Raw genomic sequence first — 117,557 nt, forward strand, 5'->3', positions numbered from 1 at the left:
AACCCACAACCCTAGGAGTCAAACTCTCTAACCACTAGGCCACAACCTCCACGTCATTTAGCCACATTTAGCATTTAGCAGACTCTTTTATCCGAAGCGACTTACAATGGAAATTACAATGGAAGCAATCAAAAGTTATAGTTGACATAGTTAGGACTCCAAAGGTGCCTTTAGCTGTGAAACACTGTGAAACACACTGCCCCTGTCTAATATACAAAGACTGCTAAATATTATTACAGTGTTAAGACTATGCAATGTGATAAAAAGTGAGATAATAATAATAATTATAATAATAATAACAATAATAGTAATAAACACGTAAAGCATTGGTTGTATGCTGTGATTGTGTTTAAAGACAAAATAAATAATGAAAATAGTATAAATTTAAAATGGTGCTGTCAAATGATTAATCGGGATTAATCACATCCAAAATAAAAGTTTTTATTTACACAATGTGTGTACTGTGTATATATATTATGTATATATAAGTACGTAAATGTAATGCATGTATGTATTTCAGAAAAATATGTTGAAATGTTTATGTATAATATAAATTATATGAACATAAATATATACTTTGTGGGAAGTCGTGGCCTAGTGGTTAGAGAGTTCTCCTAACCCTAAAATTGTCTTCTGTAAAATTGTCAACGTTTTAACGGTTTAATTACGTTTTATATTCTAATAATCTATTTAAGTAGAAATTGTTTACATGTGACGTCACTTCCTCGTTGACGCTCCGTTAGAGCCGAAAGAAAGCAACAGAAAGGACTGAAGAAGACATGGTTGAACTGTCGCTGTACCTCACAAACGTTAACGTGTCTCTGGGGCAAACTATGGACACAGAAAAGGTTAAGTACATTTTAAATATAATAAGTGAGGTCATGGAGTTACATACTTTGTTTTGTTGTTGACTGCAGACGAGATAACGTTATATGATTCTACTTCCTTGTTCGTTACATCTTAGTCTAGCGATTAAAATTAGTTTGATAATAATACACATAATGTAAGATATAAATATATTATTTATATCATATTAGTGATATATAATAATGTGATTTACGGAAGTATATTCTTCTAATTTAATTTACACAAAGATAGTGTAATATAATATTAAGCTATAATATATAAACTATCTTAGTTTATATAGGCCTGTCTACCTCTCTGTAACAATGTGTAATGTTCTTGGTAAATTAAATTGAAATGTATCTGCTGGCTTAGAGTTCTACAGTGGTGAAGGAGTTTGAAAATGTGGAACTCGGAGATCTGGGCAAAAAGAAGCCCAAGATTCCTCGCAGAACAATCTACTTTGCTTCTGGTGAAACCATGGAAGAGTACAGTACAGATGAAGAGGAGGAAGAAGAACCAGAGAAAGCCAAAACCTTAAGTACAGTGGATACAGTGAGTTGCATTAAATCGTTATATATAAGTGTCATTTCAGTTGCTTCTTTTTAATAACCTGAATGTCTTAGTAACTTTGCATCTATGATTATAGTCAAAGTTGACCTGGGGTCCATATGTCTGGTTCCATATGTGGAGAGTAGCTACCTCAACCATCTCAGGTAATGAAACTCTTTCCAGCCTGTGACATTTAATCATACGAATTTAACATTTCAACCCAAATATTTCAGTGTGTGACTATCTTGGAGAGAAAATGGCCTCACTGCTGGGAATCACGACGCCAAAATATCAATATGCAATTGATGAGTACTACAGGATTAAGAAAGAGGTATGAACAGTGCTATTATAATTATACAGCCTTCATGTATTTACTGATATTTATAAAAGTAGCATGTACAGTTACTATTGTACATGCTTTGAGAGACTTAGAACAGCATTCACATTGTGAGACCCTAATAATGTGTAATCCGCAGGAGGAGGAAGAAGAGGAGGAGAACCGTCTCTCTGAGGAGGCAGAACGTCGTTTTGAGGAGCAGCACAATCAGGACGGCCAGCAGCCAAAGATTGAGCAGCCAGAAGGAACTGCTTCTTTTGTGAACGTGACTTTTGAACTGGAGCAGGAATCACATGCTACATCTGATGCTAATAAGATGCCTTCCCCCATTCCCTCTTAAAATACTGTTTAGTTGATTGAGCATATAAGATGTTTTTTTGCCATATAAACCTTACACATGAGGTGTGCTTGGTTTTGGAGGGGAAGTTTACGTGAAGTTAAACATGAGGGTAACATTGTTTATGCATAGCTGACATTGCAGAACTGATTTAATAATCATACATAAAACTATGGAAGCTTAATTCTGGTATGGAATAAAATATATATAATAAAGAAGTAATTGCAAATTTACCTTACAATTCAGACTTTTTCTCTGAATTTTGAGTTTACATCTAGCGGTTCCGTTTTTTTTTTTTTTTTTTTCACCTAACCTAAATTTAAAGAAAAAGAAAACCTCACAACTGCAAGATATAAACTCGCAATTCTAAGAAAAAAGTCTGAAAGATAAAAAAAAAGTCACAATTAGCAACCAATCAGAGTGCCGTTAAGCAAGACCTATATCTCTGCATCAGAACATCGTGTAGACATGGGACTTGGCTCTTTTGACTCATGTTAGCAAGCAGGACTTCCAACATGCTACAAATGCCAGCAGTGAATAGCTACATGCTAATAGCGATTAGTCATGTGTGAAAAAATTTAAAATTCTGTCCAATTGTTAAAAAATTATAAAAAAAGTAGCAGTAACTGCCCAGTGCTAAGTTTTGCCACGTTGAGCACCACTCCCGTTTTCTTCAGAAAATGTACATATTTTTTATTCTGAGGTGAAAATGTTACATATAAAACCTCTGAGTCACCACAATTCATTGTTACGTAAAATAGCATAAGCTAAACACTATAACAACTGCATGGATTACTTATGTATTAATCTTTTACAATTCTGTATTATGTAAGTACTTATGATATTAGATATTTCTATGTTACTGGTGATGCTAGGAGTTTTTAAAAATTAGAGTAAACTGTCAGATGGGAATATTCCCTCTTTCTTAAGTGACCTCTTTCAGTAACCAAATATTATTTTTATGTGAACTTATTATTTTTAGTGTGCATGTAAATGTGAACTTTACACATGAGATTTGATTTCAATTTGTCCACCCCTCTGACACGCACAGAAAAAAAGCATTTCATTTGGACAGTGTGTAATTTATTGTGTATAATTTTGTATTATGTAGGTGAAAACACACCAATCTTTCTATAATGTAGGTGAAAAAATACAGTTTGTTGTGTACATATTACTTAATAAACATTTCCATATACAAATGAGCTGTTCTGTGTATTCCTCTTGGCTGATTTTTTTTTTCCTCGTTCAGAGTAGCTCAATTGGTCCAATAGCACAACTTGATTTGTTAATGGAATGATGTCACGTGTCATCTAAATCAACTGTGTTGCTGTCTATGTCATAAGTCCAGAAGCCATTGAGGTCGATGAGGATGCTAGTGACAGTTTCACCCTGAGCGATGGTCACCAGGTCCTGTAGTGTGATCTTAACATGGATTTTTAAACTTCACCATATAAAAGATTTTTGATCATTTTATGACCCAAAACACCCATCTCCATACAGGTTAATAGACTGCTTTATACAATGACTGTTTGCCTTAATTAATTTGTGTTACAAAACATTAGAATGATTCTTCTTTTCATTCCAGTTTATCCGCAGGGTAAAATCTAAATAATGTCTGCAGGTGCTCTGACGTAAATCAAAATGCGAATTGTACCAGCACAACCACAGGAGAATTACCAGTTATGTAGAGGATCAAGGAAGAAGAAGAACTTGTGAACGGCAGTGCAAACATAAAATGAGTAGAAAGATTGGGGGAGTGTGGAAATTAACTCCAAATCCTTCAGAACAACAACACAGCTTTACTCCTAAAAAGATCAATACTGTGATTTTTAATGGTTTTTGAAGGTAAAATGAGATTACTTACAGACTCGGAGATAAGCCTGACCTGCTACATCATAAAGACTCAAACCAATCCTGGTCTGGTGCAGCCACACTGCCAGAGAAGAAACGCAGAGCAACATGTGATTCAGCTACACATCTCATTTAGTCATTGAAAAGAACTAAAAGACTCATAATTAACTTACTTCATATAATGAGAATGCATTACCTTTTCTCATGACATAATTGAAGAACTGCATAATTGATATCCTCCCATATGGATCATTATGAAGTAGTTTGGCGTAGACTTGGGCGGTGAAGAAAAACCTGATGGGGTGTAATGATTGTGAAATGAACATCTCAGTGAGTCATAAGTCATGCACTGTCCACCTACGAATCACACTGACTTACAGTTTTCAGCCTGTCATACTCATGGTTTCGAGTGACAATCATTGATACACTTTTCTATGATGCACGCACTTGCATTTGGCACCTGCTTTTTCTCCAACCTTTAGGAAACTCTTATAACTGATCATGGCCTCGTCACCACTCGTGGGCGGCACTTGATGCTATCGAGAAGAAATCAAAGGTTCAGTAGGGAAAAAAAACATTTAATAACATAACTAAAGCAGATGATGAATGTTTAGTTTGGGAGACTATCCAAATAAAATGCTCTCTTACCTGTAACTCTTCATTGTTCAGTAGTTACCGGCTTTTCCTCTGGAGAAACACTGCCCTCGATTCTTCTCTGAGCTTCTGCAGCAAGACTTCATCTTCTGCAGGAAGCTGATATATAATATAGGAGTGTTAAGGTTAAAAAGGCAATACGTACTCCAGTGTTCATAAGTTTGGGATCAGAAAGATTCATTTTCAAAGAAACTAATACAAACCAGATTCAAGAAAAGTTGGGACACTGTACAAATGGTGAATAAAAACAGAATGCAATGATGTGGAAGTTTCAAATTTCAATATTTTATTCAGAATACAACATAGATGACATATAAAATGTTTAAATTGAGAAAATGTATCATTTTAAGGGAAAAATAAGTTGATTTGAAATTTCATGGCATCAACACATCTCAAAAAAGTTGGGACAAGGCCATGTTTACCACTGTGTGGCATCCCCTCTTCTTTTTATTAACAGTCTGCAAACGTCTGGGGAATGAGGAGACAAGTTGATCAAGTTTAGGAATAGGAATGTTGTCCCATTCTTGTCTAATACAGGCTTCTAGTTGCTCAACCATCTTAGGTCTTCTTTGTCGCATCTTCCTCTTTATGATGCGCCAAATGTTTTCTATGGATGAAAGTTCTGGACTGCAGGCTGGCCATTTCAGTACCCGGATCCTTCTTCTATGCAGCCATGATGTTGTAACTGATGCACTATATGGTTTGGCATTGTCATGTTGGAAAATGCAAGGTCTTCCCTGAAAGAGACGACGTCTGGATGGGAACATATGTTGTTCTAGAACTTGGATATACCTTTCAGCATTGATGGTGCCTTTCCAGATGTGTAAGCTGCCCATGCCACACACACTCATGCAACCTCATACCATCCTTACATCTATATTTATGCATTTTACCACACATTTAGCCAAGTGCATTCAAGGCAGACATTTTATCAGATCTTACTTTCCCAAGAAATCAAACCTATGACCTTTGCTTTGATAATGCCATGCGTTTCTATCTGAGCTATTCCTGTTCTGTTAAAAGTTTAACTGGTGTTTCTGTACACATTTAAAATAGTACTTCATTCCCTTGAAGCACTATGAAGCGTTGGCCAACCGTGCTGCTGCCAATGAACACATCATTGATATTTATGCATGTGCTCTTGATCAGACAGGATTACTGGAAATGAAGTTCTGCACCAACTATACAGGGTAAGTGATTAAAAAAAGGTTTTCCATGGTATCCTCTTTAGTCTGGATGACATGGCGTCCCAGTTTTCCAAAAAGAACTTAACATTTTGATTTGTCTGACCATAGAACAGTTTTCCACTTTGCCACAGTCCATTTTAAATTTCACTGTAGATGATGATAACTTCAAACTCTTTGCAATTTTTCTCTGAGAAACTCCTTTTTGATATTGCTCCAATATTTTCTGCCGCAGCATTGGGTGAACTGGTGATCCTCTGCCCATCTTGACTTCTGAGAGACACTGCCACATTGAAAGGCTCTTTTTATACCCAATCATGTTGCCAATTGACCTAATAAATTGCATGTTGGGCCTCCAGCTGTTCCTTATATACATTTAACTTTTCCAGCCTCTTATTGCTACCTGTCCCAACTTTTTTTGGAATGTGTAGCTCTCATGAAATCCAAAATGAGCCAATATTTTGCATGACATTTCACATTCTCACTTTCAACATTTGACATGATATCTATATTCCACTGTAAATAAAATATAAGTTTATGAGATTTGTAAATTATTCCATTCCTTTTTTACTCACAATTTGTACAGTGTCCCAACTTATTTGGAATCAGGTTTGTACTTCTGTTAAGCAAGGATGCATTAAAGTGATCAAAAGTGACAGTAAAGAAATTTTTTTCAAGCTGTTAATTTTAACTTTCCATTCATCACAGAATCCTAATAAAAGTTTCCAAAAATATTAAGCAGCACAACTGTTTTAAAAAGTGATGATAAGAAATGTTTCTCGAGCAGCAAATCAGCATATTAGAATGATTTCTGAAGGATCATGTGACACTGATAACTGAAATGTATATTTATAATTTGTAATCAAATCAATTCGAAATGTATCAAATCATTTTAAGATTGTTTTCAGCTCACCCAGTACCGTAGTAGAAGCATGGGATGTGTTTAAATTAGTCATCTTCTTTTTTTTTGCCTCCTTTTCATTCGCTATAATACTTTGTGAACAATTCAGTTTCCTCTGCTTTCCTCTCCTCCTCTGTTCTGCCAGCTGCTCAATACAAAGAAAGATTTTCCACACATTATGATTATTCACACTGTTCAGACCTCCATATTTTCATATCCATAGTAAATTATAGTAATCATTAGCAAAACCATGGATGGCTCCTCATTACCATTCCTACTGTATGCAGTACTTTTCATGTCTTAATATATTAGATAAAATATTAACGCTTCAAATGATTTACTACTATTTTACATTGAAATCATATTAGCCAAGTAATCATTTATCACATTATTACAATTAAATAAATGCATCATTTATAAAGTCAAGCTTGGTTGTCTAAGCTTGACTGAAGGATACGTGTTTAAGTCTGGTATATACCCTTCAGAAGTACTTCTATAAATTACAGCACAATCATATTCATTTTTCATAAGATTTTGTATTACAGGAACTAATGTTACACACTATGGTAATATCTGTTGTAACTAATCCCTAATCTCTTAGTCTTCTAATATAAAATATTTAGTATAGTCTAAATCCACAAAACTTCCACTAAATGTAATGTTAACCACAGGTAAGTTAATGTTAATGTATTTTCTTAAGCGACTTTTAACGCTATCTAGCGTTATTATACCAGTTGATTTAAACACATATATAAAAAATATATATATGATTTAAAACAATAGCTCCTTGATCTTGTTAAAAATCACTATAATTCCTGAGTAAGTTAGCTAACAGTCATCATTTTACCTTGTTTCGCAGAGGCTATTCTTTTGCTGTAAATCTTCCCACTGTGCGGTTTTATTAATTGTTTGCCATTATTAACTTTATTTAATCATAATATATTTTAAACTAACAAAATGTACACTGATTTTTGAGCAATTGGGGAATGTTCGTGTAGCAGAGGTGATTGATTAACTGTTTACATCTCTGACCTAAAGGCGCACGAGTGACGTAATTAAAGAGCGACCACGCAAGAGATGGCTGCTCGCACGGCATGCACTTGCCTTCTGGTTAGAATTCACGAACTTTTGAACAGATCTTGTGAGTTAGATGTTCCTGTTTAAATTACCGGTGATTGTATTGACATAATTGGGTTTAAAATGAAATTATTAGATATCTTAGTGATGTAAGGAACTCACGAATGTGTGTTAAATACAAAAGCACAATTCTTTAGAGGATAATTGGCTGAATTTGATTTATATCTATTAATTGTAGATATAAATACTATTAAATATAACTCTTTAAAGTTAGTGTGTATTATTGTATTTTTGTTGAACTGTAAAACGGACCTTAATTCGCAAAGAATTAGCTATTAAATATATTTTATTACATAAAGCACCTTTAAAGTAGCAAGTAGACGGCTAGAGAAATGGGATCTCTAGTTGTGTCAAAATCAAGGACTTGCATTAAGTATCTCTGCACATCATGGGTTGTCAACCCCTTGTATTTCAGGCCTGCTTTGGCTTGTTTACCACAACAAAACCTTGTGCATGCTGTCAGGTTCATCATAAATCCACACACACAATATTACAGCACAAAAGGAGACAAACAAGCACACAGCCGGGTTTCCAAAGAAAAAGGGTTCACTCCCAGAACGAGACCTGCATTCCCCAATTCAGTATTCACTGCTGGAACGGCCAGAAGAACTGCTGAATATATGAAAAAGAGAGCTGGGGCGGATACAGAAGAGCTGTCAAATAATACATCCACGAGAGGAAGAGGATCTGTAAAAGTTGCTCTTCCTGATCATCCGCTGACCGCATCCGAATGGGCAAAGTTCAAAGAGAGTTCCTCCAAACCTGAACGCTTCGAGATGCAAATGATGGAAGGACTGCTGGCCACTAATGCAGACATCAACATCGCCAAATCTCTCTTGGTCTACGTGGTTCAGGACAAGGGCACCCTTTCCTATGAACTCCTTTTGAGATATCTCACGCTGTGTGTCACGGGTGGCCACCACTCGGAGGTGTTTGACACTTACGACATCATGAAAACTTGCTTTAAAACTCTCGACACGGGCGCTTCGTCCCTGTTTATTAAAGGTTTCGGTCAAACTGAACGCTGGAGGGAGGCGCTTGTGGTGTTGGAGGGGATGAAGAAGGCCCTCCTTCCATCTCCTCGTAACTATAGTGATGCCATCGCGGGGCGGCACTTCATGGTGACATTGAGACGAGCTGGATGCTGTACAATGAGCTCCTGGAACTGGGTCTCGTCCCTAATCAGGACACCTGGCAGTGTCTGTTTCAGAGCGGCATTACCCAGCGAGGACAGGAGGACAAGCTCTTTTCTGTTCTCTCATATATGAGAGATAATCAGATCTACCCAGAGGAGCCGCTGATTCAAACTATCAAAGCTTGGTTTGAGAGGTAAATATAGAAAAAAAAAAGATTACATCATATAAATGTATATCATATAAATATTTGATTTAACTGTTTTATTTTCTCCATCTCCACAGTTTCCCGGAAAAGAAATGGAGTGGGAAGTTCTCATACGTGGCCCCCAGGTACTAATTTCAGTTTTCATTTTCAGGTAAAAATATTGTCAATATCGACTTTTATTAACTGATTATTTGGTGTGGAAATATCTTGTGCTTTAGTGGAGAGTGCAAAAATTGCAAGGCATCACTTGAATCCATTCAGCTGACTGAGGAAGAGTATGCTGAGCTGAAGGACAAAGTGATGAAGAAAGTCATAGAAGGAAGTGACGTCTTCAAGAAAACCACCCCAGAGGTCTGTCTCCAACATTAACATTAGCTAATGATAGATAGATAGATAGATAGATAGATAGATAGATAGATAGATAGATAGATAGATAGATAGATAGATAGATAGATAGATAGATAGATCAAATGAACATTAAACCAGTGTTGTTATACCAGTATTTAGCTAAAACTACACTAAAACTAATAATAGTCATTTTATCTGTTAATGAAGCTGGAAATGTAATATAAATACTATACGAAAAATATAAACTTAAGTGCTTGATTGTCTAAAACTAAAGCTGAAATAAAAATAAATTATAGCTAAATATAACTAAAAAAAAAAGAATAGCAATTATAAAAGCACATAATAGAATGACTAAATCTTGAACTAAAATGACAATGATAACGGGAAATATAAAAATAAAAGGCAATTCAAAATATTAATAAATACTATACTTACACAATATAATATTTGTATTGTTAAATATTTGTATAATATATGTTTTTATAAATCTCAATTTCTGTTAGAAGAATTTATTAGCATAATAATATACATGTTCCAAATAATTGTAAGGGTCTTAAAACTTGAATCTTTATGCAAAAATTTTTTTATCTTTTTGAATTTCTGGTGAACTGTGACCTGGGTGCGTTTTATGAAATTTACCTTTATAAGTTTGAAGTTTAGTTTAAGGTAAAGGTTTTATTGTGTAGTTCTGTTTCACTCCACTAGATGGCGAAAGCGTCCTATACACCCTGTATTCACATTTCTACATGACTGATTAAACATGTTATACACATGTTACACGTTATATATTACCTAATCTTCAAATGCCTTTAGATTATGTCCTCCTTAAAAATAATAAAACAATACAGATACGGACTAAAAACTAAAGCTATTTTCTGTGTTGCACCAAATAGGTTGCAACTTCAGGACAGACAAGTTTGGTAGTCGTCCCGAATTAGAAGATGTTCCATGCAGTTTTGAGCTCCATCTTAAATGGAGTCTGCCCCTGAATTAGATGATGGTGTTGTCCGGTGGGCTGCTTTTTTCAGGCCTTGGGGTCTATAGATGTCATAAGCATGTGATCCTGTCTAGTTCCACATTTAGATATGATGCAGGGGCTTTCCAACACATGTTCCTTCATGTGTCTGTCCGGTCCCCGTTTAGAAAGCCCATGAATACAGTCCAACCGAAGACACAAGGTCACAAGGCGTGCAACTCCTCTGAAATTCCATTCCCCAGAGAGAACAGTCGTGTTTGTTTGCAAACACCATTCTCACGGTTAGGAAACGCATTCAATTTCCAAGCACTGTCTCAGAAAGGAACATTTTTATACAGTACATCTTGGAAAAACAAAATACTCAGTATAGCCATAAACGCTCTCTAATTTGGTCGTGCACATGATTGATGCTGAGACATGTGTACTGCCTATGTGCTTTTTGCTGTCGTTAAGCGCAACACAATGGGCTTTCACATTTCAGCCCTCAAAAGCCTCTCACATGAGTGACCCTGGAAAGTCCCCGGCCTGCCTCTCTGCAGCACTGCATGGACTCCAGCCCCTCGCCATCGCTACAGCACCGCCTTATGAAGTGAAACCAGTGCAAGACAGTTAAAACACCCCCAGTCAAAACTCTGCAGAGGCATTTAAAAACCCCTAGACAATCATTTTGCCTTTAAAGGGAAAAAATGTGGTGCTTTTGGGTGGTTGATGTGAACTGTGTCCTACTCTGTGACAAATTAATAAACCTTTAAAATATTGCATATTTATTTGACATGACCTAATAGTAACTGTGAGATTGCATGGAATATTTGTGCTTTAAAACAAGAAGAAAAAAAAGAAATTTTTCCACACTATGTATATTTAACTTTCAAGTATTATAAAAAAAAAAGTGTGTATATATATATATATATATATATATACATGTGTGTGTGTATTATTACAATTTAAAATATATGTATTATTACTATTTAAAATATATGTATTATTACTATTTAAAATACGTTTTTTATTATATTTTGAAAGTAGTTTATTCCTGTGAAGGCAAAGATGAATATTCACTTCAGAAATCATTCTAATATTCTGATTTGCTTTGATGAATACAAACTTCAAAAGAACAGCATTTATTTGAAATGGACTGCCATTCTTTATTAATTTAGTGTATAATTGCGGAGTAAATAAAAAATAAAAATGACTTACTATAAACATTTGGATGGTAGTGTATTTAGAGGGGAAATGTTTTTTGATTCAATGTTTGTGTTAAATATAAATCATTGGTGTAAAAAAAAAAAAAAACCTTTTACAGTTTTAATTGTCAGTGGACTTTAAATGTGGCCAATGTGTTCTGTTAATGCACTATATGGTTATTAACAGGTTCAGAAATCAGTAAGTAAGTATAATATCAGATTAGCATATCAACCTTTTGTTAAAAAGGCCCTTTTTTAGTTTCCTCACAGTCAGTGGCCAGCAGTTTTTCAGGTCAAGTGTGAGCTTGGGGGAGCCTGTTTTTCCCGTTTCAAAAGCACCAAGCTTATAATAAGGAAAAGTACAGGACATGCAGATGCCTTTTCATTAATGTCTGCCGTGGGGCACGGTGTGGGTTACATGTACTCTAATTCATCTAATTTCTTTGTTCTCTTGGCAATTTTGTGTGTGGCTGCCTTTAATTTTATTGGAATTTCATGCATGCTTTGAACAAAACAGAACAGGTTCTGAGGATTTATCAAATGCTGTTAATTTGTTTTAAATGATTCAAGCTAAATCATGCAAGTGTACATTGTGTTAATAATCACTCAAGGCTGAAGGTGCATGTTTTAATTGTCATGGGCTATTGTGTATGTCCCCCCCAAAAATGAGATTGTGATCACTATGAAATCTGTTACAGATTTATTTGTGTATTCCCGACACACCCATTCTGTAGGTTCAGAGTTAGGCGCAGGGCGAGCTGGTACCATATGCACGTGACCTCTCGACACCATCAGGGAATCCCCTGTGTTTCTATTCCCACTCAATTTAACCTCTCCATGGCCACGAGACGATGCGGAGCGAAACCAAAACACAATAAAAACACACTTACAATGCTAGATCTTTGTCTTCAACATCTCATTGCGTTGCACGTAGTTAAAACCAGGTGAAAATGCAGGTTTGGATTAAATTCATCAAAGTGCTGAAATTACTAACCCTACTCAATGCTGCAGAATTTTTTAAGAGTTGAACAACCGATCTCTAACCGCTAACCCCCACCAAAACCAAAAAGGAATTCCCCAAATATCCAGCTCCCCTTCCCCCTCTCTTTCTGTGGCGCTCACCCCTCCTCCAGTCATGCATCCTCTCACACACTAGATACTTGACAAACACTAAACAGGATTTTTAGAATGCAAAGTAGCTGCACTTATTCGTTTTTGGTGTCTTGTTTTCACACATGGGTTGCAATCTTCAGTTTTTGCATATTAGTGCTTTGGAGCAGCGGAAATTGGAATTTCAGAAGAAAGAATTCTCACGCTTCAGGCAGAAATGAAAGCACTGGTTTCCAGCCACCTGGCAGTCCAGGAATACCTGTGGTTTTCACAGACATCGCTCTGTGTGTATTAAACAGAAGCTTGTGTATTAGCTGTTGGACTTGACCACATTGTTGTTTCCTCAGCTTTGAGGAAGAACTTGCACAGTTTTGCAGTTTGCTCAGAACCGTGATACAGATATTTTTTCCTCTATTACAAAACTTCATTTACAGATATCTTTAATCTGTTGGAGAATTGTCATCTCAGCTTGACTGCATTTTAATGCATAATACTTTTTCCGTCCTCTACATTTCAGAAGAAATGTACTATTGTTCGTTAGGAAAATGAAAACGACATGTGATTTGAGATGAATCAATGTGCCTGTTGAACTGGTTTACAGATTCCACAGAATGATTCATTTGTGAATTCGATGGATCTGATTCAGTGTTATTTTAGAGTTATTTATAAACTGCTAATTATTCCTTAAAACACAATTACTAATATGTTTTAAATGCTATTTCAGAGTCTTTTTAACTCACAATTGGATGTTTAATTTAGTGTTACTTGACATTTCTGCAATTATTTGCGAAATCAACTAGCTACTATTTATCTTTGTTATAATTTAAGAAATTTCAGTGATTCTATCGGAGCAAATCTTGAGTTAAGAGTTCACTTAAATTCACTGAGCTGATTAAATAAATTAATATGCAGCATTATTAACATTATTGCTTGCTTAATTGTGGATTATATGTATGCAAATACAATTGTTTTTTTTTTTGGACTAAATTAATGTCTGGTTAGTACTATTACTTATGTAATGTTTCAACAGAGTAAATGTATATAGTGTATAGTTTTTGTGTACTTTGACACTGATGAACTCTAGGCATGAGTGTGCATGACTTTGCTATCACACTTTGCTATCAAGCTAAAGTTAATGAATCAACAGCCGTTTGCTGCTCTGAGGCTCGAGGACAGACAGGTGAGGGAGTGACATGGCCCCAGTCCAGCTGGAAATTCCCTTGTTTTGTTTATATGTTGTCCCAAGGACAATTTGGGAGGTATTTCAACATCTTCTTAAACAACAACAAAGAAGGAGGAAGTTCTAGCTTTTTTTTTTTTTTTGGCCCTGCTATTCAAGGGGCCCATATATGCTCTTGTGTTATTCAGCGAAACACAACCTGATCACGTTTTTGAAGTTGAGCCAGGTGTGGTCAAGTTCTGTTTGAAGCTCTATTGTATGCCAGTAACGAATGCTTAAATATCCCTTAAGACAGATAGGAAAAGTCAAACATTGTTCAACAAAAGTTGTTTTTATACAATGCTCTGACAAAAAGAAGGTAGTATGTTCAGTTCTTGGCCAGTACTTGTCGGACTATCTGTGAAGACACTGCTTTATCTCTCTATTGAATGTTTTGCACTTATACTTCCTGTACATTCTTGTCTGCACATATCTCAGCTTTTTTTCATTAATCTGATATGTAGAGTTTCAGCCAGGATCACTTACAATGACACATCTGTTTGCTATAAGAGTCACCCGCCGGTCCTCGTGATTTTTTTTTTTGAAACAATAATCTTGTTTAAAGGTAAAATGTGTCATTTCTGTGTACTAGCATCACCGAATGGAAATGCAAATATAAAGATTGTTTCCTCAGCTGTTCCAGGAAGCTAAAATCCTAATTTAATGAATGTTATCCTCCTTTGCTTGCTTTGATAGTATTTTTATATATATATTATTATGACATTTATTAATATTTTGAATAAATCTTTATTCTTTTACTTTTTTAGTAATTTTTGTGCTTTTAATTTTTATTAGTTTTTAATTTTAATTTTATATTTTCCTTAGTACTTTATTCATTTTAAAACTGGTATTTATTACTGCAACTCAAATGTACTTGTTTAAATGTTATTGAATGTGCTTTTTTTCCCTCACAGCATTTCTAATTTCCATTTAACGTGTCCCTATTATTGATTTTTTTATTTTTATTACCTTTCATGCAGTGTGACACAGCTCTGAGTGAATGAAAAGATCCTGCAATTTTTTAATCTGAAAGTGCACCGTGTATAAAGTTATTGTCTCTCTAAAGAAAGTTGACTGGATCATTGAAATTAGTCATTTTTAAAACGAATCCCAAGCCATTTCATGTTAACGTCAACATGGAACATTAGCACATTGCCCACCCACTTGTTGGTCTTTTCGCGTTGCCCTATGTTCCATTCGGAAGGGCTCTTCCCTACGCCCTAATATCTTCAAAGGGGTTTACCCTTCAGAATGAGAATCGAAGGGTTGAAGGGTGTAGGGGACCAAACAACTGTTTTTTGTAGTGCCCTTCTGCATCATCATCATCACGTGCCCACACAGAGATGCAATAAAATCTGCGCAAAGGATCATATGAGCCCGAAGTGTCCACCAGTTGTAGCCTTCAAAATGCTTCATTTCGAACGGACCTTTAAAGTGGCCAGTTTTAAGCACTTCGGTTTGGAACGACCCTTCAATATCGCGGCCATGATTGTTTTCACTCCGAAGGGCCCTCTGGAGCCTGATATATCCCATTTGGAACGCACCTCTAGTCTGAATGAAAATGTAAATTCATTCTGTGCCACTAAGTGCCGCTTTTGGAGCGATAAAATAACGGTTTCCTGGTAACTCTGTACACAAAGCAGCACTATGCTCACAAGCAGAGAAAATTTATAAGAGACATGCCACTTCCACAATCCTCAATACAACTATATAAGGAAAACCCATGACAGCAAAGATGGCGGTTGTATGCACATGTCCCGCTACTCTCGCTGGAAAGCCAATCATCTGCTTTTAACAGTCAAGCTGGGAAACACTTAAGCCTATCGTCTGGTTCCACTGATGCGCACAATTGAGGAACCCTTGCGCATGCGTAGTAAAAGTGCCTTAGTGCCTTGCCTAAAAGGACTTTGTCACAAGTGGTTTATCAGCATTGTTGAGGGTAACGCATGACAAGTAATTGAGTTACGTAATCAGATTACTTTTTTCAAGTAACTAGTAAAGTAATGCATTACTTTTTAATTTACAAAAGAATATATAAAGTTGCTTTTTCAAATATGTAACGCAAGTTACTTTTTTTCTTTTGCAATTTATTGATTGACATCTCTCCTGTCCCCATGTCGACAGAAATCTGTTACTGTAGTTCTAAAATAAATATGAATATGCATTAATTCATCTCACTACACACAGATTAAAAAAATAATGCATCTCAGAAGGACACAAACCTGCAATAATTCAATGTTAAACAACACAAATATATTTTATGGATTTAATCCCATTCTGTAAACCAATGTCTTTGCTTCTGATCTTGGATGATCCAGTTGAACCATACTATTAATCAAAAATTAGAGAAACATGACAAACATTTGTAGTTGAAATTTCTTCTTCTGCATTCTACTGTACGTAAATTTAAATGTACTTTTCTCTTCAGCCAGAGGCATATTCATTTCACTTTTGGTGTGAAAAGGCTTTTATATTTGCCAAAAACTTTTATTTTTATTTTAAAAACAAACGAGCAAGCCCTGTCCAGATTTAAAAAGAAATGCAAAAGTAACGTAACAAATTATTTTCCATAATGTGTTTATTTATCAAGTAGCAAAATTAGTTACTTTTTTATGGAGTAAAGCAATATTGTAATGCATTACTTTTAAAAGTAACTTTCCCCAACACTGTTTATCAGGCATTACAGTATAGGCAATATGAATGAAATATGAGACCAATTGGACCAACCGCTGCAGATTAGCATCATGCAAAGGAGGGGTTTGGAAAAACTAAATCATTGAGCGAATCATTTGGAAGTCTTTGAATAAGTAAGGTAAAAAAATAAATGCATATTAAAAGACAATGAAATTTTTTGACCTTGCATGCATGTAAGCTTGCAGCTGGGGACTCCCAAAACCAAAATATGAACCTTTCATTAACCATAATATAGAGACACTTTAAGTGTGAGTCTGTCATCTAATATTTGTTGTATTTCATATATTTGAATGTTTTTTAATAGTTGTAGTTAACCGTAACAACACTGGTTTGATATTAATTCTGTCCATTCTAAGAGCTAACTAATGTTTTCAGCTGTCCTTCCTGTCTTGTGCAACACTGGTTGCTTTTCTCTTGTGCAATGTGCTGCATAACACCAAAGTGAGGAAATTTACATAGAAAACCCCCATACATCCAGGTAACCGTCTGTTCCTTTAGTTGAAAAAAACTGAAGGACGGTTACTAGAGTGCACGTCTTCGCTGCCTTATGTTGTTGTTGTTTTTTTGCATGGAGTTTTAATCTCTGACTAGTTTTAGCATTAGAACACCATGGAAATACTGCAATGTTTGACTATATATCTACATTGCACTGCAAATTTGTAATTGTTTTTGCAATGGATATTGTTTACACCCTATATATATATATATATATATATATATATATATATAGAGCACCCATTTGACATTATATTAACTGTATCACCATATAACATGCTTGTTTGTGTTCTGTACAGGAGCTTAAAAGCTTTAAGAGTTTCGTGAAGCAGAGACCACCCTTTGATATTGTCATTGACGGTCTTAATGTGGCTAACACAACACCCAAAGCCACCCACTCTGAGACGGTAAGTGATGGTAACTTCACTGCTTTGGATGTTCCAAGACAGGGCTGATTTGTCTGTGACCTTTTAAATCACTTATTTGTCTAGACAGTCAACCTACTCTGATTTAATGCTTTAAAGCTGCCAAAAATATGTTTGTTTACCTTAATACTATAGTGTTCAACTGGTCAGAATAAATAAAAAAAACACATAAAACCAGAAGTAAGTGCCATATGTGCCACTAGGGAGCAATGCTAAGCATGGTTTTAATGCAGCAGAACAGGTTTAGGGAACAGTGCCAATTTCTCAAAGTTTCCAACCCGAAAGACCCCAAAAACAGTTTAACAAAACCCATGAAACCCACAGTTACTCATATTAAAAATTAGGGAAATTCAGTTTCCATGTAATGTTAAACAGAACGTGTTACACACCCTCCCTCCTACAAGGTAGTGTCAGTCCCAGACAGAAATGGCTTTAAAATTGGTTATGCTCCATTATAATAATACCTAAGGGATTTTTTGCCAACAAATAGGCTAATATTTTTAGATGAGTACCCACTCCCACCACCCATTAACCGACAACCAGTGACTTTCAATGGCCTAGGACCATTGAGTAACATTAAAGAGACAGCTCATTCTGTCATTATTTACAACCTTCCACTTATTCCAAACCTGTATGAGTTTCTTTCGTCTGTTGAGCTCAAAAGAATATTATTTAAAGTTGTGGGTGACCAAAAAATTGGGTAGCCATTTTCATTGCATTTTATCCAGTCAGTGGATCCCACAAACTCTTTGGTTACCAATATTGTTTAAAATATCTTCTTTTGAAACTCATACAGTTGAGTAAATAATAACCAAGTTTTCATTTTCGGATGAACTATCCCTTTAAGGCAAGAGACCACAAGTAAAGAAAGTAAAATTTTAACTAACATTTTATAGCCTAAATAAACTTTATAGACTACAAAGAGGATTTTGTGCAATGGGAAGGTTCTCCAAAAGAACCATTTGAAAACCTTCATTTTTAAGAGCATAAATCCCCTTACTTCCCCAGTTAGGTAATCAAAGTTCATTAAGACAGTGACTTTGTATTACAAGCTTCTTGAAACCTTTTTCAAACTCTTTGTGTCATTTTGTTGACGTATTGTATTTTTTACAGAGGGAATTTTGGATATCTATTTTTATCATTTAATAAATCAGTAAATGATGGAAGCCTGTTTCCACCAGTGATTTTAAAAGTAGAAAAGGTAATTGCAAGTTTTTATCTCACAATTCTAACTTTTTTGCGCAATTGCGAGTTTTCATTTTAATACAGTGTTGCATAATACAAACTCGCAATTCTGAGAAAAAAAAAAAGTTAAAATAGCAAGATATAAAATTGCAGTTCTGAGAAAAGTCAGAATTTTAAGTTTATATCTCACAATTCTGACTTTATATAACACGCAATTGCGATCTCTCAATTCTGAAAAAAAAAGTTAGAATTGCAAGTTTGTATTACGCAATTCTGAGAAACAAAAAATCTGAATTATGTGATGATAATTTGAAGTTACTTTTGTTATTATTTTTCAGGGCTTTGTCCACAACTAGAATAAAAATCAACCCTGTTTTTAAGAAATAAAATGTATATTAGAACTTATGACACAGTAACTATTTCCTCTGTAAAATCCTTAAGAATATACTGTTAATAGGAATAAAACGAGTACGTTTGCTGTAAATAAGTGTTACAGAAGTGGAGATTTCTGGCTTGGGGCATGAGAAGAAACTCATTTAAAGAAAACGGCCTTTAACCACAAATACAGTATTGTAATTGTAATGAAAGTGTAATAAAATTAACACTTAAATGTGTATTTAACACATTTTCTTTCCACGAGACTGAAAGAGGACAAATTATGGAAGCAAAATAGCCCAAAATAAATACATTTACCAGTGCATTATTATTTTATTTAATTTTTTATTCCTGTAGTGTTTTGCTTCAACAGATATGATAACATTAAGCTACAAATTCTGATGTAACACAAAGTCCCTTGACCTTCGACCAGATCCTTTGCTTTCTGCCCACTCATCAATGGCTTCCATTTGAACGTCACACAGTCACACATTATTAACACGGACGCTCCCCATAGCAATTGTACACGGAGGCAGGGGATTTTACATTCATTTTGCTATGACTAACCCTGTATTTTAAGTCTGACATGTGCCTTTTGTGGGCAAGTTTATTTTTGGTGCTAACATTTACCCTACTTCCACGCTGACTGGCGCATTCATTGATATGCTAGAATTAACCGGATTTTTCTGCACACAGTCTGAGCAGGGTGTGAAAGGGAAATGAAGTGAATCTGTGGCCAAAGTAGGTCTATATGATTTGTTTACAGGCTAAGAAACCAGACTGTATGCAAGAAAGTGATTGTAAATTTACAAGACTAACATGCTGGAAGGAAGTGCATCTAGAAATTCTAAAGTAAAGGTGACTATAAACAGAGGTTAAGGGTGGATTGTAAAACAGTGTGCTACTGTACTGTGTGTGTACGGTGCTTTCCAGAGTGAAACAGCCCATCTGTGGCTCACCGTCCACTTCCTTATCATGAATTAGCAGAAAATGATCACACCTGCAATTCCACATTTAACACTTCCTCATGTCTGAAATAGCAAAAGAAAGGATACAAGAGAAACTGGAATTCATTGGGACTCACTTTGCATATTCAAACTGTAGATATCATTACAGTTATCAAAATTTTCGTGAGGAATATATTTAGAAAGATAAGACAATGCAGCTGGTCTATGCAATGGTGTTATGCATGCATATGTACACACACACGCACACATATATATATAGCATTTATTTTTAAAACTGTTTTTTTATATATCTGTGCAATGTATCTATACTGTTATTACAACTAAAATATTTTTCTGATCTAACTTTTCACAATAATTACATTGTTTTCTAACCAACTGGTTCAAAATTGAATGTTTTGCTGGATTTGCTGGAAAAGTAATCTTTAAAAATAGTATTTTATTATACTACTGTTTTTTATTTTATTTTAATAATTTATTTTATTTCATGTTATATGTAATATTAAAAAAAAAATTTTTTGCACTACTGTTCTAGATTGTCTACTCATTAACATATTGTTAATATAAAAATAAAACATCCATCTAAAAATGAAACGTTAATTAGTCACAACTTCCTGGTGCTAGACGTTTGTTACTGCTGGAAGTAAAATTACAACAATATATATATAAAAAATTATCATATTATAAATAATTAGACCTGTCTTATGAATAGTTCATGCAAGTATGGAGTGTTAAATATGAAAATCTACATACAAAGACCCTTGGATATTTTTAGCAAACAGTTGTAACCTTTACTGCCTGTACTTTGTATGGGGGGTATTGGAAAAACAACTTCCTGTGTAATCAGGAAACTCCCCCTCCTGGTTTGTGCGTAAGTGGGTGGTACAGAAGTAGGTTAAAACAATGTGAGCAAGAATAATTTCCCTACAGCTGATCTGCTAAAGGTCCTAAATTCATCGGTAATGCCGAGGGAAATTCCTCCAAAAAAGTCATGAGTTGCAGCTTATTTCATAGAGAACCATCTGAATGAACCGAGGTCTCTCATTCATTAAAGAAATCATGAATGACCTCATTCATGTCTAATATCTAAACAGAAATGGTAAAAAGGTCACAGAGAGTGTGAATTATCTCTGCAGTTGCTAGCAGTTGTGTCGGAGCTGGAACAGCAGGGACTGAACATCCTGGTCCTTGGCAGGAAGCACATGCTACAACCTTCCCGGAATTGGGATAGACAAAACATGAACAAGATCAAGCAGAAAGCCCACTGCTTCTTCACCGAGAACATGTTAGTATGACCCCACTTTCCTCAATCATGTAATGCACAAGCTTTTCCAAAACCTAGTAAGCTGCCTACATAGGCTGCATTTTATGCTAATTGGAGTATCATAATAGAAGTTAAGCAACACACTAACATCCCACTCTATAAATTTTGCATTTGTTAGCTACTAGACAGAGGTCTGGAATAATTAAGATTTTAATGCTTTTAATAGAACTCCCTTATGGTCACTAATGCTGCTTTTCTTTGATAAAAATACTGGTAATATTATTACAAAATAAAAGGAACTGTTTTCTGTTTTAATATATTTTAAAATATAATTTATTCCTGTGATTTTTCATCATCATTACTCACCATTACTTCATAATCATTACTGTTTCATCAACAGTCTTCTGTGTCACATGATGCTTCAGAAATCATTCAAATTTGCTGCTTAGGACACATGTATAAAACATTTTTGATTTTTTTTTACATTAATATTTTGTTTTGTTTTGTTTTATTATTTTTTTTAAATGCTTAATATTTTGTGGAAACCATTATATACTACCAATCAAATGTTTTGAGTAAGAAAGAATTAAAAGAAAATAAATAAATAAATACTTTTATTTAGTATGGATGCATTGACCAAAAGTGACAGTAAAGACATTTATAATAATACAAAATATTTCTATTTTAAACAAATGCTGTTCTTTTGAACTTTGTATTCATCAGAGAATCCTTAAATAAGGTTTCCACAAAAATATTAAGATCATCATTAATATTGATGAATAAGAAGAACCATTAATAATTGAGCAAAAAAAAAAAATTTATAATAACTGAACACCAATTCAGCATATTAGAATGATTACTGAAGAAATAAATTGAAATAAAAACAATTACCTTCAAACGAAAACAATTCTTATAAATTGTAATATTTCACAATGATGCTTTTACTGTATTTTTATTGTATCTTGGTTAGCATAAGAGACTTATTTCAGAAACATTATACTTATTTCCTAACATATGAACAGTTGTGTGTATGTTTGTTTTGTAACAGTTTTGTAATGTGTATAGTGAAGCATGTACCAATCCCTTCCCTTCTCTGCGCAAGTCAATATAAACCCATAATGATTTCATTCACCAAGTATGAAAGGTATTTTTGATAGAGTACTCTGATTTTCTTGGATGGCTGCCACAGATCTGAGGACGACCCGTTCCTGCTGTATGCTGCTTTGCACTCTGGCGTTCACTGTAACTTTCTTAGTCGTGATCTGATGAGAGATCACAAAGCCTGCTTGTCAGACAGTGCAACCAGACGCCTCTTCTTCAAGTGGCAACGTGGCCATCAGTTGGTGATCAGTCATTACGTCCCAGGAAACAGAGTTCGATTTCAGGTAGGTGTATGAATGGAGAGATCTTCTATAACCAGGATTATGAGGATGACTGTTGGCTTTGCTCTGTGTGTTCTAGAGGATCTCAGCTTATGACACCATCATTCAGAGGTCTGGCAGCTCCTGGCACATTCCTTATGATGAGAATAGAGGAGATAGAGCCACATATGAGGTTCCTCAGAAATGGCTCTGCCTCACTCAGGAGCATTGAGGCTGGAGTTAACTACTCGTGTACTTGCTGAGAAATATTAAATAAACAATGCTTTGCAAAATGTCCAATTGTGTTTTTTCTAATGCTTTTATGTATAAACACACACACACATAAATGTGTTTGTAATATAAATAAATATGTGTATGTATTTATAAATACGTAATAAATAAACACAGTACACATGCATATATTATGTAACCAAAAACTATTATTTTGGATGTGATTAATCGTTTGACCGCACTAATAAGACTTTTCTTTTTTTAAATATACTATATAAATTGTAAATTTCTGTTGATTTTATTGCACATCTACTGTTATATTATTTAATGACAGGAACAGTTGTAGATGATGTAATGTTGACTGCTTCTTGTCTTCTTGCATCATGTAAAAAATAAATAATAAAATCCTCAGAGGCCCATATTTTTAAGACACAAGGGCCATATCTTTATATTATTATAAGGCTGTGAGTCTAAAGTACGGTTGCATAAATCCTTTTTTTTCACTAGCATATGTAGGTTTCTAGTTAATGGTACACCTTAAAGCAAGGCTCTGTTTTATTATAAAGGTAGATTTTAACTGACAATTTGCACTGTTTTAAGGCATTTTTCATTAGGTAAATTATAAATATTAATAAAACATATATTTGCTGCTCTTTACTTATTCTAGTCGTGGAAACAAAATATGTACAACACTTGAATTCTGAAACACCTGTTTACCTTGCCCACATCAAACACTCATTTACATGAATTATTGCTAGTTAGCAGCACAAATTGGGAGTTTCTTCTTTGGACCAAAGATCATAGCACAAATGCTTGTTTTAACAGAAATTAACTACTTCATTGAGGAGCAATATTTGTATTTAGACATTTTTACCTTACCATAAAAATCATTTGCGTCAAATACTTCAATTTATTCAGTTAATTAACACTAATTTTCTATGTAAATAATCAGAATAAGAATTAATTACTTAATGAAATGTATGCATTGTGTATTACTATTACACAATACATTTTTACACTACATACTAAAACACAATGCAATGAACATGTTCGTATTATACAAACATAAACTATATCCCAAATAAAACTGTTCTTGGTAACTTCTTGGCCCGTTTAACCATTTGAGTGCGACGCGTCATGCCGTCTCACCCGGATATGAATGCTTGAGCCGGTGTTATCATTTCCTGTGTACAGCAGAGCTGTGTGGCTAGATCTGTTTACAAACTGTAATATTAAACTGTAAATCTTTCGCATTATGTCCCGAGGCTCGAGCGCGGGGTTTGATCGACACATCACCATCTTTTCTCCTGAGGGGAGACTCTATCAAGTCGGTGCGTATCGATGAAAGTGTGTCTTTAATAAACCGAAAGAATAAATGCCCAGTCATTTTGCACCAGGACCATTCTGCACTTTGTCTTGCTCAGACTTATGTGTTTATTGCAGCATTAAACATTAATGTGATTAAAAAAGATGTAAAATGTAAAAAAAAAAAAAAAAAAAAGCACGAGCGAAATATTTTGATAAAATTAGCGTTTTGACTCATTCATTTGTTCTCGTAATTTTCAGTTTTAGGTTACACGACAGATCCATCTGAATTCATTGTTTATAACATGATAAAAGCGGTTTCGGTTTCATGTTTATAATTATTAATATTATATGCATGCATGCAGTTTTATTCAGTTTTGTTCGCGTTTCACTTGAGCAGCTCGTGTATATATGTATGTGTGTGTGTGTGTATGTGTAACGTTATATTTTTTTTAACAATTTATGATCATAGTTAACATATTCATTTTATTTTCCACAGAATATGCATTCAAGGCCATTAATCAGGGAGGTCTTACATCAGTAGCTGTTCGAGGGAATGACTGTGCAGTTGTTATTACTCAAAAGAAAGTCCCAGTAAGTTCGTTTTTGCTGTTTAATATAAACTCAGTTTGATTTCAATTTAACTATTGCAATTTAACTGCAACCTGTTCCATATCACCTATGGAAAAATGTTTCGGTGGCTCGATGGCAGTTGTATGAGCAATGTCTCTGCATGCTCTTATTACGTTTTTCTCTTTATAATACCCAGGATAAGCTTCTTGATGAGTCCACTGTCACTCATTTATTCAGAATAACAGAAAACATTGGCTGTGTGATGTCTGGCATGACAGGTAAACTCATCTCAGCAAATGTCCAGCTTAAGTGAATTTTAGAATATCTCATTCGGCTCTTTTGCGTGGTGAAATGTAAATCTCTGGATTATTTTACACCACATGTGATTTATTATGTTTCTCTGTGAAGCTGACAGCAGGTCGCAGGTGCAGAGGGCGCGATACGAAGCTGCTAACTGGAAGTATAAATACGGTTATGAGATCCCAGTAGACATGCTGTGCAAGCGCATTGCAGACATCTCACAGGTGTACACACAGAACGCAGAGATGAGGCCACTGGGCTGCTGTAAGTATACAGTCTAATTCAGGATGGTACCAATGGAATCAAGTCACATTTATTTGTACACATTGTACAGCTACACAGAAATAAATAGGAAAATATCTTGAAAATGTCAAAAGAATGAATTAAATTTCAGCTCATCGCAGCTACACAGAAGAAAAGAGTTATAATTTATCTCAGTTTTGGTAAATAACAGTATCAAGGTGGCAGAGTTAATCAATTATTATTTTAATTTTAATTTAGCTATAAGTAGTATCAATATTCAGCGAGTCACTGTTGATTCAGGTCAGTTCAATGACTATTCATGTTCCAAAGTTCATCAACTATGAATGAATTTGATTTAGCTAAAAAAAAAAAAAGTTTCAGCTGAATATAGTTCAGTGTTGATTCATTTTAGTTTTATAGCAGCTAATCCAAGTTCCTGAATTATAGCTGAACTGAATGTATTTCATAAGCAGTTCTACAACTAGTATTAATATTCAGTTTAAAGTTAGTTCTCTGTTAATTCAGTTTAGTTGAATGGTGAATGGTGACATTGCAAAGGTGAATGAATTTGATTCAGCTCTTCAGATGACAATCATTGTTTTAGCTCAATTTAGTTCAGCGTTGGTTCAGGTTAGTTCAGTAACAGGGTCAAGCTTGAAAAATGCATAAATGGAAAAAATGTAAATATTCAGCTCAAGTCAGCTGTTTCAATTCATTAACTACATATTATGCAATACTGTAAATACTGTAGCTTGTGAAACAACCTGGTTATGCAACAGTAAATATTTAAAGTGTAGTATTGTTCAAATGTTATCATGAGACCTCAGAGAGATAATCTTCCAAACACATAAGGTTTTAATAGCCCAATGAATAATGAGCCTATAAATAGATAGTATGTAATATCGAGTCCAACACCTTGCAATGTGTGATATAACATTTGCATAACATTACATTGCATTTACGTACATGTATTTGTATATGTACTGTGTGTAAACCACCAAACCATACTCAGTAAACTGTCAAAAGTACTAGGTTAGTACGGTTAGTACTTTTAGACTATCTACATGCACTACCGTGCAAATGTTTGATTTATTTTTTTATTTGTCATTTCATTCAGCAAGGATGCATTAAATTGATCAAGAGTGACAGTAAAGACATTAAGAATATTACAAAAGATTTCTTTCAAATAAGTATTCTTTGATCTTTCTATTCATCAAAGAATTCTAAAAAAAGATAACATGGTTTCCACAAAAAATATTAAGCAGCACAAATGTTTTTAGCATTTATAATAATAATAAAATGTGTTTCTTGAGGCTAGTTGTTGTTCATATCTAATATCATGTCTAAAACATTACATTGTGTTCTCCAGTTGTGTATGTGGACATTTAGTATGAAATCCATGTATTTTAGGCATGCAAAAATGATGCACACATTATAATACTGCATTACTAATAAGAAAAGACATAGTAGTAGATCATTCTGTACATATCAGAATTCCATATTAAGGGTAGTTATTGTTACATGTGTATGTGGCATCAATGTAAAGGCATGCTTGTCAATATTGTGCGTTGTTCTAATCTGTCAGGTATGATTGTGGTTGGCGTGGATGAGGAGCTGGGGCCGCAGGTCTATAAATGCGATCCTGCAGGTTACTACTGCGGCTTCAAGGCCACTGCTGCAGGGGTGAAACAAACAGAAGCCACCAGCTTCCTGGAAAAGAAAGTGAAGAAGAAGTGGGATTGGACCTTTGACCAAACAGTAGAGGTATGATACATTCACCCCAAATGGAATTAATACCCTTAGTTGTGGTGGTATCCTCCTACATTGAGTTCTTTTGTGTGCACTTTTCACCTACACAGACTGCAATAAGTTGCCTGTCTACCGTTCTGGCCATCGACTTCAAGCCTTCAGAGCTGGAGATCGGGGTTGTTACCACAGAAGAGCCCAAGTTCAGGTGTGTTTGTATGTTTCAAATAGAACAGGATGTAATATTTTCATATCACTACATAGCATTTACATATGTCCTGCTGTATGTCAACCACCAAACCATTCTTTACAAACGGAAAAAAATCCCCACTAGGCACACGCACAGTTACTAATACTACTAGCTCTGCACTTTCAAACCATCTACAGTAGAGGTTCAACTTTTGGAAATTTATGAGCAAGGGCAAATTAAATTGATCATAAGTGACAGTAAAGGTATTTATATCTTGTAAAATATTTGAATGCTGTTATTAATCTTTTTATTAATAAGAAAAATGGTTTCAGAAAAAATATTAAGCAGCACAAAGGTTTTCAACATTGATAATAATAATAAGGGAATGTTTTATAAGTACCAAATTAGCATATTGAAATTATTTCTAAACGATCATGTGACACTGAAGCCTGGAGTAATCACAGAAATACCATTTTAAAATTGGTGATTATAAGATACTTCCTTCAAAAACATTTAGAAAAAACTCTTCCAAACCCCAAACTTTTCAACAGTAGTCTGTGTTCCAAACCACTAGGTCGTGTAACTTTCTGTTGTCATTTGTTGTGTAAAATGATTGAGTACATTTCTGAGGTCCATTTATGTATATATCTGTTTTTCAGAATTTTGTCCGAGTCGGAGATCGACACCCACCTCATGGCCCTTACCGAACGGGATTGAGAAGATCTGCACGAGACTACCCATGTGACAAAAAAAGTCTGAGAATTACAATCATGTCATCAATATTCAGGTCAACTGATGTTTTTTGCTGTTTATGTAGCTTTTTCTTGCAACAGTATAATAAAAAAAATGTTTTGGAAAACTGTTTAATTCTTTCTTTTTTTTTTTTTTTAAGCAAGTCAGATTTAAAATGCTTCTCTCTCTGGTATTTTTGTGTACATGTAATTATTTATTTATTTACAAATTGCATTATAAGAAAGTGTTGGCTCTTCAATATTAGTTTATTCTCAATAATTATTTTTAATTTTACATCAATACCATTTATCTTTATTAACTTAATGTCTTTCACTTTTTCAATATCTCAACTTTTAAGTATATTGTGTGTGTGTGTGTGTGTGTATCTCTTTAAAAGCCCTTTAAATACATTTAAATACCATTTTAACATTTAAGTTAAACTTAAACTTGAATTTATGAGTCACCTTATTATTTTGCAGATTATCAACTTCTATGCTGAATGAATCCGTTTCCTGCTTTTTCCAATACATTTCATTTGGCGCCAATAAATTATCAGTAACTTATCTTTTCAACCATCAGGAAGGGTCTCACAATCTCCTTCATTTATGGGAAGCATTTGTCTTCTTTTCTCACACTCTATGTAAATAGCATTTCCTAAACTCTCACTTAAGAAACCCCTCCAGACATAGCATTTGCATAGCTGTAAGTGCTGCGGCACTTCAAAAAAAAATCGGATTTTCCAGATAGCCGGCCTGTTGTCATTTCTCGGATCTGGCTGAATCATATAAGTATTCTCCTGCCGATACAGCTGTCAAGGGCCCTACGTGTCCTAACCCGACTCCTCAGGGCTCGGAAAGCGAGCGCTATGACTACATCATTTGCATGGAACTTTTCAAGAGGTGTCTCAGGGACTGAAGATGCACAACGGTATCTCAGAATCAAAAAGCATGCAGTCCGGATTTAAGTTTGGAAATAAGCAGGGTTAAGATGAAGGTGGATTCCCTTTAGAGATCTCAGGTTTGTATTCAAATCAAGAAAACCACATAAACTTCTCGACTCCGCTTTACTGTAAAGGGCAAGATGAAAGCAAAGTGTGACAGTGAGTTGAACTGCATGACTTGTGAATATGAAAGCTTGAGGAAATTTTCAATGAGTTTCACTTCTCTTTGTTGGTTTAAATGTGATTTTAAATGGAAGATTTAAACCATGCTAATGAAGGATGAGGAAATTTAGGTTCTGTGTTAATATTAGCTCAAGATCAGAGTTGTAGATAATGTTCAAATAACATGCTACACCCTTTTCCAAGATCTTTAATGTTGGCAGCACTTTCTAGGAATGCAAATGGCAAAAAGTTCCCTGTGGGTAAACTGTTGACTAATCTACCATCCTCATGAATTCTTCATAAACCAGCATTGTGCAATTCCACAATGTTTCTTATTTTGGGAATTCAGGAAATCGGGGAACTTTCAGCGTTGCCAATTTAATCTGAATGGCCCTTCCTGGTCAGGAAATTCCAGTGAACTCGGCTGACGGAAAACTGTAAAAAAAAAAAACACTTCTCCTCAGTGACATAAACCGATATTTAACTTCCTCGTTTCTCTTGTAGAACGCTCTCACGCATTTCCAAGGAAGGACACAAAGTTGAGTTGAAGGTTTTAATTTAAAATGTTATATCTTTCCACAAAACAAACCAAAAGTTTCAATCTTTTATATATATATTTATGTACACATTAATATAAAAATAAATCTGTCTATATGAACAATATTTTACATCACAGTACAACAGAAACACAGCTGTTAATTTCAGCCGACAGTACAGTCCATCATCGAGAGCCGACGGTGTGCTTTAGTCGGCCTCTCTCCAGTGTTGCTCTAATACACCCTTCGTTTCCGGGCCTCCTTTTCCATCTGTCTTGTACTTGCGCCGCTAATGAGCCGTGAGCCATCAGAGACCCTGCGAGCTCCTGTGCGGACTTGCTCCTGGATCCATGAGTGAGAACATCAATCTCTTTCTCCATTCACCAGGAGTCCTTCTTACACTTGCCCCATCATTTTAATATCATCATAAACCTGTGAAACAAGAAAAAAAGACATTAGAACTGCATAAACTTGCTTATTATTTGAAAATACTCAAATGAACACCAGAAAATGAATGCTTACATCATCATCAGATATACATTGGTCTTCATAATCCCCGTCGCTATCTTCTGACTCACTATCCGGAAGTTCCCTTAGGTGTGGCGCCGTGAGCTCATAAAGGACTTTTCGGATGTCTGTGTTGGCTCGGCCATAGGTCAGGTGATAAGGCATGTGACCGCCGTATGTGAAGCTGTGAACATCAGCGCCTTTGTTGATTAGAAGTTTAACCAGCTCAAAGTTCTGGAGGTCAACTGCTAAGTGGAGAGCAGTACGTCCATTACACTGCTCCTAAAGACAAAAACAAGTATTTTTAGCCATTTAGTTTCACAATGCAGCTAAGATACAAAAAATAAATAAATAAGAAAAACTCATTTTTACCTGTGCATTAATGTCTGCACCAAGCTGGATGAGGCTTTCTAGCAGCGACAGGTAGCCTTGGATGGCGACCATGTGTATGCATTTCTGACCTGGAGAGTAAAATGAGATTCAAATCAGATCAATAATGTCCAGATAGCTGATCATGGCAAGTAAACACACATGAAAAACACACCATCTTACCGTTATAGTTTGGTGTCTGGAGGATGGCTGGGAGTTGCTGCGGACAGCCCTGCGTTAGGAGGCTGAAGCAGGCCAGAGAACCTTTCCTGCAGGCGATATGGAGGGCTGTATTTCCACTGTCATCCACCAGAGATGCATCACAGCCAGATTTCAGTAACTGCTCCACTATAAGCGGCTGCTCTGTGACGACGGCCAAATGCAATGCAGTCTGAAATGTGAGGAGTTGGTTTAGTATGTGTTAAATAGTCATAAATATAACTAATAAAGAGGTAATATTGTTATTATATGCACGTTTGTAAAACTAGTCTTGATGTACCTGTCTCTGGTTGTTTTGTATGTTGAGGAAAGGGTCACCATAGGACAAATTAATCATTTGTATTGCAGCCTCTGTGGCCTCGTGAATGACGGCAAGATGTAGATACCTTTAAAAAAAAAAAAGGAACAACATAGTTATGCAACTGTAAAACATTTGTATTTATGAAACAACATTTTTTTTCTTGGTGTGCAGAGAACTGTATTTTTCCTAGAAGGGACATGCGTAGCTCTCGCGCGTCTGACTGTCTGGCGCGCAGCCCGGGACTTTCCGAGCTCGAGAGGCCCCGCCCACATTGACGCCAGGCCAGAGACCTGCAGAAGCCCCGCCCATATTAACGCTGTGCCAGAGAACAGTCCGTACTGATGAAGCGTTTCTGTTTACATAAAGCCCATTATGACTGTAGGGCGCCTGCGCATGCGCATTACGATTTGTGAATGGAATGAGCAGGACTTTAAATGTGCTCAAGAACATTCATAACCTTTGAAGATTATTATTATTTATTTATTTTTGCAGTGCAATAAGTACTTAAAAAACGAATATATAAATAGCTAAATAAAATTAAACAATTTTTTTTTTTTTTACAAAACTAAAAGTTTTTTTTTTTAGTCTATGATTAAAATAACTGTGACGAATGGCTTTTTGCATTACATTTTTAACTTGATAACAACAACAAACAACAACAATAGGGTCTAAATAAATAGTTCTCCGCAACTTAAGAATTGTATATTTTTCATGCATTATACATCATATGTATCCCTTTAAAAAATCAGATGCACGTAAACGCTTTGCATGAGCTGCATAATAATACTGTTTTATAAACCTCAGTGCACTTACGTGTCTCCGTCTTCGGTGAGTTCTTTCTTCCACGGCTCGTCCCCGTCCACTTTCAAACGCTCGAAAGCAGACTCCACGTCCGTGCATTCTTCCTCTTTAAGCGAATCCAAACCGCTGTCTAAACGGTCGTCGATGCTCGCAAGCACTTTCCCAGATTTTGGACCGCGGCCATCCTCGTTATAATCCATTTGGTTGGTGTTGCTGCCTCGGTAAAGCTCCATGTTTATGTCAGAAGTCTGTGTAGCTCTTGTGAACTGTGAGAGTTTGAGCACAGTTAAAAGAGACAGAGAAAAGGGGCGGAGCTTGAGTGAGGGTGGGGGATTTCCAGTGTGATTGACGTCTGAATTGTTTCTGCAGCTAGGAGTTTGGGGAAATTTTCTCTGATCATTAAACACACTATCAGATCAGTACTGAAAGCCTCTCTTTTCCACTTGCAAAATATTCCAGAATCCAGCAGGGGCCGGCTAAAAAAAGAAATAAAAAAAGAAATAAAAAATAAACATTGTGTGTCAGGAAAGAAAATATTTAGTGCACAACATCTCAAAGTGTACAAAGTGGTTTGCAAAAAAATCCCATGTTCAAACATCTCAGAATTTTTGCTGAAAGATATTGAATCATGCATACAGATTTCAAATGGTTTCCATAATTCTGATATTGCATAATTGGAACAAAAATGATGCATCATAAAATATGATGATGCATATAATGTATAATATTAAAAACCCTAAAATATTTATACTAATAATATTTTGTAATTATATTTTTAATAATTTAAAAATCTAATTATTAAATTATATTATTAAAATATCTAATTATAGTAATTATTACTAATATAATTGTAAAATTATATTATAATTTTATTAATTGTATAATTAATTTTTTTAATAAAGGTAAAAAAAAAATATTTTATTTGAAAAGATATCAAATCATGCATATAGATTTCAAATGGTGTCTATGATTCAGATATTGCAACCTTTAAAATCTTTTTAAATTTGTACCATTTAAAATTACTTTTATCATTCTATATTTTAACAATTACATTTATAATTTTAATTATAAACTATTTTATTAAACTATATAATAATTATTAATATTAATTCTAAAATTATAACTTAGCAAATTTAGTAATTATGTAGTTTTTAAATAATGTTTAAAGAAAGATATCAAACATAGATTTCAGATGGTTTATAATTCTGACTTCGGAACATGTGAAAAAAACAGAAGTAAATAATTCTTAAAATATGGTGGTACATATAATTTATAATATAAAAATAATTGAATATGTAAAATATGTTTCATTTCAAACAGATATATACACATGGATCCATAAGTGATTTTGATATATATATATATATAGTAACTTAATGTACATTAATGTGAAGTCCAGGAAGTCAAGGTTGGGCTGACTTTTTGTATTTTTTGTATTTTTTGTATATATTATTATTATTTTTTTTTTTATTATTATTATTATTATTAACAATTCAAAATCTAAAATGTAAAAATGTAAATGAATTTCCTAGCATTAGTTTTTTTAATCTTTAATATAGTAATTTAATGTACATTAATGTAAAGTATGGTGCCAACATAGTAGTGCTTCCTCATAATGTGAAGATTGGGAAACTCCTGTGTGTGTATTTCTGCAGTCAGCATTTGCCCACAAAGGCATTCACACAAAGGAAGCAGAGAATGCGTCGTTTTTGCTCAAGACGCATGTGTACAATCCAAGACAGTCTGTCCTCAAACACAACTTCCATAGTAACAGTAACCAACCCCGAGGGCAGAGGGTGTTCCACTAAAACGCAACTACATTTGCAATGCACATTGTGCACAAGCACAACAGAAAGCGAACTCCCAGGAGGGAATGCTTCTACCACTGTAAACTTATATCACTGTGACCTAGAAACAGGTTCAGTAACTGGTCTCTGATGAATTAATTCAAGTAAGATAAGATGATGATGAGTGGAAAAGTAGGGAAGTGACTTACAAATCGACACAATGCAATTGCTTTGCAGTGCTATCAGGAAGTCCCAACTCATTTAACCTGATCAAATACTGGAAACTCTGAAAATGTTCCTTTCCGGTATCATGTGATCAGTGTGGATAGGACGTCCTGTCCAGCTCTGGGATCTTACACTGATAGGTGACGAAGGCTGTGATCAGCATGTTGAGTGGGAATGTTTGGTGGGAGACTCTTTGCTGAGGCAGTTCTGACAACAGCAGAAACACACACACTTCCTCTGAGTTCAGACGCTGAACATTAGGAACAAGACCCCATCCATCACATTTAAACATGATCACTGACTCATCACGTACCATCTCATACACTTCATAATATGTAGCATTGTTGCCATGTCAAATAAAACAATAACATTTCTGGATTCTATGCTTAAGGAATAATTCACCCACAATGAATCATTGGGTTTTTGTGTAACATGTGACCATATTTTAATATAATCCTTTGATGATGGATGAAGAGTGACTTATATTTCAATAATTTCCTTGTAATAGCAATCACATGGCATTCAGAAAGCTTGAAATATTCTGGTGCATTTATGATGCTTGTTATCATTTTTTAGAGCTTGATGGCGTCACTCAGCATTCACTTTCAGTACATTTGAAAAGAGTTGTGTGAACATTTTGCTGAATCTAACTGTTTCTTTTCCATGGAAGCCATATGGACTTCCTTGGAACAGGACGAAGGTGAAGGAATGAATTATACCTATATGTTTCATATGCATATGCATTTGTCTTTAATTGTTGCACTTTTGTTTTTATCCAGTGCTGCAGTATTTAATATAGGCTAGATACAAGATATAAACCTCTTGTGTGATTACAATATTTGTATATATTAATATATATTTTAAAATGTTAAATATTGATATATTTATTTGGTATTTTAGTCAGACATTTTTTTTTTTAAAGAAATTAATAGTTTTATTCAGCAAGCATTAAATTGAAAGGTGACAGTAAATACATTTATAATGTGACAAATAATATATATTAATTATAATGCTTTTCTTTTTATCTTCCTATGCATCAAAAAACGTCAAAAGTGTACCACAGTTTCCATAAAAAATATTAAGCAGCTCAGCAGTTTTCAACACGGATCGTGTGACACTGAAAATCCAGATATGCATCACAGGAACAAATTACATTTTAATATATATTCAAATAGTTATTTTAATAATAGTATTTCACTATAGTAATGTATTTTCGATCAAATAAATGCAGGCTTGGTGACTACAAGGGACTTTTGAATGGTAATATATGTAAATTCCTGTAAAAAAAATAATATTTCCAGAACCTGATTAAACAAGTCACCCGGTGTCCTGTGATATATGATGGTGACTTTTTCAGTAATTTATTATAAAAATTAATTAATATCATATCATATGATTAATGTGTAAACACAATTTAATTTTATATGAAACTTGCTCACATGAAATGGCATGTTCTGACACACCACCTGCTGACTCACACTGAATGACACTGAAGGTTTAGGACATGTGACCCACCCTCTCCAAACACCACTGGAATTTCCATTTTCTTCCAGAGTCCTCTAGTGTCACTTACATTTTCTTATATATATTTGACATTAATGACATTTTTTAAACATGAAAATAGGGTAAATCACTAACCTTTTACCTTCAGGTTTCCCCCATCTTTCCATCACCAGACATGACGTTTAAAGTCCCAGAGGTGTGAATGGGGATTCTGCAGTGTGTGTCACTGCAAAGGGCTTTTAAACAAGTCATCACAGTTTTCCCAGTTTCAAGAAGAGGAGATTTTACAACAGGGGGAATCCTGAAGCTCAAACTGATTAAACAGTATGAATGGAATGGGATTCCACACCAATCTTACCTGAAAGGGAGCAGCAGTCCAACAAGTTATGCAATGGTTTTGAGTAGTTTTGTAACCTTTATGCTGTAGAGACTATTGATTTTAAAGGGCCAGTGCATTCCCTGCATACTTCACTAATAGGTTTCTCTCTCCCTCAAATGCAAATGTTGCCCAGACAAAGCATATGCATGTAGTGTAGTATGTGGTATTTCCCCTTTTTTGTCTAGTGAGACAATTCAGTTCTAGAACTGAATACAGTGACAAGCGTTTTTTGCAAATTACATTTGTTCATTTAGCAGATGCTTTTATGCATGCAGACACAATGTCTTGTAGACGCAACAGAAACGTGAAAACTCATGGAATTTGTGACGTTTTCTGTAAAATAGTGACGCAAAAGTAAAATAAAATAAGCAGCTTATCCACTGAAAATATTTAGTAGCATAACAACGTTTATCCGGCGCAGACGTGAATCTGTGAGGGATTTCCACACATTAGCGCCCTCTGATGGACAAACCTGTTCCTTCGGTGCATTTACAGACACCACAGTGACCATGCATTTTTTAGTTTCTTCAAAACTAGACAGTGGGACGCAATTTCAGGCCAGGGAAATCTCACACTCAGCCAGGCCACACAGAAAAAAAAGGGCCAAAATGTTACCTTTTGGGGTACAACAGCTTGTCACTGGAGCAGTATTCTTAAAAGGACATCTTTTTACCCTATAGGCATTAAATGTTACTGATCAAAACCTTTTGGGTGTGTATTAAAACATTATCTAAAGTGGCTAAATGTCATTAGTACAATATATTTAATGCAAAATTCCAATACTAATTCTAATAAGTGTAAATGGCTGTGAATCATATTATTATTTTTGTGCTGCTGTCTCTCACTCCCTTCCCTGTACGTTACAATAAATCCATGTGAATATCTGTGTCTACTAAATGTTTTTGATGTAACTCTACAATCGATATTGATGTCCTTTAGCACATTATTCTGAATGATGATTATAATGGGGCTAACAGATAATAGCAGTTTAACACTCAACTACGTTAAGACAAAACTTTCTAGCGTATTTACTATTCAGTGTTTGGTATTTACACATGAAACTGACCTGCACTTGAAGCCCAGAACAGGTCAGTATTAGTAATATTTGCTGCCAGTCAGGAATAATCGATTTATGACTTATTTTCGATTTATTATCGAATATTATCGAAATGATCATATTTGGTACATTGAGAAGGCAAAAATATAAACTAGTGCTAAATACTCTTTATTTGTTGAACTTTCCACGTTCTTTAAATGCTTAGGCTCGTTTTGTTTGTTTTATCTATTTATTTTAAATCTATCTATCTATCTATCTATAAAATACTACTATTAGTGTTAAACCTTTTAATTTTGTATGATTTTTGTATAAAAATTGCAAAGAAAGAAAGAAAGAGACACTGTAAAATAATAAGAGAGAGAAAGAGAGAAAGAGAGAGAGAGAGAGAGAGAGAGAGAGAGATGGGGAGATGGTGAATGAAGAAAAGAAGGAAATGTCTTGGCATAAACAGTAAAAGAGCAATTACTCGAATATTCCACAAGAGAGCGACAGATTGTAATAAAAAGGAAATTCAGTTCACACATAAATCACACGCAGCCATCACCTTTGATTAATATAGATATATATATATATATTAATAACTAAAATATTTAAGATTCTAATTAGTCTATTAATGCAAAAGTTCTTTCAAAAGCACGCACTCTGGTAAACTGGTAAACTGATTATTGTTTTTTTAAAGTGATGGATACTGTGCATTAATGGAGTGAACCATTCCTTTTTTTGTCTTCTTCTTAAACAATTTTTTTTCTAAATATATATTTATTTGTTTATTTGATCGATGTGACGTGCATGTGGTAATTTGAAGCTAATGGACCATAACTGTGTTAGTGATAAATACAACACAAGCCCTCATTATAGATGATTAAACATGAATTATTCAACAGTCTGTCTGTATAAAGCTGCCAGAGTCTGATGCTGGAGCTGATCATCTGTCTATCTGTCTGTCTGTCTGTAATGTGTATGCTACTATGTTCTCAATCAGTAAACTCTCTTTAACCAGTGTGTAAATGATCGTCACCTCAATGAACCGGTCATTCAGGCGTCTCCACCGGCGCTTTCTCACGCCCGTTTGCCGTCTAGATGAGTGTCCTGGGAGGAGAATCCCAGCTCAGCATAATGGGATGGTAACAGGTTTGTGGCTTCAGCATCCATTCGATCCGCCCCCTGCTCCACAGAATAAAGAGCTGCGTCTGTTATCAGCGTCCGCAGCTTCTGCAGGTTATCAGCAGCTGACTGACCCCAAACACCCCAACATGAGAAAACCAGCGGCGCGGATTCCCAGCGTTCACTGCACACTTGTGTTTGACCACCAGTTATTATATGATCTATTCTTGTATTGTAGCCTGTACTGTTGTTTTAGAAAACACTGGGATAGTAATAGAGCGTGTAAGAGAACATGTAGGTGTTAAAATACCTTCAAGACAACACATTTAATTTAATAGAAAGCGATTTCTGTATATGGACATTTCACTTAAAAAAAGAGATGAAGAAAAAATATTTAAATTTATATTTAGGGGAAATTATTCATTTGCATAGGCTATTTGAATAAACTTATTAAGGAATAATAATATTATTATACATTTATTTACAAAATAATGAAATAAAGAAAATAATAAAAACAAAATCAAAGCAACAGTTAAAGCTAATAACAATATTTGCTGAACTACACCGTTTGGCAGACTAACTGAATCGAAATAATAAAGAATAAAAACAAAACAAAAACCTATTAGCCTATTTGTTTAATTAAATTAAAATCATGAATTATATATAAACAAATCTACAAATAAGTATTAATAAATAAATAGAAATTCGGAATATAATTTCTAAAAAAGTTTTATTTAAAACTGACAAACTATATTGACAATTATATATATATAATATTAAAATAATATAAGTAATTATTAATATTACTATTACTGGTATTAGTAAATAGTATTTTGTCTCGGGACAGGGTAGCATATTTAAAACTGATTTAATGTTAAACTTGTTTGGTGGACTAATCGCACATTATTGAACAGTAAACTGTAAAACATGGGAAGGTTAAAGAGCCCATCGATCCCTTGAGACCTTTGAGATAACAATCTGGTGCCCATTAGAAATGAATCCGTAACTGGAACAGCTCATTAATGCTCGCCCCCTCCTCGTGAATGTCAGCACTGATTGGGCACCACAGCGGCACTGAGAGTGACCTCACACAGAACCTGAAGGCGACCCAAAGGATAAAACTCGCGCGGGGCGAATCACGACGACAGTATCCAGCCCACATCTTCTCCTTAGTACTTTCATCTGGACTTTGGGTGAAGATGCCACGAGGATTTTTAGTGAAACGGAGTAAACGAGCCTCATCTGCATCCTACAAGGTGCGAGCGCAAGAAGAAAAAGAGCCGCGCAAAGAGGACTTGCCAAACCAAACTCCAAATGCAAGTGTGCAGGATGTGCTGGAACCGATTACAGAATCATGGACAAGTGATGTGAGTCCTAAACATCTTCTGGAGGACTCTGGAGGGGTTGTTGGAGAGAACTTCGATTACGCACAGAGCTACTTCAGCCACCCGGAGCCGAGCGCGTCATCTCCGCGCAACAGCACCGACTCCTACAGCCCCATCAAACCCATCAGCACGGAGCTTTGGGACAGGTGTCTCAGCTCACCAGCCATGGCTGAGTCGTTCCCCTTGGCCACCCCGGTGTCTTCAATCGAGCGTCTGCTAATGAACCACTCTGACATGAAGTTTGGCACACCGGTGCCCTCATCGGTGCCCACCTACCCTGCCTTTCACCAGTGCGTAAAACGCGCGTTTATGGACTTAGAGCGCAAAAGCAAACCACCCAAAAAGCCTAAAGTCATCAGAAAGCTAAATTTTGAAGACGAAGTCACCACCTCACCGGTTCTAGGGCTTAAAATAAAAAAAGAAAGCCCCGAGTCAAAACCAGCACCGCAAAGTGGTAGAAAAAAACCGCTTGGTGAGTTCATCTGCCAGCTTTGTAAGGAAGAATACCCTGATCCGTTTTCTCTAGCCCAACACAAATGTTCCAGGATCATCCGGGTTGAGTACCGCTGTCCGGAGTGCGATAAAGTTTTCAGCTGTCCTGCCAACCTCGCGTCCCATCGCAGATGGCACAAACCTCGCAACCTGAGCACCGGAGACGCGAAGAAGTCTCCCCTGGAGGCGCGCAACCACGAGAAGACCTCAGTGGAGGGGAAGGAGAATGCCAGCAAGCTGAGACTGAACAGTCAGCACCAGCCGAGTCCGGACAGCTCCCAACAGCACAGATCAGCACCGGACAGCAACATGATGCACAGGGGATCCCAAGACCCTCCTCTGGACCAAAGGTTACCGTCCTCGGAGAAGTGCTTTGAGATGCGTATCGGCTCCGCGGACAGCTCGAGGTTGTTCGATCACTGTCTCGAGGAGCCCGACAGGTCAAGCACCCCCTATCTGCCCTCGTCTGTTCCGGAAGAAGTGTTTGAGTGTCACTACTGCAGCAAGAAGTTCCGCAGGCAAGCCTACCTGAGGAAACACCTGGCCGCGCACGAGACGATCAAAGCATCCACATACGTTCACATTGAAAGCGGACACATCACTTACCCGTGTCACCTGTGCGGAGCGCACTTCCCCTCCGCGGAGATCAGGGACAAACACCGACTCTGGCACGCGGTCAGAGACGACTTACTCCTCAGACCTGATCTGAGTCCTGGAGAACAGCAGATATTCTCATGCAAACACTGTCCCTCCACGTTCTTCAGTTCTCCGGGTTTGACCAGACACATCAACAAGACTCATCCCACAGAGAACAGACAGGTGATGCTCTTACAGATGGCCGTCAGGCCGGGATGCTGATCTCAGACACTTCAGATTAAGTCGAACGACTTGTTGATATTATCACTAATAATAGGTCCGGTGTCTTTATGTGGGAAATATTGAACTTGCAGGGTTTCTTTGTCGACAGCAGAAATAGTTTATGTAACCTTTGATAAACTTGGGTGTCACTTTATCACCTCCATTAGTACACCAAGTTATTAACAGACATTATATGCAGGGTTCATATAGCCTTCATTTTTGAGCATGAATTTCCCAGTTGATCCTCGCTCTAAATACGTATATATGTATGTATGTGTGTGTGTGTGTGTGTGTGTGTGTGTGTATATATATATATATATATATATATATATATACACACACACACACACACACACACACACACACACACACACAAAAATACATATAAAGGCAAATCAAGAGATGAAAATTATATTAACTATAGACATTTCTCATGGTTTTTATTATTTTAAAGATTAAAAATAAAATAAAAAATAAAATAAATTCAAGCAATTGTATCAGTATTGAGAATAACAAGAAATCTACATGTTAAATATTGATTTTTTTTCTTGTCAACTAAATGTATCACAACTGAGAAAACCAAGAAATATAGATGTTAAAATGTAAAAAAATACATGTTTTTCTTTTTACATTTAAAAAGTTATTTTCATAATTTCTGGTTATTTTCAATAACTTTTCTGGCCCGAAAATCAAAATTCTTTGAATTTTTCAGATATTTCCATGACTATGTGAACCCTGTATATAATACTTTGCTCATACACATTCAAATCTGATTATTATAACCCCTTTCAGGTTTTCTTCACATCTATATAAATTATTACTTAAGAAATAAACTGTTACTCCTTAAAGGTACTTAATGTTGCCAGATTAAATGTAATAAATGTTCATAGTGGGAAAACACCAAATCTATCAGGCTGAAACTCAAGGCTCACAGCAGGTTTTTCATTAATATGTCTTTATATTATGGGAAAAGTGTATTAATATATTTTGTGTCTCATTGTAAAAGTAGCTCCCATGGAAAGCTTATGTATATTCTCAATCATTTTAGAAGGTGCTTTGATTTCTAGATCATGAAGGCATTGTGCATTTCAACAATAGCTGCAAAAAATGTATTTATATCATAACTGCCAGGAAATGCCATAGCATACATCAAGACTATTAGAGGCCTACATGTAATAAACCACAAGTGTCATATTTATTTTTTCATATGTAGTCATTTTCAGCTGTTAAGGGGGAATCAAGACGTCAATAAATCAAGTCTTCAAATATCCTTTTGAATGTAGCATATGTGTTATTTGCACTGGAAATAATAAACTTGCAAATCCACTGGAGCTAAATCAGTACACTTAAAAAGAAAAAAAGAAATCACAACTGGTAAAACATTTGATGCATCCAGTAACTGCACAGGATTTGCTATGTTGTAAGAATACTTTTATTCTTAAGTGTAGTTGACCATCCACTCTCCTTCGACATCCGATACATATGTATAGATAGAGATACTAGCATATGACAGTATTGTGGGTCTGTGCATGTGCTTGTGTGTTGTGCAGCTGTTATCTCAACACATGCAGTTAGTACTGGAATCATGCAGCATTTGGTCAGTAGTAACATACACAAAATCTATCCATGAGGATGTTTTTTTCCCCTCTTTAAATCACGCACAGTTCTCAGTTGCTTGTGTGCAGGCCTTTAATACACATCCAGAAGGGTGCTGCATGATTTCAACTCCACATATATATTTTTTTCTGATAAATTTCTAAATGATTTAAAAATTAAAATAATAAAATCTGACCCTCATGAAGTCTCGCATAGCTTTCAAGAAAATATACAAACTGGATTTTATCTTAAACATGGTAATGGTTATAGCTTGCATCCGTCATCTACAGGGCCACATACCCTTATATCCCTTAAACGTTCAAAATTAACCAGAAAAGGGGAGACCAAAGAACTTTTTTCAAAACATGCCATCCACAGCTGAACTAGTCCTGAAGCGGGTAATTCGGTTCAATTTGGCAACTTCGATGTCCCCTCCTAGACCTGTTAATGTGGCAACTCATTCACACTTTCCTTAAAAATCCCATCTAAGATAAGATGAATCAAAAAAAGTGTTGCAGTCAAATGATTAATGCTGATAAACCTGCATGGGCTCGTCTCTAAGGCTGCTGTGCAACAAAACAAAACGATGAAAAATCTAGCCATACAGACAGAAAATCAAGCTGAAGACTTGTTTTTTGACTTGTTCTATGTGGCCTTTTGACTTTTTTTTTTTTTTGGTTGATTTAAATACTGTTAAATATGTACACAGATCAGATACTGTTCATACACTATACACATACATTAAATATGTATATATTTTATATTTATAGATATATACACGCACAAATAACCGTTACAAATGACAAAGGGGCAGTATAACATTATCATGAAAGAAAAAATCAGTATCATTCTAATGAAGAGAAAACGGAATATACAAATTGCAATAAACCTTGATCCATAAAGAAAACTAGCAAATAAACAAATGTGAGTGCCAATGTTATATAAAAACATGTTCCACACTAGGAGTGAAAACAAACTGAAATGCGTAACAGCAAAAAGTGCTTCAGTTTAAACGCAAATCTGCTCAACAAACATGTTTTCGAACACTTTTCTCGCCATCAATTTGTCGCGTCTTCTGTACATATATAAAAAGTTGTGGTTGATACAATGGCAATCAAAAAAAAAAACTTTTTAATATGATTTTTTTTTTTTATGACCACTGGCACTCTGAGTAGTGGGCAGCTTCAGTGGCACCGGCCAGGACAACAGCAGTGGAAGTTATTGAAGTAAAACGCAACGCAATACCCATCAGCGATTGACAAAAATAAACATTTCAGTCATCTTTGATCACTCTGGCTCTGAATGGGAGGAGTCAGACAGCATCGGGGGCGTAGTTACTGCAGACAAGAGGGCATGGTTTGTCTCTAACAGTGCAGTGGGCGGAGTTCCGGAGTGAAGTGTGCGTGTTTGCTCACTCAGGTCAAGTCTTGTTGGCGGAGCCCGAGGAACGGCGAAGCTTCATCGACATCCGGCTCTTGCTAGCACGAGGTGACATTGGCGAGGCTAAGTCGCTCCCGTCTACCTGTATTGCTGGACTTTCGGCCAGCTGACTCTCGATGCATGAGCCTGTCGGGGAGGGATGGGGTGGAGGAAGAAGAAAAGACAAGAGATCACAGAGGTCACATTCACACGCTAAACTCATCTACACCTCCAATATGACATCTCATTACAGGGTTACATGTAGCTCGGGTTTGTGAATTAGAATATGAAATACATATTGGGTTGAAATGGGGGAAATAAATGTCTATATTAAAGTGATCATTGTGAATTTCACTCAGATTGGAACGGGAAAAACCTCTCGGTTAGACTAATTTTGGCAAATGGTACATAAAGGGCAGAAGTAACCAATAGAGAGCAAAATAAGTGTGAAAACCCCTTCTTGAGGGTCGTGAGAGGTTTATGCACCAGTGCATTGTGGGTGAAGTTCACAGGGGATGCTGGGACTAATCAACGCTGAGATCTGACACCTCGTGCCTCGATGAGACCAACAGGGGTGCAGTTACGATACACAAACTACATAGTGAAAGAGAAATGGGGAGGGAAAAAAACAGAGAAGGTACTTTGCCGTTTTCAGTTCCAGCATACCATTCACAGCTAGCGTGAAAGACCTTCCGTTTCAAGCCTTTTCCCTTTACCTTGATGGGCCCAATGTTTTCTAGTTGAGGTTTGGGAAGGAGCAGAAAAATCACAGCATTTCTCTCTAAGGGTGCGAGAATGGACAGAAGCGGCAAATAGAGAGGACGTCAAGAGAGAGGGGAGGGACGGGAAAGATGCAAAGTGATGTGGAATGTAAGAGAAAGTAGAGAAAGAATACAAAAAAAGACAGGAGGAAGAAAAAGAGAAGAAGAGATACAAGATAAAGGTGTGAGTAGGCCGAGAGGGAAAACAGTAGCAGGTGCACATAAAATGCAAGAGCTGATCTCTCCATACGCTCATGAAGGTTTATTATTCATACACACACTCGACTTACACACACACACAATGTAAAAAGATGTCAGGATTACCACCCACTAGTAGCTTAAGTCTACAAACAAATGCAGTGACACCAACCTCACTGAAACGATACTGCAACACCTCATGTAATACTCAATGGTTTTGAATAATACAAGGAAACCATCTGCAAAAAGCTGGACCTGAACAACATCTGTAAAGCAATTGTGCTCAGCAGTAGGGTTCCGGAAGTAAAATGCCATTCACATAATGCAACATTATTTATAAAAAAACATTGCAAAAAATACCTGCACATGAGCTTTGTGGTTGTTGAAAAAGAGAAAATTACACTACCATTCAAAAATATCGGCTCGATATGATTTTTAATGCTTTGTTTGATACAATCAAACAGTAATAATATTGTGAAATATCACTACAATGAAAATAACACTTCTTTGTTTGAATATAATTTAAAATTAGCAGTAATTAAATTTATTCTTTGATGCAAAGTTTTTCAACATCATTACTCCAGTCTTAAGGGTCATGTTATGCTGTGATGTTGTGTTGTTATGATCAAAAGTTGTTTGAAGAACTCTTTATTAAGAATCTTCAAAAATGCTTATGAAAAAAAGGAAAAGTACTTCCGGAACAAAGGTTGCTAAAAAAGTTGCTGAGCTCTATTATCCACATGAAAGCTGTTATACTGTACCGTTCTGGTGATTCCATTCAACAATTACACATATAGACAGACATATGTGTGGTATAGAGAATATAAGATGAGGTGAGTGAAGCTATGTGAGATCATGCCGGACACACACTTGAATGCTAGGAACCTAGAAAGAGGTGAAGAGGAGTCTAAATGTTGGCCAGTATTAGGGTGAATCTTGTGTGAACATGCCATGCAATGAATGCTCCAGACTTCCCACTGTACAAAACACAGAAAACATTGAAAAAGAAGGGAACACGTTTCAGTAGAAAGGAATCGAACAAACAAGATGAAGCGAAAAGAGAAGGAGCTCATAACGTTGTTACAAGCCAAACCAACGAAAAAGACAATCAGGCAGCCTCAGTGTGCGGCATCTTCAGGAATCTTACCTTTAGTTACACACAAGTGAAAGATTATGATCTGAAGGGGAAACATAAGATAAACAAAATAACAAAAATAACAAAAATTAAATGGGAATGAAAAAAAGAAAGAAAAGAAAAATGATCATTTGGGTTTAGAAGGTACCAGGAAAAAGCCAGAATAAAAGCTTTGGGTTTGAAAAACAACTCGATTTGCATAAAATACACAACTCGGCTCAAAAGCAAATAGTGTTGCAATGACTGAACTAAAACAAATTCATTTGTGTAAAGTCATGCGTGTCAATGAAAGGCTTGCATAACAACTCTATTTGTGTATTACATTCTCAGTGAGTGATTGGGGGAAATTAAAAAAAAAATAATCTTGTTTTCTCAGAAATGTCTTACGGCTACTTCGGGACTGCCTTTGCTTCAAGTTCAGCAATGCTAAGACCATGGCTTTTTTGACTCCCAGAAAACAAAAGTTTATGTTTGAATATTTGAGGTCAGCAAGGATGCATTAAATTGGTCAAAAGTAGTTTTAAAGACATTTATCAATGCAAATAAATGCTGTTTTTCTGATTTCCATGTATCACTGCAACAATTGGTTTCTGCAACAATATTAAGATGCACGACAGTTATCAACTCCAGTTGGTGTTTGAAATGTAATATCACAATATTACAGTTTTTTTTTTATTGCTTTTTTGACCAAATAAATGCAGACTTTGTGAGAATAACAGACTTCTTTCCAAAAAATTAATAAAAAATAACACCACCACTTTTGAATGGTAGTGTTTTCGTATATATCGAATGCAGTGTTGCTTCGGATAAAGCATCTGCAAAATGCATAAAAATGTAAATATAATGACTTGACAGAAATTAAGTGTGCATGTGATCCTATAAGCTTGTAACTGAATGAAATTGTGAGTGAAGGTGAGCAGTGAGTGGTGTCAAATGACAGATGAATTTAGAATCAGTTAATTTGGTCAATGCACACCTGCTTCAGAGGGAAGATGGTGGAAAGGTGCAGGGCAGAAAACTCGAGCCGCGTAGTCCTCAAACGTTGTCGGTTCCAAGTGGTGCTGGACTATCGTCTCCAGATATCTCGCTCTCTCTTCATAGCTGATAATCATACGAGTTAAAGTCAAACAAGATTGGTGCATCGATTTCATAAGCGACAAAAACACATCAATAGGGGTCAAACAGTTAGCCAGGATGCCATGGGTTAATAATTCTCCCATCATACTGTAAACCGTATTACGAAGCTGTCATTGCTTTATGTATGGTGACATTGGGTATCAATGGACATCTTACTGTCTGTGTTATTCGGTTAAGAAAAATGATAGTATTGAGTAAATGGAAGGGATTGGATTAAGTTGCTGTATGGGTTTAAAAACAGAGGGATTCTGTTAATGGAGACGATTTGATTAAGTAGACCAGTGGCATATGGTCTATGCTGCATTCATAACTTAGTAAACCAAGAGCACACTGTTCGGATAACGACGGATGCGGTGTCACTGGAGAAACTTGATGGAGGAGTCCTGCTGGGACGAACAGGAGGGAGATATTCTCAGCTCTAGTTCTTTAGGTGTTTCTGCCGGTGAAGAGGAACACGTAGGAAGCATCTCCATTAGGAAACGCAACACTCACGCGGTTCTGTCGTTTGCCTTTTCCTGTCTCCAGCAGACCTGTTTCCTTCCGACGGGTCCCGCTGCTTGACAGCGAACCCTAGCGCGAGTGGGTGAGAGGTTCCCACAGAGGAGAAGAGAAAGCAGCTAGAGAAAGTGTCTGTGGGTGCGACGTAATTAGACACATGCTGTACTACAACCGTAAGCAGAACGTGACTGAGCCTTGAGAGCAGTGTTAACAGCTCAGAATAGCACTCATACGGTCTCACTGATTGAAATATTCAGTCACGACTGCTACAAATGAATTTAAGACTTCAGCTGTGGCCTCCCTGTTCTGCACAGTGCCTCTGTCTCATGAACCACTAGCAGATAACGGACACAGACACGGACTAATTTATATATCCCACAAAACGTGCCAGGAAAAATACATTCACAAAATCCTATATACATAAGAAATTAAATAGACTTGTATATACACAACATATATTTAATGTTATAACTACCGCTGCTGTGCTTCTTAATAGCTCTCTCAGAGCCGCCCAACATGTGGTCACCATCCTGAACCTGAGATGAGCCTCTAATGCCACCGTCACCAAGACAACAAATCCTCTCCGCTCTTGACTTCAGATGCTCTTTGTGTGTCACAAAGAGAGAGGTAAAGAGAAAAACAGTTCTTCTTTTTTCCCTTCTCTCTTTTTTGCACCATGTATTCACCCAAATAACCCAGACCTTGCATCCACTGTAATTGAATTTTTGATGGGTGGTGTTTTTTTTTTATGACGGCTTGTTAAAAAGGAGAAAGTCCTTTTAAGAGAGTGCGTGCCGGGTTCTTGCGCCCTCTCAAGCATCACATGCTAGAAGAGGAGGGGAGGATAAAAAAGAGCCTTTTGTGCATTACCAGAAACTCATTTTCCTTGTGGATGAGAGGCAGAAGGGGGGAAAATACTCCTGGCCTCTTCCCCCCCTCCTACGGAGTTTTTCATTGTCACCGCGTTGAACTCCTGGGCTCTGGAAGGAAAGAGAGAAATTGCCACTGAAGAGACAGCAAAAGTGAGCTTGTTAGCACATTAGGAGTGAAGGGCTCATGGTGGGCTCCAGGAACAGTCCCTGGTGGTGTGTTAATTCAGCACTCTGAACATGCTGGTGCTGATAGCCTCCAAATTGATCACTCCTGCTACCCTCGATTTTGTTCCCTCCTCCTCTCGAAGCCGGTGGCAGCGCTGGAGAACAGAAGCACACATCTGGAAAGGAGGAGAAGCTTTTCATGATGTTAAAATCATGTCAGCCACTTTGACCCGACAACTCCTCTAAGATAACATGGTGTCTGGCGAACACTTTTAGGCAGATGCCAGTGACCTCTGAGAGACGTCAGAACCACTGGCTAAAGAAAACAATGATAATGTGAAAATTTGAAGAATTAGCTCCCTTTTAATTCATGATTGTGAATTGGCCACACTCCACAGGAAACTGGAATTGGAATATGAATTGGAATGACAATTTAAATAATAAACACAGATAATTCTGTGAAGTGAAGTTTTATTTCACCCCGGATCAACAAAAATTAACTTGCAATAACAGTTTGCAAAATTTGGGGTCAGTAGGATTTTTTTTTTCTTGCCGTTTGACATTACTGTTTTCACAGAAATACACTAGTCAAACATTTTTGAACAGTAAGATTTTTTTTATTAATATTATTATTATTATGTTTAAAACAGAGTAGAATGTTTCCAGGTTTCTTTGATGAATAGAAAGTTTCAGAAGAACAGCATTTATCTGAAATAGAAATGTTTTGTACTGGGGTAATTTTGCTGAAATTCAGCATTGCCATCACAATTATTTTTAAATGCATTTCAAAATATATTAAAATATTCAAAATATATTAAAATATATATATTTCACAATATTACTGTTTTTACTCTATTTTCCATAAAAAAATTCAAAAACATAAAAAATAATAAAATCTTACTGACTCCAAACTTTTCAACATTCTAAGTTTTATGTTTTCTATTTAAAAGTTAGTTACATGAACATGAATTTCAATTCAATTCACTTTCTTTACGTTAAAATTTTTTAATTTAAGTTAATTCTGCATTCAGTTTGTCACCTCAAATAAAATCCAATTTTCAATTTCATCTACAACATTTTCATTATACTGAACTAATTTCTAACCGAATAATACAATACAATATGAACAAATAAAAAAGGGCATCTCAAAGGACATTTGTTCCTGGAAACAGCAGTTCATCCTAGAGTTCTGGGACGGACGAATGTGTGACAGTAAAAGGATGACACACGGCCAATATTTCCACTCTTTGAGAGCAGAGCTATTCCCTGCTCTCCCCTTGCAAATTAACACAGCACAGTAACTGACGAGCTCCAGTGAGAATGCTGTCCCAAATCACGCGCACACACACACACGCCTCATTTTAATTACACACATGATCAGTCATTTTCTCCACATGGTGTGCACTTGTTATTATCTGTGTTGAGAATTCCTCTGTAGGACAGCATTGGCACCTTACAAAAGAAACCCAGAACAGGATCCACAGCCCCACAGAGAGAGACACTGTCCGGCTGCTGAACAGCTTTCGTGTCTTCACACACAACCCTGTGGGACATGCACAGAGGAGTCCGCTCACTCAAACCACAAACCGCAGGGTCTCCACAGGTGCTTTTGTCAGGACACGTCTGTCAAACCCTGTGAGAAATCACTTAGCTGATTTACAGTTTCAGTCACGCTGCTTAAAGGAATAGTTCACCCAATTATGAAATTTGCTGAACATTTACTCACCCTCAGAACATCAAAGATATAGATGAGTGACTTTCTTTATCAAAACGGATAAGAGATTACATCACTTGCTCACCAATGTGAATGGGTGCCGTCAGAATAAAAGTCCAAATATCTGATAAGAACATCATAATAATCCACAAGCAATCCACTTTAGTCTCTAAATTAGCCTCTTGTGATGCAAAAAGCTACGTTTGTAAGGAAAAAAACAATTTAAGGCACTTTAACTTTAAATCAATACTTTTAGTCGGTCTATAATCCATAATAATGAAAAGGAAAGTTTTAGACTGTTGTTTTCACTTGTAAACTATGCTTGATGAGTTCATTTAATTACATTTTTTGATTCAGATAAGATGACTTCCAATGAAGAATGCAATGGTATTAATAGAGGACTGCCATCGATAAAGAAATCTAATCAGATCTACCCACTTAAACACATGAAAAAAATTCTGCAGCAAATATTAAAATGTTGATTAAACCTACTTAGAAAAGAAACCTTACAAATGAACATATAAGCAGCCAAAATCCGCCAATACAAATACATCCTCACCAATGCTGGAGAGGCAGAGGGAAAAGAGATCAGAAAAGTGACAGAGAAAAACATCACACAAATAATCAAATTTGAGGAGTTTTACAGAGTATAATTACAGAAATCTATGTGTGCCCTGAAGTGCAGGCTAATCGGTTTATTTTTCCATCTGATGCCTGCTGATATCGTGGCCCTAACAGTGATTTTATTAGCGAGGCACGGTGCAGCGGCTGGCTGCCATAGTCCCATCATTACGGCCAATGTCTCCGCGTGGCACAAGCAGATGAGAGGAGAGATAGCCCAGGCTAATGCACCGTTGCCTGGGGCTCCGAGACACTGATCTGGGCCCGGGCTCCAGCATCACAGCCTCTCCTATTAATCTCCGCTGAAACCAAATTGAAGGGCTTGTGAAATACAGGCCCGAGAGCGTTCGGCCCGATTTATCGCCCTGTGTCCTGTCCCCGCGCCCCAGGGGGAAAGTGATGTGCGTGCTGCTGTTGCAAATGCAACATTTATTTAACATTCACGATGTGCAAGTCAGCTCTAATGCTATCAGAGAGGGCAGCGTGTACGCCGAGCTACACGTACGTGGTGGGCCTGATTAGTATGAATGAGTGAAGGTGGGCTTGCCATCTGCCTCCTGTGCATGTCTTTTTTAAACAGTAACCTGATTTTGTGGTTTTACTGAGAGTGGAGATTTTTCACCATAGCTTTCAAATGCCACGGCTATTAATTCTTTTAATCACATTTAGTTTCGCAGAAACAGTCAAGGTCTGAATTCGCACGAGGAGTGTTTATCTTCGAACAAGTTTCAGCAGGTTCTGATGCGCCACTGGACAAAATTATAATATACTTATATACTTATAAATATATTTTTAGCCAATTCTGTGGGTTATCTTCACAGCTCTACCAGTTAAAAAAACATGGATGGACAGATAGACAGACAGAATGACAATAGAATAAATGAAAGACAGACAAAATATAGAAGACAGACAGAAAGACATACAGTAAGATAGGACAGGGAGACAGAACAACATATAATGGTAGAACAAATGACAGAATGACTGATAAAATTATAGAATGACAGACAGATAAAATTAGAATGACAGACAGTCAGAATGAAAGACGTACAAACAGATAGACAGAACAACAGAATGTTAGAATGACAGAGACAGACAGACAGACAGAAGACAGAACAATAGAAAGAACAGAAGAAAGAACAGAAAAAAGAATGATAGAGGGACGGATAGATAGGAAGATAGAACAACAGATATAACGGTAGAACAAATGACAGAGCAACAGAGCAATAAAATGACAGACAGACAGATAGAGACAGACATGCGTTTGTGCTACACTAACCACAAACTCCATGAGAGAAGCCTGCAGCACATCCTAAACACTTCGTAAGAGTCAGAGCCACATTCCCCATTGCCACGCACCCCCAGGGAGCTTGTTGTTTACCAATCTATCCCGAGCCGGAGGGGGCCACACAACAACACACCCTGCACCTCACTCATTCACACACGGTCTGTGCTTGACTGACTGGAAAGTCTGGGGATGAAGCTGTCGGTGCTAACAGGTCAAAACAGGAGAGAAGTTAGGAGGAGTGGCTGGCTCAGTGATTGACAGACATGTTAATGCCACTGAGGTCAACTGTGCTGGAAAAACACAACAGCGACGGGTGTCGCTTGTGCAGTTACAGTAATGACTAATAAACAGAATAAAGACATAGACAGAAAGAGAAAGAAAATAGCAAAAGCAATTAAGCACTGACCCCACCATTACCCCCCCCCCCCCTTAATCTGTTCCACCCCCTTTATCGCACTGATGGGACAATTAGTGAATAGTGCAACCTTCCATCCCCCTTCACACACACACACCAGCAAACCACGTTGTTACTGGGACACAATAGGCCCATTGTGAGAGCTGGCAGTGTGTGGCAGCGCTGCCCGTTAGGCGTTTGGCTGTGGCTATGTCGAGTGTGTATGTGTGTGTGCGCGCGGGCCGCTCAAGCATGGGGACAAAAGGGGGAAGCGCTGGCCTGCTGCTTCCATCAGCTCGGTTGCCTTTGGAAAAGCCAGAGTCAGAAGGAAGGAGGCTATGACCCAAAGCTCTTCCACTCTCTCCGCTATCACGCCCTGCCATATGCTGACCCCAGCAGCCCGGCACTTATCGCTGCCAATCAGCAGCCAGCGGGCCTGCCCCCACTGTCATGCCGGAGCTGGAACGGTCCCACACACACCACTGGACTGGCACGGCCAATTGGGAAGCTGCTTAGCATGTCCCCTGCTCTCCCCCTGCATCCCAATCGACCACTGACAGATGGAAGATGGCCGTGACTCTTAGACTTACGTGTTTTTTTTTTTTCTCGCAGAGTCCAAGCCAACAACACCCAATCTCCCCCCGGCCAACTCGCAGCCGTGAGCCAGACAGATCAGATAATGTGGGTTTCTCTCACCGTGCAATCAGGGCTTGAAGGACCAGATCTAGATCCACTTAATTCCAGGATGCGTTACAAGAAGACTAGCAGCTGTAGCGATCCGGTAGCCTTGGGGCGAGACAGGTCAACTAGCTCTAATCAAAGTGGGGTGTTTAAAACGCACACACACTTCCACATATGGCAGCCCAGAACATTTTATCACTCAGACCCAACATGGTGCCCTCAGAGACTAAGGCTGCTTGGAAGGCCCCAAGCTTGGGCTCTTTTTCCACACATGGACCTTTGGATTAGTCCTGTGCTATCTGTGGTGAACCCTGTTATTTTGTCTGCCCAGCATTCATAACACTGACCCACGCCAGCTACCTGCTATCTGCAGTTTTTTTCCCCCTTTCCCTCCAACAGACATTAAGACCAAAGAGGCGCCTTTCTATCCATTCCAGGCCCTAATTTCACAGTCATGCCGAATGAGGGATCAGTGCGCGGGGAGGCAGATGGACGCAGCCCGGGGCCAAGAGAAGGAACTGGAACTTAGAGTCAGGCACAAGAGAGGTTGAGGCGTGTTGGCTTGCAGAATGAGAAAAGAGAAGAGATGAAGGAGGAAAAAAAAAAGTGAGAACAGCTAATTAAAAAGTTTGTTTCAGGGCAATAATTTTGGGAAAAAAGATGTTTTGACATTGCTTAAAAAAAGCATAATGCAGACTTTTTATAAAAGGAAAATGCTGGTCTGTCTTTCTTAAATCTAGATCATTTACCTCACAACACATGTCTCTGCTGAGCTAAAGAGGGGCTTTTGTGATCATGCGTCAGCTGGTGCATCATTTGAACATTTCTAAATAAGGACCTCTTCAGCAAGAACAGCACCTGACATTTGCATCAAGACCAAATCTAATTTAGTTTTTCTGTGAAACTTAAAGTGGTAAACTGAAGCTCAGTGTGCAACGCAATTCAAGTGGAAGACAATGAGTATGATTATACGGATGGAAAAACACTTGAAATCCAACTTATTCTTTCCAAGTGTACTTATTTGAACTACTTCCACATCTTTCAAATTACACAAATCAACCGAAACAATGTGAGCGCTGCCAGTGAAGTCCAATTCATGCAATCACTGACTCTTAAGATTCAATTCTTTAGTGAATCAAAAGCATGTAGCCTAAATCCCCAAACAAAATATTCTATTGGTCCAGTTCTTTTAGTGACTTAACATACATTCTATTATACGACTAGTTCCTTATGGGGACTGAACCAGCAACTTTACCAGCTCTGCACTTTAACTACTACACCACACCTCCTGTTAGAGATTGATTCAGAGATATGAGGATGTTAGAGGGACAATTAGGCTTTCTTTTTTTTGGCACTGACTGCATGTGGCGGCACCATCAACAGGTAAGCAGGAGATACTGTGACTTCCTTCCTTCCAACCCTGGGGTCCTCTCAGTCTCACGGCCCGTTTTCATTGCAGGAGAGCAGCTTGTCTGGCACATAGACCTTCTAATCACTACTAGCCTGCCATCCATCCCTCCCAGTCATCAATTATTCGCACAGGACAGAATGAAAGGAAGGTGCGAGGGGCGCTCAAAGAAAGAGAAAAAAAAGAGAGCTAGGGACAGTTTCGAAATAAAGGGAATCAGACTGAACAGAAAAAACAGACCACGAGAGAGAAAAGAGAAAGATGGAGAGAGAGAAAAGGTTTGGAGAGACATCCGTCGATAATGACAGATTACTGTAATTCAGGCTGTCAGGAGCATCGACCTGTGCGGCTCACGCCAATCAATAGCTCAGTCCACTATCGAGCTCCGCGCAGGCACACAGATGGGCGAGATTGCTGCGAGCGAAAGACTCAAGCTGAGCCAAACAATCTCTCTGGCTTGGAGGACATGGCAGATGAGAATCGCTCCCCCCCCCCCTTCTCTCTCCCCTTTTCTCCCCTCCTCTCCGACTTCGCTTTGTTTTCTGGAAGTAGCATCTTTTCGAGAAAAAAAAAAAGAGCGCTCTTAAAGAAAAGGAGACCAGAGAGGCTTGGACTTGGAAACATTTGGATACTGAACATTATCTAAAGCATACAGTGGCTGTAATTAGTTAGCAACAACTGTTTTTGGACAAAAGAAAGTAGACTGGGAAACGAAAAGAAACTAGATTTTTATAGTAGCACTTGACCATGCAAAAATGATGATGGGTGGTTTGTTGCTAACAAGTTCAAATCCATGCTGCTTGTCTCATTCTGACCAAATACCTTCAACCTTTCTTCTATCTTCTTTTTTTCTTATCAAAATGATGATCCTTTAAGAATCAAAAGAGCCAACCATTAATAATATTCTGGTCTATAGTTATGGCTCAGGTTCATCCTTCAATGTAAATTGGGGTGGTGTTGGCGCAGTGGATAAGACGCATGTTATTGGTCAGAGACCTGGGTTCGAATCCACTGATTGACACCAATGTGTCCCTGAGCAAGACGCTTTGGATAAAAGCGTCAGCTAAATGAATAATTGTAATGTAAATGTAAAACTACGAGATTTTTTTCCACTCGCCAGTCCAAATCACTTAAAGCAATAGCTTTAAAGTTTAATACTAAAGGTCCAAATCCCCAACCCTAAAACACACTAACTAACAACCTTGGTAAGCACCACTAATTATTAAGACTGACAATTCATTAGATCTAGACATTGCAATTAATCTCATAATTAAATGCAGTGTTCAGGATCAAAATTAAATCAAAATAGGAACCACAGATTCCCAATACTATAATACGTAATAAACATTATTGTTCAAAAGTTTGCGGTCAGTAAAGCATGCATTAACTTAATCAAAACAGACAGTAAAGAAATGTATATTGTTCTATTTTATATATATATATATATATATATATATATATATATATATATATATATATATATATATATATATATATAAATATATATAAAAGCCTGCAGCACTTCATTTACACATCATTTATAAAAACAGATTTCAGTTAACTTTTTTCACATTAAAGCTGACAGCTCTAATATTACGTAATGGTAATTAATAATAACTTGTATGTATAACAATAAAGAGGTTTAACTAGCCTTAAAAAAAAAGATTAAGTACAACAGCAGAGGTTTAGATCGTGTGACAGAGAAAAAGGGAGACAGAAAAAAACCCACTAAATTGCCAGAGAAGACTTTCAAAAGCAAATGGCTGTGCATCACGGTTAGCAGACACTGAAGAGTGATCAGAATGATTCCATCACCCGCATGACTGGGTGAACAGAGAGCTGTGCTCTACATGTGCAGAGCTGAGAAATAAGACATCAATAATTATCGAGCGGCTCTACCTGCTTCCATCAGAATCAACCTGACAGCTCACAAGTCACACGTGAGCCAGGTCTGTATGGCAGGAGGAAAGAACAGAAAACCATTGATAATAGGCTTCTGCCACCTTAAACATGACAAAAGCTATCATGTGCACTCGTTAAAGTCTGGAAAAGGATACAAATTTTGGTAAAGAGGGATGAGGGATTTCAGAGCTCTGCTGGCGTTGATGGCTGTGGCTCGCACCACTGTGGGTAAGATATTTCCATCCACTATTGCTCCATCAAATAAGGGACCAAAGAACGGCACCTGTGGAAAGTGAGATGACATGATATATGAACACTTAATGGCCCATGAAGAGCAAAATGTGAACAGCAAAACATACATTTCAATCAGTATTAAGGCCTATTCACACTCACAGATGTTCACATTTTCAGCATGAAAAATGTCCATGACAAGATTATAAAATGAAACAATGAATCTGTATAAACTCCTTCACACTGAGTCTGAAATATTGTATTGTGATGGTTTGTTTTTTTGTCTGATCCTATTTATTTTATAGAGTTTGGGATTTTTTTTTTCCTTTAAGATATTTTTCATGCTTTTATTGAAGTCTATTATGCTGATCAAAGCTACATTTATTAAATCAAAAAAAAAAAAAAAAAAAAATAGAGTGAAATATCAGTTTCAGAACTTGAAATAACTTTTGTAATGGAATATATTTTCTGAAATGTAATTTATCCCTGTGATCAAAGCTGAATTTTTAGCATTATTACTCCAGTCATAACTTCGGAAATCATTCTAATATGCAATATGAACATTCTTTTAATTCAATGCTGAAATCATTGCTGCATAATATTTTTGTGGAAACCATGATACATTTTCAGGATTCTTTGATGAACAGAAAGTCTAAAAGAACAGCAATTATTTGACTTTTTTTGTAACATTATAAAAGTAATGATTTATACTTATATAAACAGAATGTGTCTTTGCTGAATAAAAGTATAAATTTATTTCAAAATAACAATCTTATCGACTCCAAACTCTAGAATGATAGTGAATTTGACATTTTTCAGATAAAGAACATTATATTCAGTAAAACTTTTGTTTTCATAATGAATAGTTTGGGTCTAAAACATTGTTTGCAAATACTTAGTTTCATCATCTTTTTGTGAACATGACTTTACTGATCCTATAAGCTAGCAGCTTTATCCTTCAAATAAAAGGAGGCATGGAAATGTCAAAACATATTTCAGCCTGTTACATAAAAAAATCCCTGACATTAAGCAGAAAAGACACACTGAATAGCCCTCATGCACTGAAATGGGGTCTAAATGGACTTTCATAAAAGCCAGACCTCGTCTTTTTTTATCTCTCCATCTTTCTACATTTCCTCAGACTGCATGAAAGACTGAGCCTCTCGTCTCGGATCCATCTCCACAGCGGAATTCGATTCTGAGAATCCCATTCATTCAATTAGCCCTGACATAACTGAGCAGGAAGCAATGGCTGGTAGTGCCCAAAGACAGATATGCTTCCACTGTCTCCTGTACGAAACATTGAGCTCGTTTACAGAAAAACAAATGGATGTGATGCACAAACAAATATCTCTGATTTACTGTATACTGATCTCTCTGTTCAGCAAAATAGTTTTTTCCTGTTTAAAGTATGGACCAGGGTTTCAGGGAATTCGAATGCATTAAGCCCATTTAAAAAAACTGGTTAAAAAAACGAATTCACATGACTCTTTATTTTAAACTCTTTTAATTATACTTTTAAACTGGAAATCTCCGGACTCTCCATCGTTCAAAGTGTGGTTAAGTGAATTGTTTCACGTCATACAATTGGAAAGGATATGGTCCTTGGAGTCCAAAACTCACCGCCAATTTCAATTTATATGGCAGTCCTTCGTGGATTTCCTCAAAGTCTGAATAATGTATCATTATTGTTCTCTTTGTAACAATTCATGTATGATTAGGTCTTGTTTATATTAGTCCTGTTGTTTTTTTTTTTTTTTGTATGGTTGTATTGTTAGATTTTCTTTGTTTTAATTTGTACATCATGTAAAAAGTAAAAAAATAAAAATAAAAAATAAAAATAAAAGAATTCACAAGTGTCAAAAAGTCTTAAAAAGAGTCCAAGGTGTCACGTTCTTTTGGTAATAAAATAAATATTTATATAACACTGTTCATTATAAGGGGTTTTACACAACTGTTCAAAAATTTGAGGTCAGAATGTTTTGTTTTTTTTTGCAATAGTCTCATATGATCAAGACTATAAGTATTATTTATTGATAAGGAAATGCCTTATTGTAAAATAAAAATATTAATTACTTTTATTACTACATATTAATTACTAAATTATATTTTTGAACAGTAGTGTATATCCAACATTTTATCCCCATCCTGCAGATTTACTCATAAATGATAAAGTTTTCTACTATAGTCACGTGCTTTAATATGTTTTACAAATCTATTTGAATGAATTAAAAATAATTTAAAAGATTATTTAATTCATACAATTATTTGTTTGTAGCATGTCCAGTTACAGACAGGAATCAGCAATGATTCAATGACAGTTTTGTCCTTACTGGTTCACTGTAGAGCTCACCTCTGGTTTTTTGATGATCTGGATGCTGTACATGTGGTTCTTCATGGGGTAGATGATGATGAGCACGTCTCCAAACTCAGTAGGAATGATGCCTCTCCGGTAGTCCCGCGAGTGCTCGGACCAAACGATGTGCACTTCATCGTTACCCAAGTGTCTCAGCTGTATGGAGAGAGAGAGAATGCATAAAAGATGTCATTAAGATTATGGTTTTGTCAAAACAGATTTAAAGCATACTTATCAAAGATATGCTTCCTCTATAGTAACTTAATGCTGAATGGTGATACCTCACTTTCATTGTGGGGTCAGTTTACTCTGAAACAATACAAGAAACCTTGAGTTTTCTATGCTGGTCATATTTAATGACCGTCATGCTCTCCAAAACAAATAAAAAACTGAACTGGTTTGAACTGAATCTTGACTGCATGTAGCCGTGGTACAGTGCTATCCACTCCAGTGTTATTAACCTTGCCGTCTCTCCTCCTCTCATCTATCTTCCACCGATCACTCCATCTCCCCGGGACCTGCTCAATCACTGCCAGGGCAATGGGCGCAGCGACCCGTCAACTGTCCCGGGCGACGGCTGCAACCTTTATGCAGTCAATGACAAACTCTGTCCTTTGGACTCAGCAATGGACATTGTTTATTTCTTTAACAGCTTTGCAATTATGGCTCAAGTTACTTAAAACAGCAAGGATCATAGGAACGTGAAGCTGAACAGGTCCAAAATGAATACCCTACGACCTTCATATGAATATAGCAGTGAGTGACTAGTTTTTATATGGTTCAACAACAAAAAAATCAAAGCAGCAAAATAATTGCCATAACTGCCATAAGGTAACAAAATAATAATAATATATAAATAACAAATAATAAGTAGATAAAAGTACAAAATAAAAATAAAACTATTTAACATTATGATAAATAATAGATTTAATACAAATATTTAATAAAAACATATGTGCTGATTTATTTTGATGAAGTACAAACAAAATTTATGGCCACTAAATTTTCTCAAATCCCTTGCAATTGGCAAGTGTAAATGTTTTTTATACAATAAATTCTCTGAATTAAGTCAAAATTGTGTGCCAGAAAGACAATAAATATATAATAAAAATAAATATATTTAAAAATAATATTTATTAATTTCACAGATTATTTAATTTTTAAAATAATTATAATTAAATCATATTTAATAAATATATTCTAGAATATATTTTTTTTCATTATAATTTTCATGGACAATAACGGCTGACAAATTTTCTCAATTCACTTTCAATTCGCAAGTAAACTTTTTTTAACCGTTCAGAGAGTATAAACAGCAGCTGTAAGTAGAAGAAAGAAAAAAAAGCAGAGAAATCAATGTGTGTGTGCTGTGGCACCAGCGGCTGCGCTGACACGCTTTAGTGTCTAGTTAACATGGTTTAGAGTTGCTATCGGAAGATCATGCTCTGGATAGCCTCTCCAGCAGCCCTTGCAAATCCAATTTGCCTCTGAGAAGTCATGATAGGCAAAGAAGCACAGGGACAGACCCAATCTAATTTGGGTGGACTATAGCAGTGTTTGGCGTGGAGGTCCCCTCAGCTCCCCTGCAGGGCAGGGACGGCAGTCCAAAACCCCTTCACTGGCTCAACCGACCCACACGGCACTTCACCTCATGCCTTGTGCTCAGATTACAGCCATGAATTACATCCAGCCTTCAGCTGCACTGCCGCAGACCAGGGACTGCCATTTAGTTCCAGGGTGTGTGTCCGTGTGACAAAATGATTGGAGTTTTATTGGACGATAAGGTGGTCTGGACTGAGAGATTTCTTTCATCTCTCAGCCATCTTTGTTTAATCATGTAATATCATTCTGAGAAATGCCACATTCGATTGGCGGCCCATAGTGGAGATCGTGGCAACATTTTGGTAGAACTTCAAAAGGCCCTTCCTCATTGTGATGAGAAGATATACAGATCTGAATTAAATTTATTATTGCAAGATGAGCTCAGTCACTTCAATGACACAAAAACAGAGAAAAAAGAAAAGTTTGAATTATAGAAGACAAGTGATTTGGCTTACCACAGTTATGGTAATGAATGAATCCTTGATTTTACGGTGTTAAAAAGATAAGTTTTGTACAGTTCTGCATTTTATTTTCCTCCTAAAAAACTCATGTATATGTGACATATTTTAGATGACTTTAACCCTTTAACAATTTTTGCTAATGTTTAGAAGATTAGGGCCAGTAAGATAAAAAAAAACTGAACTGAACAAGAAAAAACTGAAAAAATGAACAGAAAAAGTGTCCGTAATGAGAAATTGTGTTACAGGAGCAACATGGTACATCTATGTTGCTTTTTATTTTTCTCTCTGAATTTCACTCATTTAAAATCACTTTCCACCCTCTCGCTAGTCTGTTTTTACTTCTATATGAAGATCAATCTTATACTGATTTGAAAATCTACAGTTCTACATTCCTTTCTGATTAAGTATTTTCTGAGTTTTAGTCATGTTGACTTTAATTAGCATGTCATTCGTAATCCTCCATTTCTCTCAACAGGGACAAATATTGCTTTAAAAAAGTGGGCCACAAAAACGGACGTAACATCTTGTCATCCTTCTGTTTAAAGCCAATTACAGTCCAACATCTTCCCGACAATATCCCACAACCCCCCTTTCAGCATACCTGCCCAGCTCATAAAAACAGAGAAGATACAATAAGCTGTAGGCGAGACCATTTCAGACTAAACGTGGTAATCTATTTAGAGCCCCCCTTTACTACCCAATAAGCGCCCCATGAAATGTCCCTCTTACGGTCCACTGTAGCCCTCCCTTCCTCCCCAATATCACATTTCTATCTGCGTTCATTAAGTCTTTGGGGCGCATTAGCACCTTATCGCCTCGTCTCTGCCCCAGAAGACGTATGGGTGAGGAAGTGAGGGGACAGCTCTAATGACAAGCGATTGGTCATTCGGCATGGGGCTGGCCGCACCACAAACATCCCCATATCACAGCCTTCCAGCCAAGCTCATTAAAGGTAATGCTGCACATTATTAGATTTGTGCTGCCAATGTGAATTGAAAAAAATACCCATGCAGACTTACATTTGCGGGTGTTTCTTCAAGTACGGACACTTTAATGTCCCAGGGGTTGATTTTTATTAAAACTAACAACTTGTAACAGTTCTTTTTGTTATATATTTGTCTGATTTGGCATGGCTACTTTTTACCATGCCTTTATTTCTGCTACTCTTATTTTATTGTTTACCTTTTTGTCTCAGTTTGTTTGTGTTTAATGCCATTCCAACTTATGTGGCTATTTTCACAGTGAAAACAATTATGGCTAAATTATATCATGTTTTTATCATTTATTTTAGTTCGAAATTCCAAAACAGCTAAAAGAGTTAACTAAAAGAGTTAGTTAGTTTTCTCAAAGGGTTAACACCAGCACAACCTAATAAAACATGCTTAATGGATAAAGGGATTCTACCTTTGTCCCAGATCCAGAACTTCAATCTTAAAACATGAAAATCCACAATAAACATATTAGCATTTTTTAATACTATGATTATCTTAAAGAAATAATCATAAAACATTTAAAAATGTATCGAGCAAAATATATATATATAAAAACTTTCTCATTACCATTAACAATTTTGCCATTAATTATAATATTAATGATTTTGTCGATTTTTTCTACAAAAGTTATACCTGTTTACCATCATACGTAAAGAAAAGTAAATATTACTTGCACAAAATATTTTACTTGCATCATTTCCAGTCCAAATCTGATTGTGTCGATTTATGCAAGACAATATAAAAATATTAACTGTGCATATTTAGGATACAAGTTTGCCACTGAATTAGCCTGAGCAAGACAAAGTAATCTTTTTGCTATCGTCATTTCCACCATTGAATACCGTTAAACAGTTCATCAATTGAGATGTGTGTACACTGTTGGATTTTATTAGTAGACATAAACTAGTCAGAATGCAAAAATTATGTTTAAAGAGAGTTTAATTTATAAAACCCCACTGGGCAAAAAAGTGCCTTAACACCATTACAAAGAGAAAAACTAGAGAGCAATGTTTCTCCATAAGGTCACATCGACTGCGAGGAAGAGTGCGAAAAAGAAAGGGTGCGACATCCCTCTTTAAGTAAAAGAGAGACAAGATAAAAGCCAGTGGAAGAGGCAGAATGAGAGAATAAAGTACGGCTGTTAGGAGTCATTACTTTCTCCTTTTCTCTGTTCTGATAGCAGATAGGACCTTTTCTCTCCACGGGGAACCCAGAAACTGAAAAACGCAGCTCTCTGCAGGTATAAGTGTCCAACCCCTCAGATTAGCCTGGGTTAGGTTTAATGATGAGGTGTGAACACACAGGTCACTGAGGTTCTGTGTCCCACTTCATCCACCGCACAGGAGGAGCAGAGCCGCACTGCTGGAGACAACTCTAGATAGAAGAGCTATGAAAGAATGACACAGACCACAATCTAAAAAGCCTGCCACAGGTGAGCTGGAAGGGGGGAAGTTTAACTCTTTCGAGAATCATCCGCTTTTGGAAAACAAGATTTCTCCTTGTTCCTTTTAGATTGGGGCACTATGCAGACAAAGTGTTCATGAGGCAAAGCTTCAGTCTAGTTGGCCAATCTGCAAAATTGGTTATTTAGATGTTTTGAACCCGTAGACGTAAAAAATAACACAAGCTGTGTTAACATGGACCGTACTAATCCGATCGTAATTGGAATAGAAGCACAATCAGAATTAAAAAAGTCACATGTGAACACGTCAATCAGTTTGAATCAGCCCGATCCGACTAAAATTTCGATCGGACTGTAAGGGGTGGTTTATTCCTTTTGTAATCTGAGCGAGAGGACATGTAAACACTTGATCGGAATGAAAACCGAAACTGGAAAGTACTGCGCATGTGCAGTGACGTAAAAATAGCGTAATGACATATGACGCGTGGAAGGAGCTGTTCTTCCTGGTGAATAAAGTGTAATAAATGAGTGTTTAATCATCATAAAACTCCCCTTTCACTCAGCGTCTGTGAAGTGGAGCAGGACAACATCCCACCAGTCCTTGTTTAAGACTCATCAACAGACGACAGTAAACAGTAAAAACAAAAACAAAACAAGTAAACAGTACTGCACAACAGTTCATGCTCTGTTCGTCACTTAATTAGAACCCGAAATAGGTAAATATCACGTGTGGATTTTAAAACAGCATGCGACAACAGTGGGGAAACTCTGTATATTCAAATAGTGTGCGCATGTCAAAGAGTAAATCAGAATCAGAAGCTTGTAAGATATAAATGCGCAAATCAACAATTTCACTTTATTCAGCGTTCATGTAAACACTACGTTCGGATTCGTCAATCAGAATGAATTCATTCCGTTGGAAGCAAAAAGTGTCCATGTAGACATACCTACTGTTCAGAAATACTAGTTTTACATACTTTAGATAGTATGTCATACAGAATACAAATCTGTTTTTTTACTATTAATTAAAACTAGAAACTACAATTGAATGCAATCAATATTAAATAAATATATATATATTAAAAATGTTAAACATCAAAATACTTTCTTGGCAACTAACTGAAAAAAAAGTGATGATTTACTAATATATGAAACACAAATAAATTGAAACTAAATAGATTTACAAAAAAAACTACTAATTAAATGGCATAAGCACATAACAAAATTACTGAAACTTTAACTAACATGAAACCTGAAAACATAAAAACAAAAGCAAATTCAAAATGCTAAAATGGTATCTAAATAATACTAAACTCCGGTGGAAATTTGTCCTGTAACCTGTTACCGGACTAAAATCGTATGTTGGTTTCGAAATGGCGACTTCTATGAGTTTACCTTTTTAGTGAGCGAGTCGTCTGAGTCCGGAGGCATGCGTGTGGAAACGTGAAACATCACTTCGACTGTAGAGGTGGCAAAGTAAGGCATGGTCAAACCCGTGCTCTTGTTCCTCTGCAGGCCGCCCATGAAACCACAATGACTCGTTAAGTTCACCTGAACAATGAGGAAATAATTTGTTAGGGCCCATGCCTTAATATCATATAAATATTGTGAGTCATATTTAAATATATAATTAGGACATTTATTAATGAATTGCCACCCAGCAATTAATTATCAAGATGTTACCTCCCAGCCCAGGCCTGACACAAAGTCCTCATAGGCCTGACTCCCGGCAGTGTTGGACAGAATTGAGTGCTTGTCTTCCTGCCCCTCTGCCACGTAAAACACAGCAATCTTGTGTGTTTCACGACTGAAAAAGTAAATAGAGAAGAAAGTACATTTAAGAGCAAAACAGGTATGCACTTTTGTTAGGTGGTCTCACAGACTTCAGAAAATCATATCCCTTTGCCCTGACAAGATCATTCCTAATAGCTTTAAAAGAAACAACACTGAATAGAAAGTGGCATTACATACCACTGCCTTGAATCCAGATTCTTCAGCTCTCTCAGTAGTTTTTCGTTCTTCTTCAGCAGGTGGAAACTGTTCCTGGAGACAGGACATTTAAACGTAAGAGCTAATGAAGAGAAATATTCTAGCAGATGACTCATCTTCGATCACTTCAGGTTAATTAGCTTACACATAGACAGGCGATCAACAATAGCATTAATGTAATAAAAAAAGATATATAGATGGACATATATGACAGACAGAGAAGAACAATAATAGAACTATAGACAGAAGGATAGATAGAATGACAGATAGACACTCTAGCTATTATTCGCAGACCCTATTCAGAGAAGCGCTACTCTAGACTGTGTGTTAGATCTCTTTCATTAAGCGAGAGAAGCGCTGCTCTAGTCTGTGAGTTAGATCTCTTTCATTAAGCGGCCGCCTGCTTAATTACAGTCTTCTTTGTTTTTCTCACAGTCTCCCAGAAGATCTGACCCCACGACAGAAACGCAAATGAAAACAAACAACAGAAGATCCTGCGGTGAAAAACACCTTATGACGCGATGAGCCGTAAAACAAAAACCTACACGTCATGAAAAAAATAAAAATGAGATAATCAATTAGGATAATGCGACTTCCTTCCGTCTGTAGCTTTTATAGTTCAGAGTTCAGTTACTTTCTCCCTCTCCCCCTCTTTATCTTTCACTCCCTCCAAGTGGCCGCGTGAGTCATGTGGAAAAGCCACACGATGCTCTCTAAAAGGACTTTTTGTTTTGTTCTCCTTTTCTTTGAGCAGGAGTCTCTTTATTAGCTTGTTGCAATGTAATGGTCTTCATTTTCTCTATTGAAAGTGAGCCATTTCAGGAGGCGAATGCGCGAACGGCATAAAAGGCCGACATTAGGCGCGCGCTCACACACACAATGGCCCGGCGGATTGCAATGCCTTAGTCTCTGACCACGGATAAATGATACATGAATGCCTGGAGAGCGGCAGCAGGACAATTCCTCATTAAACAGCCCCTATGCATTTTCTCCCAGCTCTCCAACTCATAATAACCCTCCAGCCACATTCGAAAGGTAGCAGCCTTTTATTTTCACCTGACGTATCAGGCAAGAATGAAAAGTACCGCTGCTGCTCAGTAGATAACAGACCCCTCAAGAATTAATCCCCCCATAAAAGCTGCGTATACACACACACATACACACACACCATTCACGCAGAGCTGCTAAAGAAAAGCTTTTTCTCTCCTGAAAACTCTATGAGGGAATGGTGAAAAAACAATTTTCCTTCATTAAATCACGTAACACAGAGAATGTATATCATTACAATTAATGCCATTACATTCAAGGTGAAAAATAACCCCAATTTTCCAATTATTTGTCATCTGGAAATATTTAACCATTCTCTGTAATACCACAAAATGGAATGGGATCATTGAACCCTCACAGTCAAACGCATTGAGGGGAACCATTAGGCATTTTGGATTGGGACGGAAACTGAGGTTTGGGCAGTGAGTGAACACCACTGTAGTCTCTATTGGTTGATAAGCTAATCAGAAAAATGTTGACTGTTTAAAGAAGATTAACATGGCTCTGCGCAATCAGGGAGAGGTGCGAGCAAACAGGATGTTTACATGAATTATCGGCCTTCAACAACAGCGTCTCCCAGATTGTGCTAACAAACTCAAGCAAAAAAAAAAAAAAAGTGTGATTCTTTGGGGAAAAAATGGTAGGATGGTTTGATGAATTGTTGCTGATCACTTCATTCCTAGACCAAATTATTAAACTCTCTAATATGGTGGTTAAACAATGCTAACATAAAGACACAACAGAATTGGCGGAATTATGGTAAAATGGTTATTAGTAATACACTGCCCAAAAACTCAATATTGACAAAAAATAAAATAAAAAGTGACTAGCTTTGGTAGCACACTCTAACAACAGACAACACAATATACTTCTCTGTTGATTTTGACATGAACATGATGAAATTAAAAACTTGGATTTCATTATATGATAACTGATTCTTGAGACAGGCTTTTTAAAAATAATGAACAATTAAAAAATACACTGCATTAAAAAAACTGTGACTTCGGGTGCTGAACTCCTGTCAAGCCAGTTGCAACTCAAGTAGTGAGCACATTTATGATGATTATTCTAAGTATATATGCAGTAATTTGTAAGGATCGCTGAGTTTGCCAGAAAACAGAAGCAAAAACAGAAAATTTTACTATAGAATTATTACAGTGGTTGTGTGAGAAATTGTGGCAGATTCGGACAGGATTAAAATGTTATTTTATTTATTTTTTTAAATAACAAATCTAGCATGGGGAACCACAATGGCACAACATGATTCCTGGCGTTTGAATTTTTTGAAGGATCCCTCCTATACATGTTTGACATTTCAATTTTGAGTTACTATCCCATACCTGCAACCACTGTTGTCCATTCTGTTCCTGGAGGAACCCCAATACTACACATTTTCAAACTCTTCCTAATCAAACACACCTGAATCAACTCTGCTCATTAGCAGAGACTTCAAGACCTGAAATGGCTCAGATAAGGGAAGCATCCAAAATGTGTACTTTTGGGGTGCCTCCCAGGACACCGTTGGGAAACGCTGGGGTACACTATTCCATAACACGTTTGTTGCATATACGACTTGTACTTATGTATACTCTATATCAGGGGCTTTCAAACCTGTTCTGGAGACCACTCCGCACTGCATATTTTACATGCCTGCCTCATCTAACACACCTGATTCAACTCATCAGCTCAGCTAGAAGAGACACTGGAAAATCTGAATTGGGTGTGTCTTTTAGTTCTGGGGGGCCTCCAGAACCCCTGCCCTGAAGGATTCCCAAACATTTGCAACTGGAATGTGTTCAGACTTAGTTCAGTTCAGTTCAGAGTCTTACCTCTTCTCCCAGGAGTTCATGCCTAGTATGTTGAGGAGCAGTTTGCAGTAGTAAAAGGCTGACTGTGGTCTCTGTGGGCTTGGCTCTTGCTGTACTACGGCCCTCATGTTCAGGTCATTCCCACGATGCAGCGTAAAGTCCCGCTCTTCGGCACACTGCTTCAGGATGGCATTAATGACTTCATTCTCCTGCTTCTCGGACACGCAGGTGGGCGGCGGAGCTGGAATGTTGAGCAGTGCGCCAGTACGTTGCAGGCACTCTGGGCTGGAGTATCCCAGGTACTGCAACATTTCATCCAGGGAGTCCTCTCCATCCTGCAGGGAGTCCCAGCTTGGGATCACCTCTCTGCACTGCCGTTTGGCCTGTGGGGCCATCAGTTCCAGTCCTGCCTCTTCCTCCTCATCCTCTTCCTCAAGTTCTTCCTCCTCCCGATCTTCTTTCACATCCTCCACGTGCTCATCCAGGTCCTCCTCGTTCTCCTGAAAAGTACCATCATCTGGTTCTTCTTGATTGCTTCTTTCTAGACTGTCCTCATCTTGGCCACGTTCTCTATCGCCCCCTGCTTGATTGGATGACGAGTAGAGGTGCAAAGTTTGACTAGGAGTGATGCAATGAGGTGGGCCATACAGTACAGCAGAGTCCCAGGAGTGTTTTCCGGAAATGTCCCTCACGATCACTCGAACACAGGCACTGGTGGTGGTGAGGCCAGCTGACATCCCGCCACCGGGCAGGCCGTCCTCTGCCCGGATCTGTAGATAGGACAGCAGGGTGGTGCCATTGAGCACAAAGAACTGCAAGTTGGGTGCGTCGAAGAGTTCAGGGGTCAGGTCTGTGCTCTCGCTGTACGGGTTATCCTGGTTCTCGCATACCTGGCTGGTCAGAGTGGCTGGACCACCACTCATCGGATAGTGACCCAGGTGGTTGACCAGGTGGGATATGACGGTGCGTGCCGCAATTGAAATCAGGCCTTGCTGAATACGACTCCTCACTACAAACAGAAAGAAAGCCAAAGATGTATTTAAGGAAGTTGTATGTGCAGACATTTCTAGAGATTTTCAAAGACAATTAGAGTGCCCATCAAGTTACTACATATCCCGCTACTTCGGTGTTCAAGCTCAGTTTAAAAATTTTCTCTTGGAATTAGATTAACTTGACCGAACATCTTATTGACCAATCTTTATTATGAGATATAATAAAGATTGCATAAAATGGCATGTGATCAACAAGATGGAGCAAAAAGAACAAGCATTATGGTACAATTTGAACATTTTAGTAGTACTTAAGACACAACACACATGGCAATGGACAGTTATTTTCCTGCAAGTTCATTTTCTTAACCATGGATAAATGTAACTTTTTAGAGAAATTTTACTGTGCAAGCTAACAGGAACATTAGGAACATTAAACATATTGAAATAAAATAAAAAATCGAACAAATTAAGAAATAGTAAAAAAAAAAAAACAAATTTAAATAAAAACGAAATTTTCATTTAGGTAGCTGACCTCACTATCGACTAATCGTGGTGATCCATCCCTAAATCTATTGTGCAGAATTTAATCAAAAATCAGAAAGTGAGAAAGATGGAGAGACTGCAGGGATGATGAAAAGGTGTTAGAAACAAGTAAAGCAATAGAGTTTAGGCACTCGTTTCATCAGGGATGTAGTGGTTTTCAGATCTATCAGTGTTAAACTCCTGCGGAGCCGAGATGACTGAAGGTGCAGACGGCTCGTGTCAATACAGGAACATTAGGGTGTGATGAAGAATGCAGGATGCCTGGGGAGAGGTGCAGATGCCTAGATGCTGGTAAGAAGCTCCCGATGGAGACACTCCTTCTTCACACACTGCCAGAACTCACAAAGAAACCATGCAGAGAGCAGCCCAATACCAGTACACTCGACGTGCCAGAGGCCCACTCCCCCCAATCAACACACCACACCAAACACATTCAGCGACACTCTCTACTGCCTTAATGAGCCAAAACATTCTTAGACCGGAGCTCTCAGGGGGAGGGATTTTATCCTGATGAAGCAGTCTTCTGTACGGACCACCTCAGCCGCCGAGTGCCCTCCGATCTAGCAAGAATCTAGTGCTAGGAGTAATTTCAAGAGTAAAGAGGGTAGGAAAGTGCTGGATACATGTCTCACTCAGGGTTGTAATGATTAGTTATTTTCGCCTGATGGACAAGGACACAGCAACGGCAGCACAGGAAACCTGCCCCCTGCTGTCAATCTCAAACCCGTGCTCTCCCTGATACACACCGAAACTAGCATGAGGGAGCAAACAGATTCGGTGATGAAGACATTTAACTAGTTCATTCCTGCTTCTTCTGATTTGTTCTGCTTGTTTTAACTACAGAAGGTGATAAAGATAGGAGAGATGTGGTGGGTGATGGTTAATACTGTGCAACAAGCTGTCTTTCCCCATGTATTTGTCTTATCCTGCAGCAACAGCGAGAAATTATACATTTTGTTGTATGTTAAAAAGTTAAAAATAACAACAAGTAAAAAGTTGTTATTTAATCAAATTACATGACAAAATAAGTTTAGGTCATTTTGACCGACAATAATTTATTACTGGTCAAAAATTGTGTTCATTTTCAAAAATTGAAACTGGAGAGGTCAAAACAAGAACAAGAGAGAGGCCGAAGACATGCGCTCACCTTCAGTGATGGGCTGCAGTTTAGAGGAGCGTTCAGAGTCGGGTGAATGAAGTGGCTCTGGCTCCTTCAGGTTCTCCAGTAGCAGGAAGGGGTCGTAGTCTGGGCTGCTCAAGTCTGACAGGGGAATGGGGAAGTAACTGGGGTTACTGAAGCTCTGAGCCCCATATACACAGCCATGGAGGACCTGAGGGGTGGACAGATGGGTTAGAAATACAAAGAAATAAAGAGTGGGGTGCACTTGTTTATGTGTCGAGTTAAAAAAAAAAATTAAGAGCGATACAAAATAAAATGATGCATATTGAGATATAAAAATTCTGTTTAATAGCAGATGTGTGCGCTGTCCTCATACTTTATAGATGCAGCTGAGGATGGACTTGTCAGTTTTTTCCTTGTCTGAGGATCCTTGGACCGGCTGCAGGAGAGTTGTTGGAGGTAGAGCCATCACCCAGTCCAGCAAGCATAGCAGCAGAGACACGACCAGCTGGAAAGAGTCAAAGAAAAATAAATCAATAAATTACTACAAAAATTATTGAAAATAAATGCTTTCTATTTTTTTATAGATTTAAAAATTTAATTTATTCCTGCAAATAAAATTTCTTCAGCAGCCATCACTCCAGTTTTAAGTGCCACATGATCCTTCTAAACCATTCTAGAAATCATTCTAATATGCTGATTTACTGCTCAAGAAACATTACTTATTATCAGTTTTAAAAACAGTGCTGCTTAATATCTTTTGTAGAAACAGTGTTACGTTTTTCAACTAAACATTTTTTATTCAAAATTTATTTAAAATAGATTGTTTGGTAAAAATGTAAAAGTCAAAGTAAATGATATATATAAATATGATGAAAGTCAGTAAATCTGGTGACCAATTTAAAGTAACAGTACACCCAAAAATGGAAACTCTGCATTACCCTAATGTCAACTAAAACAGTTATGACGATTTAAGCCTCTTCCTCACACAAACCCATCACATTTCTTCATAATGTTGCAAACACGCTGTTTAGTTGCTTTATAAAGCATTTCTTTTTAGTAAGTACAGGAAAATTGCTTGATGCACTGCTTTCTGGACAGGACAAACTGTTCTGTTTTTAAGTGTACTTTCTTTTTAATAAAAACCATCATGAGCTGTTGGTTGAAAAAAAGCATTTATTTCACATGAACATGAGAGTGTTCTTTCATTGTGTTGGGGTGCATTTGTTAAGACATACCCTCTTGTCCAGCTCATGAGGGGAGGACTCTGTGGCTGGAAGAAGGTAAGTGATGGTTGCAATAAGGACCTAAAAAGCAGAAAATAAACATCACACATTTAAACCATGGTTAACTTAAAATTCAGCTCACTTGTGGTGTTACTGACTTTACCTCCACTATTTTCTTTGGAGTGTCAGGCGGGAATTTCTGGAGTTCGTCCACATAATTGATTAGCAGGTGCAAAATGTCTGAGGCCACCAGAGCAACGGTTTTATTTGAGAACTGGAAGAAAGGTATTAATGGTTAAAATGGATGAAATCAGCAACTTTAATGTGCTCAGACGTGTGGAGTAAAACAGAAAAACTGTGTCGTGGGCCTCATCTGAGCTGATTAAGACAAAGAGTCTTTGCCTAATTCTGCTTCATGGAACGCACCCAAAGGAGAGAGACCCTCATGTCTAACCCTCCACTGACACCAGATTCTCTGAAAAGCCAATAGAATCGACCCGATCTCAAACAGACTTTTCTGATTGGACCAGAGTTTGAGTATGTGTGTGTGTGTGTGTCTGTTGGCCCTAGCCTTCATTTCAGACAGAAATGCAATAATTCCTCGAAGTCTCTGAAGCGTGCATTCTTCAGTGGATTAGCCTTCTGTCTGTGAGAAGCAGAGAAGCCAAACATGTTGACGGTCCAGATTTAGGAAGGCTGGTAGGGGTGGGTGCAGGGAGTATGGAATAATCTTCTTCTGGATGAACAGAACACACTTGTGCCAGTGCAGTGAGCCCAGGCATCAGGAACGGCTTCAGAAGACTCAGGCCAAGGGCAATGCCATCATTTCTCTGCTGTGCTCACTTACGTTGCCAGTGAAGGTTCTTTTACAACACAGATGCTACTATTCCATTTATAATCAATCTTTAACAGCAGAATAGATGTACATTTTGTTGTATAATCAAGCATCCATTACCTTGAGAGTGACACAGATGACATTAAGAGCTTCTTTGATCTGCGGATGCTGAGTGCCATGAACCAGTTCTTCACAGAGCCAAATACCCAGACTACAGAGAGCCACACACCTGCAAGAAGAAACAAAGACATAATATTTGTGCTTTAGATATGGAAAAGGAAATGTTTACATCTGCATTGTAAATAATTTACTTCAAGCTAAAACATTTATTAACATGAATAAAAAAGTAAAAATCTGTGTGTATATAAATATATATATATTTTTTTTTAACTATTTACATGTATTTATTTTCATTATTTGCCTTAACTATCACTTCTTATCAACTTAAAGTATCCTTGCTGAATAAAAGTGTTTTTCTTCTGCATCTATACATACATTTTGCACATAAAAAAATTAAATAAAATAAAAATGTGACTCAAATGTGCATGGCTTGAATGAGGCCTACAGCTCAATGTGTTGGGGCACGTGTACGAACCACTAGACCATAAAGATATTTAATCCTGCCTCCTGTCTGCTCCTTCTATGATCTAAGGCTTCCTTAGCTTTTCCCTGAAAAACACCCAAACTTTTTCCACCAGGAGTTATGGGGGCTTCTAATGGCGTGAGCCCCATCAGAATCCACTCTAATCCTACTGAGTCCTGGATTACTATAAATGACACTGCTCCTAATCTGTCTAGATATGACCAGACACATAGCCCCACACCAGTCGAACACTGACCGTAATGTACAGAGTTATTAATCTGTCTGCCATGGGGTGTGTACTTGCTTTATTTTAAAAATCCAAATCTAACAAGGAGGATGCACCTGGACCTGGAACTTGCTACATTTGCTGTGAGCATTTACCTAAGCACTACAGCACAACATGCCAGAGTAAATGTGTTAACTTCTAAGTCAGCTTTGACTAGGATTAAGTTTTTGTGTTCAGGGCTTGTACCTTGCTGGTGCAGAAGGCTCATCTCTGGCAGAGGTCAGGATGTGCTTGATTATATGCTCCTGAAACAGAAGACAAAACAATCACTATTAATGGAATCATATTTTATTTTTTTATTTTTCACACATTTAAGTGCCCTAAAAATGTAAATGAAATTATATACAAACACACACACACACACACACACATATATATATATATATATATATATATATATATATATATATATATATATATATATAAAAACTGTATCATATGTACATTCTATACACATAGAAAATTATCATTTTTTGTAAATATATACAGTATATTTTAAAAAGATATATTGTATGTGTATATATATTTAAAAAAAAAAAAATTATATATATATATATATATATATATATATATATATATATATATATATATATATATATATATATATATATATATACTGTATATAATTTAAACAATTAGATAATATTAAAAATGTAATATTATAATTAATATTAATATAATATTAAATATAAGAGATGCACATCACCAAAAGTTTGGAGTCTATTATGGAGTCTATTGGAGTCTATTATCCAAAAGTTTGGAGTCTATTATGCTCACCAAGGCCAAATTCATTTTTCAAAAGTACAGTACCTAATAAATACTAATACTGTGAAATTATATTACAATTTAAAGTAACGTATTTATATGAAAGCTTGTTTATATCTTGCAATTTAGATTTTTTTCCTCCATCAAAGAAAGTTTTTTCTCAAAATTGCAAAAAAAAAAAAAGAAAAAAAGGGAGTCAGAATTGTGAGATGTTGAAATAACCTTTTTATTCCATATCTTTCAGTTTTAAATGATTTGAAAGTGTAATTTATTCTAGTAATAACAACACTGAATTTTAAACACACACTACTCCAGTCTTTACATGATCACAAACATTTCTTATTATCAATGCTGAAAGCAAAACAAAAGAACAGCATTTATTTGGAATAGAAATATTTTGCAACTAACTAACTGACTAACTGAGACTTGTCATGGCACTTGTATACTGTTGTTGTTCTCTTGTTGGTCTGACTGCTTCTATTGTTCTCATTTGAAAGTCGCTTTGGATAAAAGCGTCTGCTAAATTATTAAATGTAAATGTGCAACATTATAAATGTTTTTATAGGTACTTGTGATCAATTTAATAAACCCTTGCGTCAGAACAAATAAACAATAATGAATGACAGTCAATGAAAATACAGGGTGCATAAAATCCTGTTCAAGGATCTGGCGACATCCTGATACCGATCAATTTCATTCCATCTAGAGCGTGTCAGATAATATGCACCCAGCCACACAGCACATTCGCTCACAGAAACATACACAATACCCCACACACTCCCACCAGAGCGAGATAATGCAGACAGACAAACAGATAATGATCAGGACCGTTCACAACAGACACAAAATCTGACATAAAACCAGCAATCTGGCAACTCGGAACATGACATATCCAACCATCTGGAAAAGAAGCATCTGTCCACGCGCACACACACGCACAGAAAAGGATCACGTTAACCATGCTCTTGTCATTCATGGCCTGCTCCTGGTTATCAGATGCCATCATGTGAATTTCTGCATGCGAGTGATGGACGCCTCCACGCATTGCATTAGCTCCTTATCGTTGCTCAGAACAACACGGCAACACAATAACAACAGCTCTATGGAGCTTGGCTCAATGCACCCTGCATTGCTGATCACCCATTAGCACATTAGTGTGGGCAGGAACAATTACAGCAGATTTCCCTGCACTCTAAACAACCGTTGGAGTGGCATACATTCAGCCACTTGGATTTGCATAAGGGCAGGCGGTGGATCAGAGGTTAAACTCAGATGAAGGATAAAAGCACATGAGGGAGTCAGTGGTCAAAATGTAGTTGAATGAAATCAGATATTACTTGTAGCGAAGATGCACAAAACTGCATATTTTCCAAACTGTTTAGTAGATGGAATAACGAAACAACTATTGTAGAAGGTAGAGCAAACTCACTTCATCATGCGCAAAATAATAATAATAATAATTCTTTACATTTATATAGCGCTTTTCTAGACACTCAAAGCGCTTACATAGTCAAGGGGTATCTCCTCATCCACCACCAGTGTGCAGCATCCACCTGGATGATGCGACGGCAGCCATAGTGCGCCAGAACGCCCACCACACACCAGCTTACTGGTGGAGAGGAGACAGAGTGATGAAGCCAATCAGCAGATATGGGGACTGTTAGGAGGCCATGATGGGCAGAGGCCAATGGGCGAATTTAGCCAGGATGCCGAGGTCACACCTCTACTCTTTACGAAAGACATCCTGGGATTTTTAATGACCACAGAGAGTCAGGACCTCGGTTTAACGTCTCATCCGAAGGACGGTGCTTGTTGACAGTATAGTGTCCCCATCACTACACTGGGGCGCTAGGACCCACACAGACCACAGGGTGAGCACCCCCTGCTGGCCTCACTAGCACCTCTTCCAGCAGCAACCTAGTTTTCTCAGGAGGTCTCCCATCCAGGTACTGACCAGGCTCAGCCCTGCTTAGCTTCAGTGGGAAACCGGTCTTGGGCTCCAGGGTGATATGGCTGCCAGCCGAAATACTGGAAGAAAATCTTAAATACTGAATTGTGGGTAGGGCTTTATATGAATGTATCTCGGAGAGGAACTGACTGTCTTCAGAAAAGCTTAGATGGTATTTTCGATTCATCTTCCCTCCATATAATGCATATTAATGTAGCATTTAAAAAAGGGTGCTTTGTTAAAAGCAGTAACCAAGAAAACACAGCATCACTGCTGGTCCATAAGCGCCACCTGCTGTCAAAGAGTGAATTTGTGTCTTATTCAGCCCATCTGCTGTTTTTGATTGATACAGATGTTTTTAAGTAGCATTATTTCACAAAGCTATGTTTAGACCATTCTATTTTTGCCTAAAATTTTGAAATTATGCAATCTAATTTACATCAAAAACGGTTTATGCCACATGTAGCATGTTTGTTTGGATCGTGATTAAAATGCAGAGGATCTGCAACTGTTTCATGGATTCTGATTAATAAAGGCACTGTCAAAGAAAAAACAGTGATACAGATTTTTGGTCAACCCACCAAGCACAATGCCCAATTAAATAATTAAATAAATAATAATTAAAACCATAAAATAATTAATAAACTATATATATATATATATATATATATATATATATATATATATATATATATATATATATATATATATATATATAAATAAAAAAAACTATTATTATAAGGAAAAAATTAGGTAGAAAACCTAACCTCACTACTACATCCATGCGTCTTGGCACATCCAGAATTTTTTGCTTTTATATTCTTAAGTATTATTTATACAAACATTTCCTGGGCTAGGATGTGATACCTTGACATCTGTGAATTTCGTCATGAGGATTTCAGCAGTTGTGGGGTGCAGGGCAGGAAGTTCATTGTACAAGTTTGGGAGGCACACCAGGGAACCCAACAAGATCTGAGCCTCCACCCGTGGAGCCTGCGAGAAAGACAAGAGCAATTGACAACAGCAAGTTAAAGGCACATTGGATGTAACATTTGCAAACACATGTGCATAGATGTTAACGCATGCAGAGGCAGTGATATCTGAAAGCAGTTTGGTGGTTTCTCACATTGAGGGACGAGCAGGCAGTTACACGACTCGCTGCCACGATGAAGTCCAGAATGAGCATAGTGGCACCGGGAAGTCCAATAGAGAAGAAACGTGGAGAGCAGTGCTTAATGATGGTGTTCACAATGTCCTGGGGGTTAGAGGAAGAGGTCAACAAAAGTTTTGTGCAAAGTTGTCAAGCCACATGTTGACCAGGTACACACAAACACACCTGGTCTTGGTGAAGCAAGCCGCAGTGCATGATGTTGTAGAAGTGCGTAAGGAAGTCAGAGTTAGGTGAAACATCCTGTCTTCTCTTCATTATCTTACAGATGAGCTTATAGGCATGGAGTTTCCCCTGCTTATAGCGTTCGCCCAACATAGTGGCCTGCACATAGACAGCACAAAACCTTTATAAACAATTTATATAATCGACAGACGCACAGATCTAATAAAGTATGGTAATAAACAAAAAAAATAATAAAGTAATAGTCAACTATGATAAACAGTAAATTGGATTTGCTGAAAATATTGATGAACTCACTTTGAAAAGCCAGGGAGTCAGAATCCGCAGAGGTGGAATCAGATCTGGCGGAGGTGGAGACGACTGGTTGTCAAGAGAGATCCCGAGATTGTCTCGGATCTAGAGAAACAAAAATGAAACAATTTTTCAAGAATTTTTCAAGTGGTTTTTGATTAGTAACGGCACTCTAAATCATCTTTTCGGAGCACTCTGAAGGATTCTGAATGTGTGTGCGTTCACCTTGGCCAGGTTCTGCCAGAGTTCACAGAGGTAGTCAAAGACCTGTGCGTGGATCTCAGGGTCCTTGATGGAGTTGACATCTCCCAGAATTCCTAGCATTCTCCTCCACATCACTGTGGCGACATCTGCATGCCAGCCGGACAGAGTGCCGCCAGCCATCACACTACAGTCCTCTGTCGGAAACTCACTGGTTTCTGAAAAGTACAATCAAGCAGGCTCATTACAAAAATGCAACAGATAGAGTACTAGTTTGCATATTCACAGTTAAGTATGTTTATCTATCTATCTATCTATATGTTACCAAGGTCATCAGGGGTCTGCAGCACAGAGTGGTGCATTTTCTCATCCAGCTGTAGATCTTTATGCTGGACGTGTTCAGCAGTCAGCGTGGCGGGGGATGGCGTCTGTGATCGTGAGCCTCCCAGAGAGTGCATTGGAGACGCACTCTCAGAACCTGAGGAAAAATCAAGAACATCAACACTTAGATCTCTAAACATGACACAGAAATGCGTTGCAATGGGAACACGGTGACTGATACCAGAGTGTTCTGAAGCAAGGAATCAAGCAGCAGATGCTTTTACCCAAAGAAACTTTCTGTACGCTTAAAGGAATAGTTATTTTTGTCATCATTTACTCACTCTCATGTTGTTCCGAATCTGTATGAGTTTACCTCTTATGTTGAACACAAAAGAAGATATTTTGAAGAATTCTGAAGAACCAAACAGTTGTTGGTTCCCACTGAAGTCAATGAACTGTTTGATTAGCAGCATTCTTAAAAATATCTTCTTTCGTGTTCAACATAAGAAAGAAACTCATACAGGTTTGGAATGACATGAGGGTGAGTAAATGATACAAGTTTTCATTTCTGGGTGAACTATCCCTTTAACATGGGGAATGTTCGTTGGTTAGGTTAGTTTGGAAACCCCGAGGGAACCACTACTGATAATGAATTATTTGCCTTTTACAGTATAATGTGGTTCTCATTGCTGCTGGTTTCTGCAGAATCTACATTCGGTGAGCAGTTCACATTCTTGAATTACATGCAATGCAACTACAACATATGTGTTGTTCTGTGCATGTTAAAATTGAAACGTAAACCTAAAGAAAACTTGTGAATGGTTTGAAATCAAATAATACAATACTGAAAAATCATCAAATATGCATTTACAAATGGTATGTATTTGCAAGTTTTTAAATTCAAATTTCAAACCACAAGAACTTACACTGAATTAAATGCCAGTTTAATATACAGTCTTCACATTTATTTAATCTATTCATTTAATTTCCTTTTTTATTTACTAATAACTACATACAATCATTCCATCCCCTAAAATTATAGACTTCTTAAAATGATGACTTTGGTTATCTATGTTTCTCACAGCGATGATAGCAGTTCATAACACACAAACTTTCAGTTATCTTGTGTTGTATATGAGTGTGTACCAGTAATGGTGACAGTGTCAGCTGACAGGCCGTGCTGACTGAGGCTGCTGGTCTCTGAGTCTATGTGGAGTGTTGTGAGACTGGAAAGCTCCTGTTCCTCTGCGGTCTGACCTGCTCCTCCCAAACCATCCTGATCCACATAAGCCATAGCAGACGTTTCAGGGGGGAAGCTGAAATCTGCAGACAAACACATGAGGTTCATTATCAACTTCTTTTAAAACCCAATACTGGCTTGTCCCTTTAAATTCCACCTGAACGACTTACTTTCAAAATTTGCTGTCATACTGAAAAGCATTGAAGGAATCTGATTGGCTGTCGGAGCTTATGAGGTCACTTCCACTGGCACTGGCTGGGGAGGTCCACTCAGAGGGCACACCGGGGTCGTCTGCAGGACGCGTGGCGTTCTGACGGTTCAGGAGCTCTGGTAGATCTTTGGGGATCTCCAGACTTCCTGGGCTACTTCCACGCCTTGTCATACCCTAAAAAGAACATAGGGAAACCATAATATACAGTGCAAAATATGTATATAGTTAAGCATTATGTGCATTTAACAGATATGTGATCCTATTGCTTTAATGAGATGTAGTTTAGAAACTAAGCATACTGAATGTTTGCATGGACATACAGAAGTGCTTCTGGCCCTCAGTCTCTCCTGGATGAACTCGTCCATGAGGTCACTGACATTAGGGTTGCTGCTGCCAGCATCGTTGGACATGGGCCTCATCTTCGGTGTCAGCTCATCTTTATTGGCTGAGTCAACAGGCACAGAAAGACACATCGGTATTTTACAGGTACTTCCCAAAAAGGGTGCAAAAACAGGTGACCTAGCAGAATGACATATACTAAATGACTCTCTCTCTTTGTAGCGGTGTCTGACTCTCTCTACAGCTCTTGAATATAATTATCAATTTGTTTATTTGAGTTTGGGGACAGTGAGTAAATAAATACGTTTTTCTTAAAGGACAACAGTGCCATTTAGTTTTTTGCTCGTGTTTTACATTCGCCTTTTTCCATATCTTTTATAGATTTATTTTTAAATTGATATTTTACTTCATAGTTTTGGGGTGGGTATGGTGTTTTAAGTGAATATAAAAAAATAATATCGTAAATTACTGCAATTTAAAATCTTTAATATTTAATCATGTATTTAAAAAAGCAATTTATCCCTGTGAATTTTCATCAGTAATTACTCCAATCTTCTTTTGGAAAACTGATATTTTCCATCTTTTTGTGAAAACTGTGATACATTTCTTGCATAGGATTTTTTAATTAATAGAAAGTTCAAAAGCACCATTTTATATATATATTATAAACCTTTGTTAAATATAAACAACTTCACTGTACATCTTTATTGATTTAATACATCCTTATTGTAAGTCTTTAAAAAATAAACATATAAATACATCATACTGACCCCAAACATTTGAAGAGGAGTGACTGTTTTCCTTTTTAAACTTGTAAAATCTGCTAAAATTAGCATGAAACCAAATAATCATGGATGTGATGCTTGAATCTATGTTAAACAACACAGTAAAATATTTTGTGGTGAAAAACTGAGCGAATGAAACTAAGCACTATTGCCCTTTAAACACAACCAAAATCCATTGACATTAAACTCATAAAACACTAAACCAGAACACATACAGGAAAACAAAATCTTAAATGGAAGCCAACCACAAAACTGATTTCAGCTTTGAAGCGATGCGGTTACTCACAGTTCATGCAGTCCCCAAACAGACAAACAGGGAGAGAGAGACAGAGCAAACCCTGGAAGTCCAAACCTAAGAGTTAGTGAGCCTTATGCTGACTGAGGTTAAAGTGAGACAGCAGTGAGTATGTTAGAGGAGCCACCCACAGCAAGACGAGGCAGCCTTCATCCCAAAAGCAAAGGGTTAGTGAACTACTGGTTAACAACAAATCATACCAATACAGCAGGGTGGTGACTTTGGGCATTTGGATACTTCTAGAAGTCTGGTTAGTTTAGACAACAAGCTGTGTTTAAGTCACAAGGGCCCTGATTAACTAACAGCTTGTGCAACTGAACTGTCCACAGGAGCCGTCCTAATGTGATGCCTGCTACTACACTACAGCCAAGCTTTTAACACACAGTACCACAAGACTTCACTCTGAGAATGATAGTGCTGCTCTCTACTGGCCATACAAAACATTGCAAATTCCGAGGTTATAAAAAAAATGAAAGAATTATCATTTTTGGGTGCACTATTCAGTAAAATTATATTATTAAGATTTGTACAAATTAAAACACATAACATTAGCTTGTTTTAAAGATCACTGTGTTTTATGAATGTGTCAGTGAGCATGTGTGTGCATGTAGATGTGTGAGAGATTGACAGAGGGCGGGGAGGTAGGCACGAGGCCGCATGCAGCATCCAGGGGAATAGGGGCAGCAGAGATTAGGTCCCAGAAGCTTGAGGAGGAGGGGAAGCCGTCCCACAGGTAGGGGACCGTTGGTCTTTTGGGAGTCTTTTTTTTTTTTGGAATTGAGCTACTTTGAACGAAAATACAAAAAAAAGGCTTCAATTCAATCCACATTCAGCAAAAATCAAACAGTCACAAGAAAAGAGAGAAAAAAAGGGAAAACGCACAGGCGCTTTGTTCACATTTTGCATGTCTTCCATGTTGACATCGAGCCGACCGAGTCCTCACCTGATGTTTTTCTTCCAAAATAGCCCATAACGTGAGTGTACAGGTCCTTCAGGTGGGCCTCAGAGGGAGGCGCTTTGCTGTGGCGCTGGGGCGACGCCGCCTGGGCCTTGGGTTTGGAGAGAGCGTGGACCATAGACTTATACACCCCGCCCAACAGCGCCGCCTGCTGCTGCCGTGATGGGCTGCACCCTGACTCCTGAGACCTAGAACGGGACCCCCGTGGGCGGAGAGTCGGGCGGCCGAGTCGGCCGCGTCTAGCCCCGCTGATTGAGCCTCTATCCCGCTCGACCGCCTCGCAACAGGTGACCCCCTCCCCCACACCCTTCGCCGCTGCCCCGCTTGCCCCAACAGAGTGGCTGCTGAAGTGGCCGAGACGGCGGAGACGGGTCTTCCAAGGTGCCTCTTTGGGGTCCAGAGGGTTGTGGAACTGCACAGACTCTGTGGATGGGCGGAAGCTGACGTGGACACCACCGCTGTGGTGTTTTTTGGGGTCAGGATGGGATAGCTTGGGCCTCGGTACAACCTGGGAAGCCTGCGGACTAAGCTCACTCTCGCTAGCCCTGTCAGTGGCATTCTGCCGGTGTAACTGTGTGACTTTGCTGCCCTCTGTTGGCTGCGTACTAACACTTAAATCCCAATCACATTCTTCTAAACACTCGTAAAAACTTTTCTCACTCTGCTCCATCTCTTTATCCCATTCTAGCGCCCAATCTCCACTGCCCCAAAACTGCATCTGCCTGTTATCTACACCTGCTTCCACTTTGTCCTCTTTGCTACAAATCTCTCCAAAAGCGCTGAAGACGTCCTCCTCCCCTTCTCCCTCGATCTGATTGGTCGAGGTCGCTGCTGGACAGGACCAATCAGGGATAAAGGGGGGTTGCTGCCCTGGCATCTGGCAGAGATGGTCATAGATGCTTTCGCCCACCTCCAGGGATGCCTGGCTGTCGGGGGGTTGGTGTGGGTCAGTAAGCTGGTGTGGGACGGGGGAACTGTGGGGGGACTCAGTGGTGATGGTGGTAAAGGGAGAGGAGAGAGAGGGACTGTCAGAGACAGGAAGTGCACCTTTGACCCGTTCTGCGATGAAGGGCTCCATGATGTCAGAGGCGCTGCTGCTGCGGGGGAGCGGAGGCTGCTCCAGCTCACCGGAAGCGGGAAACACCTCGGATGATGGGGTCTCCTCACTTTGAGAGCAGTGGCGGATCCGTGACCCGCGCTGGACAATGGGAGGTTCCTCCAGGTCTATACACGAACAGATATATATTGGTCAGCATGTTTAAAGTGTGTTTATTCAGCAATATGTTGAGTAATATTATCTTAAAGACACAAGTTTTAAAATTTCAGATACCTAAGAGGTGATGAAAAGACCTAGAAAGTGTTATCATATTAAATGATCCACAGTGGCTACATTTTACATGCAAAACCACATGCAAACATAATTAAATCTACTGAAATTAAAAAATTAACCTCAAAAGGTAAATTAAACATAAGATCACAAGCAAAAATAAAGCAAATCTCTTTAAAAGAAACATAAATAAATGCTTCTTTTTTGACATTCTCTCAGGTTTTCAAGATAAATATTATGATCATAAAATGCAGTAAGGTAAATGCTGTAGAGGGTATTTTTCCTCAAACGTTCTGGGTGTGAAGAGGGATTATATTGGATGAATGGTGATGCAAGAAGGATAATACTGTAGATTTTCAAAGACGAGGAAAAGAAACCATTACAGACACAAACACACACATGCAGGACTCAATAGTTCTGTTGGGTGAAGTGCACACAAAGAAATGTCTGGGTCATGTTCCACCCCAAACTAACAAAGAATAACCCTTAACTTGCATTATTATAAATTGTAAATGCTCATTTACACACACATTAATCGGTGTTTAATTTAAGTTTAACTAATGAATAAACATTAATGTACTCTGAACAATTAAATAAAAAAATTACATTTAATTTAATTTTTGAACAATTAAAAGGGTATATTAAGAAATGACCATTAAAGGGGGGGTGAAATGCTATTTCATGCATACTGAGTTTTTTACACTGTTAAAGAGTTGGATTCCCATGCTAAACATGGACAAAGTTTCAAAATTAAGTTGTACATTTGAAGGAGTATTTCTGTTCCCAAAATACTCCTTCCGGTTTGTCACAAGTTTCGGAAAGTTTTTTTTGAGTATGGCTCTGTGTGACGTTAGATGGAGCGGAATTTCCTTATATGGGTGCTAAGGGCACGTCTGCCGGAAGAGCGCGCGCTCACGTATAGCAGAGTACTGAGAGCACAACAGACTTCACTGATCAGAGCGAGAGCGTCGCGAAATGGATTTTCATATCGTTTATTTCTTAAGGTAGATGCAATCCCAACGAAAAAGGGTCACGATCGTGTGTTGGAACCGCAGACAGTGAGTAAAACTGTTTCAAATATCTCTGCCTCCTTGTTAGTGCGTCCGCCTCCCATGCCGGAGACCCGGGTTCGAGCCCCGCTCGGAGCGAGTCGTTGCTGCTGCTGCTCTCGTTCAGTTTCAGCCTCGGGATCTGATTCTGGATCATAAATATACCCTGAATCTGACTGTTAGCCATGGTTTGTTTTGGATGATGGTTTTTTTTCCTCACGGTAATGTCACAGCTTCCAAACGCTCTCAACGCAAAAGCCTACTGGCGCTCGTGATTCTTTAGCTCCGCCCACACGTCACGCCTCCAGCCGGTCGTGTTTTTCCGGGAAAAATCGGTACAGACTATCTTTCTCTTAAGAATATAATAAAACTAAAGACTTTTTGGAGTTATGAAGGATGCAGTACTACTCTATAGGTACTCAAGATTAATAGGATATTGAGTGAAAACGAGCATTTCACCCCCCCCCTTTAAACTAGACTAATATATGTAAAAAAAAATATATATATTTATTGTTAAGTTTATGATGACTACTAAATTAACAATTTTTAACAAATTGTACTGTATAGTAAAACTTTTTCATTTTTTTAATGCATTTCTAGCCAAAAAACTAATAATAAAAAAATAAAATGAATCCAGATGGGAAAATATAATTGTAAAAGTAGCATTACATTTATTTTTTATTTCGTCAAAATATGAATTTGTGGATAAATGTGACCAAAACATTCATCCTGTCAGAAAGCATTTGCATCAATGCATGAGGCTTTAAAGTGATGATGAATGAGAAGGAAATATTGCACATTAAACACACAAAACACTCATTCAGTTCTATTAAATTAAAATGACTATACTACACATAAAACAGACATGCAGGGGGCGCTAACTAGAGGAAGTGTAGCACACATACATAAACATGCACATCCATAGGCTGGGACGCAGTCAGAGGTGAGAGTGCCGATACAGGCGTAGAGGGCTCTACCTGACAGCTCGTCAGCTAGGGGAGTGAGGACAGAATCAGGCAGGAGAGGGTGTACGGGGTGGATCAGGACAGGTGCGCTTTTAGCACTGCGGATAAAGGCTGAGGACAGCAGACTGTCCCCCGTAGAGCAACTACGCAGAGCTACAGACCACGCACACACCCAGGAAGAGAAAAAGAGAAGAACGACAAGAAGATGGAGAGTGTGAGAGAGAAAGGGAAATGGGACAAAGAGAGATAAGAAGTGATGTAGGGACACGGGAGAAGTTAGTGAAGAGAAAGACATAATGGAGAGAGAGAGAGAAAAAGAGAAAGTGATGGCAGAAAGCAGTGAGCATTGCAAAGTAGAGGTAAAGAAGTGACCTTATCTGTGCATATCAGATCAGCACTGACATACACATGAACATCATGCCACTGGTATATCTAGATTGTGAAGTGTATGGGAGAAACATGACGTGTTAAAGACATTCCATCTTGTTTTGGATAAGTCACATGACAGCGTTTTTTTTAGCCTAAGGCTGCACTCCCATTTACAAACTATGTGCACTATGTAGTCTGCTAGATTAGGTGTTAGGTGACATATATTAAGGTATTAATATCACAAAATAGAAATTTCTATCAGTAGGCAGTGTTGAAAATAGTATGTGAAAGCACCAAGATGCAATGCAGTACACACACAACTGTCCAAAAGTCTGGGATCAGAAAAAATATTTTTTTTTTTTACTTTTGATAAAATACTTTTATTCAGTAAGGATGAATCAAGTTAATCAGAATGTTAAATACACTGTTATTGTAACAAAATATTTCTATTTCAAACAAAAGCTTTTCTTTTGGACTTTGTCTTTTCAGCCTGAAAAAATGTATTACAAAAATATTAAGCAGCACAACTGTGTTTAACATTGAGAATAATAAGAAATCTTTCTTAAGCAGCAAATCAGCATATTAAAATGATTTCTGAAGGATCATGTGACACTGTTAATTTCAGCTTTGCCATCACAGGAATGTATTATACTGGAAAATAAGAAACTTCTTTCAAAAACATTTTAAAATCTTAGCAACCCCAAACCTTTGAGCAGTAGTGCTTTATTGTACATCAGTCCATGCTTTATAGGTTAATATTACCCACAGTCCTTGTAATATAAAAAGGAGTTTGTGAGTTATTCAGCTTCACAATGTTGTAAGTATAGCCATAATAGCAGTAGTAATAATGAGTTTAACTAGAAGCTAATGGACAAAGTATGCAATAGAGTATAGGGTATCAAAAGCAACTGTATTACATTACACTATCATAATACACTAAAACAAGTGTAACACTGACAAAAAAAGTGCATGCCAAGTATGATGCAATCTGTGCAGTCACATTTATCATACTTTGCAAAATCCAGTCATTTCAATAGATATGGAATATCGTTTTAGGATGAAATATTTTCGCAATAGGTTCAAGTTAGTTACGTGAAAACACTATTCGGATTGTGTTGAAAAGCTGCTTGGTTTAAAAGAGATATCTGCTTATGAGGTGCTTCATACATCTCGACACTATTGACAACAGACATTCTTGCCCACAAACTTTTGCCGAAATTACACTAATGTGACTACACCTCAAAGGACATCGTTTAACACAATCATGCTCTCTCCTTGTAAATATCTACATCTTTGCCCCTCCTTATCTTTCTGAACCAGGCTAACAGAGTAAAAACATAAGCAAAGGTTGCACCATTTGAAACAACCTAAAATAGGTTTAAACTGACAGGAAGAGAAGACAAGAAGTGTTTGAAGCACACTCACCCACTGTCTTCTGTCTGACGATGCTTCTGGCCTTCTCGATGCCTGGTGAGCCCGCAGTAGTAGCGCTGCGCTGTCTCATAACAGCAACTTGGCCTGGTGGGTCTCTACTCCAGCCTTTGGAGAACGACCTATCCACAGTGATTTTCTGGCACTCATGGGCACCTCCTAGAGGTAGCAGGGATAAATATATAATGTATATATATGATAGTGAAGCTGGTATTAGAGCTTAAGTTGGCATGTTGTGCAACTACCTTCGTCTGTGTGCAAGCATTAAAAGTATGCAATGTGATTTTGTATTTTTGTAGAAACTCACCTTTGCCTTTGTGTTTTTTCTGTTTCTGCTCACTGAGCTTGTCCAGGGGCAGCTCGTTCAGGTCCAGGCTGTAAAGGTTGCGTGCTAGTACCTTGGTAAGTGTCTCCATGGTGAGGGACCACTCAGTGACCAGCTCCTCCCAGCAGGTGAGAGATGAGAGTACAGACAGCAGGTCGTCCCACAGCTCCCGAGAGATGTACACATTCAGATTCCCTTTGATCCAGGCCACGATCAGAGTCTGAACAGGAAGACTACATCAGACACTTCAACATATGAACCAGAAATTATTTTAATTTATTTATTTACATATTAATTCATTTAATTATTAACAAGTTATTTTAGTTAATTAAGTTTTAGTATTTATAATTTTTATTTTAAAGCGAACTGCTGTGGGGTGGTACCTGAAAAACGGCCCCAGCCAAACGGCCCGATAAAGTGTTACTCTTCTTCCCATGAGGCATAATAGATGGAGGCCTCTTCATCACACACTCAGTTACCCTCAGCAACACCAGCAAGATCTGCTCCCTGTGACAGACACAGATACAATCAGGATGAGCAGATATTACAAGCAGACCCTGGAGACCCGAGTAATGAAGTGCAGTTTCATGGTCATACCAGGTCTTCTGGTTCATGGTTTCATGCATGACCAGACTGCGGTATATATTGAGCACACGCTTGCACATGTCGACCTGCTCTTCCAGAAGTGACTTCAGCTCATTGGCTGCCTCCAGAAGGAAGACGTTGGAGGAGTTGGTGATGAAAACCTTTATATAAAAAAAACAACAAAAAACTGTAGTGGTTAACAGAGATGGAAGGTATTATTTTCACAGGGTTTCAACCTACAATCTACAACCAACAATCATTTGGTTTCCAGTCTAGATCGTAAATCACCTGCACACCAACACCTAAACTTACCTGTAGTGTGGCCTGGACACCAGCATGGACATTATACTCCAATTCCTCAGAATCAGAGGATTTACTCCCAGAATTCCTACTACACCAATTAGGGTTTCGATTGTGAACGGACACCGTGAGCCCAATATCCTACACACAAAACAGAACAGACATTGATGACTGGTGTTTAAACAACAGCAGTACAGAATTAATAACCGATAATTGCTTAGAGGGTCAATATAGAAACATTTGCCGTTTTATCTGTTTAATAAAAAAAATATTCTTACAAATATTATTATTACAATATTATATATTATTACAAATAAAATAAATTTCAGTGTTGCTTTAAATGTTGTAATCATCAATGATATAATATAACACACTATAATATACTATTCTATAATGCATTGTTATATACTATAATATAATAGACAGTAAAAAATGCTGGCGCCTATTTAATACCTCAGTGGACCATTTAATCCCGTGTTTTAAAATAAATAAAACCATACTGTTAATAAATACTATTTTTATAGCTTTTTTTAAACTTCAGAAACTTGGCTTAGAAAAAGTACACACTTTTTGAATTGGGAAAAAATTATCCCTGATATAAGCTTCTTACATCAACTTAGCTATACGGAAGCCAATAATTAAAAAAAAAGTGGACATTAGCCAATACCACCACTGTTATGCCTGATGCAAAAAAACAGGGACCAAGCTGTTGTTCAGGCTGACTCAGTGTGTAATAACCACCTTGGCGTTCCTCTGTTGTCAACTTCAGAGACACCTACCTCCTCCTCTTTATCAGTTCTCTGCTCGTGGGTGGAGTCCAGCTGGCCTGTGAATCGGTCTTCCTCTGGCTCTCTCATAAACACAGGCTTATCCTGCAGAGAGATCCACTCTTGATACACTCGCACCACCTTACGCATGGCTGCGGCCTCACACATGGGCAGCAGAAACGCCTGCAAAAAAATATAATACAGTCTTATATTCACAGAATCAGTGTACAGATAGTATGTACTTAGAGGTATCAGTGACTAAAGAAGTCGCACTAAAAAAGGCTTTTGTACACATCAAGTGCACCATTCTGAATAGGGACTTTGAGATCTTCATAATATGGGCCATTACTATCCTTATTCATGTTTAACAATTCTCACACAGCAGTTCCTCTTTGTGAACTCAAATCACCTTAGGACAAAGAAGTCCCTGATCAGAACAATCAACGTCTCTCAATGCAACTTCTTCAAAATGTGCCAGACTTCTTTCTCTTTCAATGATATAGAATTACCTGTCGAAAGATTTCAGTGATAAAGTTGACATTGGTTCTAGAGGAGCACAGGACCCGGCGCACCACCTCAATGTCAGTGAGGTGTTCTTCGTCCATGCTGCAGAGGCTGGAGGAGCTGGGCTCTCTTTCTGTCAGGGTGCTGGTGTTGGAGTGAGACTGCTCCGGATCGCCAGTTCCACCCCCATCCAGACCATCTTGTCTGGGGCCACCATCCTCCCCACGGGCAGCCATGCCTGCCGCCGCTCTCTGAAACAGAAGCAATGCTGTCTATGGGAGGGACAGAGAGCTCTCAGAATGCATCAAAATATCTTAATTTGTGTTCCGAAGATGATCGAAGTTTTACAGGTTTGGAACAACATGAGGTTGTGTAATTAATAACAGAATCTTTTTTTTTTGTTGGATGAACGATCTCTTTAAATCTATTCATCACATGAAGTAAATGTATCTCTTCACAAGTCTTGGACTACAGTGCTTGATTAATCAGGATTTGTTTTACAATGCCTTTATGGAAGCTTTGATAACCTGTAGATTTTCATTTTTGGATTAACGATCCCTTTTAAAAACCCCACCAACCCTAAAACTACATTAAAACCATTACAGAATCACACATCTGAAGATCTGTGTGTTGCTACCTGGATGTTCTTTGGCACGTTTTCTCCTTCCATGCCAGGGATGTGTGTTCCTGTGTTTGACCGCGGCTCAAGCCAGAAGGAGACCAGCCAGCGGATAAATATGACTCTGGCATTGAGGAAGTTCTCTTTAGTGCAGTACAGGGCTTCATTGGTCTCTGGGTCTCTTTTTACAACTGTGTAGTAAGGCTTTGGTCTCATGGGTGGAACCTCTTTTATAAAACAGGACACAAATCCAAATTAGACATCTTATCATCCTGAGCAGTTATAACTGGATAAATATTTCCTCAGAACAAGGAGAAATAAAAATTAGGTTTGCTTTGGCAAAAACGAATGATCATTATCTCTTACCCAGAATTGGACTGTACAAACTGGTCTCCTTGGAGAAGTTGGGGAAGATATGGGGCAGGTAATACTTTTTGAAATTGGCGAACAAGAAGGCAAACCCCTTCTCGTGGTTCTCCTTGCACTTCCATTCTAGGCTTTTGGCCTGTAGGGAGACAGAACACACATGGAAAGCTGAGCACATACATAGCAGCTGGGACAGAAGAGCCTGTTTGTGTTTGGTGGAGGACAGTGGAGTTGGTGACGGCAGGCAGTGCATGGTGCTGTTGTTTATGATAGGGAGGGCGTGAAGCAGAGCAGCCGTTACAGCGCCAGGGAAACACATCGCTGCAGCAGAGGTATCTGGCATCAAATGCATGCAGATCTGGGGTCAGTGGCATGTAAGTTTGCTTTCCGCAGCTGTAGCGTTGGGTCTGCGCCAGCCGTGTTAGCATCAGCAGTGTTAGTAGGAGGAGGGGAGTACCTGGTTTACCATGTATTTTAGTAGAGCCTCCAGGAAGTAGCCAGTTAGATCTTCCTGGGATTTGTCTCCTGATTGGGGCGGCACCAGGGGACTGATCTCCTCCGGGGTCACTTGAGCTGCAGAAATGGATGACAATATGTTTACCTTGAAAATACTTAACACAAATCTTCCTGCACACTCCACACAAAACATTAACTGAAGCTAAACTGCACAACTGAGTCATTCAGAAGTAGTTGCGGTTATGGTATCACAACAATGAGACAGTTTTGTTATTTATTAACAACTAAACAACTAAAATAATTACAAATAATTTGTTAATTGCTATCAATCTGATGTAAATCAATCTGTTGTTAAAAATATAAATGAATATTAGAAACATTGCTTTGGCAACTAACAGACAATAAATACTAAAATTATAATTAAATAACAACATCTGGGATGTTGCAACAACTCCTCTACATGCAAACATAAAACTAAATTCATAATTGAATAACAACAACAACAAAAAAAAGATCAACAGAAAAAAAATTTAAACTAGAAAAAAAAGACAAAAGCACACTGTGAAATTTAAGCTAAAATTTAAATTAAAACAAATAATTATAAACATTAATAAACATTTTAATATAGCCAACAATGGTAATTTAAATAAGTCTTAAAGCTACAGAGGCAAAAAAAAACAAAAAAAAAACATCCTGTTTAATTTCAAGTAGTCATGAAAAATGACATTTTGACTGTTTTGGTGAGGGAAATCTTAAATAACATGATCTGTGTCATTTAGAGACTACATAAAATTTTACAAAAGTGTATAAAAAAATAATACAAAAAAATCTGGGGAAGATGTTGCTTATCAGTTTTTGTTCCTTTATTATCTGATTGGGAAATAAGATGCGAGAGACTACAAACAAACCTTCACGCTCCTGAAGGTTAAGAGGAGGGCTGATCAGATTATCCAGTGTTCGAGGGCCTAGCTCAGACTGTGGTGCAGGGAATCCTGGGATTAGACAGGCGAAGATCCAGAGCTGCTCTCTCAGAGCGTTGTGCTGCAGAGCCTGCATCCACAGAAGGAAGAGACGCACCCCTTCCCTCCGGATCTAGACACCACACATACAACCACATTATTGGTTAAAAAGACTTTTGGCAGCCTTCACAACCTTGGTTATGTCGGCAAAAAAAAAAAAAAAAAAAACTTAACATGTACTGAATAATTATACACTCTAAGACAAAACCATTTAAGAAAATAAGGACTTCAAAATATTTATTTAAAATTAAAAACAAAAGAATAATTACTCATACAATGACCATGTTTACTGAGATTTTGACCTTTTATATAATGTAAGTTATGTAATTATTTAGACATTCAATACCTTTAGGGAGTTTCCAGTGTGTAGCAGTTTCTTCAGAATGAGACCTATGAAGCAACACAGTAGTTTAATCCGAGGAACAAGTTTATAGTTTATAAATGAGCTGGCTTACTAGATCATTCTGGAAAACATGTTTGCTCTGGTCTCTTTGTTTATAATCTGTCAGTGATGTTTATCTGATTGTATGGAATGTGGGTTTATTAAGAAAAGAGCAAAGTCAAATAAATCTGAAAATCCTTCATGTTATTGTTATTGTCACATATTGTTTATCTCACTGATGAAGGACTGTAATGTCAGAGTTCTCGGTCAGATCTGGGTGTTTCTGGGCCCCAGGTCCTTGGCATTATCTGTGTTTATCTTGGTGGTCTATGTATCCTTCTGCTAAAAGACTTTAGAGCAGAGGAAAAGGAGAGACCACCGGACAATACATGATATGACGACCACCCCAACCAGGAACGAAGTATCACCATCAGATCTCTTCCATGTGAAAATAAGATTTCTGCGACTTGGTTTCAGTTTTTTTTTTTTTTTATCGTGAAAGCTCACTATTTTAATAGTCCAAAGCTACACTCCATTTACAGTACCGTTCAAAAGTTTGGGGTCAGGAATGTTATACAAAATAAAACACTCCATTTATTCCTCTTCAACACACCTTGTCACAACCATAGACAGTAAAAGAAATGGACACAGTGACCCCATTGGAACTCAATTGAGACAAATGAAGCCCGGTTTTAGCGTTTTTTAGCACTTCCGTTTCTGACGCGCAGACTCAAACTAAGCTTGACGACGTCAACAACCTGTCTGCCAGATGTAAATCTTCTAAGTGGCTGTGCGTGCAAACTGCCATCGTTAATTTTGCAGAGACGGCGAGCTCTTTGTCGTGAGTGAGCAGGAGTAAGTATTCAGATTAATTATTTTGTATAGTATTTTAAACTGTAACGCCAGTACGCCATATTAAGTGAATTGCCTGCGAGCTTCTCCACCTGTCTGTACGGTAATGCGACAGAGAGTCGAGTGGTTATGACGCAATCGTTAGCCTATTTTTTACAAAAACTGTTTATACGGGGCCATAATGTAACATAGAATGTAATGGAGCCCTTTATACATTGTCGTGTATCTTTAGAAATAAATAATGGACAAACGGAGTCTTTAAACGCCTCAGATGTAAAGTTATTCGCTGTCAAAGTGACGCCAAAATGAATGGGAGTCAATGGGAATGCTAACGCAAGTGAAGTTCTGCTAAAAGATGGCAGCCCCCACCCGACTTCAACTTCCGGTCGAGTTCCTTGCCCCTTGGTCACAACGCATGTTCAACAACAACCCCCCACAGCCCGGAACTTCATAATAAGAGTCCCTTTTGGTTTCAATAAACTGGCATGTGAAATACTAAACAATTTTCAGCATAGAGGTATAATGTGCATTAACACATTTTATAATGTCTTAAACTTAACAAGGAAGACTAATATATATATATATATATATATATATATATATATATATATATATATATATTTTTTTTTTTTTTTTTAAATAAACACTTTTACTTCAGCAAGGAAGCATTAAATTGACAAAAGTGACGGTAAGGACATTTATAATGTTATAAAAAATTAGATTTCAAATAAATGTTTTTCTTTTGAACTTTCTATTCTGAAAAAAAAAACAGTTCCACAAATATATTTAAGCAGCACAACTATATTCAACATTGATAATAATACGAAATGTTTCTTAAGCATCAAATTAGTATATTGTAATGATCTCTGAATGATCTTGTGAAGTAATGGCTGCTAATAGAAAAAAGTTTCACAATGTTATAGTTTCTACAGTATTTTCAATCAAATAAATGCAGCCTTGGTGAGAGTAAGATACTTCTTTTAAAAACTGTATCTACCCCTAACTGTTAAACAGCAGCATTTACAAAAGTAGAAACGTTCACCTATGCTGTGGAACTGCCATCTTCCTTGTATTCGTTCTGGTAACAGCTGTAGGATTTTCTGCAAGGTAAGCACATGGATTTGACTATATGTAATCATGTTAGCACATGCATTTAAACAACTCAATCAATGTAACAAGAGAAGAAAAAATGTTGTGAGTGTAGCATATTTTTACATTTTAAAACAGATGAACAGATTTGTGCAAACACGCATTACTGGACTTCCTTGTGACAACAGGCTGTGATGTTGCAATAGCTCCTCTACACACGGTAATCACACCTGTCTCATCATGATGGGGCATCTAAAGTGTCTCCAGCCTTCACCATTACAAACAGCCCATAGGGGCATACCAGGTGAGAAAAAGCTACAGCGTGACTCATAAGAAGCATTTAGGGTGTGGTAAAGAACACCTGTTTTCTGTGTGAGAGACTCACAGTTATCTGTCAGGTGCATGTCAAGCTCTCTTATCAATGATCTCATTACTGATTCCTCAGTAAACATGATCTTAGTGGATCTCGTAACAGTGCGAACATTCATATTGCGCCAGATGGGAGTCAAAGCTGATGAGGTTGAACTAATGCTTTTAAATAGCCATCAATGATTATGTATATTTCTTACCTCAAAAATAAAAAGGATAGAATCAAGCTCTTCTCTTTGCGATTTGTGACCTGTAGGAAAAAGAAAAACGGACACAAAACATACTGAACGTCACCAAGGGATCACAGAAACCCACAGTGCTGCTATTAATAGTTCAACAAACAAGGATTACGCATCTCTGCAGGAGACATGGGACACTCAACATGTGGCATCAAGACCAGGAGATCAAAACAATATTCTTCATCAATTTTATTGAAAAATGTGTGTGTGTTTAATTATATTATTATTAAAAACAAAAGGCAAAATGCAAGGTCAGATATCTTCACAATTCATTCATATATATATATATATATATATATATATATATATATATATATATAGAGAGAGAGAGAGAGAGAGAGAGAGAGAGAGAGAGAAAGAGAGAGAGAGAGAGAGAGAGAGAGAGAGAGAGTATTGTATATAAATACAATAATCCATTTAACGCAGTCACCACAAAAGGGAAGAACATTTCTGACATAACTTTCGTTTCATTGCAACATTAAGAACCTACTCTATGAAAAACAAAAAAACAACAACACAATTCATAATGAATTGCAAATGTTTTCAATGCAAGCTAGGTCCTCCTACAATTATCTAACAGTCTGGAAAAAAAGTCTTGCTGAACAAGTTAGTTAAACTTAAACCCTAAAGGTTTTTAGCCAACTATCTGAATAATAACATATCTGTTTTTACTCTTTTACACAAAGAGTAAGACAAGAACGCATATTAAGTAAGTGGCAAAAGTTAAAGCACGAAACCCATTCCACCTCTCTCACCTTTTCTGTCCTGTCCTGTTTGAGTGTCCTACAAAAAACAAGGCAAACTACCTAAAAAATGAAATTATAAAGAAAGTACATAGGGGAAAACACTGGGACAAATGCTTGTATGAAGCAATCTGAACAACCTGAACCATAGCTGCAACTGAACAAGGGAAAATGTTAAGACATCAAACGGGAGGTCAAAGACAGTGAGCAGCTCTCTGAATACTCAATGAGCAACTGTGCAGTGTATAGCACTCTCTGTGCACTATAATGAGCCCGTGTGAATGGACATGGCTAACTGGGGGCTGGCTAGATTTCATCACAAGCCATTTCATGGAAACTTGCACACTACAACTGTGACTTCTGACTGTGTGTTTGCTGAGAGCACACAATGAGTAGGTCAGCTGAAAAACAAGACAATCGAAACCTTAAAAAACATTAAACTATCAAACAACAGAGCAGAGAACATTCTCACTAGATGGGTGATAGATACAAACCTTTCTGTTTCAGGTTAACCTCGATGGTGACGAAGTTTTCAAAGAACACATAGTAGATGTGGGAGTAATTCAGCTCGAAGAGGTGTTTGAGTTCAGCAGGCTCCGCATTTTCTACAAAACAAAAACAATGAATCAACTAATGATTTTAGGACATGTTTTTTTTTTTCTTTGTGATATCATTTGTGTAGAGTTGTACAATTTAAAACTGAATGATTTTCTTGGTGGTGTTTTAAAAAACATGTCTCAAATAATTAATGTAAGATGTAAACTTCTTGGAAAGCACTTTATTGTGCTAATATTTCAGTGTGCAGTCAGTCAGCACTGACAAACACTCTCTGATACATTATTTTTCTTAACAAATGTTTGGATGCCAAGAACCCCCAAATATGATAATCCCATTGCACTGAATAAATGTAAAGGCAGCTAGAAACATATTTTAATGTATAACTTAACAGCCCATTATTCTGAGTGTGAGAAAAATATTATTACGAGTGATAATAAACCAACATGTTGTTTAAAAATAAAATAACTGGCTTTTATATTTCCGTTGTATAAAGCAAATGATTAAAATATTATCTGGAATTTTTTATTGTGTAGTTGACTCAGTGATCTTTAATTTATACGTATGGATATAAATATTTCAATTGATATCAATATATATTTTATTTGTGCAGCACTTTTCATAATAAATATGACTCTCCGTGGTTTTGCAGAGAAACATGTCCTACAAACTCCAATAAACAAGATAAAGACAACATGGCAAGGGAAAATCATCTGTACTACAAACGTACTCCAATGCCCATTTGTTGCTGCCATTCCTGCACTATCTGATCCAACTCATGCTTAATATCTTAAGCGTGGCTTAATTAAAATGTTAGTTTTATAAAGAGAAGCATGCAAAATAAATGTATACTTTATATTAATCTAAAAACCAAATTTCTTGCATTTATGCGTGAATTATAGATCAAAAGATCCCCAAGATCTTGACAAACAAATTTTAGGCCCGAGATGTCATTGTGTACAGTGTAAAATGCCCCTTTATGCTTTGTCTCTCTTTCACGAACACAATCTGTCCAGCTTCAGATTGGTCTCTTTCAGAAATCAGGATGCGTGCAGGTCTCTTTACTGATGCTGATGTCTATTGCAAGCCGCAGCCCAGCAACACAAGTCAATATTTGTACTTTAAAGCTCCTCCACGCAGTCCAGCTCGACTCATCACCCCTAATGCAGCTGGTTCTGGTCGCACGCTCAGACCACAGTCAAGTGCCCGCTCCGGTCTGTTTATAGATCTGGGAGCCAACATGAACACCAGAGCCAATGCAGAGACCTGGTGCAGATAAACTCTGATAAATATTCAGACCAAGGGTTACTTATGCCATTACGGAGACAACATTAGCAGTTGAGGAGTCATACTTGTTCAGCAAATCACTTTGGGCATGCTAGAAATACTGAGAGAGTAAAAATACTGTTTGATCTTCTCAAAATGATTCACTCTTGCCTGCAACCCACAGAATGAGGATTGTCTTTTATAAAGAGATTACAAAGAAAACAGAAACATTAGAAACATACTGTACAAGAAAGCATGCACAATTCCACTTTTTTTTTTTTTTATTGACATTGTCAAAACCTGATGTTTTCATTAATGCATTTCTTTCATGTCACGTTCAAAAAAAAACTATTTATAAGGGCATTATTAATGATGTGCAAATAAAACAATATATATATATATATATATATATATATATATATATATATATATATATATATATATATATATATATATATATATATATATATATATATATTTTACATGCACATTAATAAAATAATTATTTTATTTTATAAAATATTTATTTTTGGTTTATGTTTTATAGTAACTGACAACACCATTATATAGGGATGTCAAAAATAATGCTAATGAATAATAATGAATGAACATTATTAATAGCTATTTTTTAGAAACCATTTGAACTTTGATTTATTAATAATTTGATCTCTTTGGGTACTCAGTTACAAAAATCCTCACAATGTCCTTCCCTTATTCAAACTGATAATGATTAACAGTGCAGTAGTGAACCAGAGCCCTACGATTTTTACAGATTGTGATGTATTTCAATAATCTTTGAGAACAGACAGACGGAGGGGAATTTTGGCTTAAACTACACAACATGAGAGCGAACAGACCAACGGATGGTGCTACACTGGCTGTCGGAAATATTTGTGGTCTAAAATAGAACACAGCAGCGAGCCCAAGTGCCTGACGGTGTATTAGAATCACTCAAAGATAATGGCCCTCATCTTTAAAGATGAACTGAACACCATGAAAAGAACGACGCCACAGACGCTACCAAACTGTCAATTTCAAGGAACGCACAATGTATGAGGGTGCAGAACTAAATACACTCCTTCTGATGTCAAGATGTTAAGTAAAAAGGATGGAAGTCTATGGAATTTTTTTTATCATTATTTGAATTGCTTAGAAAAGCAATAGCATTACTCTTCTTAATGAGAAACCTTTAATATCCATAGTACAAATGGTGCAGGTCTAACCCCAAGTATACACCGTAGTAACAGTGATTCAGTCATTTCAATATCTATATCAATCAACCTTAAGATCTGTGGTAGTTCACAAGTTATTGAGTGTGCAGCAATCCTTTGAGAGCCCATTTAATGACTGACTTCACATAAAATATGACTGTTGTTCACATCAGCAATTCTCAATGGCAGCATGCTAAAGATGCCGATTGATCTGTTGTACAGAAAAGCTAATGTACAGATGCAGAACTTCACACAGAAGTTCACACAGTTCAAACAGTCCCACTTGTATTAAGTTAAAGGTAGTTCTTAAAATCTCAAACCGTGTGTTTGCATTTATTTTAGAGATGTTCCGATACCCTTTTTCTCTTCCCGATACCGATTCCGATACCTGGGCTCAGGGTATCGGCCGATACCGAGTACTGATCCGATACCTGGGTGTATATCTGTATATACAGCTGTATATACTACTAGCCCTGTGTAAATTGCTAGAATTTTTTTATGGTGTGCTTCAGACAGATCCCTCAATAAAACATGAACGAATACATGGTGAACTACTGTATTTATTACAGTATTTTTATTATCTAACATGAATTTGACAGTATTATTTATTTTCTTATGCAAAAAAGAACTTCAAATGCAGCCAAAAATCTAACACCGCAAACTAAAAAAGGTATTTAAGTTTTACAATATAACTGTATAAAAAAACTGCAACAAATAAGTCTAGGAATATAAAAAAAGATCTATTAATCAGATAATCTCTAACAAGTAAAAAACAAGTAAAAAACAAGCAACCATCTAGGCATAATTATTATTATTATAGAGATGTATTATTATTACTGTAGGCTACAACAGTAGCTTTATATATTGTCAATTTACTCATGTAAACCAAACATTTATTTTAATGGGCTGACATGAAGATCTTTGAGTGTCTGTGTTTATGATATGACAGTATTCTCAAATGAAACGGTAAATTCTCATGAAGTGACGGTTTATGCGTTCGTGTCCTCATGACACACAGCAGAGACTACAAAACAGCGAGCTCTCGCGCATCTGTGCCAGTCACCCACAGAGATGTAGATTTTGCGGGAGTAATATTTAAATAGTATTTTGCAGTTTAATATTCACAGACACTAGTATATATTCGGCTACTGTCTGGAGCCCTGCGTTTTGACTTACACGGAAGCGACTGAACGCAGTTGCCGGTACTGAATATACTCGAGAGTCTGTAACTACCGGTACTACAGAGACATACTGCTAACCACTGATCTATAATATAGTAGCGGCTTCACTGTCTTTTGGCAGTTTAGAATGTGATGAGTGATCCAGTCATATATAGATAAGGGCTGCTAACGCGTTTTCATTTCTTCTTCGCTGCTCTAAACAGGGGTTGCTTGTGGCAACACAGCACAACTTCCTGTGTTTTCAATGCATTTTGAGCAGCGAAGAAGAACCGTGCAGCGGTTAGGCAAAGCTTGCGGTCATAACTAGGTCTTTTTTAAGAAAATGGTATCGGATCGGTATATGGGTTCATGTACTCGCCGATGCCGATTTAGTCTACATTTCACTTCCTCAGGTCCCCAAATGCACAAAAACTGTTGTGCACAGGCTCTTATCTAGGCCACAATAAGTGGATGCATGAAATGAATAGCGTTTCATATATGAATGTTGAGTCTATCGTTTTACAGTGAAAAAAATAAATGGACCAAACATAATAAAAAAAAAATGCACCATTGCTGTAAATTCAGGGTGGAATCAATCAGCTGGGACTTGGTGATACAACATTAAACCGATATCTGGATCATGATACCATAATGTACATAATACACATTAATCAGTCACATTACAACATCAACGCATAGTATTTGAAGTTACACAAGTGTTACTATATGAAACAATCACAGACATTTTAACAATTCCCCTTTTCACCTTTTCCTTGACGTTCGTAGCAACATCACATAGTTTTCAGTTTCTAAACATCATCAGCATAACACAATGGCACCAAAAAGCCAGATGACACCACAGAAAGCAATTCAGGAAACAGGGTCGTGATTGGACAGTAGCCACTCCAGGGTCGACCAACACCTCAAACAGGACTCTTTAACCACAGACACTGCACCTTCACCGAAAAATCTGCCTTGTTACATAAACCATCTTCATGTCCAACATTCAGGAAGCCAGTGCAGCTTTAAAGCTAAACAACTCATGAATCTGAGGGAACCGGCCTAAGACAGACTCCTTCTCTGACTTCCTTGACAAATCCCAAAGGAAGTGCTGGTTTATTTCTGTTATTCTGTGACGTCCCACCCAGTCCTGAAGAACAGTATCTTTGCTGTCCCCACCCAAAACATGACTACTAATCGAGAAGAAATCTCCAGCCGATTTGACCTTTATTGTTTTAAGAATGACAGACCACAAACCTGACAGTTCTTGTCGATATTGAGAGACTGTAAATCTACATTTCCAGTTTTTCCCAATTGCTCTGACTCAGTTCAACAATGGGTTTTTGTTTTATATTCCTCAAAACAATAAGTTCAGATCTCTGAACAATTAGTCATAGTTCATACCAGATTTGAATTTCTTATTAATTTAGGCATATTGCATGTTTGGGCAAATGTGTGTAAAAGAGTAAATATAATTGTTTACAATTTGCAGAATGCACATTGCATGCTGATCATCATTATTTGATTCTCAGTGAATCTGAGTGAATCATTTATATATACACAAACCTAACATTGGAATGACAATTATTTATTTGGATAACTATAGTTAGTTAGTAAGTTAGTATAAAAAAATAAATAAATAAAAAGTGAAAAGTGCATGCAGAATATCTTCTCAACAGATTCACTGACAACTAAAGAGGTTTCTGTGACAAACCAATCTATGTGTCATATCAAAACAACACCCACAGCAAAGACATAAAAACACTCAACCATACAACAGATCGACTCAAAACACTATAAAACCACTGCATACCTGGCCACGCTTCTAAAGGTAACCCTGTCAAAAATTGTCAAATGTTTTCAAACATAAAATACTGGTAAACACCCCATTGCTGATGGTGCCTTCATTCTCCTGTGCATAGCGTGTTAGCTCCCTGCAAGGCAATACTGGGACCATAACACGAGTAACGTACAAATAATGTTATTTCTCACCAATAACGATTCTCAGATGTTTCAATCTTGTCAGCACGTCCTTCTTGGGGTCCAGCACTTTCTGTGTCGATTTCCTGACATCTCCATGAGGTTTTTTAGAGAACATTCCGAGATGTTTTGAAGAGCTAATGATAATCATCCGTTAATTCCCCTCAAACATGGAAGGGGTTGTCAGATTTACGGCTCGAAAGGTGTTATGGGTTGTGAGGAAACTTGAGGAAATAGAAGTGAGGCGTGCATTTTTGCAGAGGAGGTCAGACAAAAGAAAAGAGCAGCCAGCCCTCCTCTGTGTGTGTGTCTTGTGAACTACACACACCTCTCTGAAGAAGATCTGAAAACATGGCGGACGACGCGACATGAAAAACAGCTTAATCGAGGCCAGAGTCATTCAACGCTCAGACGTCATCGAATCCACAGCACAGGAAAAGCATTACACATTCATAAACTATATGTATTAATTTCTTTAAGTATGATTAAAAAATTTATAAGACGTTTCTATACGGTTGTAGTGAGATATGTTTATTAGCCTATGTGTTTTTGCATTCATGTTTTTTATGTATTTCTTTTATGTAAGCAGTTTTAATTAATATACCATTTATGTTTGTCATTGTATGTCATAAGTATATTAATTCATTGTGCTCATTTCTTCAAGACTGAAAAAAAAACCCTGACGTTTTCTGCTGAAAAAAAAACTTGATTAAATAGACAGAGGTTGACCGAAAGAAATGAATAAAATACAAAATAAGCATTTTCTTTTTGTGGTGTTTTATTACATATTCAAAAACATAAACATATACTTACATGTATAACTTAAATATAACATATACTTCAGAGTGAAATAAATTATTTAATGAAATAACCTCTGAATTTAACCTCTTTTTGAATTTTTGTTGGTTCATGAGGAAAATAATTTGCATGCTACACAAGTTCCAGGTTATTAATAATCTTAAGATAATAGTGATATAAGTTGTAAGCTGTTTCCCTGCCCTGATACTGTTCTGTATTGGTTAGTATATTTATATATTATATAATGAATGAATGAATTGATGAATGAATGAAAACACAATAAATCTTTCAACTTTATCTTAATTGTTTAATTTTTCCAAAACAGTTAGGAAAAAGTATTTGTGTTTTTTATATATTAGAAATGTTATTTTGAGTGACATATTACTTTGAGAATAAATTAATAAAAAGAAATGTAAAAAAAAAAAATAATAATAATAATAAGTTTATGATAATGTTTGGAGATTCTGAATTATTGTTGCATTGTGAAATTGTCTGAAAATGAATTTGGTTAAAACTGGTTAATAATAAATTCGATTTTATAAGTTTACTTGATACAGCATAAAACAACACAATCATTTCATCTAGTGGTCCATCAGTTTATACAGCCTGTATTTGCAGCCGTAAACACGCTCTTCACAGGACGAGTGACAACGGGGAAATGTAGTTCTTTAGTCCACTAAGAACAATAGTACCGGAAGGATCGGTGTCACCATAAAAACTACAAACCCCAGAGTGCTACAACAGCGCACATTACGCGCCAGCGTCCCAGCTTTTCAGAGGATGGCATGGGTTTAAAAAAGCTAAACAGTGGGTACTTTTTTGTGGTTTGCTAGAGTATTAAAATAGGTCAAGCGATTTAATAAGCAAGAGATGCTTGTTTTCTTTCCATCATATCTAGACTAAACGACAACTGACGTTACTTGTAATTTGCAGGATTCGAACGTTTGTTAGCATGATACACCTAACGTTAGACGTGTATAAGTCTGTTTTGTTTTTAGCAATAACATCAAGCTAACAAACACATCTGCTTGCATAAAAGATTGATTTGTGAGAAGTAGTTCAGTAGATTTGTCGGTAGTCTAAGTTTAAAAAAAGAAGGGATGCCAGTGCATTCGAGAGAAAAGAAGGAGAGCAACCATGAAGAGATGGAGGTGGATTTCGCAGAGCAAGAGGGGAGCAGCTCAGAAGATGAGGACACTGAGAGCTCGTCTGCCTCTGAAGATGGGGAAAGTTCAGGTGAGAGACGTTTGGTTTTCACTAGGTAGATATATGGGAATACATGTTAAAATGCATTGCACTTAAAATTGCAAAACAAGAACCATGCAAATTAGAAAAAAAATTAATTACAGAATTCAGTATGTAGAAGGGTTTGATTCTTCATATGAGCAAAAAATTTCGCATTACATAATTCACTATGCAGTGAATGGGTGCCATCAGAATGAGAATCCAAACAGCTGATAAGTCTTCCACAAATCTTCCATATGACCCAAGACTATTAATTAATGTATTGTGACTTGAATCTCATGCTGACGGCACCCATTCACTGCAGAGGATCCATTGGTAAGCAAGTGATGCAAAGTTTCTCCATATGTGGTTTGATAAAGAAACAAACTCATCAACACATTTTCATCAAGTCCTCATTTTTGGGTAAACTGTTACTTTAAATGAATAAAAAAATATAAAAAAATTTACACGCAGAAATGGACGATGAGGACTGTGAAAGAAGAAGGATGGAATGCATTGACGAAATGACTAATCTAGAAAAACAGTTCACTGACCTCAAAGACCAGTATGTACCATCCTCTTGTTTGTGTTTAATCTGTCTATGAATATGTTATTTACAAGTTACATACAAACTTTTCCACACTGGTCACTAAGTGGTCATAATTTCTGTAGGTTATATAAAGAGAGACTGAATCAAGTTGATGCCAAACTTCAGGAAGTGATGTCAGGAAAGGCACCAGAGTACCTGGAACCCCTTGCAAATCTTCAGGAGAACATGCAGATTAGAACTAAAGTTGCAGGTCGGTCTGATGTCCAAACTGAACATTGGATTATTGTTCTTTGATTTTGTGCATTTATACGAGTTGGTTTTTTTTCTAGGTAAGAAAGTGCATTGTCTCATTGTTGAAATAATACATTCATGCGCAGGTATCTACAGAGAATTGTGCTTGGAATCCGTGAAGAATAAATACAACTGTGAAACCCAAGCAGCGTTCCAGCACTGGGAGGTGAGCTTTACAGATGTCTTCTATCACAACTATCACCTAAACAACGTTGCATGTCTGAAATGTCTTGTTGAGTCTTCATAACATAGCCATACAAGAGTATTTATATTACTTGAAGCTGTTTTATACTCTTAACAGCACTAAAAGCCTGCCAGTTACCACATTAATATATGCATTTATTTAAACAAACTTCTAAATTTGTTTCACGTGATCTCTTCTAGAGTGAAAAACTGTTATTATTTGATACGGTGCAAAGTGAATTAGAAGAGAAGATCAGACGTTTAGAGGAAGACCGGCACAGTATAGATATTACCTCAGGTATTGAAATTGTGAATAGTCACAAATAATTTGTTTTTTTATTGAGTTGTTTATACAACCTTTGTCATATTTCCCATACAGAGCTCTGGAACGATGAGTTACAATCAAGAAAAAATAAGAAGAAAGATCCCTTCAGTCCAGAGAAAAAGAAAAAGCCTGTCGTTGTGTCAGATATCCTTTACTTCAACCTGTTCATGTACCTATTATCAGAATTTGCTTGAAAAGTCTGTCATTTGTACATTTCTTAACATGTGCACGGCCATATATAGTTTACATGCTGCAAGACCTGGATATACTGGAAGACTGGACTGCTATTCGAAAGGTTAGACTGTCAAAAACATAACGAAAATATTATTATTGTAAAAGAAATGATGTTTTATGTTAATATCTTGTAGGCCATGGCAACATTAGGACCTCACAGAGTAAAGACTGATGGTAAGATCATTTCTCTGTGCTACTATTTTCATAACTATATTGAAGTATATTATTTTTCTAATATAATATTACATTATTTAGTAGTTAAATACTAATTACTACAGTTGGTCTTTTAAGCTCTCTTCAGCTTATCCTATAGGTTCTTTATTATGTAATGTTAAAGTTGTTTTTTGTGTCATTCGTAATAATAGAACTTGCTAAATTTGCTCTAGTCTCTTCAAAGAGTGACAAACACCAGCACAATGCCCGCTCGGAGGATGGACGCTTGTTTTACGACGGAGAATGGTACAGTCGTGGACAAGCCATATGTATCGACAAGAAAGACGAGTATCCTACGAGGTGAGGGATCCAGAATGACCGAGCTCATATTGATTATTTTGCAGCCCATTTGTCAGTTATTTTTCCCCCGTCTTCTGTTTCAAACAGCGCTGTAATAACTACAATCAATCACGATGAAGTCTGGTTCAAACGGGTCGATGGGAGCAAGTCAAAACTCTACATCTCACAGCTTCAGAAAGGCAAATACACCATAAAACATACCTGATCTACCTGAGGTCTGATATGTTTAATAGTGTCATTTTCTGTACAGTATATCATGATTTAAATACCTTTTTTGATGTTTAAAAACAGACACATTGGAATTATGTGTAATGTGAGGAAAGTTTATATTATTTTATTGTATATATTCAATGCAACACCATTTAAAAGAGTATTACACCAAACAGGTAAAAAAAATATATATAATTACTGGTGTAGTTATTACCATGAAATGTGGGACTTTTGTATTTTGTTGACTGGGCTCATTTTCCATTTCAGTTCTGACGTGTAGTTATTTATAATGCCATGTCTGGCTAGCAAATGGTTTCCTACGTTTTTTATATTTCTGCCGCATCACTGTGTTCAGAAACTAATGAAACAGTTTGTTTGCCATTTTTGGTGGCTTATATTGAAACGGTCTTGCTTGTGCAACATCCTATATAAAATACAGATATTTGAAGTATTTAAGGAGTGAATAAACAAGACGTTATCACACTTTTTCGGAGTCTCAGCTCTTTGAACAGCTGTTTACTGTTCATTGTGTTCTAGGAAGCTGTGATCTTGCTGCTCTATTTACAGTCTAAAGAGTCATTTATATATGGAGAATTGCATTGTAATGTGCATTTCAGCTCTGGTCATTAGTTCAGTCTTCTTTTCTATGTTGGGTTATAGCACCACCCTTTGTTTTTTTGTTGTAATGTGCCTGTTGTTTTTTTATTTCTTGATTTTCCTGATTCATACATATTTCTGAAAGGCCTGTTCTGAATGTATTTTTTGAGTTATTATGAATTCACATTGAACAAAATTACAAATACAGAATTCAGTATCACACCTTTGTTGTCTTTTATTTATATTGATATATAGATATCGTATATCCTCTTAGAATGGGTTTACGAAGAGACAGGGAAGTAGATCTGTAATGGAAAGGTGTGTAATGTTATAATCCTTGCACAACTTATTTAGTGGAGTGATAATATTAAAACTGACTCATGTTAGCATTAAAGGAATAGTTCATCTGAAAATGAAAATGTACTCACCCTCAGGTCCTCCAAGATGTATACGAGTTTGTTTCATCATCTGAAAAATTGGGGAAATTTAGCATTGCATCATGTGCTCATGACCAATGGATCCTCTACAGCAAATGGGTGCCATCAGAATAAGATCACAAAAAGCTGTTAAAAACAATTCATAATAACTGAAATGACTTCTTTAAAAGCAATCATTTGAATCATTGATATGTCCTGAGCTGTCTTATGTAGCACACACTATTTGCTTGCATCAAAAATCACAAGTGTAATAATACTGTACAGGAGAAAGACCGATGGATGCACTTTATTCATCCTGAAAGGAACATTCAGGTACAATTAGCTTGAAGATGTTGTAATTTTAATACAGTGCAAGCTTTATTCTGTGGCTGAATGTTGCAGCATAAAAACAATGTACTGACATAGTATATTGAAAAGAAGGAACATGTATTTTACAAATGCTGCATTAGAGTTAAAGTCACTCATGGCTGCTTTTGGGGAATATGTTGCATTTCTGATTATAAAATTCCCATTAGTGTGCATGCATTCATTCACTGAAAGACACACTAGGCTAAAGAGATAGTTCACCCAAAAATGAAAACTGTCAACATTACAAATTCTATGGAAGTCAATAGGGACCAGAACCTGTTTAGTTACCCACATTCTTCAAAATATCTTCATTTGTGTTCAGCAAAAGAAAGAAAGTCATACAGGTTTGGAACAACTTTAGGCTGAGTAAATGTTAACAGGATTTTAATTTTTTAATAAACTATCGCTTTAAACAAATGAGATGCCATTCAAGTGTGCAAAATATAGATGCAAACATAGACATGACCATAAAGAACAATAGATTTAGATCTCAAAAACTGCATGAAAATACATAATCCTTCACTAAAATGCTTTTTGAGTTACACACTTTTATGGTAAGAAAACATGCAGAATGTATAAAAGCAAAGTGCACTGAATTAAAACTGAATGTTGTGTTATAAATATAAATATCGACTGGCATTTCATGGACAGTAATCAACACTGAAACTCATATGCAGCCTTTGTTGTCAGAAAAAAAAATGGCTGCTTCATAAATATCACTTGATGGAAGTTTTGAGACCACAGCTCAATCAAAATAAATGAATCAATAAATGCTCAGCAATAGAAACAAGGTTACATGACGTATAATATTTTAGTTAGTTCTCTGAAAGAAGGATGTTCAAGAAACAGACGTGGCATTAATGCACCTGGATATACAGAACAAACCATTCTCCAGTATAAATGTCCTCATGAACCCGAGTCTGCATTATATTTCGGTTAATAAAATCTTTGCAAAAGAAAGAATGATGCAAGGTCCATACACTGCTGACTGTATTGTAATGTGATGAGCAGCAGGTCTGATGTTTCTGAGCCATCATTCTACCGAGTTGTGAAGCAGTCTTGACCATTTTTCCATTCCCATCTCGCTGTTTTCACAAGCAGTCTCAGCTGAAACATTTCAACGGTAAGCCCAGAGCCGAGGACAGCTGCAGCAAGCCTCTGACTGTTCACGCAAATTTCTTTTTGGTTGCAGTGAAACGTTCCATGTACTGAAAAACAAAGATTAAAGCAAGTCATTATATTACTATGCAAAAAGATACTTGGTAAAACTTGGTAAAATGTGATAATTATATAAGAGGATGAGACACACAAAACTTAGTATTAACACTGGACCTGGAATCTAAACTAAAAAGAACTATTTTTATGCCTTCTTATAAAAGGTTTTAGAGCTATAAGAGTAGACACAAACTTACTTTATCATATCCTTCTAGGTCACGCAACGTTTTAACTTCGAATAAGTTGCCCTCCACGGACAGCAGGGACACCTGAGAGTCTGAGAGGATGGAGGGTGGGATAGAGGAGAGCTCCAGACAGTTCTCCTCCAGCCGTAAGACCTTCAGTCTGGGAGCACGAGACACCTCTGGAGACAGGGTCGAAATCTGAAACAGAACAAACACAGCGCAAAAATTCACCCTGACACATCTATACCAGCACAGTCCCTGAACATAAAAACAAAACAAAAAAAACTCACCTGGTTCTGATTGAGGTTGATTTCAATGGCTTGCAGTTCGGCCACTTCTGCAGGAACCACCTGGATCTTATTCTTGGACAGGTCCAGCACATCGAGCTGGCGAAGGGTGCCGAGTCCACTAGGAAACTCCTTGAAGTAATTCCCAGAAAGGCTTAGGGTGCGCAAGGACTTGAGCTGACCCACCGATGAAGGAAGCTGATTCAACTGGTTCCCATTTAAAATAAGAGTCTCCAGCTTCTTGAGTTTCCCGATGTCGTTTGGTAGACTGGCTGCACACATAAAAAAAAATCATATACTGTTGGAGTGCTTAAGGGTTAATATCATAGAATACAGAATACTGTGCAATAATATGACTTTGATTTACTATGTAAAAACCACAGTAAGACATGTTTAATGAGCAGCGAATCAGAATGTTAGAATGAATTCTGAAGGATCATGTGACATTGAAGACTGAAGTAATGGCTGCTGAAATTCAGCTTTGCATCACAGGAATAAATTACATTTTAAATATATATTCAATTAGAAAAATTACAGTTAAATAAGAACAATGTACACAAATTAATTAGTGAAGGCCAAAAACTGATTTAAAAATGGGGGAAACTTCAAAGAAAACATTGGCCAGCATAAATCTTTCCCCAATACTCATCAAAAATTATTATAAATTCTTATTAGCTATTATGAACATGTCTGTCGTTAACTACCCCAAAATCACTACTTTCACATGCAAAGATAGATAGCCAATCACAACAGAGGTAATCTACATAAAAAGCTTTAAAAGTACAGGAGCAAAAGGAGAATATTTAATTCTAAAAAATGGCAAAAAATTAACAAAATATTCGATTTCGATTAGAAAAAAAAATAAAAGTGTAGAATGATAAGTTGATCTTTATGTTTGCCATATTTAGCTATTTGTGTACACTTACTCAGTTTATTGCTGCTTATGGTGAGACTCTTGAGCTGCTGGAAGACTCCTATGAATGCTGGAAGCACCTCGATTTTGTTGTTGGACAGATCGACAGTCCGCAGGTTTCCGGTGAGTTTCTGCAGCTCCTCTGGGAACTACATGAACAAAGACATGTGAGCTGTTAATAGTCCATGACGATCAGAGTGGTGAAAATGTTTACGACAAGCCTAGCACCTCTGTCAAACCCTTTCCAGTCAGCTGAAAGACTCCAGTCTTCTCAGATGTTTCCAAATGAGCTTTGAGCGCACTGTTCCCCATTTACAGGATCTGGATGCTGCCAAATTTGATATCAGTAAATCCTCTGGAAGACTAGTTAGATTTAAAAAAAAATTATATATAAAGTCAGCTAGTTAGTTACCCAAGGTTATTGTGTAGTGATCATTATCTAAAGGAATAGTTCACCCAAAAATAAAAATTCGGTAATTTCTCACCCAAGTTCTGAGTTTCTTTCTTTTGTTGAACATAATAGAAATAATTTACAGAATGTTGGTAACCGAACAGTTGCTGTTAGCCACTGGCTTCAAGAATTGGAAAGTTGAAACAAATTTACGACGAGTAAATTATAACAAAATATAAATTTTTGGTGAACTAACCCTTCAATTCTTACCGTTTACAAAATATTATAGAATGAGTTATGAAAAATAGCAACTTAAACACGGTTCCAGTAGTAATACACATTAATTAGATTCATTCACCGACTCATTCATTCACAAATTATTTCGTAAAACACTACTTGAACATTTAAGATAAAATCGTAGTTATATATATAGTTGCCAGAGCAAAACATAGTAGTAGATAATATAATCCAGATGACGTAACGTTAATCGTTTCTGAGCTACAAACAAACAAACAAACAAACAAACACATGGAGACTGAACAGTCTTTGCTTTGCAGAGCTAAATATAATCTTTCAGCACTTTAGCGCGAAGTCTAAACCTGCACATGCGCGACTGAAAACCATTTGTGTTTTATTTCAGAGTAACTTAATATTTACCTTAGCCAGCTAGCTTGACTGGCTATCTGTGAATCCACAGTTTGACTATGTGTAACGTTACAGCAGGAAAAGTTTACAAAATCCCGTTGGCTAGAGCTGAAGAACCTTCATTGAGCGCTTTATAAATGTTCAACCCAGTAATAAAATATTATCGGATGGTGATCCAAGATGGTGATCAAATGGGGATCTAAGGAACTTTGTCCATCCCCAGGATGATGTTTGCTTATGTATAAACAGACAGTTGACTGAAGCGCTAGCGTGTAATTGCACCTCCCGTCCGCTAAGTAGCGGTAGTAGACAATGTATCCTCCGTTTCCTGTATATCGCCACTTAGTGGCTCGGCTGTGACACGGCCTCAATGACTTGTACAGTCACTGTTACATTTACGTTACATCTAAATTTGCTATGCATTCATGTCATGCATTATAAATAACTGGTCTCCCTTATAAAACGTACACAGATTTGGGGTTACCATATTTAAGTGTACTCCAGCTATTAATAGGTTAAAATAATAATAAATCATCCCATCCACTGCTCTGTTATTCATAAATAAAATAACAGGATTGCAAATTTAAACTAAATTAAGTTGTCAGACAATTCTTAACCAGCTACTTATGTTAGATGATATTTCATCAAAATGATATACTCACAATAGAAAAAAACAAACATGGAATTTGCACATCATATACTGATTGTCTACGACAATAGAAAACTTCAACTGTATGAAACATTCAGAATAGCTTTGATTCAGTTATGTTCTTTTTGGATGACATTGGTGACAATGATTGTTAGTAACAACAACTAATATTGTCTATAACAGATACTATGGTTACCATAGTGAATGTTTGTCAGGGCTGTACAGTGTTGAGTGTCAGAGACCACATCCACGTCCTGACTCCTGACATGTGGTTAAAGATGCAATTGTTGCTATTTAGTTACTTTATTATATAACAACTAGTTTCTCTCTTCTAACTAAAGCATCGGTTAATAAAATAAAAGGGTTACCACACCTTCATTGGGGCAGTAGCAAAGTACAGCTTTTTACATCAAGGTTAAAAAACGGTTTATAGTAGTACTTTATAGGTACATTTTTAAGTTACTATTTTAAGATATGAATGCAGCTTTTAGGCATACATAAGGTCAAACTGTTCCACAGTTTTTCTCCAGTGACAAGCTATTATACACATATTCATAAATTCATAAAATGTTAATTGTCACTTATTAATTGGTCAAATACAAATATATATATATATATATAAAAAAATGTCATGTTTCATTACTCTTTCTTTTTTTCCTTTTTTAACATAAGTTTCTGCTAAATTAATAAACAAAAATATATAATAAAACTGTAATTCAGGAACTATTATGTCTACAAAAGATTCAAGATTGAAGATTTTGATTCATCACATAAATGATGATATAGAGCATATATAACCAGCAGTGAAATATGAGTAATAACTTAAAATATTAAAATTACAGTGCGCATGAATTCACATGTAAAAGCACAAGTCTGAGACAAGTAATTAAGTATATTGTAACATTGAAACAAACAAGAAATTTTAGGAAGTTTCGGTCTGCACACACGTACACTATTACTCTTGCAAAAGTTGCACTTAAGCATTTTTTGTCTTCCATATCCTGTTTCAGCAACAGGGTATTCGGATAAAGACTTAAGAGTCAATACTGGTGTATTATAATATGTGTGTAATGCAACTTCTATATTTGATAGAAGTATAGTACAGAGCAGAGTCTACCCAGTTACGCAGAATGTTCTCAGAAGATTGGCTAATGTTCTGGCGAGGTTCTTTCAGGCTGTCCGAAGTGTCCAAGAAACATTGCTCGAAAAAGTGATGCCCCATGTATCATCAGCATCAAGGTTTTGAACAAACGTTCTTCCAGTACTGTAAGCTATCTAGTCTTTAAAGATTTTAACAAAACATCACATGATAATGATTTATGCATCATTCATAGAACCCCCCCCCCCCACACCCAAATGTTTAGTTGGATGCTCGTCTAACATTTTTAAAAGTGTTACAAAATGTAAATTTTTCTTTGTTGTTGTTGTTGTTTTTTAACTTGTTGCAAAATGTTCATGGAAAATTCTAAAGTAACGTTCCTGTATGTTTGCAATAAAGTGGAATGCTCCCTTCACATGCACATAACCAAGAAAAATATTTTTACATTATCAGAGAAAGTCAGAAGGAAAAATTGGCAAAATATTCACACATATTTTTTTTGCATTTCTTTTATTTTATGGTTTTTCAGCAAAAACATTTACATCCAAAAATGTTTCTGAAAACGTATAGAAGTTTAACTACCTCAAGACTTCACATAATGATTGTGACAGTGATAGATGAATGATACGAGTAATATAAATCTATCAAAAACGTTTAAATATTTATAATAATACTAAATACATAAATGGAACAAATAAATAAGTTCATTCTAACATGGAAACGTAGTAATTTTAGGAGGTTTTGGCCCACACACACGTACAGCCCACTATTACTCTCTCAAAAGCTGCACTTTTTGTCTTCCTTATGCTGTTTCAGCAACAGGGTATTCTGATAAAGACTTAAGAGACAATACTCGTGTATTATAATATATGTTAAATGCAACTTCTATATTGGATAGAAGTATATTATATAGCAGAGTTTACCCAGTTAACACAGAATGTTCTCAGAAGATTGGCTAATGTTCTGGCGAGGTTCTCTCAGGCTGATGAGACACAGGGTAACTTTTTGAGCAATGTTGTCATGAATGAACAACTAGGTATGACACAGGAGCCACGACCGATCTAAAATATCCCTATAGAAGTGTGTTATCTATTCTCAATGAGAAAGTGTCCAAGAAACTTTACTCAAAATAGTTGCCTGGCAAAATTGCTCAAAATGATGCCCCATGTATCATCAACATCAACGTTTTGAACAAACGTTCTTCCAGTACTGTAAGCTATCTGGTCTTTAAAGATGTTAACAAAACATAACACAAAAATGATTTATGCATCATTCAGAACTTTTTTTCCCCCAAAAAATGTTTAGTTGGATGCTTGTCTAACATTTTTAAAAATGTTACAAATGCTAACTTTTCTTTGTTTTGTTGTTGTTTTCAAATTTGTTGCAAAATGTTCAGAGAAAATTCAAAAGTAACGTTATGTTTGCAAAATCATAAAATGGAATGCTCCCTTCACATGCACATAACCAAGAAAAGTATTTTTAAACTATCAGAGAACATTTGCTAAATATTCACACATATTTTTATAAGCTGGAAAGCATGTTTTTTTATTTTTATTTTTTTATTTTATGTTTTTTTCAGCAAAACAATTTTCATCCAGAAATGTAAATAAAGTGTTACGATGTTTAACTACCTCAAGACTTCAGAGAGTTCCCCATAAAGATCGTGACAGTAATAGATAAATGTTATGATTACTATAAAACTATCAAAAATATGTTTAAATATTTTATAATAATACTAAATACATAAATATCTGCCAAGTGTCTGCCAAATCAATAAATGCAAAAATTAATACAAGTTTAATTCGGGAACTATATTAAAAGTCGCAGCTTCTTTGGAACAAATAAATAAGTTCTAACATGGAAACAATCAAGTAATTTTAGGAGGTTTTGGCCCACACACATGTACAGCCCACTATTACTCTCTCAAAAGTCGCCCTGAAGCACTTCCTGTCCTCCGTATCCTGGTTTAGCACCAGGATCTCCTGATAAATGGGCAATGAGTTCAGTCTCATATCCACGCCATTGGGAAGGGTGCAATGTTCTGAACTGCACTGGGCTTCAAAGATGACCTGTGGTATTCTGCGTGGTGAATACTTCGGTCTGAAAGCAGAGAAAACAAGAAGCTATAATTGCTCTGAGATAAAACCCACAGAACTAACCAAGACCTATCTTTGTTTCGCACTGAGGTCACATGGCCCATTGTATCTTAAAAATGCTCACATAGTAGCCATGAGAGCTAGCTTGATGTTAACCTCCCAAACAATACAGTACATCATCAAACTTTCAGTATGCCATGAACTGTAAATGATTTGCGTAGACAAAAAACATTTAAACATCATTCTACCTCTGTAATTCTAAATCCAAGTACTTTTTGATTCACTTTTGAGTTTGGCGAATGTATCATTTATTGACTTTTTAACTTACATCCAGGTCCATGCAGATAATGAGCGGCTGTGGATGTTGCCATTTCCCTTTGAGTCTGCATCCAGAGAGGCATGAATCTCATTGGAAATCGTCAAACTAGTGTCACATATTTTTTTCTGCCCTTGTTTGGCCAATGTGAGGTTCGCCAGCACACAGCTCAGCATGACCTAAAAGAAAAATCAATATCTGTTCTTATATTTCATTGAAATCAAACCATTTCTGAGCGGAGGACTCTTTTTTTCACCACATATTACATTTAAACTTCATTCTAAAAAGATTAATCTCTAGTAAAGCAAGCATATAGTGCTAGCATATTAGCATCGCTAACAGAGTTAAGTTATCATCTCACCATGTATTTGGCGTTGAAGAAGCTCAGAAACATCTTTAATGCCCTCTTCCTATTCTCTTGTGATGTGAAAATGATTCTCTTTCACCCCATCTATTTATGCAATGCTTGATCGTGATTGCATAGATAATATGGCCTACCTCTGACCTGGATTCCCTCATCAGATCAGATTGATAGGTGATTGATGCTACGTTTAGACCTACATTTTTCCTCTCACTGCCAGTAATCTGACCTACGGATTAAAGATCAGTCTATGTTGGCATTGTTGCGGATCCATTTCACCGAATTTCAGTGGGAAACAAAAATGCTGAATCATAATAATCAGGCTTTTGGGGTGAGTTATCAAGATTTTGGATTCTGATCAATCTTTTAGTCACACTTCAGAACTTTATTTGGTTGTGTCTTGTCTGATTAGGTTTTACGCATGGAGAATCATTTAGAAATTTTTATTAAACGCAACTTGCGTTAATTTCATGCCAGTTTAATACACTGAAAAATGGATTTGAATGTCACTAATACAATTAATATAGTCACAGTGAAATAGTAATTTCTTTAAAAACATACAATTGTATCTGTCTTACTAACAACTATGAAAACCCTTTGTTTTTCCTTTTTTTTATAGTGACACTTTTGCAAGATTAAAAGTTCTTAAATGATGAATTAAGGTTTTTATCTGGCCTTTGTGATGATGGGTTTCTAAGTCAGCCTAATGGATAAACCAAATGGATGAATATATTTCCTATTAAAAATAAACATACATTTCCTGCTTTCTGACTGAGAAAGCACAAAAGACAAGCACTGAATGCTTGTATTCTATCACGGTTGGTTGGTTTGCACCCATGAGACAACTAAGACCACCTTAAAGACTGTTGGTTGTTATCTAAAGGGATAGTTTAACCAAAGAAGAAAATCTTTCATAATTTACACACCATAATGTTGTATAACCTTCTTTCGTGGAACAACAACAACAACAACAACAAAAGCTATTTTGAAGAAAGTTGGTAACCAAACTATTTTGGTTACCAGTGATGTCATCCATAGAAGATACTTCTCAAATGATCATCTTTTATGTTCCATAGAAGAAAGAAAGTCATACAGATTTGAAACAAGACCAGAGT

At 37.0% G+C, this 117,557-nt stretch overlaps 8 protein-coding genes and 1 pseudogene across 12 annotated transcripts; 5 read left to right on the top strand and 4 right to left on the bottom strand.

Moving 5' to 3' along the window:
* Positions 1-699: 699 nt before the first annotated feature.
* LOC113117626 (protein FAM177A1-like) lies at positions 700-3,271 on the top strand. The gene is made up of 5 exons (XM_026286416.1): positions 700-848; positions 1,219-1,398; positions 1,493-1,559; positions 1,629-1,726; positions 1,872-3,271. Exons 1-5 carry the CDS (start codon positions 780-782, stop codon positions 2,070-2,072), a joined length of 615 nt encoding a protein of 204 aa, XP_026142201.1. The 5' UTR covers positions 700-779; the 3' UTR covers positions 2,073-3,271.
* A 4,241-nt stretch (positions 3,272-7,512) lies between these two features.
* On the top strand, positions 7,513-23,035 carry LOC113117622 (mitochondrial ribonuclease P catalytic subunit-like; annotated as a pseudogene).
* A 1,077-nt stretch (positions 23,036-24,112) lies between these two features.
* On the top strand, positions 24,113-28,180 carry LOC113117625 (proteasome subunit alpha type-6). Its single transcript, XM_026286415.1, has 7 exons — positions 24,113-24,300; positions 24,774-24,868; positions 25,044-25,125; positions 25,256-25,411; positions 26,976-27,154; positions 27,250-27,344; positions 27,986-28,180. The coding sequence occupies exons 1-7, from the start codon at positions 24,225-24,227 to the stop codon at positions 28,041-28,043; spliced, it is 741 nt and encodes a 246-aa protein (XP_026142200.1). The 5' UTR covers positions 24,113-24,224; the 3' UTR covers positions 28,044-28,180.
* A 1,519-nt stretch (positions 28,181-29,699) lies between these two features.
* On the bottom strand, positions 29,700-32,167 carry LOC113117624 (NF-kappa-B inhibitor alpha). Its single transcript, XM_026286414.1, has 6 exons — positions 31,906-32,167; positions 31,072-31,177; positions 30,756-30,963; positions 30,576-30,664; positions 30,219-30,485; positions 29,700-30,128 (listed from the first exon to the last, which is right to left on the bottom strand). Exons 1-6 carry the CDS (start codon positions 32,124-32,126, stop codon positions 30,093-30,095), a joined length of 927 nt encoding a protein of 308 aa, XP_026142199.1. The 5' UTR covers positions 32,127-32,167; the 3' UTR covers positions 29,700-30,092.
* Positions 32,168-38,928: 6,761 nt separating this feature from the next.
* On the top strand, positions 38,929-40,961 carry LOC113117627 (insulinoma-associated protein 2-like). Its single transcript, XM_026286417.1, has one exon. It carries the CDS (start codon positions 38,992-38,994, stop codon positions 40,681-40,683), a length of 1,692 nt encoding a protein of 563 aa, XP_026142202.1. The 5' UTR covers positions 38,929-38,991; the 3' UTR covers positions 40,684-40,961.
* Positions 40,962-42,097: 1,136 nt separating this feature from the next.
* LOC113117628 (ral GTPase-activating protein subunit alpha-1-like) lies at positions 42,098-102,925 on the bottom strand. Its single transcript, XM_026286418.1, is given in 41 exon segments — positions 42,098-43,845; positions 46,769-46,893; positions 56,625-56,752; positions 59,054-59,212; positions 64,909-65,064; positions 65,197-65,320; positions 65,485-65,556; positions 68,379-69,366; positions 71,040-71,223; positions 71,389-71,520; positions 72,251-72,319; positions 72,402-72,512; positions 73,194-73,302; positions 74,129-74,187; positions 77,523-77,648; positions 77,782-77,910; positions 77,992-78,147; positions 78,304-78,402; positions 78,523-78,716; positions 78,824-78,976; positions 79,966-80,135; positions 80,187-80,192; positions 80,230-80,444; positions 80,591-80,715; positions 82,633-83,871; positions 87,783-87,947; positions 88,096-88,333; positions 88,497-88,620; positions 88,711-88,859; positions 89,011-89,139; positions 89,778-89,948; positions 90,275-90,520; positions 90,907-91,115; positions 91,255-91,393; positions 91,712-91,827; positions 92,619-92,802; positions 93,076-93,119; positions 95,006-95,063; positions 95,622-95,671; positions 96,898-97,008; positions 102,588-102,925. Coding segments are annotated over 41 exon segments (7,446 nt in total). The 5' UTR covers positions 102,727-102,925; the 3' UTR covers positions 42,098-43,699.
* A 1,194-nt stretch (positions 102,926-104,119) lies between these two features.
* LOC113117629 (breast cancer metastasis-suppressor 1-like protein-A) lies at positions 104,120-107,729 on the top strand. Of its 4 annotated transcripts, none has more exons than XM_026286419.1 (10): positions 104,120-104,609; positions 105,072-105,162; positions 105,252-105,397; positions 105,477-105,604; positions 105,823-105,919; positions 106,001-106,090; positions 106,177-106,241; positions 106,315-106,354; positions 106,567-106,693; positions 106,781-107,729. In XM_026286419.1, the coding sequence occupies exons 1-10, from the start codon at positions 104,474-104,476 to the stop codon at positions 106,896-106,898; spliced, it is 1,038 nt and encodes a 345-aa protein (XP_026142204.1). In that variant the 5' UTR covers positions 104,120-104,473; the 3' UTR covers positions 106,899-107,729. The 4 variants fall into 4 exon arrangements, with proteins under 4 accessions (XP_026142204.1, XP_026142205.1, XP_026142206.1 ...); XM_026286420.1 differs by having other exon boundaries at positions 104,121-104,609; positions 105,270-105,397; positions 106,781-107,728; XM_026286421.1 differs by having other exon boundaries at positions 104,122-104,609; positions 105,525-105,604; positions 106,781-107,728.
* Positions 107,730-108,196: 467 nt separating this feature from the next.
* On the bottom strand, positions 108,197-112,194 carry LOC113117631 (leucine-rich repeat-containing protein 57-like). 2 transcript variants are annotated; one of them, XM_026286424.1, is made up of 6 exons: positions 111,934-112,194; positions 111,114-111,213; positions 110,899-111,034; positions 109,976-110,244; positions 109,698-109,883; positions 108,197-109,493 (listed from the first exon to the last, which is right to left on the bottom strand). In XM_026286424.1, exons 2-6 carry the CDS (start codon positions 111,195-111,197, stop codon positions 109,452-109,454), a joined length of 717 nt encoding a protein of 238 aa, XP_026142209.1. In that variant the 5' UTR covers positions 111,198-111,213; positions 111,934-112,194; the 3' UTR covers positions 108,197-109,451. The 2 variants fall into 2 exon arrangements, with proteins under 2 accessions (XP_026142209.1, XP_026142208.1); XM_026286423.1 differs by having other exon boundaries at positions 111,114-111,248; positions 111,934-112,193.
* Positions 112,195-115,486: 3,292 nt separating this feature from the next.
* On the bottom strand, positions 115,487-116,491 carry LOC113117632 (interleukin-17A-like). Its single transcript, XM_026286425.1, has 3 exons — positions 116,443-116,491; positions 116,094-116,260; positions 115,487-115,769 (listed from the first exon to the last, which is right to left on the bottom strand). The coding sequence occupies exons 1-3, from the start codon at positions 116,473-116,475 to the stop codon at positions 115,547-115,549; spliced, it is 423 nt and encodes a 140-aa protein (XP_026142210.1). The 5' UTR covers positions 116,476-116,491; the 3' UTR covers positions 115,487-115,546.
* Between the last annotated feature and the right edge of the window lie 1,066 nt (positions 116,492-117,557).

Source organism: Carassius auratus, chromosome 17 (assembly GCF_003368295.1).
Source record: "Carassius auratus strain Wakin chromosome 17, ASM336829v1, whole genome shotgun sequence".
Lineage (NCBI taxonomy): Eukaryota > Metazoa > Chordata > Actinopteri > Cypriniformes > Cyprinidae > Carassius > Carassius auratus.

Bases quoted from the DNA above. Each gene is read 5' to 3' on its own strand.
- LOC113117626 (XM_026286416.1), top strand. From the start codon at position 780: ATGGTTGAACTGTCGCTGTACCTCACAAACGTTAACGTGTCTCTGGGG. The intron at 849-1,218 runs GTTAAGTACATT...CTGCTGGCTTAG, and splicing joins AAACTATGGACACAGAAAAG to AGTTCTACAGTGGTGAAGGA. The intron at 1,560-1,628 runs GTAATGAAACTC...CAAATATTTCAG, and splicing joins AGCTACCTCAACCATCTCAG to TGTGTGACTATCTTGGAGAG.
- LOC113117625 (XM_026286415.1), top strand. From the start codon at position 24,225: ATGTCCCGAGGCTCGAGCGCGGGGTTTGATCGACACATCACCATCTTT. The intron at 25,126-25,255 runs GTAAACTCATCT...TTCTCTGTGAAG, and splicing joins TGTGATGTCTGGCATGACAG to CTGACAGCAGGTCGCAGGTG. The intron at 27,345-27,985 runs GTGTGTTTGTAT...TCTGTTTTTCAG, and splicing joins ACAGAAGAGCCCAAGTTCAG to AATTTTGTCCGAGTCGGAGA.
- LOC113117624 (XM_026286414.1), bottom strand. From the start codon at position 32,126: ATGGAGCTTTACCGAGGCAGCAACACCAACCAAATGGATTATAACGAG. The intron at 30,964-31,071 runs GTACATCAAGAC...CTCACATTTCAG, and splicing joins TACAAAACAACCAGAGACAG to ACTGCATTGCATTTGGCCGT. The intron at 30,486-30,575 runs GTAAAAATGAGT...TTTTGTCTTTAG, and splicing joins GTGCAGACATTAATGCACAG to GAGCAGTGTAATGGACGTAC.
- LOC113117627 (XM_026286417.1), top strand. From the start codon at position 38,992: ATGTCAGCACTGATTGGGCACCACAGCGGCACTGAGAGTGACCTCACA.
- LOC113117629 (XM_026286419.1), top strand. From the start codon at position 104,474: ATGCCAGTGCATTCGAGAGAAAAGAAGGAGAGCAACCATGAAGAGATG. The intron at 106,242-106,314 runs GTTAGACTGTCA...AATATCTTGTAG, and splicing joins ACTGGACTGCTATTCGAAAG to GCCATGGCAACATTAGGACC. The intron at 106,355-106,566 runs GTAAGATCATTT...AATTTGCTCTAG, and splicing joins TCACAGAGTAAAGACTGATG to TCTCTTCAAAGAGTGACAAA.
- LOC113117631 (XM_026286424.1), bottom strand. From the start codon at position 111,197: ATGGGGAACAGTGCGCTCAAAGCTCATTTGGAAACATCTGAGAAGACT. The intron at 111,035-111,113 runs GTGCTAGGCTTG...TTGTTCATGTAG, and splicing joins CTGGAAAGGGTTTGACAGAG to TTCCCAGAGGAGCTGCAGAA. The intron at 109,884-109,975 runs GTGAGTTTTTTT...GTTCTGTTTCAG, and splicing joins TCAACCTCAATCAGAACCAG to ATTTCGACCCTGTCTCCAGA.
- LOC113117632 (XM_026286425.1), bottom strand. From the start codon at position 116,475: ATGTTTCTGAGCTTCTTCAACGCCAAATACATG. The intron at 116,261-116,442 runs GTGAGATGATAA...TTTTTCTTTTAG, and splicing joins TCTTCAACGCCAAATACATG to GTCATGCTGAGCTGTGTGCT. The intron at 115,770-116,093 runs GTAAGTTAAAAA...CTCTGCTTTCAG, and splicing joins TTATCTGCATGGACCTGGAT to ACCGAAGTATTCACCACGCA.